Source organism: Notechis scutatus, chromosome 3 (assembly GCF_049901735.1).
Source record: "Notechis scutatus isolate UNSWTSFEM ecotype Mainland chromosome 3, rNotScu1.2, whole genome shotgun sequence".
Lineage (NCBI taxonomy): Eukaryota > Metazoa > Chordata > Lepidosauria > Squamata > Elapidae > Notechis > Notechis scutatus.
This window is the reverse complement of record NC_142011.1, coordinates 60,279,135-60,423,313: the sequence shown is the minus strand read 5'-3', so window position 1 is coordinate 60,423,313 and position 144,179 is coordinate 60,279,135. Positions and strand designations below refer to the sequence as shown.

General features: G+C 39.9%; 5 protein-coding genes across 8 annotated transcripts; 2 read left to right on the top strand and 3 right to left on the bottom strand.

Annotated features, from left to right (window-relative positions):
• Window positions 1–15,897: 15,897 nt before the first annotated feature.
• On the bottom strand, window positions 15,898–18,919 carry FOXD2 (forkhead box D2). The gene is given in 2 exon segments (XM_026665695.2): window positions 15,898–18,065; window positions 18,068–18,919. Coding segments are annotated over 2 exon segments (1,407 nt in total). The 5' UTR covers window positions 18,455–18,919; the 3' UTR covers window positions 15,898–17,045.
• Window positions 18,920–43,983: 25,064 nt separating this feature from the next.
• On the bottom strand, window positions 43,984–47,336 carry FOXE3 (forkhead box E3). Its single transcript, XM_026665693.2, has one exon. The coding sequence runs from the start codon at window positions 47,334–47,336 to the stop codon at window positions 46,020–46,022; it is 1,317 nt and encodes a 438-aa protein (XP_026521478.2). The 3' UTR covers window positions 43,984–46,019.
• A 21,906-nt stretch (window positions 47,337–69,242) lies between these two features.
• On the bottom strand, window positions 69,243–81,939 carry CMPK1 (cytidine/uridine monophosphate kinase 1). The gene is made up of 6 exons (XM_026665818.2): window positions 81,628–81,939; window positions 75,279–75,425; window positions 73,790–73,942; window positions 72,171–72,247; window positions 71,986–72,082; window positions 69,243–70,503 (listed from the first exon to the last, which is right to left on the bottom strand). Exons 1-6 carry the CDS (start codon window positions 81,811–81,813, stop codon window positions 70,462–70,464), a joined length of 702 nt encoding a protein of 233 aa, XP_026521603.1. The 5' UTR covers window positions 81,814–81,939; the 3' UTR covers window positions 69,243–70,461.
• A 2,079-nt stretch (window positions 81,940–84,018) lies between these two features.
• STIL (STIL centriolar assembly protein) lies at window positions 84,019–107,180 on the top strand. Of its 3 annotated transcripts, XM_026665817.2 has the most exons (17): window positions 84,019–84,170; window positions 86,528–86,594; window positions 86,873–86,977; window positions 88,157–88,272; window positions 88,998–89,185; window positions 89,528–89,775; window positions 91,276–91,359; window positions 91,545–91,631; window positions 92,587–92,734; window positions 95,925–96,034; window positions 96,731–96,842; window positions 98,194–99,228; window positions 99,665–99,827; window positions 100,421–100,643; window positions 102,208–102,400; window positions 102,912–103,159; window positions 105,829–107,180. In XM_026665817.2, the coding sequence occupies exons 2-17, from the start codon at window positions 86,560–86,562 to the stop codon at window positions 106,628–106,630; spliced, it is 3,897 nt and encodes a 1,298-aa protein (XP_026521602.2). In that variant the 5' UTR covers window positions 84,019–84,170; window positions 86,528–86,559; the 3' UTR covers window positions 106,631–107,180. The 3 variants fall into 3 exon arrangements, with proteins under 3 accessions (XP_026521602.2, XP_087816348.1, XP_087816349.1); XM_087960222.1 differs by lacking the exon at window positions 86,528–86,594 and having other exon boundaries at window positions 84,075–84,170; XM_087960223.1 differs by lacking the exons at window positions 84,019–84,170; window positions 86,528–86,594; window positions 86,873–86,977 and having other exon boundaries at window positions 88,191–88,272; window positions 88,985–89,185.
• Window positions 107,181–117,423: 10,243 nt separating this feature from the next.
• TAL1 (TAL bHLH transcription factor 1, erythroid differentiation factor) lies at window positions 117,424–137,186 on the top strand. 2 transcript variants are annotated; one of them, XM_087960225.1, is made up of 4 exons: window positions 117,424–117,629; window positions 123,528–124,148; window positions 125,743–125,834; window positions 134,567–137,186. In XM_087960225.1, the coding sequence occupies exons 2-4, from the start codon at window positions 123,529–123,531 to the stop codon at window positions 134,983–134,985; spliced, it is 1,131 nt and encodes a 376-aa protein (XP_087816351.1). In that variant the 5' UTR covers window positions 117,424–117,629; window position 123,528; the 3' UTR covers window positions 134,986–137,186. The 2 variants fall into 2 exon arrangements, with proteins under 2 accessions (XP_087816351.1, XP_087816352.1); XM_087960226.1 differs by lacking the exon at window positions 123,528–124,148 and having other exon boundaries at window positions 117,451–117,629.
• Window positions 137,187–144,179: the final 6,993 nt, after the last annotated feature.

Genomic DNA, 144,179 nt, shown 5'->3' with positions numbered 1-144,179 from the left:
ATAGTTAAAATCCCCGTGGACCTTCTTGAAGTCAAAAGTGTATTTATTCACACCAGGAAACAAAATCTTTGGGATATTCAAAAGAGTTGCTTGCAGTTGGCAAACTACATTTCCTTAGTGGTAAGGAATGTTAGAATAATTCCGATTGGGCTTCTTTCAAGCCAACGGTGCAGACCTGATTTGATGTAGACAATTTAAGCTACAGCACTGCTTAATTTTTAAACAGAACAAGCCCCAAAGAGTCCCACTGACTATCGCATAATGCACATCCTTAATCTCACCTGATTCTGCTGTACTTGGCCTTTGATCCTTGATTCTAAACCAGATTCTTGGGCTCGAACTAAATTGGTGAATGGAGCAAATGGGTGGAATACAAAGAACGTTAAATTTCCTAGTTACATTTTGGGGCTAAGGTCTTTATAGCTAGGGTGTTTTCATGTTTTGTTTCGATTTGTAATAATAAATCTTTTTTTTTTAAGTCTTTGCTATCGTCGTCGTTCTTTCTTTTCCTTCCATAACTCACAGCCTTAAAATCACAAAAAGCTGCGCTGGATAAATAAAGGTCGGGAATCTGCTGTCCTGTTAGCAGGCCAATTATTCCGATGTACTGTAATTGCTTAGTTGTAGCCATTACCTGCTCCTTCGCTTCTAGTTACTCCGCTCCAACTTCTTACCCGGGCCCCGTACATTTTAGGGTCCCTGTGGAGTGAAGTCCAAGTCGAAAACGACATTGATGGGATGGTGTTGCGAAACTTTCAAGGAAACGGAATGACGAAGCTGCTCCAGAAGGTCCGCAAAACAAGAACCGGCTGCGAGGAAGGACGAAAGGGAGTGCGTTGTGGCTATCGGTGATCTCCGGACAGGCAAAGTATCGCGGCGCTCATGTGACCGAGGTGCATTTCATTTTGGGGGGGGATTGGCATCCGATTGAATCCCGCTTTCCCGCAAGTAAAGTACTTACTATTACGATAATTACTTTACTTGTGTGCCTGCTTTTGAGTCAGTGCTGGCTCCTAGTTACAAGATGAGTCCCTGCTGTTTGTTTTTTCCCCCAGAAGTGATTAGTCATTGCTTGGGGGGAGAGTGACTGGCCCAAGGTCACCCAGCTGGCCTTGTACCTAAGGACGGACTAGAATTCATTGCCTGCCGATCCCTGGTGTCTGGTGCACCAAACTACACCGGACTGACTTCTGGATTAACTCCCCCAGTTCAAGAAACACCAGACCTGGAGAAAGAATCCAGTAAGGCTTCCTTTCCCCCCCAGAGACTCCTGAAGTTTGCAAACTGGGAAAGAATAATCAAGGCGTAAAGTTCCTATGGGACTCCAGCATCCAAGGGTAAAAGTATGTTGAGTTAGCAGAGGTACTCCTGATCTGTTTTAAATTATTTAGTTTATTCTTTGTAATCTGCTCCCCTGTAAGCACCGTTCATAATAACGATATTACAAAGGCAACCAAGATCTGGGGGGAAAAGTCTCTGAAGGAAATTGCCTATTGTACTTGAGAGGCAGAACTTATTGTCTTATGGTTATTATTCAGCTACAGTTCCTCAAGTCCCTTATTGTGCTATTTGTAAATCATTAACAGTGGAAGTTCCTCGCCTCTTCTTTATAGTGGTTGCAGAACAACTAATCCATTCTGCTGTCCATCTCGGAGGGTTAATATCTGTTCTTCAGTGGCCATAGCTCTTCAAGCTTTCTTAAATATCTTTTTCAGCACTGGGGCCTGAAACACTACAGAATGGCCACTGAATCTAGATGAGACAGGTGTCTGCCTTCCTTCTCTGCTGTGGTAATACAGCTTCAAGGGGTTAGAGGTTTAGTAATATGGACTGAAATTCTGTCCCACAATTTGGGAAAGAGGGATTGGACCAGCAATCTCCAAACTAGAACCCTGCATAATGTTACATCTACATCTACATCTGTAGAGATTCTCAGTCATCCAGGTTGTCCCAAAGGTGCTTTTTTCAGGAGGCAACTGGACTTTCTTGTTTTTTTTATATGAAGACGTTTTGCTTCTCACCCAAAGAAGCTTCTTCAGCTCTGATAGGATAGTGGGGGATGAGGGGTGGGGGAGTCCAGTTGCCTCCTGAAAAAAGCACCATTTGGACATTATATATCTCCCATGGTTGGGACAGCATTCTATGCAGAAGTTTGTTGCAGGACTTACCTCCTCTTTTCCTGCATCTTGCACCAAGGTATATCAATGTAAGAGCTGGTTTCTGGTGAGAAATCCTGGAGAAATGTAGTCTGCAGTGAAGATGAATAGAAGTCCTAAAAAGCTCTGGTAGGTCAAAGTTGAAGATGAAGGTCAAGTCTCTGTCAAGGGGAATGCAACTCCCGTTGACATCTGTGCAATTGCTTTGGCAGTGGTGAAGAAATAGTTGGCTGCTGCCTTCTTTCAGAGTATTTTTTTCTACTTCTCAGTTGAGCCTTCAGCCCTAGGATCCCCTCAAGGTATCCTTCAAGGTATCCCTTCCAGGTACTAATCAAGCCCAATTTTGCTTGGTTTCTGAGCCCAGAAAAGGCTGGGTCTTCCACTAGTTTAAGGCTGTATTGAAAAAGACCCTTATGGACACAGAGACTGGTTTGTAGAACATAAACAGCCACAAATTAGCCAATTACTATTTAATTTTGAGTGTTGTGTGGCTGGTTTGTTTATATGTATCTGGCAAACCCAGAAAACTGGGTCCATTGGTTAAACAGTAAAAACAGTCAAGAGTATTTGTGTGAGTTCTGCACACACAGTGAAATTACCACCAGGTACATCCAGATAGGATTCGGGAAACACATTTAGGATTTCAATCAGCATATTTTATAGGTAGAATCACATTAATCTCAGATTATGCTACCGAGATTATTATTCAATTAAGTAACCGGTGTTGCTTTCTTCAGATTAAAAACCTTCACACTTTTGTCATAAGTTCAATACTGAGAATCAAACCTCTAGTATTTGTGCCTTAATGCCATCTGTAGGATAATGCTTGTGTTTATACAACCCATGATTTACTTTATTGTTGCTTATTTAATTAGTAACTGGAGTTATATTCTGATTTATAATATTGTTTGGGGTCTGTGCTGCCAGTTGAGTAAGCTGCTAGGTAGCCCTTGTGTCCACCTCCATTGTTACAGTCTCTTCAACATTTCTGACAAACTCCTTCCTAGTCAGATGAATGGATACCTGAGACTGGAAGTTGAAATGTTGTATAATCCCAAGTATGTTGTACCACTGCCAGTGATTTTTCCCCCTCAGTAAATAGAATTCCCTTTACATGGAAGACAGGACTGTCTCCAAGTTGACAACTAAATAACCCACTTCTTTGCTGCTTTAAAAACTGAGGAAGCAGGATTATTGGAACAAGGGTAATGTTTCCTCCCCTCCCACCTAACCAAAAGAACTAAACAAATGGTATGAAGGAGGTTTTTCACCATAAAAAAAAACAAAAAAATTAAAAATAACAACTATATATAACAAAAACAAAAAACAAAAAAAAAAAACCCCCCCCCCCAAAAAAAAAAACAAAAAAAAAAAAAAAAAAAAAAAAAAAAAAAACACACCAAAACACAAAAAACAAAAAAAAAACCAAAAAAAAAAAACAACAAAAAACAACAAAAAAAAAAAAAACAAAAAAATAAAATCATCCCTTAAAACCCACAATTCCCAATTGTAGTCAAATCATGTTTCCTGCTAGTTTTCTAAACACAGTAGCTAAAGGGAAAAAAAGCTATAGCACGCAGGCTGGGTTCTACTACTAGATATGAGAATCTGAGTTCAGTACTATCTGTCCTCTTAAGGGGAGGTGGCGTTGCGTAGATTTAAGGTGGCAAAACAGCGAGAATGTCACCATCCACAAAAAGCTTTAGCAGGGAATATATTGCATTATTGTGCATTCATTTTCAATTATATTTAGGGCATAAAAATTCGACAAGCACCAATTTAAATGCCAGTGAGATCTTTTCTGCATGGGTATCCACACAGATACCCTGTGTGAATATCCATCCGTAGAAGCCCATCTTGACCAGTTCAGAAAGGTTAGGGTTAGGATAAAGAGTACACAAAGCTTTCCAACGAGTTAGTGGCTGGCAAGTTCACCAAGCAAAACACAAACCAATCCCCTCCAACAGCACCTCGCTCGCTCGCTCGTCACAACTGAGACTAAACCTACTTTTCAGAGGTAAGATTACATTGCAGCTATCCCAACTTATAAATAAGGCATATAAATCATGCTTTTCTGAGACTGCCCCACCTTTTGATTCAGAGAAACCTGAGTGCAAGAATAATTTCTATAATGGGACCTATTTCTGCCTTTAAATCCATTGGTCTCCTTGCTCATACATGGTTGCTCCCATTTTGTAAATATGTATTTGCATAATTGCTGATTTGGGATATAACCAGGACAGACATTTCCAGGAGACAAAAGCTTCCCCCTTTTGCAAGTAGGTGGAAAATGAGCCTTTCCATGTCTTCTCCTTAGGTTCTTGAGCATATATGATCAATGAGTGAAAAGAGTAAGCAGACTGAGGTTAACCTTTGAAGTAAATAAAATGGGTTTAAAGAACTGAAAAATTCCCATCTAAAGCAAGCAAGTCCCTGTATGTTAAAGACACACACACACACACACACACACACAAAAAACCCAGAAGAAACACTTCTCAGGCTTTCCAAATGCATGTGGGGCACCTTTCCTCAAAGTACCTCTTGAAATCATTTCCCCTGTTTGGAATTAAAGCCGGGAAGGCCCAGCAGACAAAAAGACAAATCCCTTGAACTGCCCCACTCATAGCTCAAACCCAACACATTGAAAAGAGGAATGAGGGGCGGGAAGGTTAGATAGCATCAAGATGGCTTAAATATGTTCAACAATTCCAAACCTCCTGTGTTTGCAGGATTGACTAGGGCAGTTATAATGGCAGCATTTTCACAAGCTTCACCAATTATTTTGTGCCTTAGTGTTGAAGGAGCCTAAATTGCCTGGATGGTATAAGTTTCATGGTATGGTGCAAACTCAGAAATTGGGGCAATTAATAAACGCACTAAGTGTGTTGTGTGAATTCAGCCATTGCTGGAGGGGAAAGAAATCTTACTAGTTTAGGGGAAGGTGCTTTTTTTTTTTAGGATCACACTCCTAATTCCATATCATTCTAGAAGACTCTTCAGTAGCAGAGCAGTAATGAGAGAGATAGGATTAAATTGCAGCTATTGTATTATATATTTCTAAAGTAAAATCAAGTTTCATACAGGCTCTATTCACCCCACATTCAATTCATTAATGATTACTTACTTTATTCAATTTCTGGATTCACAGGAAAGATTGAACCATAAACTGTTCATAAAACGACTCAGGTTCTCCCAAAAGACTACCTAAAAACCGGATTAGTTACTTCTGTGCATCGACATTAAACTACAACCACAGAATTATCTAGGTTGCTTTTGAAGGTCTGGAGTCAACTAAAAACAACTTCCATACAGGCAGGCAGGAAAGCCTGAGAGAAGGGAATAAGAATGAATGAATGCCATTGTTTTCTTTGTTGGATGAAGCTGAACAAGGTCAACCTCTGAATTAAAAAAAGGAAATTTAGGCTTATATGGCTAGCTGGCTGGGCAAAGCTCCAGTGACTCCAATCAGAGATACTTGCTATTTGCAAACTGCCAGTCTCTGGGCACAGAGCACCAAATGTAGTTTAATGAAGCACTAAATACTAATGCCCAGAAGTTGCCTGATGCTCACATCCTCAGCTCCCAAATCCTTTGAGGGGCCCAAGATTTTAATAGAAACATCTTGTTAAGAGGGAGATGAGAACCGCCATAAATGTGAGAATAAAAGAGCTGAAATAACAAAATTTAGGATGAAATAAGGATGTTCTTATATTGCAAAAGATCTGAAAAAACCAATCTAGTGCACCAAGTGGATTCTTTTGTTATTTAGAATGCCACAAGAGCTTCACGAAAGTATGTTTATTTAAATGCAGAGGGCAAAGAGGTGCAGATATTAAGACTGAGATTAAAAGCTGCGGTCGCCCCTTCTTTCCCCCCACCAAATGGGTAGCAATGCAAAAGATGTCAACTGCCATAACCAACAGAGTTGGGGTAGTAAATCTGTGAGTGCAATGTACTTAAGAAGAAACAACAACAAATACCAGTTTGTTTTTTTCATGAACTACCTGATAGGCTTCCTGGAAATTTAAAAAAATGGCCGCTATGACTAGAAATGTGTATACTAACTACAAAGTCTTCTTGTCTGCTTCACATTTTTATGATCCTTTGGATCAACTTTGCAGCTGAAATAATACAGCATTTCCTTTTTGACCCAATAGGAGGAAGTATTTATTGAAGGAAACTGTTTTCTTCAAAACTGTATCTTGTAATGGAAATAATATTAAGCTAATACTTTCAACTAATTTCACACACCACTCCATTCAGGAGTTAAAACCCAGCCCCTTTCCACGCTAAAATTCTAGATTGATGTTCTTATTTTCCCTTTCTCTCCTTAGCGTCCAGTAAAGGCCCTCCTGACACATTACATTCTGCATATGAATTAGGTCAGAAGATCAACAACTCTGTTACATACTGTCTTTCTCATGGCACTTATTCTCAGGAGCTGGGCAAAAAAGCAAACATTAGAAAATGAAAATGAACAATCAGGTGAACTGAAGAAACTGATACACGTCTGTGGGGCTGGATTAAACCTATCCTGTTTTTCTGAAGAGCTTTTCTTTGGTAAATTCAGAATTTTCTACTCTCTCTGATTGAGAGATAGCACAACATTATCTTCACTCACAACTGAAGCAAGGACAATTCCACCTGCTTTTAGACAATCAATGTTTCCCTTCAACAAATCTATTAAAGTAAATGAAAGTTTGAAAGTTTTCTGTCAGTACAATAATTTTGCTCAGATTTGCTTCTGCGTCTTGAGTCTTGTATCTCCCTTCTTTTTGTTAGCTAAATTGGTGTGCTTAGATGGGACGCTGTCTCAGATCTCACGCAAAGAAACCAGGCAGATCTGACTCTGGGAACAGGCTATATAGGGTTTCATTGTCAGGGTTTCCACCAATAGGGAACTCTGAGGCCCAACCTTCCATGCAGGCCTCCCAATTATTAGCAAAGACTCTGCCATGTTCCACAGATTGGCAGGGATATCCTTCTGCAAGTTATGAAGGGCCCAAAGATTTTCACTGTTGGAAGTGCAATTAAAATGTGAATTTTAATTTAAAAAGGTGTTATGGACTGCTTCTACTTGACCCACAATCCTGTTCTGGCTTTATTCAATTTCTAGATTCGCAGGAAGCCTCTGTCGATTGAGCTGGTTAGTATTTGAATAACATATTTTTTTAGAGATCCTTGGATTTATTGGTTAGACTGGGAAGTTGAAAAAAAAATCTCAGAAGAAGTTAATGATAAATCCTTTCATATTGTTAGCAAGAAAATATCACAGTCTGATCCACAAAGTCAGCAAGAGTCAAACTACCCCAAAGACTTCGTTTACCCTTTGCCACAACTGCAAATCCCTCTGGGTCATTGAGTTCAATGGGAGTTAGATTTCATCAGAAATGTTGCCTCCCTGGGATGGAGTTTTGGAATGAAAGACCTTATTAAGGTCCTACATTTCAAATCCATCCTGCCCTAGCTCCAGATAAAACTTGCACGGTTTTTAAAAAGTCTGATTCCAGTTTTCAAATGAATCTGTCAATAATCAGATTCACATGTTAAAGAGCTCAAATTCTATCCAGGACAGAAGCATTTAGGTTTAAGCTGTCTTTATTCCATATTAGCTTCAGTGGAATCAAACCAGCTTTAGTTCCAACACAAGAGACTGGAGAAAGCCAAGGCAGATAAACCCTGACAACATTAATTAAGAGGGGTGAAATTGGGGAGGTCGGGGTAAAGAACAGTCTTGCCTTAGTTTGACCCTTCTTGTAAAAGGAGTGAAAATTTAACATTAGACAATGCAAGCCCTTCACTGCACGGTAGGTTTGAGTTCCAAATATACTGGAAATAAATCTCAATTGAACTCACTACCAAGTATTTATGGGCAAAGGAACAAAATCTAATTTCCCTTTATGGGATCCTGCCTAAAATCGCAGGCTTTTCAACCTTGTTACAAACTGCCTGGTTGTTAAAACTCTGAACTTGCACTAAAATAAGCTAGGGAGAAATGTATAGATACATTTTCCAGGGATGGTGCCAAAACAACCCATCCTCTGCCTTAAGAGCAGTGTTGAGAAGGGAAAGGATAATCAAAAACAAATCCCATTATAGGTATAATATAATCCAGGGCGATTTTCAGTCTGACTACCAACTGATTGATCTTCAGCTTTTTAAGTATGTAGGTAAGTACTTGTATGACTTAGGTGTCGCTCCTGTCAACCCGCTCCAAGCAGTGTGCGACCCGTGTAAATGGAATTAAAAACGAACAGTATAAATCACATTAAAACTAATGGCTTTCTCTGCGACGTTTAGTCTTCGCTCAAAACTGGAACTGTTACGGAACAAAAGTAGCTTATGGATCAAGAATTTAAAAACAGTTTTCTTTGGCGTCTTTCGATTTCTAACCATCCAGGTTTGCCCTGCTTATTACCAGGGTAAGTCTAAGATGCCCAAAGCGAAAGTCTTTGGTGGGTGGCAAAACAATAAATAAGGCTCCGAGGGAGTTTGAAAACCGCAATATTTCGATCCTGCAGGTCGCTAGACGATAAATCCTATCATTTATATAGCACCTGTGTAAAGGAGCGCAGCAGCCCGGTATATTTTGAGAACACATTCTTGAAGAAACTTGGCTCGTCCTATCCAATACCAAAAGGTGAAACACGCTCGGGAGCAAGGTACGTTTCGCCACTCGGCTGGAATAGCAAACCAAATTACAAGGAAACTAGTGCTGGCCCAAATTCAGTCTGATCCCAACACCGCCCGATAATCACAAGACACAGAGCACTGCAGATTATTCCCTACTACTCCCGGGGGGTGGGGGTGGGCGGACAGGGGAAGGGATAGTACCTATCCAAGGACATTTGCCTTAATCATCCGTAGAGTCTCCTGCTTGGGTTGGACTACTAAGACCTACAAGGTCCCTTCCAACTCGATTAATCTGTTAATTTTCCGAAACAAGTTATGGGCGCCCGCGATTCAAGAAGGGAGAGCGCTGTATTTGCTCTTAGCCCCGGGTAGTTGATTAACATCCCAACACCTCCCCAAACAGCGAACTACCTGCGCGTTGGGAAATCGGCTGCGCTCCCTTCGGTAGGGCTGGAGCCACTGCGGACTGTTTCAAGGCGGCCCTCGCTTCCGGCCTCCTCGCACCTGAAAAGGCAGCTGGACGGTCTAAAAAGAATGAAAATCTCTCCTGCCACTCTCTCTCTCTCCCCCTACTCACCAGCCTCCCCTCCCACCGCCTTTGAGGTTTGTCCGACTCAAAGAAAAGAAAGACAGCCTGGCAAAACGCCTCAGACCAACTGTTCCCTTTTAATGTCGGGGAGGGTCTTTCTTCTTCTTCTTCTTCTTCTTCTTCTTCTTCTTCTTCTTCTTCTTCTTCTTCTTCTTCTTCTTCTTCTTCTTCTTCTTTCTTCTTTCTTCCTTCTTCTTTCTTCTTTCTCTTCCTCCTCTTTCTCTTCTTCTTCTTTCTCTTCCTCTTCTTCTTCCTCTTCTTCTTCTTCCTCTTCCTCCTCTTCTTCCTCTTCTTCTTCTTCCTCTTCCTCCTCTTCCTCCTCTTCTTCTTCTTCCTCCTCGTCCTCCTCCTCTTCCTCCTCCTCCTCCTCCTCCTCCTCCTCCTCCTCCTCCTCCTCCTCCTCCTCCTCCCGCTCTCTGTCTCTTTTCATCACTACTGCCGCCTTCTGGCCTCCCAAACGGAGAAAAACTAACGATCTATTATTTCTGTTCAGGAATAATTGCTCCTCCGTCCAATCCTCTTTAGGACGGCTGCCCCAGCTGGGAAATTTTAGGAAAGAAATGAAGAACCTTCCCTTGACTAGATGCCCGAGCTTTCCGGCAGCGGTTAAACCTTCAGAGCAAAGAAATGGAGGAGCGAGAGGGTGTTTGATGCGCCGATACTTTTTTAGAAAACGTTGCCGCCCCTTCCTTTCCCTGCCGCCGCCGCCGCAAGAACCCGATGGAGTCGGTGGGTGGTCGGCGGGCGGTTTCCTCCCTCCCCGACACTGGCGCGTCTAAGGACCTTCCCTCGGAACCCGGGGCCTCCTTAATTAATAGCCCTGTGAAATTGAAGTGCTTTTCAATCGCTTCATTTTTTTCCCCCTCTTGCCTTTTAGGGAAAGGCTCGTTGGAGATGAAACAGCGTTATAATTCGCCGGACAGGTTTATACATTTCCTCAGCAGCGTCTTGCCCTCTCGGTCCAGTCGCCCAACCTAAACTCTGTTCTGAGCAGTTACTTCACTCCGTTTTCTGTCTCTTCTCTTCTCCTACCCCCGCCCCCCTCTTATACTCCGCGAATCCCATCCACCTCCAGGTAGACGCTGGACAGGTGAAGGCCGAGGGGACTTTGATGGCATTGGCTCGAACGAGCAAGCAGAGACCCAACCCGAGTGCGGGGGGGGAGACGTCCCGCGGGCGTTTGAGATGAATCCAAAGTTCGGGGTGAGCCTCTCCCACCTTTAACTATAGAAACGGACGTCCGCTTTCCCCGTCCCCCTTCTACAGATGTTCACTAGGGAGAGAGGCTTATTTGGTCATTAATGCAGAATTTCTCCTTTCCGAATTGCCTTTTAAAACCGCAGGCCTCTTGAGGGGGAAAGGAGATAGGGAAGAAGAAGAGATTTTAAAAAAAAGTCTTCTCTGGTTCTGATTTTTTTTTTCCCGAAAGGCAAAACGGAAAGACTTTTAAGGTTAAGTGAAATCGTCCTATAATTAAGGCCGTAAATCCCACCGCGCGGGTTGCTGTGGATTAGAAGCGAGGGACGCCGCGGCAGAAGAGATTCGGGGAGAAAACATTTCACACCCGTCCCTTCCCAACCCTAAGTTCCAAATGTTTTCGCGATCTTGCTTAGAAACAAACGGCACAACTCAAGTGGGACAAGGGCGATCCTGACCTTCCCTCATTTCCAAATCGCTGTCCAACCTGCCCCCAAACCCGGTGGGTGCCAATAATGTTGGAAAGGCGCAAATACCCTCCCTTCTTCGCCTTCGCGCGCTCTCTCTCTGCCGCCGTTTTTACGGACTGACCCATAGACGAGGGCTCGTTCTCTCGCGCTTCCACGCACATTTCTTTACGCACCACCAACTCATTTACTGGCCTGATTTTGAACATCTGGAGGAAAAGGGTAAACGCGCTGCCTTCTCGAATGACCTACGATTGGAGTGAAATCTAGGATTAAATTCGGGAAGGCGCGGGAAGCCTCCAACCAAGACGACCCCTTTCCCTTCTCTTCGCGAACCGATCTTTCGAGTCCGCAGTATAAGACATCTCGGGTCTTTCTTATTCGGCTAATAAACTGGGCTATTCGATATTATTTTCTATAAACCAAGAGAGCTGAGAGAAGACCGGGGAATTTCTGAGCAAAGATCAATCAGAAGTGACAAGACAGAAAGATACAGAGAAAACCGCTGAAAATAATTTCTAATATACACCACGGCGGTAGACCACGCTGCCTTCCGGTTTGGACTACAAAGCCAATCACCCCAATCATGAAGCCGGCAAGGGTAGGATTTTGCAGGCCCAAACGTTTGGAGAGCACCTGGTTGACTCAGATTACACTCCATCGCGGGGAATGAGGTTCATTTCAATCTGCCTTGCTGAGCGAATTAAATCCTTGGTTAACTTAGTTTGTTCAATAGGAGTTTTTTTTCCCCCTGGGTTTGCACCACATGTTGAACCTGTTTGTACCCTGCTATTTGGAAAACCTAGTTGGTTAATTTAGAGTTCATCTTGTCACGCAAACCCAGCTGGGGCGGATCTAGCTTCCACGACAAAACGGTACTCTGCACAGGTCCGCAACCTGGCCTCGGCTCAAGACTTCTAGGAACGGAGCAGATCGATCCCAAATGACTTGGGTCCTCTGAGGCAACAAGCAGGTGAAAATCAGACTTCTTTTGCTATGCTTTGCTTTGCTTTGGAGGCTTCCGATCAATCACTTCTTCACGGGGTTGGGAAAACACGTCTCTGTTACCATTCTGGAAAGTGGAGTTAATGGACCAGTAATGGACCAGATTCTCAAACGAAGCAAAACGTTCTTGTTCAGAAAGCTTTACAACCATCTCCCTAAGCAAAACAAAGGGCGCAACGCCCCTTGCCTAGAAGTATAAAAGGGAGCTCCGTTTTCTACCATTCTCAACTCAAGCCTTCAAGGTGAACCCGAGCTCCACAAAAAAGAGCTCCAGAATTTTTTTTTTCCGGGCAGATGCCATTATCTGAGGGCCCCTAGGAAAACCAGTCGTCCCGCCCCCCCCCCCCCCCCCCCAAGCATTCTGTCCCACGTTCAGACGGAGGAGGAGGAAAGAGTTCAAAACCAGGTTGGACTGCGGGGACCGCATAGCTTCCTTCCCCTCTTCCTTATTATTCTTGTGAACGCCCGGCTATTATTTTTTGCACAGGGGAAGATGCAAAGCTGTCTCTCTCCCTGGGCAAATCCCCTCACTGGGAAGGTCCGGTATTCTGTTCAGTTCAAGGGCGCAGGGGACCTGTGCGATCCTTGAGTTGAACCACTGAGGGGGGAAATGAAGCCCATCGCGCCAGAGTCAAGACACGCGTCAGTCCTTCATAAAACGATTTCCTCATCCTGCCCCAGGGAAAACGGGCTGCTAACGATGGCCTCCTCAATGACAAATTCCAGATGTCCGTTCTTTCTCACTTTAAGAAAGAGAGAGAGAGAAAAGACATTAGAAGCAGGCCACTAACTGGAGTTTTGGTAGACAGAGTCCAGTTTCAGGAAGGAATAAGATCCTCGGAGCCTTTTTTTTTTTTTTTTTGGTGGCTGACTCAGCAGCTCCCACATTAAAAAGGAAGCGTGGAGGTGCGGTTAAAAACTGGACTCCAGCAGGGAAAAAGATTACAAACCCTTCCCACTACATTTGGATTGCGACCCGATTCCACCTGAAGGTTTACTTGGGAGCACTAAAGCCCATCTCTCTGTTCTTCCACCCCCCCCTCGCTCACACCTTGCCTTCCCTCTTTAACGGATGGATTTTAAAGGGGGGAAAAAAAGCTTCGACGAAAATGCCAGGTCGGGTCGAAGATTCAGGAATGGGGAGGTGGGAAGGGAATCAACACCACATTCTACCTCTAGATAAAAAAAATGTGTGGTCTCAAGATCCCAAGTGAGTGCAGCCTTTTTCTATACCGCAGTTCAACGCGTTCCTTTCAAGCAGAAGGGAGAAGGCAAGGAGAAGCCAAAGGCGTTCGTGAGGTGTAGTTTGCCAGAGATGCAAGCCAGGATTGCAGGACTGCAGTCCGCCTTCCTTCAGCCCGTCTACTTTACAACTGCGCTGAGTCTAAAGCTCCGCGCTCTGAAATAAGCAGCTTTCAGACGCCAGAACCTAATTTAGCCCTGGAACTCCGCGCCTTCTCAATTTTATTTTGACGGCGAGTTTTAGTTTCCCTAGCTCTCCCAACACTTCCTCAAAATGCGGGCGCGCATCCTGTAGCCTGTATCCACGCTAAGTCTGTGGAACTCTTTGGGAACACTTCCGAAAATCCGGGCAGAAAAGATCGGAGAGCATTTCCCACTCTGCGTGGAACCGCGGCAGGTTCAGCCGTACCGCTTGGAAATGAGTATCCAATCAATACAAATGGAAACAAATCGCGACGCCTCTGAGAAAGCTGCAATCGCAGGCCTAGTCTGGGGAGATCAGGGGAGATCGCGTAAATATGGCTAGGATTGTGCCGACCCCCTTTTCCGTGGGCTTCTGGGGGGGGTTTTTTTTCCTCAAGAAAAGATTACCCAACCGCTTTGGCCCGCTATTCGACGTGGTTTGTTTGAAAGTTTAGGCCCTTAACATCGGATTAGTCGAGAAGCAGAAATCCGACGCTTCAGCGCTTTCCTTGTTTTCCTCAAGAAAGTAAATCTACCCTAGTTTGGAATTGGAATTGATTTTACGCGGTTGATGAGTCCTAACTGCACTGCCATACCAGTCCGCACTTACTCTTGCCTACTCTCCCAAATGGGGTGCTGTGCTGCCGGCTTTTTTATTCTCACTCCCTCTTTTCACAGCCTAGTCGCACACAAACAAACAAAAAAGGGAAAGACAACTTCAGAGCTCTTTGCTTCTCCCATTTTCCAGACGTCGACTAACGCTGGAAATGGGTGCCCAGAACTCTCCTCCGACAGTGTCTGGCATAGTAGATATAGCTTAACAATGTGTATAGATTGGAGGGGGGGGAGAGAGAGAGAGAGAAAGAGAGCGAAAGAAGTGCCCCCTCCCCAGATCAACAGGGAAAAAAAAGTCCCAAAGCTCTTTCCATTTGTAACCATGTGCTCAGCAATCTGGAAAATAGATTCATTTTGCCAGGCAGCCGCCTCTCTCTCTTTTTTTCCCCCCTCCCCACCTTTCCGTGTCTTGCCTTGTAGCCTCTTTGTGGGGACTGGACATGAAAGGCAAGGACCAAGTGTCTGACAGGGGATCCCTTTTCAAAAGCAAATGTGGGGCTGGGGGGACGCAAGACCCCTCGCTGAGCCAGCAGGGAGGGCTAGACTCTTTTCAAGGAGCAACATCAACAAACTCGGGAAGGCTGGCGGGGAGGGGGTCGGGTCTGCATTGAAAGACAGATGGAAAACGCTACAAGAACCGTCTCTCTTCTGTAATTTCCTCCCTCCCCAGATAGAAAGCCAGGCAGCCACCCACCGACTCCTCCTCATTTACCTCTGCCTTCACAGGCCCCTTCTCCAGGGGAGAATCTATTCGAGCCACAAAAAAGCCAGTAAATGAGTATTTTAAATTAGAGGGGAGGGGTGAGTGGGTTGGTTTATTCACTTATTCAGGGTCACTCAATAATAATGATTTTTAAAAATCTGACAAGACATTGCTGCTCATTGAGAGATTAGGGGAGCATTTTGTTCAAACAAAGCCCCGCATTTTCAGATTTGGCCAAAATATAAAGAGATTTCAGGGCATGGCTTGGCGAAGAAAGAGTTTGTTTATTTTGTACCTTTTTTCACTCACAAATTTAGGCAGAGATCTCATATTTCAAATGGTTACTTCAACTCTTTCTGCTCAGAAAGAACAAACTTGCATTTTTTTTCCCCCTCCACAACTCCTCCTTTCATATGTCAACATTTCCAACTATAACAAAAAGGGGAGTGGGTGTATAATTTTCCTCTATTAAGACCTGCCTTGGCAATTTCAAGTAATTTTGGAAAATGGGAACTTAATTGCCACATATGATGTCAAAATTAAAACTAATGCACAAACTTATAATAAAAAATATTATTTTAGGTTTACAACCCAAAATTATTACTTTAAAAGAAATAGAAGGATCAGTAACAGTAAACTAATTTAAGAGTTCATTAACAGGCAAGGAAGGAAAAGTTCTGGCAAGCCCACATTTCATTGGTAAGCTACAAACTGTTCCTTTTATCTTGTTCTACTTAATGGGAAACATTTATTGTATAGATTATATTTCTGCTCAAAACAACAACTGGACACTGGCTTTAATTGTTATCTGTAGTCTAGTACACCAATTCAAGATATGTATTTTAAGACCGGGATTTTGATAGGTTGACATACAAAGAGTACAATCCAATATGTCCTACAAGCTTCATGGGAGTCGGAGCCTCTGATTTTGAGAGTGGTTTGGCCTTGCTACAGCAAAGTTGAAGGCACTGCTTTTTCCCTTAGCTTTTAGCATTACCCAAATAAATCCATCCGCTCCACAGGTCTTTTTTACTTCCAAAGATCCAATACTGACACATTTTTTAAAAAAAAAATTACAAGAGCAAATAGCAAGACCCACTGCACTCCTTTTAAGAGAATTCACAGACATTTATTAATTTACACCAGAGGTGGACAAAAAATGCGTTGCCTTTTCCACATCTAATTATTCACAATTCTTTCAATAAAATAGGAGGGAAACACAACTAGTGGGAAGAGAGCGAATTAGCTCCGGTGCACAATGTATACACGCCAATGAGTCCCGATACACAGAAAACACACACACACACACACAGACTGCTCGCACACACTGAAGGGGTGGAAAGGAGGCGGGAGTTTTGATAACAGAGGATTTGCTGATATGGCCTGGCCTTTAGAGGTATGTATTTCAAATCTCACTTAAAACATAAATTGATTTATACATTTTTAGGAAACATTGAACTATTAAGGATGCCCCAAGAGGGAAATTTTAAAACCTTCATTCAAAAATGGGGAAAATACAGACATTGGGACCATTCAGGGAAACAGTTTAAATGCAAAGTCTCACAAGTGCATCCTCCACACACACACACACACACACACACACACAAGGTTGCTATCCTGGGAGCACATACAATGCAATGGGATTTGCCCCCCCCAAAAGCATGTATTAACACCCACCATTATCAGTTTAATGTTATGCCCTTGGAACAAGCCCTTCTTCAAACCAACTACCTGGGAATCTGTATTCTACTGCACAAAGAACTCCACTCTGACAGTCTTAAATTGAATGGAGTAACTTTACAGAACATAAGGCAGAATAACCCCAGAATAACTGAGTTGCTAATGGATCCATACTTGGAAGGCCATTCCAATAAATCCAACTAAAATAGCACCACCTGGACAGCTTAGGACTGCAGCCCTAATTAAATGATTTCACTTTTGCTCCCCCCCCCCAAACAAGCTGCCAGAAATCATTTCATAAGAAAGACTAATTTTAAATAGGCCTTTTGGCTCAACAATCTCTCTCCCCCTACTCACATACCCCATTTGCTAAACCACAACTACGGAGGAGATACGTGGGCGCGCGCGCCCGCACACACGCACACACACACATACAGATTCAGATGCCACCCCTCCCCCACTCCCCACCCACCCCGAAATAAAGTTCCTACCTTTCAAAACACAATGGGAGGACAATAGAGGGAGATAGATAGGAGGGGGAATGTTGATTGGGAAGGGGGCCATTGTGGCTGCCTTTAAAAAGGACAATTGTTGAGGTTTGTGAGTTTACTGGAAAAGTTTTGTCCCGATTGCAGGAGGGATTCGTGGGTGAGGCTCAAATGGTTCGGTAAGGGAGTCAGAGCTGGAGACAACATAGCCAGGACCTGCGCTTGGCTCCCAGCATGGCCCGCCGGGAAGGGCGAATCTGTTGCGCTGACCGCGGAGCTACTGGAGGGCGGAGGGGCCGCGCCGCCACCGCCGCCTCCAATGATATTGTCTATGGAAAAGGAAGGCCTGCTGCCCGCTCCCTGGTCCGTCTTGAGACTCTGCAGGAGGGAGGCGGTAGGGCTAAGCTGCCCCGCCGGGTAGAAAACTTTCCTGCAACTTAGATCACCTCCCAGGAAAGAGGAGAGCCCGCTGGAGAAGACGGACTGGGCGGTCGCCTGGGTGGCCCCAGGGCCCGGCGGCGCAGGAAGGCTGCAGGATGAAGTCTGGAAGGAAAAAGCCCCCGCCGTCCCTCCGCCTGCGGCCACCGGGTGGTGGTGATGGTGGTGGTGGTGGTGGAAACTCTGCAGCTGCAGCCCGTAGTTGTAGCCATAAGGTCCGTAGGCGAAACCCGGGAGGAAAGCCGCCGGGTCGGCGGCGGCGGCGGCGGCAGCGGCGCGTAAGAGGAGCTCCGGCGGCTGCTGGTGGAGCTGCTGCTGCTGCTGCTGCCTCTTGAAGCGCTTCCTCCGGCGCAGGAAGGAGCCGTTGTCGAACATATCGGCCGACTCCGGGTCCAGAGTCCAGTAGTTGCCTTTGCCCGGGTTGCCCGGTTCGCGGGGGATCTTGACGAAACAGTCGTTGAGCGACAGGTTGTGGCGGATGGAGTTTTGCCAGGCCGGGAACTTCTCGCGGTAGTAAGGGAAGCGGCCGCTGATGAACTCGCAGATCTCGCTGAGCGTCAGCCGCTTCTTGGGGCTCTGCAAGATGGCCATGGTGATGAGCGCGATGTAGGAGTAGGGCGGCTTCACCAAGGGGTTTTTGCCGGCTCCTGAAGCGCCACCGGACGAGGAGGAGGAGGAGGAGGAGGAAGAAGAAGACGAGGCGGACGCCGGGCCTGCCGCCGACCCCGCCGGAGCCGACCCGCCGGAGCCGCTGCAACGACGTGATTGTCGCCCAGCGTGGCCACCTCCGGGCCTCGCTGGACTGGGGACAGCCTCACCCGCACCGCCTGTTTGGGGAGGAGGCGCAAATCGTCGTCGTCTTCCTCTTCTTCCTCCTCCTCCTCCTCTTCCTCGCTAAACTTAGTCTGCCCGTGCTCGTGAGGGGGCCCAACCACGTCGATGTCGTCGTCGTCCTCCACGTCGGACGGCGCCTCGTCGTCGTCCTCCTCCTCCTCCGGCGAGGGGGCCGCCAGCAAGCCGCAGGGTCGGCTGCTCCCGCTGCTGCAGCCCAGGGTCATGGTGGTAGTGGCGGTGGTGCTGCAGCTGCTCCTCCGGCCCGACTGCTTCTGCCTCCGGCTCGGGCTGCTCGCCTAGGCCACCCCCTAGCGGCGGAGCGAGGGAGGAGTCCGAGAAGGAGGAGGAGGAGGCCGGGCCGAGAGCAACAGGCGCTCTTCGGCGTTTCTCTCCCTTCAGGAAGGCAGGGCGACCGGTGCGGGGGGCGCGAGGAGGAGTGGCGGGAGGGGAGGGGACTGGGCCAGGGGTTGCGGGTGGCCCCGGGCGGGGACCAGGGACAAGGAAAGGAGAGAAAGGACGGGGGGTGAGGGAACGGGACGGGACAGACAGGGTGGGGAAAAGCCAGCGCCTTCGCGCGAAGCTCCCGCCGGCCGGAACGTCGCGCAGGCACTGAGCCGCCCAAGCGAGCGCCCGGAGCTTTTATAGCGCGGACAGCGCGTCACGTGCTGGCGCGCCCAAAACAGACCCTCCGCTCGCGCTCCCCCGGCTGCCAAGCGCTTGCAGCCCCGCGCGCCCTCGCGCTCCACTTCCCTCCCTTCGGCCTGTTGGTTGCGTCGGGCTTGCTTGATAAGCCGGCTCAGCGCTTCGGCTTTCTTTCTTTCTTTATTTCATCATCATCATCATCATCATCATCATTATTTTGGCAAGCCCGGCCCCATCTTCCTTTTTGGCGAGACGGGCCACTTATGGCCGGGCGCAAATCTGAGCCCCTCAAAAATAACCGACGGCTCTCTGCTGCGCTCTCTGATGAACCACAACCAACAGAGTAGCAACAACTTGGCGTTTGGGGAATCTCCTGTAAGCGCTTCTGCCGCCTTTCCAAGTTCTCTCGCTCCTCCTGATCCCGAACACCGACCAATCCGGCTGCATTTCTGCAAATGTCCTTCTCGCTTCCCGCAATCCTCGTTAACCTTTCGTGTTTCTCTCATGACTTCGAGACCGTGTACAAACTCGTGTCCGCATTTCACAAACGGCTCCAATTCTCTATTAAATCGTGTTTTGTTTTGTTTTTTCCTCTAGAAACTCGTGCGTTGCGCTTTTAACGCTTGGTTGCTAAACCAACGAGCGAATGAATTTAAAAGACTCGTTGTCTCCGCAGGACTTCAGCAGCAGCCCCACTGCATGTAAACCCAAAACGAATTATTTCTTTCAAAACGCATGCGGGGGTCAGGTGACATCTATGGGAGATGGAAGCCTGGCGCTAGAAAGCATGTCTTTATTTATTCCCATTTAAAAACGGCCTTTCCCGGAAAGAGCTGAAAAACGCCGTTTCCATTTTGTCTCCTGAGATGCTGAAGGGGCTGAAAGAGAACGGCCGGCTCAAAGTTACCCTGGAGGTTGCTGATCCAGGATTTGAACTCAAGATTTATCCTCGTCCTTCCTTGAAGCGTTTTTATTGCTCAGAGCCAATAGTGAGTCAAATGGATTACACTCAAACCCACAGGATTTGCAGTTTTATCCGGAAGAGTGTACTTTCTGATTCCAGAAACCAACACAAGGCCCAACCCGCCAGGTTCCGCTCAGGAAAAGATACCGTAGGATAAGAAGCCGGGTATCTGTATGCGAGCGAGCAAGCTTCAGCGTTGGCTTCGCCCCTTGAGCACCATGCAAATATGGGTTGACATTTATTTGTTTATTTAGCGTATGGCATATTATATACGCGAACCAACAATATGTCGAAACTATCATAGCCAAGGAAAAGGCAGAAAAAACATCGCGGAATTCTGCCCCTCCTTCCCACCAAATTGTGAAGAGGGTTTACTTTTAACCACCACCCCGGAAATTCTTATTTGCGCATTACTTTAGGATCAGAGCTGCGCACTGGAAGTACATTCCCTTGAAAGCAAGTGGAGGATACTCCCTCTTCTAGCCTAAAAGGTGGATTTCTTCAGAGGAAAAGGAAAAAAGCATTAGCCCACCAGGAAGAGTCTAAAGGGCCCAGATGCAAGTCCCGCTGCCCAGAGCCGAGCTGATTTAAAAAAAAAAAAAAAAAAAACACCAACCCACACACTGGCCGTCAACAGATTGAGACGGGCGGGCGAGGCCTTCAGCTGAGCCCTTTTCATTCCTATTTCGCTCTTAGCTTAGAGGGGAGCGAAAAGCAGGCGCTTCAGTTCTGAGGAGAAAAACTGTCCCCCGAGGCTCTTCAGGCTTCGCTCCCCCCCAGGCAGGCCGTCTTTTTAGTCTCGGACAAACAGCAGCTGCCGGAGAAGGCTCCAAACGTCCCCCCTCTTGTTCCTTCCACTCCCACCCGCCCCCTTGGAAGTAGTAGAACAAAACGCGGCGTATAAGTCGTTTTTACCAAAAAATAATCGGGTTTTGCCTTGCAATATGGGGACCGGGAGGGGGGCGCCTTCGTTCTGGCTTCCCAGCCTTCCTACCAATCGATGGCCTTTGACTGACAGTCCAACAGATCTCCCAACAAAGCGCCTTCGAGATCCGGGGGGGGGGGGGACACGATCGATTAGATTACATTTGAAGGCTTAGACCTTCTTGAGAAAGGCGCAGCTCTCGGCTGCTTAATGTTGGGGATAATTTTCAGGATCGCGCGCAATCGGATACGTAGGTGACGGTTGATTAAAACAAAAACAATAAACCAAGAATGATGTGTTGACTCGTTTTAAAAAAATGTATATATTTTTTTTGCATAAGGCTATTTTGCTTTATCCCGCATATTCTTTTGTACTCTTGCATCTTCGTGTTGACTGCCGTGAGATTCAACGTGTGATGCCGTGAGAGGGAGAGAGAGAGAGAGAGAGAGGGAGGGAGAGGGAGAGGGAGGGAGGGAGGGAGGGAGAGGGAGAGAGAGAGAGAGAGAGAGAAAGAAAGAAACGCCACACAGCTGTTAGCTCAGAATTCAGTCCTGGTCTTTTAAAGGGATGCAGCCGTTCTGAGTTTGTAGCCCTGGCCCAGTGGCGACGGCGAGGCCGACCACACACGGCGCCACGTGTCTGCTTTGTGTCCCGACTAGAGTTTGTCAAAAAAAAAAAAAATCACGGAAGCAAGATAAATTCCCAGAGAAGCCGGCGTCCAGTTTTGGCGCAAGCGAACCTGCTCTGAAGCCTACACCTGGGCCAGGTTTCTGTCCCTGGCCTGTTCCTTTGGAAGTAAAAAATACGGGAAGATCTCTCTCCAAGCTCATGGCTGAACTTGCAGCCGGCGAGAACCGCAAGGTTTTTATCTCAAATTTATGCAGGGGAAAGAGGGAAAGTTGAGTCAGCTAAAGTGTTCTCCTTATCAGTGGAGCCCTTTTCCGTTTTACAGCCCTGAAGAGATTCTGTGTGAGGCTAAACCTTCACGATAATTAAACCTATAAGCCGGGAGCCCCCATCCATCCTCTTATCTATCCGATCTCTGTTTCTTTGGGAAGTCCAGGAAACTTAATATATATATATATTTATCTGGATGTACAGTATAGGTGATCGGACTTCTTCCGAGAAGGCTTCGGTTTGTTTTTTTTCTATAAACCGAATTAATGCCTTTAGGGGCAATTGCGTCTTTGCCGCGGGCATGGTGTGTCGTGCAAGCAGTAATGGGGGAAAAATAATTATTATTGCCATATTTTGGGATTGTTGAAGGATGCCTGAACTGGGGGTAAAACTAAGCCTCCACTCACATTTTGTTAGCCCGAAACCGGTTTCTGCCTTTCGAGCTGAGTTAGAAATTCGAGCCAATTTTCCTGAGGCCAAATCCGAGAATTGAGCCGGCTTTCAACGCATTCACTGAAATCAGTGGCGTTGATTCCTTGGGCATCTTAAAGCCTGCGTGGAGTTTCCTCTTGAATAGGCCAGGTGCTTAACCAGACCTCCTTCCTAAGTAAGCCAGCATCAGGAACAACGCCATAGAAACCTATTCCATAGGAAAAATATGGAAATCTTTGCACATTTCTTTTTCCCAGCGCAGTGGTTAGAATTGCGTTCTTTACCCGACTTCGACTGGTTCAAAGAACAGATGATAGATAACTTTATTGCTGCCATTAACCAGTACAGGGGATAGGATAATGTGGATGTCTCCCCCTTCTCGTGTATTCATTGCCAATAAGCAAAGCGGGTGCCAGGTATTGTATAGAAAAAGCAAACGTGGAAGTTGTATGAAGAGCGTTGTATGTAAATAGGGAGAAAGAGCCACAACAGGTAATTAAGACAGGGTGGTACAGATGGGAACTACTTCCTCTCCAGGATCCTGAGCTTACCAATGGCTGTGAATAATAGATACTCTGGCCTTTTAAATAAAGCTGACAGAGGTAGATTGTTAGCTTAGTCTGGATTCTCACCCTGCACTGTTTTCTAACATTGGTTTATCTAAACGCAAGTTCTGTATAACATGCTTTGCCCAAATAAGTAAATAAAATTATGAATTAATGGGATGATCTGGTGCCAAGTGACTTGGTAGTTGGCTGACCAACAAAAACCCAACTTTATGCCAGCTTAGACCAATGGGACTCGAGTTTTAGAACCTAATTCATCCTTAACTATTTCTCTCTAACTTGTATTTTGGACTACAAGTTGTATAGCTTCCATCGTCCCAAGCCAAGGTGTCTGAAACAATGGGAAAGGTTCCTATATATACTATAGGAAGGCAATATGTTTGGAGAGGATTCGGCTACGCTAGAGTTGTAAAAAGGACCACAGCTGGAGTTTCAAACTATTTCCATATTGATGGCTAGCAGCAGGACCCAACCATCCCTAGGACTGGTCACTGTGCAAGTTCTATTTGTCTCAAGGCTTGTTCCTCAATGCACGCTTGATAAGGCGATGCTTCTGGGTGTTCGAATGACTAGTCACTCACTTTCTCTTCTGTTCTTTCAGGAACTAAATCGGGGGTCCCCAAACTTGGCAACAGTTGAAGTCCACAAGTCTTAAAGTTGCCAAGTTTGGAGACCTCTGGACTAAATTAATTTAAGGACTACATTACAGATGAAATCGCAACATTTTTCTCTAGCCAATCCCACTCTCTCACAATGCAAACATCCCCTAACATAAAAACCCTAATTTTTTTTTTGATGCTGAAACTTGTTGGGGGGAAGGAATCATACAACCCCCAATCAGAATGTCTCAACGACCCCGAGATAAGATGCCCAAAAGTTTGTGTTGTGTTTTCTCTTTCATATAAGTAGTGAAAATTATTATGTATACATGCCGAAGTGTTAAGTGGCCATGAGTAAGCCGGAAAGAAACGAAACTCATACTTTTCAGAAAGACTTGCCCTAAACGGAAATAAAGCAAAAAGACATTAGCCTGAATTGTAGAAGAAACTTAGGAACGCTTTGACTGATTAATATCACGGTTTAAAAGCCACTGACATTTAATGAAGACGGAGTAATGTTTTCCAGGATGGAAGTAATACCTGGTGACGCTCTTCACTCAGATAGATGCTATTTTACAAGAGGGGAAGACGCTATTTTGATTTTAAACATATATATTTAAAAGACCTTTTAACTCGCTAATGGATTCTTGTTCAGCATAAGAATTAAAGCTTTCCAGATGACCTCTCCCTTTTATTTGCCAAGTCCACCTCCTGATTTCAAACTGACCCGCTTTCAAGTAAGAGCTTTCTTATAAATACGATGAGTTAGTTGGTTGTTGATATGATTTCTCTCGATTTTTTCCAAAAAACGATTTACCGTTAGAGCGTAACTTAATCGTGTGGCTGAACTAAATCACCCTCTCCACTGCCATCTCAAAGCTTTCAGAGTGTTTGCTGCACCTGGCCGGTTTTGTCTTCCAGGAAAGCTCAGAAACCCGAGTTTACTTAACACTTGGGGGTGAATCAATAGAAAAAATCTCAGGATTGTAAACTCGATTAGGACGTCGAAAAGAATGGATTGGGAAGAACCCCTTTGCTTAGAGAACTGTTTATATATTGCCTTTGCCTTGAATCCTAAACTTGAGGTCTCAAATCGTCAAGTTTGCTCCAAGGCAACTAAAATGAAATTCGCAGGAATAACCGGCGCTTATGATTTTAATCGCCGGGCCGAGAAGAAAGGGATTATTCGTATTCGTCTTTGCAAATATTTCATCAGAAAAAGGAAGCATATTCAAGGACCCGCTCGAGCTAAATCAACAGACCGACTCGGTTCCTTTCTCCACACTCAAGGTAACCCGTGTTTGTGGACGCTCCGTTGTTGTTGATTTTTGGCAAGGTGAGTTCGTTCATTCGCAGCTTTTATTGTTGGAAGTTAACGTTGCGGGGTTCCCCGCTTTTTGCGGGGCAGGCAGAGGAACAACTAACCCCGTCCCATCTTTCCTGCAGCGGTGGGGGGTGGGGGAGGGGCAGAATCCCTTCCTTTCAACTCCCCCTCCCCAGCCAGTCGTGGGAGAAACCAATCTCGGCTGGCGCAGACACTGCTCTGAAACAGGTGCTACTAGCTAGCGTCGGGCTGCAATCTCTTCTTCTTCTTCTAGGACCGGCTGACTACTTGCACACGCAGGGCGTCTTCCCCATATGCTGAAGGACCCTGGCCCCGAGCCGCGGAGGAGAAAGAGGAGGAGGGACTCCTACAGGTCCAACCTGGATCTATCTCAACGGGCATTTTTGGCGCAAAGGCGTAGATACAAGGGTCTCCAAACGTGGTAACTTTAAGCCTGGAGGATTTCAACTCCAGGGAGTTGAAGTCCTCCAGTCTTAAAGTTGCCAAGGTTGGAGAGCCCTGGTTTAGAAGCCTTTTTTAATGCCTTTCTTTAAAACAGGGGTCTTCAAACTTGACAGCTTTAAGACTTGTGGACTTCGACTCCCAGAATTCCTCCTCCAGTCATGTTAGCTCAGGAATTCTGGGAGTCGAAGTCCACAAGTCTTAAACTTGCCAAGTTTGAAGACCCTTGCTTTAAAAGGATGCCTGAGGGGCATTTTCTGAAAGGTGGCTAGATCACCTGGAAGGAGCCTTTTTTTTTTTCTTTACCCCTACCGTATTGTGTAACGTGTCTACCTACGAACTTTCTCCTGATCTTCCCTTTCATCCAAGGGGCTGGAGGGAGGGAGGCATTCATAAATGACTTTCTTTTCTTTCTTTTCTTTCTTTCTTTCTTTCTTTCTTTCTTTCTTTCTTTCTTTCTTTCTTTCTTTCTTTCTTTCTTTCTTTATCAAGCAAGCAACTATTTAAGTGACTCGGGGAGTGGTTACGAGTAAAAGATTCAAATATTTATTTTAAAATATTCTTGCTTCCTCCACATTCCCGGTATGCAGCCCCCAACCTCATTTGTCCAATCTGTTTCCGAGAAGATGCAGCGAGTGATGATGTCGTCTTATCGTCTTCTTGGAGGTGAAGTTAATTCCTTGCAGGTCGCGAAAGTAATTTCATGAAAGTAATTCCTGCCCATAGGTAGGAGTCGTAAGAGATTCAGATTCTCCATCTTCATTGCAGGTATCCAAGAAGAGGAAGTGCAATAAACCCAGAGGTGCTTTCTTCCTAACTTTTCTATTACCCATCAAAAAGTTGGGGGGTGGGGAGTTAGAATAAGAGTTGGAAGGAGGTCTTCTAATCCAACCCCTCCTCCACCCCCTTAGGCAGGGAACCCAAAACCACTTCAGACAATCAAGTTATCCAATCTCTTCTTAAAAACACCCAGTGTTGGAGCATTTACAACTTCTGGGGGCAAGTTGTTCCACTGATTAATTGTTCTGTCAGGAAAGTTCCAGGTTGCTTCTCTCCTGGATGAGTTTCCACCTGTTGCTTCTTGCCCTGCCCTAGAATAGCTTGACTCCCTCTTCTTTGTGGCAGCCCCTGAGATATTGGTTTCCTGTTCTTCTGAACAGCAGCACTTAGACTTATACACACACTTCACAGGGCTTTCCAGTCCTCTACGAAGCGGTTTGCGGAGTCAGCCTCTTGACCCCCTCCCCCACGCCACAAACAATCTGGGTGGCACCTCGAAAACAAGCATAGGAATGTTTTGGGTCCTCATTTTACCGACCTCGGAAGGACGGAAGGCTGAGTCAACCTCGAGCCTGGTGAGGATCCGAACTGCCGAAATGCAGAGAGGCAGCAGTGTCCTGCTTGATGCCACCTCTCAGGGGCGCTGCCTCCAGCAGCCGAGATTCGGCCTCCTCCTGGCCGGTCAACCGCTCCAGCCATGATGGGAAGTGCAGGACGCTTACCTCTTTTTTTAAAAACCCCTTTGGGCTTGGCAATGTTGGAGCAAGCTCTTCAAAAGCAGGAAGAACCGCTTGGGAGGGGGCGGAAAAAAAGCCTTGACATAACGCAGAAGCAGGTCTGATTTCCGGGTGCTGGAATGAACGAACGAATCTTCTTCCCCGGATTGGGCGCCTGGCATAAGGTGTGAATGAGAAGGCTGAATGGGGCGGGGACCAGGAAGAAAGAACAGTTCTCGGTTGCAGCCACGTATCGGATTTCATTCAAATGTTTTGCTTGTTTTCTAGGGAAGGGGGGGGGGTGGGCAGGATTCCCCCACCCACGCCGCAAGAGGGCGAAAACATTTCTGAAGGGGGAGATTGCAAAGGTTGTAACTGCCTGATCTTTCAATCAATATTGCAACTGGGCATGAATTTTTACCAGCTTATTTTCAGGCAACGTGGATCCAGGCTGTTGGCTTGACATCTTGAGCAATTACAATTTCCCATATCCTACCCCATTCGCCACGCTGGCTGTGGTTGGTGGGAACTATCATTCATCAGCCTCTGTCTGCATAGGTTCCCCAGGTACGAGATCTTCCACTTACCGTGCATTGAGTTCTATAGGAAAACCCTACGGCTACTCTAATTGCCTTAACAGCTTTGTAGATAGGATTCAGCCAAAGTCCCTAGTAACATCACACTGTCTAGAGGTTAAGCCATTTTCTACAATGAAGGATTATGGATTAAAACAAGCTTTACTGGCTTGGTATAAAATTGACCAGTCAAAACTCACCTGAGCCATTCTGCAATCACAGACCCAGAATGTTAGCTTAAAGTCTGACTTGCCACTAGTTCGGCTTACAAGTGATATAAAGATCTTAAACTATATTCACTAAGTATGGAGTATGGACTCCATTACTAGACCTGTTGTATAATGCAACAGAGTTTGGGACAAGCGGTGTGCATAATACATTGAGTTGATTGTGTCATCAAGTCATTTTCAACTCTTAGCAACCACATGGATAAATTGTCTTCACTATGATCTATCTCTGATCTGTTCTTTCCTGTCTGCCAGTGGTGAACTTATCACCTCTGTAATTGCGTCCATCCACCTTGCCATTCGTCATCCCTTTCTTCTTTTTCCTTCTACCTTTCCCAGCCTTTTCCAGAGAGCTGTGTCTTTGCATAATAGGTTTGAAGTATGAGTCTGACCATTTGTGCCTCTAACTCCAAGTTGAATTGTTGAATGATCCATCAGTTTATTTTCTTGGCTGTCCATGGTGTTGTTAGAAGTCTTCTCCAACACCAAGTTCAAAAGCCTCTCCTGCTTCTTTAAAGTCCAAATTTCACTTTCCCAGAATGTCACATTTGCACAATTCTGAAATTTGTAGGTATGAAAACATCACAACATTTGAGTATCTTTTTCAAGGCCTTCTTGGCTGCTCTACCAAATGCTAGTCTGTGGTGCATTTCTTGACTGCTTGTTCTTTTACTCTTGATGAATGATACACATACCCATCTAATTTGCAATTCAAGATATTATGGGAGGTGCTTGCTCTGAGCCACCCACTGTCTGTGATTAGGTACAGACCTGCATTAGTTTCAGACAAAGAAGGCAACTGTTAGGGTCCCAAGTAATCTCCCTTTTCCCAAACAGTCAGTCACATGGTCCAATCAAGGTCCCATCCGGTCACTCCTCTTCTCCCTTGCCACCTGTGGGAATGTCCTTGCTTCCCAGGAGAAGGTATTTTGTTTTGGCTACTCTCTATTCCCCCATCCCTATCCCTCAGCTCCAGTGTGGCAACCCTGAAGCCTCAAAATGGCCTGGATCAGGTCAGCTTCAGGGTTGACAGCAACAGCTTTTTGTGGAAAAGAGAGCAGGGGAGATATGTGTGCTCCACTTAAGATGCAGATGCCATGTTGGTGCAACAGTGTTTTTCAATTAACTAGAACTCTCCCCCCTCCCTGCCCCCACATCACCTACTTTCTCTGCTATCTTCCAAGTCCTTCATCAGCCTATAGCTGATGCCACCTTTTGTGAGGTTGGGCCCTCTAACATGCTCTTCCACCTGCAAACCCCACTAAAATGAATGGGAACCTTTTTTTTTTTGCATGTCCCATTCATTCCTAAGCTTCTTATTAGGAATGGATGTGTCTCTCTGGAATATCATCAAATGGCTCATTCGTACAGGTGAGGTTCTTCCTATAATTATTACAACTATAATAAAATGAAATGCTGTCTTGTAAATACTACCTGCAGTAATACCCCATCTTCCACTTGGGATAATAAAGAGGAACTATTTTTAATTGTGAACAATAACAACCTCTCTTTTTAATGGATTTTCAGCAAATGTTTCCATTCACTTTCCCAAGTGTGTCTGGTCCTTTGGGATGAAGTTATTTAGTTATTTCTAGGATCCTGAAATATACAAGGTAGAGATTCAGTCTTGCCCCTTTTTGTGTATGGCTGGGGATCACAAGCTGGAGTGACATTTTTGGCCAGTTTTCCTGGTATTTGCATTTAAGACAAACTAAATTTATCTCATCCAAGTACATAAAGCTTCCCACTGGCTACTCTCAGCTACCCGTCCTTCAATTTTTCCTTGTCATATCAATTTTCCAAGGATCCTGTTGCATTTCCATTTGCTCAGATACATCACTCTTGCCAAACTTGTTTCCATTTATATGTTGGGATGCCTATTTTCACCCTCCCAAGACAACATGGCTGGCCTTCTGGAAATGATTTGGAGTTGTCACATCTGGAGGGCCACATTCTCATGCATACCCTAAGGAGTTTTCCATTGAAATCCTTGGCAGTTATGCAAATCAGACAAAGCTTTATTAGTGGATCCAGATCTATTCTCTACTTAACCTGAGTGCTCAATGGTTTTTGAAGTATGGAATGATCAGCACCCTCTGCAGTTTTAAAAACATTGCTTCTTTGAGGTATGGAGGCCTTGAACCACCCACCATTTCTAGAGAGAAGGGTCAGCTGTTTTTAGATGTCACGGCAGCTTTTGGACCATTTCCAGCAATTGATGTGAGGATGAGCACCGATGCAATGCAGTGAAACAACTCCATCTGGAAAGAGTCATTTATGCTACTATTCCAAAGTCACTATATTGGGTGGAATGGAAATATGAGGCACATCATGTCTCTGTAATTTTCATTCTTTGCTGTCAGGTAATATATCAATTTCTTAATAATCATGTTAAGGTGGTCAGATAGTGACTCTATGAATGTACTTTTTAAAGAAGTCTTGCCAGGCAGTCAAAAATAATGAAGATGGCAGGCACAGTCACAAAACTGAAACCCTGTATCTTTTTTCATATGCATTGTACCCATGGTACAGACTTTAAAAAGGAATGTAACTTCAATTGTGTAGTTCAACCACCATAATTGACATCTTTTACATAATCCATGGACTCATTTGCAATCCAAAAGATATCTGGAGTTGATGAGTCTAAACCTTTTTGGTCCAACATTGCATTTTGGGAAAACTAGAGGTCAAAACCGCATCCTTGAAGTCTCTCTTCCACTCAGTGAATATCAGTTGTATCATTATTGCAGTCGCTGAAAAAATATTTTATAAGTGTTTTGTAAAAGATTAGAAATGTCTTTTAATAGAAAAGAATAAAATGATTCCAGCCATAAAACATTAAAATCAAGTAATAAATACTAAAAAAATATATATTTAAAATGAACTTAATGAATTATAAAACTACTTCATGAATAAAATACTAAAATGTTTTAAAATCCTAAGCAAATAAGGTGAGGAGAGAGAGAGAGAGAGAGAGAGAGAGAGAGAGAGAGAGAGAGACTCACACAACCCTCACTCTCAGAGTGATATCATGATTAAAATTCTAGGCTAAGAGTGAGGAGACTCAGGTTCCAGTTCCTCCCAGGCACAAAAAACCAATTGGGTGATTTGGAAAGTCAGTTTCTCCCAGTTCAAGCCCGGGAAGTTGAAAACCATCTATCGACCACCTATGCTGATGATGTGGCCAGCCTTAGAAAGGGCTTAGAAGAAGTCTTTGAACTCTAGTGTCTATTATATGAAAGAAAGATTCTCAGTAAACTATCCTAAATTCAGAAACTTGGCTTATTTGAACGGACTCAAATGCTACAAACCTCAAAGAAATAGGATGATGATTTAGAGCAGGTGTGTCCAACCTTGGCCACTTTAAGACTTGTGGACTTCAACTCCCAGAGTTTGCCAGCAAAGCTGGCTGAGGAACTCTGGGAGTTGAAGTCCACAAGTCTTAAAGTGGCCAAGGTTGGACACCCCTGATTTAGAAAGGGTCTTCAAACTTGGCAAGTTTAAGACTTGTGGACTTCAACTCCCAGAATTCCTGAACTAACAGGCCTGGATGAGGAAATCTGGGAGTTGAAGTCCACAAGTCTTAAAGCTGTCAAGTTTGAAGACCCCTGATTTCGAGCAAGGTTTATCCTTCAAATATCTTGGCCTATCTATATGCACACTTTCTATAAGCTTCTGGGTTGGCTAGAACAGGAGAAATTTCTAGCCAATGAACAAGTGGGGTCTGGGGAGGGAAGGTCAACTATTACCAATGTGCTAACCTTACAGTTTCTTGTAGAGAAGTGTATGCGTGCATACTCCTCTTTTTACTCCTCTTTAAAGTCAGCTTTAGTGATTTAAACTCAACTTTTGGTTTCACTATTTAATGCTGGCTTTGTATGTTTTGAATTTCAGTGGCTCTGAGATGCATTGAGTTTTGTGTATAATGCCTCCTGGTTCAAGAGCCATTCGCTGCTTTGCACACCATGCTAAAAGCTACAGTCCTTTATAATCTATTATTTTGCTCTCCTGAAAATGCAAAGGGTCTGAAAATGTTAAGAAAAACAACAACCCAATATTATTAGGACTCTGTCCAACCCCTAGCTTTCTATAAAACATCTCAGAAACTACATATGCATGCTTTCCTTGGACTCTTAGGAAAAGTCTCTACAATCATGCATGATCTATCCCCCCACCCCGCCCGACCTTGTGCTTATTTACACAAAGCAATATTGATTTTATTTTGTCTCAGCCTGCAAATATCCTGATTGAAATGCTCCCTCTGAGAGACAACAGCAAGCAGACAGCAGCATCTTAAGCAAATGGGGAACATCCATATTCATAAAAAGCCGAGCCCTTTTAATGAACTTTGTGGAAAGAAAAAAGTTGTTTTTTAATCCAATAAGATCTGAAGCCACTGTAGACAGATTGGGATATGTACATCTCTTTCAGTCTATTTCTCCGCTTCCCCATCTCCTGCAACTCATGAGGAAGTGAAAATTGCTTTAACCCCAGACAAAACCCAGGGCTGTTATGGGTTAAAATAATCCTCTGTAATCCCAGAACTGACCCAGGTGAACCACCCATCTACATGGCACACAAACTCATCATGGCCTCCTGATACGTAAAGTGGCTTATGCCCACCAACACCATAAATTTAAATGAGAAAAAAATATTAGTTTCAATTTAGGTTCAGTGTCAGATTTTGCAGGTAGAAAACATAACCAATCTAGAATTATTATCTAGACACAGAGACCTATTTACAGTTCTTTTCTAGAGTTTCTCACATATGAATGAAGGATTGTTTGTTTGTACAGGTGACAGAAAAAAAAACTTGGTGCTTTCAAGCCTTGAATAACCACATTTCTGAAACATTTCACTCTTTGCCATTACAAACATGTCGGCCATATCACAGAGGGCCAATTTGGACTTGGCTTCTAGACCCCCAAGTAAAGCCAATCATGTAGGTAAGAACTCCAATTAAAACAGAACAAAACAGACCTGTGAAACTACCAGTTAAAACAAAATGATAAAATCAGGCAATATTTTCCACTTCTGCTCGCTTGCAGCCGCTCTCAGTTTTCCTGTGGCCTGCATGGCACAATAGGGCAGGAATGGGGCCGCAACGGGGGAGTTGGCCATATGGCTGCATGACTCGGCCTTCCCATGGCCCATGCGGCATAACGGGGCAGGAACAGGGCCGCAATGGGATCGCAATGGAGCCAGAGACTGCATTGCTGCACAATGCTTGGTTTTCCCGCTGCCTGTGCATCCAGAGCATGTGGCTCCTTCACCTGCTGCTTGGACAGGAATCAACTCACCTGCACTGTGCAGGCTTGCAGCTGCTGCCAAACACCATCGGCCTCCACACCCTTGCCACCTCCAGTGCTGGCCATGCTTCCCCTGTTAATGATGACCTTAACTAGGGCTTATTTTGGCGGCAAGGCTTATATTAGGAGCCTGCTAAAAATCAGACTAGGTGTTCTGTCCCAGCTGAAGTTTCCGAAAGCAAACACAGATAAACTCCAAAACTGAAATGTTCATGGCTTTATTCCACAAATAAGCCTCTTTGTAGATAGCAGATGGCTTGCAGCCAATTAGTCCAATAGATCAGAGTCTGTAATCATCACACTAACTCCTTTGAACTTTTGTCTTTTGCAAAGGCAAAAGCCACTTGAAACCAGGCTTATATTCCCTAGAGGGAGGGGGCATTAATTAGCATTCTTACTCCCAAGTCACCTTCCTGATTGCTGCCGGCGAATCACAACACTAGGGCTTATTTTCTGGGTAGTTCTTATTTTGGGAGAAACATGGTATATGTTACACACCTATATAATTATATAATTATTCAGTGGAGACAGCTCAAACACCCTGCATTTGGATCCCTTTGTGCTTTGTCAACCGCATTCAGACAACTCATTTCACTGTCGCTTGCATTGCTCTTCTCCCTCCCACCAATTTTTGGTGCCTACAAAATGATAACAATGCCACCTAGAGGTTTTTGTCTTAATTGCCAATGAAAATCTTCAAAAATTCAAGCAGAAAATCAAACGCATGAAAAAAAAAATAAGGTGAATGCTCATTGTAAGTTGCACATATATATACATAAATGTTGAATGAAATTACAAACTTTGATGAACTCCAGTGCTCTCTCTGTATTGATTCTTGAAGAAAAAAAAGTGTGTGTGTGTGGTGTGTACCTGGTACATTAAGCACAACAAATGTCCCACGGAAAGATTCACTGATAATTTTCAGCAGTATGTATAAAAAGACTACAAAAATATAATCTATGTTGAAATTTTTGAAAATTACTGACAGAGAAGTGAAGTTAGAGTCTCCTTCCTTTGTTGGACTGGTGGCAATCTAGTCCACTGGCTCTCAAATAGGTGGAATAATTGTTAAAGTTGAAAATTCCTTGAACAAACCCTCACATCAAGCTAAAGAAACTATGGGATTATTAATCTGGATGATCTCCACATGTAGAAGTTATTTATCATTCATATTTCCCTGGAACATCAAATTGTGATGGCAGTGCATTTAACAGAAGGACAATTATATTTTAAAAAATTGTGTCAAATTTGAGGAATGCCTTGATAATCTGTTTAGAAATTAGTGCAAACATAAAATATAGGACAGAGTTCTGCAGTTCCATTGGAATGAAAACTCCAACCACGTTGAGTGGAAATTCTGGCCAAGTGATGCCAACATATCTGGATTAATTAAGCTGATGGGGTATCAGTGCTGATTAAGGCACTGGAATAGGACTGGGCCGAGGGTTCCAGATTCCACATCATCTATGGAAGCTTAAACGTCTACATTTAAACATGGAACTTGCAGGCTAATTCCTTGAAGGATAAAAATTGGAAAAGGAGGACTATATATACCACCTTATACACCTGGAGGAAATTTGGGATATAATTAATTATTTAATGATTGTTTGTCTCCTAATGATACAACTGGTAATTCTAGGGAATAAATGTGATAAGGTGCAAAATATTAATTCACATACCATAGATTAATGTGTGTACCAAACACAGAGTCAACACCATAGCTGTTCCACCAGGTTTCACTTCTAGCCATAGTGCACACCGCGAAAAACTTTCAGGTATATTGAACATCACTTGGCAAAGGATACTGCTGAGGTTAAAGCCAAAGTAAACTCAGCTGATGCACTTCCATAATCAGTGAAAGTCAGGAGTTACAGACAGATTACTGATGCAGCAATCTGAGCATCCAGGCATGGGAGGAAATTGGCAGTGGAATAAAGGTTTAACTTAAAATTGATTCAAAACTATAGGAAAAAAATGTAGAAGATTGCACTAGGGAAATATGCATTGTTAGGCTACCACCTAGTGGTGAAATGTATCAGATGTTAATAATAACATAATTACCACCTTCAAAAAGTTGCTGCAAACCAAATCAACAAAAGGACAATTCCTATTGATGTGCTTTAATAATTTAACAAAAAAAACCCTCCAATATTTTGTATGAGGGAAATATAGTCAATTAAGTAATGCATTTATTGCACCGATGAAGTTTAAATATACAGGCTTGTTGTAATCCTGAAATGCAAGTGCAAAACAAGGGTGAACAGGAAGCAGAAAGTGAGCAAGGAATTCTTGCATAAAGAACCTTTCCTGATTTACCCCAGTTAATACAACTGCAATAGAACTTAGTAAAAAATGTAGCTGTGTTCTAAACTTTGTCCTCTAATTTTCCTTCCCACAGAAAGCCGGTGCTATGTGTGGGTAGGACAAAACTTGGTGGTCTCCTCTTCCCATGAATTTCCCAACACTTTCTCTGACTCATGCATGGTTGGATGACATGATTAACTGGCTCAAAGGCTGTCGGTCCTCCCAGGCATACCAGACAGGAAACATAACAATATGAACTAATTCTACTTTATTGTAAGGCTACATTGACAGAATCGTGGAAAGCTGAAGGTACAGACTTCCCACAGCCCCATTTTAACTACATAATCCATTAGGGTAGGTCTATCCCAAGTTTCTTTCTCTGATCTTAAGCAACTGCGGGCTCTTCCTTGTCCAGTCTGGTTGTTTCCTAGGCAGCATTTCCTCTTTCTTTTTCCTTATTCTAGCAAGCCAGAATTTAACAAGGGCTAATGGAATGGTAGTCATTCTGTGCCCGGCTCATACTCTGCTGGCTTGCTGTATTTCCATCTTTCCCAACATTTAGAACCTTTTCCAGAGAACTGGGTCTTCACACAGTGTCAGAAATTGGATAATTTTGATTTTTGATTTGTGCTTAGAGTGAGAACTCTGGCTTGATTTGTTCACTCCTGTTAGGGATAACATTGGTTACCTAACTTATTTGTGTAAAAATAATATATATAGACTATGATTGTGTGTATCACTTTAAACTGTAAACCAAGTTTTTGGGTGCGGTTGTAGAATCACCATAAGAGGGAGCAAGAGAGCTCACTGTTTGTTCGGCTTTTACTGGAATGCTGACAATGATGGCTTGATGGTGATAACTGCGTGTTTGCTGAGAGAAGAAAAGGGGTTTGATTTTTCTTCATATCTCTGACTGCAAAAGAGATATATCACTGGATTGATTGATTGTACATTTAATGAACTCTTTTTCTACACTGGACTTTGCAAACTGATTAACCCCCGGACTGACTGAACTTAGCGTATGAAATATGGACCGTTTGACTATGCTATAACTCTTGCTGGAATAAAAACTATTTAACTTGCACAGTGTATCTGTCTTACTGATTGTAAGCTACTACAACGTTTTGTCTCACATATCTGCCTGCCTGCTAGACTGCCGTTGCATGTTCTGCTAGGGTGTATATCCCTAACACCTCCATTGGTTTGTTTTCTTGGCTGCCCACAGTATTCTTAGGAGTTTCTCCAACACCACTTCTTCCCCAACGCCAGTGTTAAGACGATACTACTGCAAATGTCTCAATCGTACAACCACTGGAAAAATGCCTGCTGTGCTATTTCTGTGTGCCCAGGGTGCAAGGACATTGCTACTCCATTGCCTTCCTGTTTTGGCCTTCAAAGACAGCTGAGGAGAGGACATGATGTTATGCTACAATAGTGTTTCTCAATCTTAGCACATTTAAAATGTGTGGACTTCAATTCCCAGAATTCCCCAGCATGGCTGGCTGGGGAATTCTGGAAGATGAAGTCTACATATCTTTAAACTTGCCAAGGTTGAGAAGCATCACGCTAGAGTGAAGGTTCTTCTATGTTTGGGATTTTCAGTTTAGTAAGATATGCCATGGGGGACATTGGGCACCTGTTGGCTGCACTGTGAAGAAAATTAACTAGGTTCAAATAAATGAGTTTGTTGTTTGCTACAGAACAGTGTTTTTCAAACTTGGCAACTTTAAGACATGTGGACTTCAACTTCCAGAATTCCCAAGCCGGCATGGAGTTGAAGTCCACACATCTTAAAGTTGCCAAGTTTGAAAAGCACTGCTCTACAATTAGACGGAAATTCTTTCCATACATTATATTACGAAATATGGATGCAGAAAACGTTCATTAAAAACAGTGGATTAGTATATGAAACAAGAAAGGTGACCCACCCTCCTAGAATGTTAAGTTAGGGCAGAAGATGCTTACCCTCAAAGTTCAGTTGTTTCATCCGTCTTATGTGTTGCCCTTCTAGTGATTAATGTAGCAAGAAAGAGAAAGCTTGTGGGGGCCATTTCAGAAGAAGCAAAGGTCTCCAGATTATTTCAAACGCTTATTGGTAAAGGAAAAGGAAACAGCATCTTAAATAAGGCCTCTCAAGAAGAAGAAGCTCTTTTTAGAGTGGGAAACTTTTGTCATGTTACCATTGCATTTCTTTCTGCAAGCAGGGTCCTACCCATAATAATAAAGAAGAAAGCATTTTGTGATCCTTTTAGGTTGGCGAGCTCTTTAAAAAAGCAGAGAAAATGCCCGAACAAAGGTGTGTTTTCACATAATGACTGCTAGAGTTGGCACAGTCATTCTCTTATACAAAAAGATACAAACATATTACGCACATCTCTTCCCCCTCACACACAAACACATATGCACACATACAAAACCTTCCATAGATGTGGAAGCAAACTATATAGGGGCAGATAGCCTTCACTTGACCTCAACTTTTCTGTTGCCAAGTGAAACAGTTTGTTAAGCAAATTTTGCTCCATTTTATGATCTTTCTTTCCACAGTTGCAATGTTAAGTTAGTAACACATTGTTAAGTGAATCTGGCTTACCCATTGATTTTGCTTGTCAGAGGATTGCAAAAGGAGACACCAGGAGGGTCATAAATGTGATTCAGTTGTAAAGCATCCGAATGTAAGACAGGTGACCATGGCGATGCACGCTATAGTTGTCAGTGTTAAAAAAACAGTCATAAGTCACTTTTTTCAGTGACATAACTTTGAATGGCCACTAAATGAACTGTTGTAAGTTGGGGGCTACCTGTATCTCAAACAATCTCTCACTGTTTTTCCCAACATTGCCTTCTGCTGGTTTTCTTCAGTCAGTTTTAAATCACTTTATTGATTCCTCAGCTCCTCTGTTACTCTCTACTACTGCTTGTATAGTATATAAAATCATACATTGCAATGTCCTACCTGTCAATGAATAATACTTCAGCTTCAACCATAACAACACAAGAGCCCACAAGAGATACAAACTCAAGGTAAACCGCACCAAACTTGATTGCAGGAAATACGACTTCAACAACAGAGTGGTCAATGTTTGGAATACTCTACCTGACTCTGTGGTTTCTTCCCCAAACCCCAAAAACTTTAACCTTAGACTGTCTACTATTGACCTCACCCCCTTTCCCCACTTTCCCTTGTTCAATCCAAGAGATTTAGAAAACTGTATTATCAGTGAAACTCCCCTTTTTTTTCTGAAAGAAAAGGGATGGATGGATGTTAGAAAAAAAAACATTGCTAGTAGATTGTATTTCCTTCATTTCCTAAGAACACAGTATGAACCAAAAAGCAATTAAGTTACTTAAAAGAAAGGGGCATTGCATTTAAAGGGGGCCTTGCATTTCCAGAGAAGATACATTAGTATCCTGGGGTGCATTTTGTACTAATGCATCCCTTAATTCAGTGCCCTTTGCAAACCTTCAACGCTTTCTCTCCATCTGATGAGACCCAATGTAGAGAGTGGTTGTCCCAGCTTCAAGTCCATATTCATGCACAAAGCTCACTAGATGATTTGAGGCTAATTGCTCTCTTTTAGCCAATCCAGTAGGCAAGGTTTGTATTTGTGGGGCTAAGATTATGGGAGATCCTTGTGTAAGTTGGTTTGAATACCTCGATCAAAGGACAGAACTAAATGTAATAAATACCAATTCAATTAAGCTCACCTTAAAGCAAGAGCATTTAAATTCTCTCAGCTTCTGGGCTATAACAGTTTTAAGCAGCCTGTCCAAACACAGAGAACCATAATAAAAATGGCCCTTCCTGTTTATTTTCTCCAATATGTCCACAAGCAGATCCTGAAATCCTTTAAGATTATTTAAGTCTATAAGTAAGCAATGATTTGGAGTTAAAGGAAAGATCATCCTAAAACACAGTACTAGGGGGGGAAATCGCATTTGTATATCTTTTACAGAAGACTGTGTGCACACAAACGTTAAGAAATAATTTGGATTTCTCTTCCATATCCCTGGCAAGCAGAAGGATTAAAGCAAAGCAGCACCTCAGTTGCTATTTTATTTTATAGCACTAGGGGTTGCACTTGAGCTAAGCTATCTCAATTAACATTTTTAGCAGTGAGAGACCCCTGGTGTTCTCTGATCTTGGCTGTTTTTTGGCAGATGTTTTATTACTCAGACTAGGTAACATCATCAGTGCACTGATAATATTAAGTAGTTTGGGTGATGAAATGTCTGCAAAACAACCAAGTTCAGAGAGCACCAGGGATCCCTCATATCATCCCTAAACTATAAATATTCTCCTCCATCAGTAATTTTAACAGTTAAGGTGTTTTGGTTGTTATTTTTTTGAAGAGTGGAAAGGGACAAATTGGGTGAAAACAGGGACAAAGGATTATTGCAGACATTTTATTTCCAGAAAGCAAACAATGTTCCCTCATCATTGGCAGGTGATTAAGTCAGGAATATATATGGTGTATCAGATGCAAATTTGACTTAGTATAAACCCAGTGAAATCATTGGATTCTGCATGCTTATTATTATCATCAAACCTCTATGATTTCAGTAGACCAAAGTATCTGGAACCAAGCCATTAATATGAAATCATGCATGCTAATCACAACAATATAAAATTGTACAGTACATTTTTACTGTTTGCAGTACAATACATTTACAGAATAACTTCTTAACAATAAGTTGATGAAAGTAAAGGACATGATTTTGGCTTGTTTCATTAGTTAGCCACTGAATTTTGAATATTTTAGACACAATTTAAATGATTAATCAGTTCAATAATGCTGTTTTCTTAAACAGGAAAATATTTTCCATTCCTCATAAGCCGGGGCCACTGAACATTTCTTTTACATATGTACACAATTCCTGAAATTTCAGTCTCTACAAAAAACATTTTGAGAATTTCTAAAACATCTTTAATAAATTGCCAACTTCCTTTGGTAATTCATGGTAATATAGTTTTTGCTCCAGATTATGACAAGTAAAAGACTTGAGGGGGAAAAAGTTCCCTTATAATGGCATAATTTGAAAATGAACTGCCCAAATACAGGCAGTTTTGCTTAGAAAAAGCATGTTGAAAAACATACATCCTGCAGTGTAACATCACAGACCATATTCACTGATCCTTTAATCAATCCATATTCTAAAGAAGCTAAGTGATTTAAAAAAATATTATTAACAAAGCAAGGCAAAAAATCAGGCACAGCTCGGAATAGGGGGATTTGGGGTAATTTATAGCAAAAAGCTGGGATTTGTATAAATTAACTATAGGTTTGTAAACACCTTTTTTGAATCTTCCTTCAAAGGAAGAACACTTTGCTTGATGAGATTTCCAATTCAATGTAGTAAAAACCACTTGTTATTTTTGATATGGTGATTTTTCTTAAATTATAGTTCATATAAACTTTTAGAGATGGTGTTTGATCCAATTTTGCCTCCCTTTCTGTTTGAATACTTTTCATTCCTTTAAGCCACATTTAACATCTCTATTTCCAGAACTGAGGAAGTTTGCTAGCACGTTTAGTAACAAAGCAGTTCCCCAAAATTATTAAATTAATTGAAACAAACTGTATTATCTACATATGGTTAAGTAAAGGAAGAAGCAGCTATTTATAATTTGTTTTTCTTTGTTAATAACAATTATTTCCATTGGAGTTTCACCTATCTAAAATAGCAGAGTTTTTATGCCATCAGCAAGGCACCCATAATTTTTTTTTTTTGTCTCAACCTAAATCCATCTTGGCCCTGCTAGGCTTATGCCCTTCATGACACTTTAATCCAACTCATTTGCTTGATTCATCCCTGTTATAAACAAGCTTTTGAAACGAAAGCTTAAAAGGCTAGTTGTGATACATTAAGATAATCAGGATGGCACTCCTTATATTTGTTTAAAAGCTACTCGTTGCCATTTTGTTCATTTTCTCAGTTAAGGGGGAAATTATAAGATTGCCACCTTCAGCTTTTCCTCCCTTTCCCCCCAAATTCATCTAAAGTCAGCAAGATATATATTTATTCACGTTAAGTAATGTGGATAAGCTTTGTTCCTGATGGGAATGCAGGTATTTTTCTAAAAAGTTTCAGAACATGAACATGTATATATGAAGGACCATCTCATGTCCTTCAAGCCCAGATTCCAATCTTGATTATGATCAAGCTGAATGTCAAAGATGAGAGTCCTCTGTGACAAACAAAAATCCTTACCTTTGGAGCAGAATGATTCCCTTAATTAAATGGAAATATGATGCTTTTAGTGCTTTGCATAATTCAGTCATTGACTATTGATCTCTTTGGAAAATATTAAGCTATTTAAGTTTCTTAAAACAACATATCAGGTATAAAATACACGCACACACACACAAATATTAAAATGGATGGGCTAAGTGTAGTATCAGAAAATAAATACTGCAACATTCCAGAGAGGGCTCAGTTGGAAAAAGTTGAGAGTCTACAAGACAATTTCAAGGGTACAAAAAGGAGTCAGGTAAAAAACATAAGAGAGAAGTAATGCAGCTCTTCAGACAACTGGAGCCCAACTGTCTCCGGCCATACTTCAGAGACTAAAAGCCAAAGCTTGCTAAGATCTTCAAGAGCTTTCAGAGAAGCTTCCCAGACAGATGCAGCTTTCAAACTTTCTTCTGATTTGCACAAATGTGAGATCAGCTTTGAATAACTCAGTTGCCATTAATCAAAGCCAAGTCAACTGAACTGAGGAATTTTTTAGTAAATGCCAAAGACATCTCTGCCCTACCATAGATATTGATGTGTAGGTGGTACGCATGTATTATTAAGTTGGAGGAATAAATGAAAGGATGGTTTGTTCCCTCAGACAACTGTTGTTTTATGGATGCTGTTGTTGTTTTTTTAATGGAATTACGGTGCTGTCCTTTTAACTTTGCAGAGCTGCCCAAAATAATCTGGAGTTGAGTAGCCTAGAAATTAAATAAATACATACATATTTTAAAAATCTTTATTTGAGGCCAACTAAAAACTTTAACCGAGCCCATATTTATCAATGAGTGTCACATTGAGAATATTATCCTTAGGCGAAGGATTTATTTCACCTAGTCAAAAATCACATTTAGATACAAAAAGGAATATTCCACATCATTGTTTCCTTTTTGTAATGCTGAGATGACAAAATAATAGTATCGACTGACTTGTGACACCTTGAAATTTAACAGTCTGAGTATCCACAAAAGTGTGAGGATTACAAGCTCCCTGTTTCATTGGGATAAGGGGCAATTAATATGAACTGGCTACTTGTTTCTTTTTTTGTCCTTCATTTATGTCTTCAGCAATATCTAGAAAAGACCGAGCAATAAGAACATATCTGATCAAGATGTACCACCTAGATCTGTATCCAGAAAAGGAGTTGTACTGAGCCTGTTTCTAAAAAGAAAATCACTTTTGAAAGGTCAAAGATTCACATGTGTTCACAGAAGATCGCAGAAAAAGTTCAACTTTTTCTTCTTCTCCTCTTTCTTTAACTCTCATTTGTCCTTTTCTTTGATCTCTTTTTCCATGTGTAAACAGAACAGATTGTCACATTCTAACTCAACCATGTCCTGTTATCAGGTCCTGGAATCCAAAATCTAATAAAGTGATATACTTGCAATTTTCATCTATTGACATTGATAAAGATAAAACTTCTCAGACAGCTATAATTAATCGGAATTTGCCTTGTAAGTTCAGTGAAATTGAAAGCAACTTCTGAGTAGATATATATAAAATATGTATAAAATTATTGCATCATTTATTTATTGTTTCCACCAAAACATTTTAATATATTTCTGTATAGAACAATTAAGAAATCAAATTAAGAAAAATAATCTGTTGGTCTTCTGAATTGGGCAAATAAAGTAAACCTTCTTTAGTGCAGGTTTTTGTCATGAGTATTTTGATTAAATGTTGCTTTACATTGTCACTGCTCATTTACTAGAGACCATCTAGCTGAATACAGGAAGACCAAATCAAAAATCTCTAAAGCAGAGTCCAAGGCTGACTATAGAAACAGGGCTCTCTGAATGTGGAAACAAGGCTGAATCTCATACATAGACTCAGAACAACACTTTCTATTAATAATTGTACACATAGTTGCCTTTAGATGCCTCCATATTGGAAAACAGCCATATTAATCCATTCTGGATATGATAACATTCTGGGAAAATAAACCCCTCTGCCCCCAAACCTAAGGATTGGTGGGTCAAAATTTAAGATGTTTTTAATGGATTAGACACATTATGTGCCACAAAGAACATTTCAACAAGCATAATTCTTCACTTGCTTTGTATCTTTTTTCCATTTTAATGATATACTGTATATTCACATTTTAAGAATAAAGTATACATTCAAGGTACATGTTCAATAGGCAAAACAGAAACAGCTTTCTGAAGCCTGCCCAAAAGGAACACTTAATTTTTTCTGTTGTTTTTTTTAAAAAGCTCAATTGAACAAAAATTCATTCTTATAGTAATAAGTAAAGCTTGTTCTTGTAGAAGTAATAAACCCATGGCTAAACTTACTCAGTGATGAAGGTGGGATTCATATCATTAAATATTTCTGCAAACACACAGATAAAGTCATAAAAAGTCATAGAATAATACCCCATCTAGATAATGAGGGGAGAAAAGTTCTAATCCTGATCTACTGCCTAGCATACTAGCTCTGTAAATGCAGAAATTTTATTTTATTGTATTTTTAGTAATCCCGACAAAGCACAGTTCAGATATTGGCTTGCTCCTCCACCCAGGACTAGTTTGAACAAAATTAAAAATTAATACTGAAAATTCTGATATTCGATATTTTCTAACTATCATTGACAAATCCATAATTCAATTAACACACAAGTATTTAACTTGAAGACAGTAGAAACTCTGAACTCAAAACTCTGTTGCCAGAAAAATTGGAATCCTAGTGTTGTAAGTTAAAAAGGCAGGGTCCAGGATTGCCACTAAATCATTTAAATCATAGAACTTTAGATTAAATAAAGGAGTTTACCAAGATCTTTATTTGGTTACAGGTTTTCAGTCCAATAAAAAATTATAAAAGTATTTACATGCACTATATGTAGGTGTATTATTCAGGAGGCACTATTGTTCAAAATACAATATTGCAGGATTAAATTATTCCGGTACTATATATGTCACACCTACTACATACTGTACAAAATTCACATATAATTTTGCTGATACATGGTACAGCAATCCAGTAAACAAAACTGTCCAATTCATGTATATTGAAGCATTACCATGGTGCTTCAATGACACCAAATCACTTCCATACCCAATCTTTGTAAATATCAGTAAATAATGTGCAACGGTGCACAGTAAAGAGTAAATAATGTGCACAACACAACTGTTGCGCGGTGGGGGTTTTCAACAGGTGCACATTGCACAGAACTACTGTTGTTGACCCAATCACAGCACAACATACAAAAATTTGCTAGCCCTTAAAAGCTAGGATGCTCTCCCTCAAGCATATAGGTGTAGAATCAAAATGGAGATGTAATGGAACAAATATCACATGCTCATATATTATCATTAGTGATCCAGACATTTCCCAATGAATATATTTTGCAGAAGATAAAAGTTTTGAATTGGACTTGGGAAGAAGGTACTTAAATTCCTACAAAGCTACTAAGTTAATTGAGTGGCATTCAGGCAAATTGTCATCTCTTAGGTCAACCTGCCTAACAAGACTATTGTGAGGATAAAAAGACATAATCCCATAATTTCAGCTTTGACAAATTGCTGTTGCTTGGGTTAGTTGCTACTTCTCAGGCTAACCAATGATTAATGTGAAATCATGACAATAAGGATCTGCTGTCCCAAAACACCTTGGAGAAAAGGACAAGATGGAAATGAAAATGCATTCAGCATTAAAGGGAGTCTTAGAAGCTTCTCGGACTTTGAGCCTAGAACTCTTTTCCCAGCCTGGTCTGTTTTTCTCCACATGTGGTGGAATAAAAAATCCCTCCAGCCACATCCATGATTAAAAACTATTTTAAAACTTCTACAGCCTGATAGAGAAACTTTTGTAAACATGCTAGATCCCACCTACTGGCTTTTAAAAATACTTGGGTAGCTGCTTTCCCCTTTTAGCATTTTCATTCATTCAGATTAGCCAGCAGCAAAGAACTCTACAAAGAAACAGCCTGAGAAACTAAGGGAACAACTTCTTTCTGTCTAGAGCAGGGCTTTCCAACTGTGGCAACTTTAAGCCTGGCATACTTCAACTCCCAGAATTCCCCAGCCAGCTTGCTAGGGAATTCTGGGAGTTGAAGTCCGCCAGGCTTCAAATTGCCAAAGTTGGAGAGCCCTGTTCTAGAACAGCTTTTCCAGTCTCTGCAAGCAACACAGCATTCAAACTGAAGTACAGAGCATTTAAGCCCCAAGGTTCACACAGTGGACTGAAAATGAAAATCTCAGAAAGCGAGAAAGTTCCGTGAAATAATAAACACTTACTCTGAAAAAGTACCTTCACAATCTCTTTCATTAGAGTACTTCTCCCTGAAAAACTGTCACAAAGAAGGCCAGAGCCTTAAATTATTTCTTCCCTAGCTAGCTTGTCTTCCCACTTGGGATGCGAAGGGGTGAATTTATGCTAAAGTCAAGGATGGCACTGATTTTTATTTGAACCTGAGGCAAGGCTTTAAGCCTGCTTCAGTCTTAACTGCCACTCCCAAAACTTGTTGCACAAGCCCAAAAAGCCCTATTCGTAAAACAACTCCTTGGGCCAATTGAACATACAGAAAGATTGGACATCAGATGAATGACAATACTTTGGCCTTTAAGGCCCCAACCCCAGTATTTCAACTATGGCTGACTGCCCATAACACAAGATAAATGCACTTTAGGTACAATGATTGAAGGCACGGAATATATATTCAATCCTAAACAGCCAAGAAGCTGCCACAGACATACAGAAAAAGTTGTATTTCTTTGAATCCAATTATGGAATGATTGCTAATGAATAATTAGATACAGACTTCCTTTTGACTATTAAAGAAGAGTTCCAAAACAATTTTGGGGTGTCTTTGTAGCTTTGGCTTCCTCCTCTTTACAAATATTTCTCCAGGCCGGAGGCAAAATTTGACTGTCTCAGGTAGGTACCGCCGGTGGCGGTGGCGGCGGCTCCAAACTGGCCGAGCCCATTGAGTTGCGAGGCTGCGAGGCCCACCAGCTGTTCCGCGTGTTCCGGGCAAGAAGAAGCAGGGCGCCCGGGTTGCACAGCCAGCCTGCTGGGGGCTCCGTACAGCTGCGAGTGGGGTGGGGAATAGGCGCCGGGAGGCACCGCTAGGTGGCTGGAGGGAGAGGCAGCGTAGGGGTAGGTCGGGCCTGAGGGCTGCCGACCCATTAAGCCGGGACTCGCTTGCTGCGCCTGGAAATAGGTCTCCGTCGGGTTGCCCATCGGGCAGGGGCCCAGGTCGGCCACGCCGTTCAGGCCCAAGGAATGGTAAGGCCCCAGGTCCATGCCCATCGCCGAGGAGGCCTGCAGGGCGACTGCTTGGTGGTGGTGTTGCTGCTGCTGCTGTTTGGAACTGATCAGGCTGTCGATGCTGAACATTCGCGAGGGCAGCGCAGGCGGCGCCCCCGGGTATTGGGGAAGGGCGGAGAGCTGCGGGCTGTAGGCGCGGACGGGAGAATAGACGGCATCGCCGCCGCCACCCGGGTAAGCTAAGGCTCCGGAGCCCCCGCAAGGGCCGGGCCTCCCGACCGGAGCCGCGTTGGGGGTAAAGGCGCTGGCGTTGGGCATGTAGCCCGGGTAGGTGGTGAGGTCGGTGCGCTTAAAGCGCTTCCGGCGGCGCAAGAAGCTGCCGTTGTCGAACATGTCCTCGGCGGCCGGGTCCAGGGTCCAGTAGTTACCCTTGCCCGGGTGGCCCGGCTCGCGGGGGATCTTGACGAAGCAGTCGTTGAGGGTCAAGTTGTGGCGGATGGAGTTCTGCCACTTCTTGGGGTTCTCGCGGTAGAAAGGGAAGCGCTCGGTGATGAATGTGTAGATGCCGCCCAGCGTCAGCCGCCGCTCCGCCGCGTTGGCGATGGCCATGGCGATCAGGGCGATGTAGGAGTACGGGGGCTTCCCTCGCTGCACCGGGCGCTTCCTTCGACGGCCGCCGCCGCCGCCTCCTCCTCCTCCTCCCGCGCTGGCCGAGGTGCCGGCACCGGAGGGCTGATCGTCCGCCGGCTGCTCGTTTACTCTCTCCGCCGGGCTCCCTCTGGGCTCCGACTTGATCAAGAAAGGCTCCACTTTGCAGCTCGACGGGGAGGCCCGATGCCCAGCGGGGGAATCCGGGCTTGTCCCCTGACTGGGCGAGTGGAAGGCGTCGGCTGTCATGGTGCACTTACCCGAGAAGAAGGAAAAACCGGCCAGATTCATATACCAAGAAAAAGAGTGAAAGAGAGAGAGAGAGAAAAAGAGAGAGAGAGTGTGTGTGTGTGTGTGAGAGTGAGTGAGTGTGTGTGTGAGAGAGAGAGAGAGAGAGAGAGAGAATGTGTGTATGTGAGAGTGTGTGTGTGAGAGAGAGAGAGTGTGTGTATGTGTGAGAGAGTGTGTGTGAGAGAGTGAGTGAGTGTGTGTGTGTGTGTGTGTGAGAGAGAGAGAGAGAGAGAGAGAGAGTTTGCGCACCAGTGGGGGGGATGTCAGGGTGGAAGGAAGCAACGGGGTGAATGAAATGGAGCAGCTCCCGCGGGGACCAGGTAATGAGGCTGGCCGGGTCGCTTTATATAGCTCGGTCCTGGCGCCACCCTGGGGCTCCCCCTGAACGGGGCGGTGGCTACCCACAGCCACCACCTGGGCGATTCTCCACTCCTGGTGGACCAAGCGAGAGTTTTGAGAATGAGGCGGGCAGCTGGGCATTTCTGTGCAGCACCTCTCGAAAACCCCAGGCGGGGATGTCTTTCGCTACCTGCGCCAGGTGGAGGGGTACTTTTCCTTGCTCCCTTGTAAGAGCAGCCCCATCCTCAAGTGCAGAAGTCTCCAAACTTGGCAACTTTAAGACTGGTGGATTTCAACTCCCAGAATTCTCCAGCCAGCACAGCTTGAAGTCCACCAGTCTTAAAGTTGCCAAGTTTGGGGACCCCTGCCCAAGTGGGTTTCTCAGCAACCTGTCCCAGGACTTTCAGCGGGACTTTACGCAAAGCCGGTGCTCATAATAAGGTCACTTGGCTCTCATCTTTATTTTTGCAATAAATCCTTAGTAATGTATTACTAACTCTTGCGTACTATCGGAGGCTTCCCCGGAGCACTTCACTGGCTGCTAAGCACCTTTAGTTTTTGGGAGAGACGTCTCTGGCTTTGAAAGCGGAACTGCTTTCAAAGTCAACCAGCTTTGGAGATTTGGAAAGGCCGAGTAGCGAAATTCGCCCATAGAGGCGGTGGCGTGAGAAGAACGGGCATTAGTTGGGTGTTTGCAGGAGGCCAACCCCCATTGTGTAGAAATTTGCCGCGGATGAAATTTGGTTGAAAGGCACAGATATCAATAAGAAAGAATGCCTTGCAGTCCCGTTGTCTCCCCTAGGCAGAGAGACTTGGGCAGAGAGAGAGAAAAACAGAGTATTGTTTTGTTGTTGTTAGTTGCAAAGTTGTGCCTGACCCATCGCGACCCCATGGACAATGTTCCTCCAGGCCTTCCTGTCCTCCTGTCCTGTCCTCCAGACATCCAGCCACCTCATTCTCTGTCGTCCAGTTCTTCTTTTGCTCTCAATCTTCTTTTGCATTAGGCTCTTCTCCAGCGAGTCGTTCCTTCTCATTAGGTGGCGAAAGGATTTGAGTTTCATCTTCAGGATCTGGCCTTCTAAAGAGCAGTCAGGGTTGATGATCTCTAGGACTGACCAGTTTGACCGCCTTGCAGTCCAAGGGACTCACAGGAGTCTTCTTCAGCACCATAGTTCAAAGGCCTCAATTCTTTGGCGCTCAGCCTTTCTTATGGTCCAACTTTTCCAGCCATGCATTGTGGGACTTAAACTGTTCTTGAGTGAATTGGCCAATTGCAGAGTTAATTTTATCAAGATACTCCCAAGTCACTTAGCAGTATCAAAGGATACTTTTTTTTTCTTCCCCCAGAGAATTTTAGATGCATGGCATCCACACACGTTTTTCCCATTTGGCAAAAGAACAATTTCCCCCTGTGCATTTTTCCCCTTGGGTCCATGCAACATAATCCCAACCCAAACTTTTCTCTTCCCATTGGTGATCTTCTTCCTGTCTTCACTGGCTCTCTATTGGTTCTGTTTTAAACTGTTGCAGATGGTGTCTTCCTGATTCATGTGGAACAAGGATCAGTTTCCCTTCTGACTTTCTGGCTTTTTCCTTTTGGCACATGGAGTGGCGGGGCCAGAAATCTCCCAATAAGGGGACTGCAGAATTGGGGAAATATCAAACTAGAAATAGCCTTGGAGAGAGAAGAAGCCAGTCCCTGTCCTAAATGTGCAACTAAACTTGATACTTACAGCCAAAACACTGCTGTATCCATGGTGGTGCAGTGGTTAGAATGCAGTATTGCAGGCTAGTTCTGCCCACTGCCAGCAGTTCGATTCTGACTGGCTCAAGGTTCATTCAGCCTTCCATCCTTCTGAGGTCAGTAGAATGAGGACCCAGATTATTGGGGGCAATATGCTGACACTGTAAACCGCTTAGGGAGAGCTGCTTATATTAAAATGCACCTCTATATCAATGCAGATTGGGAGAACAAACAGCACTCCAATTGGATTATTCACTCCTATCATGTCCTATCTGCTGAAGAGATCTGCATTTTTTCAAAGCTAGTTAACTCTTTTGAGCCCCTTTAAAATACTTTGAAGAAGGGGGGGGGGATAAGAAAAAAAATATTGGTACTTCAGAAGTTTGATATTGGAGGGGACTCCTAAGAACTCCATGGATAGCCAAGAAAACAAAGATAGGGATAAAGACCAGGCTCTCCTTAGACTTCCATGATACTGGAAAAAATGGAACAGAAAGAGAACCAAAGAATGGCCAACAAGCAGACGATGAATCAACTCAATTATAGCAGTGATGAGTGCATGGTTGGGAGACCTGAAAGTCAGGATGGGGACAGATTATCCCGGAGAGGGTCTATGTCATTGCTATAAGTTGTAATAAGTCAATACCAACTTAAGGGCACATTGTCTATCAAAATTGCAGAGATTATTTTGTTGAAAATGTCTCCCTCCCTCATAGGCCAACACACACATTCCTATACAAATTTGGTTCTTCATTTCTGAGTGCAGACTGATGACTTTTTAAAGCATCATCCAGTTGCAAACTGAGCCAGGCGAAAGGAATTTTTGGAACTTAGTCTGTAACTACAAAGAAGTTATCTGATACATACAAAGGCTGTTTCAAACTTCTATCCGTCGTTTGAATCAGCACCCATATAGCAATAGGGATCCCAGCTTCAATTGTAGGTAGTCTTCAATTACCAGTTCAGGTTTTGAATTGAAATTGTTTCCTGGTGAAACCAACAAGGATGCAACACAACCAAAAGATGTATAAATCTGTGCTCCTTAATTACCACTTTTCAGCACAATCAAATCAAGTGACCCTTTGGGATTTTCTACAGATGTGAGCCTATTCAGTGGTGTGATGCTATGTCTCTGCAAGATAGCTACACCAAAGCAGATATTGTTGATTTCAAGGATAGATAAAGGAAAACATTCCACTCGCACATATGTACTAGTCGTTTCTGGCTCTAGGGGCGGTGCTCATCTCTGTTACAAAGCCGAAGAGCCAGCGCTGTCTGGAGACATCTCCATGGACATGTGGCCGGCATGACTAAATGCCAAAGGCACATGGAAGCACATAGGGTGCTTCAAAAGACTGCCATCCTATGAACAGCAACTTAGAAAAAAGCCTCTGGATATGAGGTTGGACTTGGCATGATAGTTCTGTTGTGCACATACTTAAACTCAGAACTGTGCATTTCAGTTATATAATCTTAGGAAGAGGAGCAAGCAATGCCAATCAAATTGGCAGACAATTGGGGATGATATTTATAACAAGATTCTGATAATTAATATTATGTTACAGACAACTAGCAGTTCTGGAATCTGCCAATTGTCAAGGCTTTCCCACTGTATCCAATGGACCAAGTAAATGAAACCCAAACTGCATGACTGTATGCATTTTAGTGGATTAGTTGTAATAAAATTGTCTGGGAATAGTTCTTCCACATTTGTGCTATCCAGCCAGTGTATGGGAATTGGATAGTTAGGTAGCAATTGTGAGCTGTTCCCTTAAGGGAATGCATCATGGTAAATGTAGTTAAGGTATCCTGGGAAATGTAGTCTATGTCACGTGACCACATCTGTAATCCTAATTGGTCACTAAATTGACCCTCGATGGGTTGGGGGAGTTTTCCTCACTCTTGGCTGAATTCATGGACTCATGGTAACTGTTCTAATTCTATCGTTACAATATGGGAGAAAAAGGATAGGAGATAAACCATCTTTTTAGCTACAAGACAGATATGCAAAGGATTGGTCATTGAAGAAGAACTTTGTCACAAATGTGAGTTATGAGGATACCTGATGAACCAATGAAAGTACTTTGTTATGGATGTTTTGTGGAGTTTATCTATCTGCATCTCTACAGGATACAGAATAGCATTTCTGTATTTACCATTTACTCATTTACTCATTGGTTATTTAAGCATGGGTCCCTTCCTGCATATTCTGGGCTTTGCTTTTCAATTGTTTGTGTTTCCTCTTGTAAAGCAGGCACCCACTGATTATTACAATAAACATGGTTCTTCTCAAGTGCTGTGCTCCATACTTCTGAAGTTTACTAAATATCCTACCTATGGGATTCACCCATGCTGCTTTCACCCTGTTTTCCTTTTGACCTGGAGCTGGAACTCCAGTCACCATCAATCTTGCTGCTTCCATCCTCCCTGCACATCCAGAATGAGATTATGTCCTAGAACTGTATGGCAAACTGTCCTTCCATGAGCTGCAATTATATGCTTGCTTTCCTGTGAGCCTTTCTTCAGGTGCATCTCTTAAGTGCAGCACAAAGATGTCCCAGCACTTATCCTCTTTTCCTGCTGAGTCCTCATTGCCTTAAACTGCCTTGAATAGAAGCTCCTTTGTGCCTGCAATCTGTGGGTTGAACTAAGAGATGGGGTCTAGACTCTAAAGGAAGATGGAAAGAACAAGCAAACTTCATCCTTGACTGGTTCTGCATGAAATAATTCCTGGATCACACATACTTCCAATAAACAACATCAAAATGAAACTTTGCAGAAGCAACTGAAAATGTGTAATGTATGCACTGATAATAAAAGCAGCAGTACACAGAATCCAGCTCTTTCTGTCCATTGAAATTGAACTTCTGTATCTTTACCTTCATGATCTTCCCTTCAGCATAGAACTGGAACTTTCACAAGAGAGTTAATCCAGCTCCCACCACCCCACATACACACAAAGATGTTCTGGTGCTCTTTCAAACCACTAATTGTTTGTATATAAGAAGCTTATGTAATAGTTGACAAATGCCCCAGACTGCATCAGGAGAATACTATTGGTGAAGCAATAACCACAGCAAGAATTGTGTTGGGAGAAAAGAACACAACAATGAAAAAGAAAAGTGCTGTAAGAACTAAGGATGACTTTCAGTTGACATTGGGCTGTGGATATTATGAAGGCAAGATCATGAAGGTAAAGGTAAAGATAAAGATAAAGGTTCCCCTTGCACATACAGGCTACTTGTTCCCAACTCTAGGGGGTGGTGCTCATCTCTGTTTCTAAGCTGAAGAGTCAGTGCTGTCTGAAGATGTCTCCATGGTCATGTGGCTGGCATGACTAAATGCCGAAGGCACACGAAGCACTATTACCTTCCCACCAAAGGCGGTCCCCTATTTTTCTACTTGCATTTTTACATGCTTTCAAACTGCTAGGTTGGCAGAAGCTGGGACAAGTAATGGGAGCTCACTCCGTTGCACGGTGCTAGGGATTTGAACCGCTGAACTGCCAACCTTCTGATCAACAAGCTCAGCGTCTTAGCTACTGAGCCATCATGTCCCTATCATGAAGTTACATTACATTAAAACAGTTAACATGACATCTTTGTTTCACTTTTGAAGACGCCTGAGGATAGACATCTTCCATATGTCATTGTGGAGGGCCTTCTAGAAAAGGTTGAACTCCGATGTCTTAAAGGTGCTTTTCAAAAGGCAACTGTTTTTAATCTTTGTTTTTTTATCCTTGTTACCTTGAAAACATTTTGCACTCATCTAAGAAGCTTTTTCAGTTCAGTTCTTCAATTCTGAACTGAAGAAGCTTCTTGGATGAGAAGCGAAACATTTTCAAATGAAAAAAACAAGAAAGTCCAGGTGCCTTTTGAAAAGCACTTTTGGGACAACCATGACTTGGATGATTGAGAAATCTCCATAGCTCTGGTGTTGGGAAATGTGAAGTTAACAGATTTGGAGAACATGCACCTGCTAAATTGTAGCCATGTAGAATTAATCTAGTTAGTAGCAGTAATTTCTTTCAATATCACTTCTCATGTGGAATAAGACAACTTCCAAGGGTGACAATATCAAGTATGAAATTCATGTTTCTAACCTTGGTTGACCTCCATTTCTACTGGCCCAATTGATGGGTCAGTAACCTATCTATCTATGCCAGTGTTATAGTTTCTGGGCTGCTCATTATCATGTCCTCCATTGTAGTCTTCACCTGCCTGTTTCATTTCTCTATCTAATTTTCTTGACAGTGGCAATAAAGTTCATTTGTAACAAGATGGGCTCTTCCTGCCCCCAAGGCTTCGAAAATCTCTGTGTCAGTGTGCATTTCCTTCCCTGTCTCAAAGTTTATATGTTCTAAGCCTGAAGCTAATATTTTGAGGCTCCTTTAAAAATTGCTCAATGGCTTAGAAACCAAGATCTCAAAGTCCACCTATCTCACTAGGTGTCTCTGTTGCCATGTTCCCAATTGCACTTAAATAAAACTAATGGGAAATTCAGTTTCATCTCCATTAAATAAAATGGCAAAAAGAAGAGTTACATTTGCTTTATACTGAATTGTAGATGAAAGGGCATGCTAAAATAATCCGGAGACAATGTTGACTCCAAATTCAGAGATAGCTGTCCAAAACTAAGGATTCTAATAGAGTTTGATAATATTAGTCCAATATTATAAAAAAAAAAAAAGCAACCTAATTTTGAATAACTTCAATTAGGTTTTGTCAGCCAATGCTGTGGAGGGAAATTAAGCAAATTAGTGATTTGAAACGAGCAATAAAGGCAGGATAGGGCTCAGCCACAAAGACTTCAAAATTCCTTATGGTAGTCCTTGACTTACAACCATTTGTTTAGCAACAGTGTGAAGTTACAATGGCACTGAAAAAGGGACTTATGGCTGGTCCTCACACCTACAAATGTGGCAGCATTCGCGACATAATAAAATTTGGGCATTTGGCTGCCAGTATGTATTTATGAGTCTCATAGGGTCATGTGATTACTATTTGTGAGAGAGGTGGTATTCAGCAGGTTCTGACCAGTTCTGGAGAACAAGTAGCGGAAATTTTGAGTACGACTGGCTGACGAATTCTGGGAGTTGAAGTCCACAAATCTTAAAGTTGCCAAGTTTGGAGACCCCTAATTTAAGACCAGGTTATCTGCAAGACTATTGTTTCCACTATGAACCTATCCAGTTGCTTAGATCAATGGTTCTGGTAAGGAGGTCATCTTCAGAAGAACTTTCCCCACTGTGGGGAAAGGCTCTCCTGAAGACAACCTTGTTGCCAGAATTATTGGATATGCAGGAGACCAACTTCTCCTGTATGGCTCCCAGACTATTGAATGTATTTTTCTAAGGATAGGGAAATAGTAAAAGCATGAGTCTTTTGCTGAGCTAGTAATTAAATTACTAGACATGGTATGTATTTTGATGTTGATTTCAACTGTATTAATTTTGTTTTACTTTATGCCTCATAGACATTAAATGTAGGAACAAACCAAGAAGCGGGTCTATCAATGCAGTAAAAAAACATAGAAGTGAGATTTCCCAACTTTATTCTGAATTTAATGGGTAATTGACTGACTCAGCTGTTCATGGTACACCAACCTTTCCATTCCTCTGCAAAATAATGCTGTCGATGAAGCTGCCTCTGCCAGTAGAAAATTATAAAGGGGGCAGTGAATATGACTGGCTGACCTTCAAGTCAGATGTTAACAGCTTTAGACAAGTGTGGGAGTTTTACACCCATATCTGCAGAAAAATCTGATGTTTAGTGCCCTAACCGTGAACAGGTCATCCTTAAAGCTCTGACCATCCTAGGGAAAAAAGCGAAAAAGAAAAAGAGAGAGAGAGAGGGGTGGGGGAAGGGAGGGCCTAGGGGGATTGTGCAGGTCTTAATCCTTCTGCCATTCTGCATATTCATGGAACATTGTCATAACACATCGGGCAGTTCAGTGGGACAAAAGATCTGTCGGCACCCCCCCTCCCCATTCCTCTGATGAGTGAGACAAATGCTGAGTAAACACTTGGAAACCATTCACTGAGCCATTCTCATCTGGGTGAAAAAGACCTGGCTCTTTCTTGCAGACCCAGAGCTGCTCAACTTAATAAAGTACGGGCCATGGCTTGTGAAAAGAGTGGCCTACCAATGATGAAAACGTGGATTATCTCATTGCCCTCTCCTCGTAGCCAGCAGGGCTTGCATTTGAAGTGCACTTGGTCTGACATGCAATTACACACACACACACACACACACACACACACACACACACACACATCCCAAAAAGGAGGGGTGGCTGGCTGGGATGGCAGAAGCGACAGAGTGGGACTGCATTTGGAGAACGTAACAATGGTGCCTGCAGTTTCTCCCCTAAAAACCTATCTGCTCCTTTTTTGGCACCAAGTTATTATTGAGGTTCTAATAAGTATTTTGGCAAATATTGATCCAACACACCTTGCTCAGTAACAGAGACTTGGAAGGGACCTTGGAGGTCTTCTAGTCCAACCCTCAAGTAGGAGAGACCTTATACTATTCCAGACAAGTGGTTGTTCAGTAAATTGTTAAAAGCCTCCAGTGATGGGGCACCTTCAATTTCTGAAGGCAAGCCATTCCTTTGGCTAATTGTTCTCTTAGGAAATTTGTTCTTGCTGTTAGGAAATGTTAGTAAATTTTAGGAAATAAGGAGCAACAAATAGTAGTAGTGGTAGACACTCTCTAACTTACAGAATTACTTATACTCTCTAACTCGCAGAGTGTTTTGCGATATTTTGATTTTGTTTTGCTTCCAATTTACAAAGGAAAAACGGAAGATGATTGATAGTGAATCCAAGCTACTTAGCACATTTTCATCATTTGAACTCAGGACATTTTAATCCAAACCCAGTTCTCTTATTATTACTCCAAGTATAGCTATACATCAAATATAGTTTCTCCTTTGCAGTACTTTCTTCCTGATAAGTCTTTGGCACACAATGGGCAATCATATTATACTTAAGTATATAATTGGGTCTACAAAGTCTCTGTTTTTTATATGTATATGTCCACATGCTTATCAAAAAGCAGATTAAGGAGACCAAAGAATTCAGCTGAAACATCTTGCTGTCTTCCCAAACTGCTTTTCATTATAAAAAAAAAACTCCACTGGATTTAGATATCAAATAAAACCAGCTTTTTATAGGACAGTAATTAAAGCCACTTAACCAAGATGAAAAAGGTTATTTTGCACATGCCCAATAGCAGTAACATTTTTCATAAGGCATCTTCTTGTCATATCAGAAAAAAAGCAACTCAGGCAGTAAGCAAAATCTGTGACATACTAAATTAGTATTCAGGCTCTGTAAAATACTAAAATTGCAGCTCCCAGGTATCACAGCTATCAATTGCATTAGCTGCCATTGTTGTTTGCTCAAGAGAACCAAAGTTTTCTTAAATTCAATTGTTTAACATTGAAGGAAAATAACATTGAAGAGGATGAAGCAGCATTAAATACACAGCGCTTAGACCATGCTATGTTTTCTAAGGCTACTTCAAGCTGACATAATAATATTTATTTTTCTTAAATAAATATTGAAGTGGTGCACTTCTTAATTAATTGGCATGATAAAAGACAAAGAAAGCACGGATCTCCTAGAGAAAGAAGACATAACTCAAATATACAGAAGAACCGAATATAAAAAGATTCCCCAAATTGCCGATATGTATGCACAACTTGATTATACAACTGGAAGTAGACTTTCAAAGAAATAAAGTTAAATGGGCTCTAAAAATATTGCTTAAGTTGTGGGAGCTGAAGTGTTTAAAAACTTGCAAAAGGATAGTGTGAGAAATACTTGAGGTTTACAGCTGGTCTGAAACATGTCTATTCCAGTGACAAAAAAGAGCAGTGCTAAAAAAAAAAACCCTGTCAAACAGCTATATTTACCCCATAGGCTAGTAAGATAATTCTGCAATCCAGATTTCGAGCATTCAGTGAACAAGTTTGCCAAATATTCAAGCTGAAGCTATCGTAGATAGAAGAGGTTGAGACATAGTGGTTAACATCCAATGGAAAAGGCAAAAGGATTCTCAAAAGATGTCTATTTTATACCTTTACTGTTTTATTCACTTAAAAATATATGCTGCTAGAAAGTTTTTGACTGAAAATCAGAACAATTTGGGGACAAATCTGGGTGCATTAGTTCATATGCTTATTGAAGAATTTAGACTAGAATGGAAGAGTTCACACCAAAACATGGAGCAACAGCATGGTTCAAAAGTCGGAAAGAACTACCAACTGAAGATTACTATCAATGACCCAAGCATGAGTCTCCAGAAAATTGAAGAAACAGTTGCTGACAAATTATGTCCGAGAGATCCAAAGAGCTAGAAGCAATTGAATGAGTGAGGGCCAGTCATTTCTGCCATCTCTAGGTTTTAACATTCTGTGAGCTTTTTGGGTGGTAGGCAAGTGACTTGGGGTTTGGGAGCTTAAGGGATCCTGGAAGCAGCCTAGTTTGGTTTGCTCTGTAGTATTCAGCCTGGCTGGACAGTCAGTTACAATTGCAATAACTCCCGGTATATTTTTCCATGGGACAGTTGTAATCTTGCTTTTGACTAATAGGTTCCAAACCCGTCCTTCATCATCCCACTACTCACAACAGTATGGTAGAGGATAGGCAGAGAACAATCAACAGTTACAAGCATAGGAAGGTACACATAGAATACCCCAAAGGAGTAAGAGGAAAATGAATTTCTTTGCATCTATCTCTTTGAACTTTCAGGGACAGAGCTTCATAACAAATACAGATTCAGATTCTGAAACCACACTTCAAAAGATAATTTCAGCTAAAAAAAGATGGATTGGCCACAGCAAATCAAACTTGATGTTCTTTGTATCTTCTCCTCCACTACAGTCAAGTCTCATTGCCCACCTCAGCTAAGGAGTTCAGATAGTCCTTTTGCCTTCCAGCTGACATTCTTTCAAAGGATTGGAACAGAGTCTAACTGGGGGATGAATTCTTCCAGAACTTCCACTCTTTGAGGAGTTTTATAGACCTGAGCAAAAAGTCCAGTAGCAGAATTACTTTGCCATTTTGCTCCCAATAGGTATCCTTGCAAAAAGTAAGTTCCTGAAAACAGTTCAGGCAGTCTCAAAATCTCTGTTAATATTTTTAAGCAAACTTTTATCAATTTAATACGGCTACCTTTAATGTCCCATTAGTCTATGACAGATATGAGTCAATCTGAACAGTCTTTTCAAGGACCCATAACTGAGACCAAATGGGTATTTTCATCCCTCAACTCAAGTTGGATTCTGATACCTTAGTAAACATTTGCAGCATGAGATTTAATAGCCATAGGCATGCCTGCTGTTTTTCAGGTGGCTCTTAAATAAACAAGGTCAGCTAATCTCAAACGTTAAATTCAAAAACTGTCAGTCAACCCAGGAGGTCTTGTTACAGGGTCAGCTATGTTCTAAAAACTTTCAAGGTTGGGTTTGACATGTCAGTCTTTTGACATACAACAAAGCATTGTTTTTCATGTCAGTGTCAAATATCTAACATTAGGGATTAGTAGCCGGGAACCATAATATGTTTGTTTTTTTGTTATTCCTTCTGTCTTACCAACAAAATAAATAAGAAGGCATGATATAATTCATCTTATTATTACTCAGTAGTGCAAAAGGATATATTCTGATTATAAATTATCTAGCAACATAGAAGGGTTTAGCTAGAAGCTAAATTCTAGCTAGAAGCAGATGTGTAAGTCCAATCTATAAAGTTATATTTAAACGTAACTCTTACTGAATTCAGCAGAATTTATTTGTTCCCAATAAGAAGGGAATAATATTCTTGACTCCTTCCTTTCTTAATTATAATCATTTAGGACCATTTGGAAACTTCTAGAGGTGATTTAATTTGAAGGAATTCAATTGAAATGCCCCTTTCAACTCAATGTTCAGATTTATATAATATGCCAAATTAAATCAGGGGATTCAATAGCAAAATGCAATCCGTTGTTTTTTTTAAAATTCAGTCTCATCTTGTTTCCATATATAGACAGGGTTGGGGGAGGGGTGTTCTGTGATGTTCTGATAATTTAAATGAGTACTTGGCCAATTCTCATTCACAAATCCAATTATTAGAGGACTTGGAAGGTGTTGCTCTGCTATTTGTCCCTCGTTCTTCTACTAGTCTGTTTAGGAAAGTTCAGAGAGAAACACACATATACGCAGAATGAAAGCGATACCATTGTTGCTCTTTTATTACCTGGTTTGCGTGCGTGTGTGTGTGTGTGTGTGTGTATTTATGTGCCTGCCCACATACATGGGATCTTCTGTTAACCACAAATCCATATGATCTTCTGCCCTTAAATACTTCCTTAGCTATTTATATAGCCTATAGCACAGTCCCTGTTAATATTTGTGTCCAATCTGTAGTTCCTCAACTCTTTCAAATTTTTCTTTCATGCTCATTCCCACAAGCCTTATCTTGCTAATATTATTCATCTGGTGGTACTGAGTTTGAATTATCATTTCTGTCATAGCCCATTCAGAACTTTGTTGTTTAAAAAAAACCATACAAATGCATTAGAATTTTTAATGGCACTTTATGAGAAACATTAACTTCTAATATTTAAAAAATGGTAAATCATTGTGTGTGTGTGTCTATATATCTATATACATATCTATATATCTATATACATATCTATATATCTATATCTATATCTATATATTTTCTTAAGTTTTCGCGGGTACTTACATGTATGGTATTCAGCTTTGTTCAGGTATTTTCCCACGTCATTATAGTTGTGCTCTTAAAGTTGTAGCAACGTTTCGGCAGAATCTCATCTGCCATCATCAGGCTTCTGTATTGTGTTCGTCTGTGAGTCAGACTTTCACAGCCGTTTCAGTTTTAAATTTGGGGCTAGCATACTGTTGTGCCAGAATGGTTTTTTCTTCATCCTGATTGGTTGGGAGTCTTGATCTGTGGTCTTGGAGTTTGCTGTGTTCTGCTTGATTGGTGTTTCTAATATCTTCTGTCTGTTTTGTGGCTTTTTTTGTCTTGATTGGCTGGCAACATTGTGTTCCTCTATTGGAGGCTTTTAGTGCAGCTTGGCTCCGAGTAAATGGACAGCTATCATTTATTAGGAAGCTAGGTTTTATCTGGGTGCCTGGTTGGGGTGTGTTTGAGCTGGAGGTATCAGGGGGGATCTGTTTGTGCCCAGGTGTTTGCCTGGCTTGTGGTGTGGAGATTTTTTTTGTTTGTGAGTACAGGCTTCCAAATAATTGACAGTGTTAGGGTTTTGGAATTAACCCCTAGAAGAGTATTGCAGCAGTAGTCAAGCCAGGCAACCAAAAGAGAGCGGAAGGGCCCCAGAGTATACACACACTGAACACAAACACTGTTTGTAGTTTAAATAGTTTTTAATCCAGTTAGAGTTTAAACATTGTCATTCAGTCCATTAAGTCATTCACAGTATTTCCATCCAGTAAGACTCACTATTATAGTCCAAGTTAAGAGTCCTTGCAATATCTTTATCGGCTGATAAAGATATCTTCTCCTCCTCCGGTTTCACTCTCCAGAGAAACAAACGCTGGATATTCAGCAAACAGTAGCAAACAATAACAGTTCAGTCACAGGCACTCACAGTCAGTAATCACAGTTAGTCGCAGCAGCACACAGTAACAGTAGCACACAGTTACAGCCAGAAAACAGTCAGCCAGCTTCTAATGCTTCCTTATATTGTAACTTCTAACCGCACCCTTAATCGGCTAATTGCCTGCTGCATTGTGCTTAAAGTGATAAGCACTTAAACCATGATATCTAAGTTTTATATATTTATTCACCCAAACCATATTTGGTATCAATGTTATACCTAACATACTCCCCTTTTGGGTGAAATAAATATATAATTCCTTTACAATCTTATCCCATATTTTTCACAACTCTCCTGGTGCTTACTGGCACCTTGGGCTTTAGTAAAATTATCAGCTAAATTGTCCTCCGACATACAGTACTCTAGCTGAATCATCTTACTTCTTACAGATTGTCTCACGTTTAGATATCTTAGATCTGTATGCTTGCTCCTTGTTTTTACTCCAATATTTGTGGCCATTTGAATTGCTGCCTGATTATCTTCATATATAATTATAGGATAATCTACAGTTATACCTATATCAATTAACATTTGTTTATACATTATTAACTCTGTACATAACAATGATAAACAGGAGAATTCTGCCTCCATAGTAGACAAACTTATATGCTGTTGTCTTATTGACTTCCAGCCTATTAATGTCTTACCCAGCATTATGGCTGTTCCTGAAGTCGACTTTCTAGTGTCTTTTCTGATGCAAAACTAGCATCTGCATAAGCACACAGAATTAAATCACCCTTTGGTTCTAAATACAATGAATAATTCATTGTCTTTTTAAGATATCTTAATATCCTCTTAGCTGCATTCCAGTGTCTTTCACATGGTGCAGAATTGAATCTAGCCAACTGATTCACGCAGTACGAAATATCTGGTCTAGACCAATTACTAATATAACTCAAACTACCAATTAAAGATTGATAAAACACCTTATCAAACTCAGGGCTTTGTACATCAGTGTTGCTAAACTCCTGACTCATTGGAGTCTTAGCTGGCTTACAAAGCTCCATCTTGTAATCTTTTAGCAATTTGCTTATCTTATCTTCCTGAGATATCTTAAAACCTTTCCGTGTTTTCTTTATATTCAAACCGAGATACTTCTTTATCTCCCCTAATTGCTTGATCTTTATTCTCTTTCCTAATGATGCTATTATTTTATTTGCTTCATCATTAGTTTCAGTTATCAAAGCAATATCATCTGTGAATAGTAATAATAATGATACTTTCCCATTTATCTCCCTTTTAAACAGACATGGATCGGCTAAACCAGCTTTAAATCCTATATTGTCTAGTTCATTTACAATATACTGGTTCCATTCATAGCCTGATTGTTTAAGACCATAGAGACTTTTCTTTAACAACCAACAATCATTATTATCCTTATTTTCACTTTTAATACCAACAGGTTTTTTCATATAAATAATATGTTTTAATGGGGCGTGCAAGTAAGCAGTTTCCACATCTAGATGGTTAACTATATAGTTTTTACTAGCTGCCCACACTAAAGCTGCCCTCAAGGTTGCTGCCTTAAGACTAGGTGCAAACACCTCATCATAGTCATTAGCATTCTGCCTAAAACCTTGGGCTACTAACCTTGCCTTATGGATTAAATTACCATCTTTATCTATTTTTACCTTAAATATCCATTTGCAGCCAATGGATTTCTTTCCTACAGGTAATTTGGCATTTTCATACACCTTCATATCACTTAATGAATTCAGTTCCTTATTCATTGCTGCATACCATTTTTCTTTTTCCTTATTAGGATACTTTTTAATTTCTTCTACAGAATTAGGAACTTGATTAATCTGGCACACTGTGTTAGCCTGGTACCTATCAGGCGGTCTAGATACACGTGTAGTTCTTCTGGGAATTACAGGGCTTACAGGAGGACTTTGTTGAACTACTACCTGTTCATCTTCCTCATCCTGTTCAGCTATTGAATCTGTTTCTTCCTTTATGGGCACTATTTCATCCTGTATTTGTCTCTTTACTTTATTTTTAAAGTTACAGGGATAACTAATGGGATTTCTATAGGATTCAATAATTACATCTTTATTGGCATCCTGTTCTAATTTCTCCCATCCTTCATGTTCTAGAAATTGGGCACTAGCACTACATAACACTTTAGATGTGCCTTTCTCCCAAAATCTATATGCCCTATGGTTTGCCTGATAACCAACGAAGAAAAATCTTTTAGCTCTATGTTGCCCTTTTTTCTGAGTTGTGCAGGAATATGCACCCATGCTGGTGCACCAAATGTGTGCAGGTAACTTAGGTCAGGTTTCCTGCCATGCCACCTGCTAAATGGTATTTCACCTGTTGTTGTATTAACAACGTTGTTCAATATGTTATTAGCACACATTGTAGCCTCCCCCACAAAGAATCAGGTAACCCAGAATCAGTTAACATTGTTCTAACCATTGCCTGTAGTGTTTGGCCTCTTCTTTCAATAAAAGCGTTATGTTCTGGCCTGTATGGAGCAGACTTCTTATGCTCTATTCCAGCTACTTTAAGTCTGTTCTGGAATTTGTTATTAATAAATTCCGTACCATTATCTGTCACCAGGGTTATCAGTTGTCGTTTAGACTTTCTTTCAGCAAACCTAAGCCAATTGAAAAAATGTTGATATGTTTCAGTTTTGCTTTTCATTAAATAGCAAAACCCATATCTAGAATAATGGTCCATAATGCTCAGTATATATCTAGCACCCCCATACTGGGTTTCTTTGGACCTATTATGTCTGCAAATACTACTTCTAAAGGTTCTTTTGTTTTGAAACCATTTAGCCTATTTGCAGGCAATACCTTGCTCTTATCTTCACAGCAAACATTACAACGCAAATATTTATCACAAGGTTTTAACCTTATTCCTTCAGATAACTCAACTGTACGTTTTAGCATTTTAAAATTTACATGCCCCAAACGCCTATGCAATAAATGGATACATTCATTATGAGGCTTTATATTATTAAATACAGTTTGAGCCTCCCCTTTCTTACTATTATCTAATACATATAATGTTCCATTTAAAGCTGCAGTTACCCTTTTGTTATCTTTTTCAATTATGCAATTATTATCTTTAAAAGTAATTACATAACCTAATTTATCTAATACCCTTACTGAAAGCAAATTAAACTTTAGTTGCGGTACATACAACATTTTTATATCCTGGTTTATGTACGGACAACGTGCAAAACCTTGACCTTTCGCTTTCAGGTTCCAGCCATTGGCAAGTGATATATGTTGAGAACTTGTAGACATTTTTATAAATTTAGTCTTATCTCTTGTGATGCAGTGGGATGCGCCACTGTCAACCACCCATAAATTATTCTTCACATCAGAGTTGCTAAACATGGCTAGTTCAAATGCTTTCTTTGGCTTTTTTACATTCTGGCTTTTTCTCTTTTGCAGAATCTTGCCAAATGTCCTCTGCCTCCACAATTAAAACACTTTTTAATTGTGTATGCTGTTGAAGATAAATTCTCTTCTTCCGGGTGCTTTACTTTGCTTTGCTGGTTTCTTTCAAACTTTGAAGATAATTTCTCTTCTTTCTTATCTTCTCTCAGCTCGCACGCTCACGCCTTCTTCTGGCTTCTTCTAGTAGCCTGCCTGTAATCTCGGTTAATGAGAGGCTTTCTTTTGGCAATACCTCTAACGAAGTCACATAGTCATCATAGCTTTGATCTAATGAAGATAATATTATGTAGACTTGTTGCAGTTCATTAAATATAAGCTCTTTTTCTTGCAAATCTTGAAAAATGCTCTTCATACAGTTTAAATGAACTAACATATCTCCATTCCTCTGAAGATGCGTTCGAAAAAGCTTCCGTGTAAGATTTATATGTGCTCCTACACTGTCCCGAACATAAATCTTCCTGAGGTTCTCCCAGCAGTTTGCAGCATTTTCTTCTCCACGAATATGGACAAGCTGCTGATCACAGAGAGTCAGTCCTATGATGCATAAAGCCTGCTCATTCTTCAGTTTAAAGTCTTGTAACTTTTCGTTATCATCATCATTAGCAGGATCCCAGCTACTCACATCTGGTGGGTTTGCTATAATGTCCCACAAACCTTCTCTGCGTAGAAGTAAACTACATTTCATTGACCATGAAACATAGTTTGTTCCATCCAGCCTGGATATCATGGACAGTTGTGACAAATTTACTTGTGCCATTGCTCTTCAGATATTTTGACTATTTTAAACTAATTAAAACAGTTTGTTTATACAGTAATGTGCAACTCACACCAACTCTCTGCTATATCCTGGTTAGTTAGACTATGCCGCTGGGCCCATAACCAATGTTAGGGTTTTGGAATTAACCCCTAGAAGAGTATTGCAGCAGTAGTCAAGCCAGGCAACCAAAAGAGAGCGGAAGGGCCCCAGAGTATACACACACTGAACACAAACACTGTTTGTAGTTTAAATAGTTTTTAATCCAGTTAGAGTTTAAACATTGTCATTCAGTCCATTAAGTCATTCACAGTATTTCCATCCAGTAAGACTCACTATTATAGTCCAAGTTAAGAGTCCTTGCAATATCTTTATCAGCCGATAAAGATATCTTCTCCTCCTCCGGTTTCACTCTCCAGAGAAACAAACGCTGGATATTCAGCAAACAGTAGCAAACAATAACAGTTCAGTCACAGGCACTCACAGTCAGTAATCACAGTTAGTCGCAGCAGCACACAGTAACAGTAGCACACAGTTACAGCCAGAAAACAGTCAGCCAGCTTCTAATGCTTCCTTATATTGTAACTTCTAACCGCACCCTTAATCGGCTAATTGCCTGCTGCATTGTGCTTAAAGTGATAAGCACTTAAACCATGATATCTAAGTTTTATATATTTATTCACCCAAACCATATTTGGTATCAATGTTATACCTAACAGACAGTCTGGTGGAATCATCTCTTCTATTCATGCTTTCAGGTCTTTTTTCAATCTCTATGGCTTCTCTGATAATTCTATGGCTGGGTTTTTCTATAGTGGCTAGGGTTTTGGTGCCATTGAAGTCTGTTAACCTGTTGTTTTCATGTGTTGGACTATTGAGGAAGTGTGTTCCAGCTTTTTTACTGCATTTTTGTGTTCATCCAGGCAGGTACTTATTCTTCTATTGGTCTGTCCAATGTATGTGGCAGGGCATGATGCACAGGGGACTTCATATATGCCTTGGTTTTCCAGGTCAATTTTATCTTTGGAGTTTCTTAGGATGGCTGCTATTTTTCTGTCTAAGAAACGCAAACCACTAGCTATTCCCCAGATGAAATACTTGGAAATGAGGAATATTCACACAGATATACAGTACATACAAATGACTTTTTATTCATCCTGTCCTCAAGGCACAGAAAAACTACAGAATTATAACATTCAGTTGAAGTCAGATAAACCTGAAAAAGGTGTCTACAGTATATGGCCACTAAATGCTAAACCAATACATTACTACTGTAACAAACTATAATATGTAACCAAAGAAATGAAAATACTGTAATAAATAATATTTTATAGCATAGACGTGTGTCTTGTTATTGTTTTTTTTTTAAGGGCAGTTTATTATTTGTTAAACTGGTACTATCTTTGGAGACCTCCTTTCAATGCAGGCTTACAATATGATTTTAGCAGAAAACTGATCAGCAATATCAAAGGAAGTTGAAATTAAAAATCAAACCAGCAAAATGTAAAGCCGAAAATCAAACAAAATAGTCCTCCACAAGTGTGCAGAGGGAAAGGCTCAGCGAGATACACTGTCAGTATCTAACTTATTCTGAAACACAGGACACTCCCTTCATTTTATTCTGCTTTGTTTCTCGTCAAAAAAGCTGTTCTTCACAAATTTGGCTAGGCCCAATCACGGCAAGCAGCAATCCTGGGCAAGCAGTGAAAGAAGAATCTGACAGTAAATGGTGACCTGAATGCACACCCTTCTTCCCCCACCAATCCTCCCCCCAGCCATCTTTTATTAAGCAAGAGAGACAAGAAGTATTGAGGAAGACTTAAAAGATTCTGGGATGTGATGACAGCTTTTATTCGGGAGAAGAAAGAAGCAAGGTGATGGGATTTGGGTCCAGACTAAATCTTTAGGGCAGATAAGTCTTCAGTATAAACCAAAAGGCCAGAAAGAGAGAGCAGCTCATTTTAGAATAATAAAAAGCTTTTGACTTTATTAGGCTTTTTATGGCATCTTTCTTCCCAGAGACATGAGGAGTGCACTTGGATTTCTTCCTTTATGGAATTTGGCTTGCAGTAGCTTGTGACACCACAGCTGAGAGGCAATATCACTTCTGCACACCAAGGACAAATTGTTGGTTGGTGCCCACCTAGCCCCACCCTACCTTTAAAAATGTACTCTTTAAATCACCCCAAGGCAGAACATTGCTGAACTCCCAGTGCATCTCAGAGGCTGCATTTCATGCTTATCATGTTATGCCAAACAACTTTCCTTCTGAGAAATAGGTACTTTATAAAATTAATATTTAGCCTCTCCTTCAGACAGTTCCAGAGATCAAATCAGAAATACTGCAAAAGAATGTGCCATTTTAAAATACATCAACGGAGATACAGAAAGTGCAGTTGGATCATGACCAAAATCTCTGAGAATGATGATTCCGGAGGGTTTTCTGGGATCCCAGAGCCACAATTGGATTAGAGGAAGAGGAAAGCCAGAGTCAAAAGCCTTCGTGATAACACTTTGTGCCAATGTCTCAGATTGCCAAACTCAAGAACTGCACATAGAGGAAGAACCCCAGTGTCTTAGTGACATAGACTAGACTACTAGTATTTCCTGAAGATAATGAGTATATGTTAAGCTTATTTAAGGCTGAATAAAGTTCACAGCACAGGCAAGCAGTTTGCCAATGAAGTGGCAGATTGTCCATTAGATACTAAACTATAGCAATTCCTATGAGGAATGTTTTTCACACTGCATTTATGGCTGCCAGATGCCAATTACATCTTCAAATGTTGCAATTCACTTCTGAAAATGCAGTCTGCTGTCCTTAGGGTGACTCTTTTAAAAATGTAATGATTATAAATGCTATAAGGTTCAGCTACCAGGGCCAGTTGGAAGATTTCCACTCTCACCATTCATCAGGATGCAGCTAATTTACATCAAGGCATCTCATTTTATCAAAGAGGCATCCAATCCCAGAAGTGTAACACATTTCCTGCTTATGCAGTTCCTGTTTCAAATTATATTACTTTTATGGGATAGTGAGCATTTCTGAGGGACAGGAGCACCAAGAACATAAGGTTTTTCCTTTATCAGCTTAGTCCATTCAATGCACAGCAAGTATTCCCCCTTGTGGCCAATTGCAGCAAGGAGAGAGAGAGCACCTACATTTTTATCAAATTTGCAATATTCATGCCTTATTTTTTTAACGACAGTGTGCTGCTCTACAAACTAATATTCTTTTCCTGCAAGGCTATCATACAGGAAAAGGAGTGGTTTCTCTTTCCCTAGAGATATTTTAGTATTTTTTCTTAAAATGTTCACTGACTAATACCTAGACATTAATTATGAGCCCTCAAGTCGTTTATGGAGATTCTCAGTCATCCAGATCATGGTTGTCCCAAAATAGCTTTTTTTCAAGAGGGAATTGGACTTTCTGGTTTTTCTTTGAAGACATTTTGCTTCTCAACCAAGAAGTTGAAGAAGCTTCTTGGATGGGAAGTGAAACGTCTTCAAAGAAAAAAATAGGAAGTCCAGTTGCCTCTTGAAAAAAACACCTTTGGGACCTCAAGTCATTTCCAACTGCTAGTGACCATGTAGGTAGACTTTCTCCATGAGTACCTATCCCCTAATCTGTTCTTTCATGTATCTAATGATGCACTCGTTGCCACATAACTGAGTCCTTACTGCTGCTTCTCTTTCCTTCCACTTTTCCCAGCATTAGAGCTTTTTCAAGACAGCTGGGTCTTTGCATAAATGAAGTAGGATAGATTTATGTTCTTAAAGATCAAAAACAGCAGCTTAAACTGTGCCTCAAAGACAACTGGTAGCCAATGCAGATCTGCATATTGAGAAGTGACCACCTTGTCTTGATTTGTTCAATCTATAGGTTTGTTTGAAAGGAACCTAAATATAAAAAGGGGGAAAAATACACCCCCCAAAATATTCAGTTGTATCTTTTTACATAAAAAATTTAAACTTTAAAGATGCAATCACATCAAATGAGGAAACATACAAATTATGTTTTATACTCAATTATTTATTTAAAATTCGTTTCTCCTACCAGTACAGCATACGTTGAATTAAAAAATAAAAGGTATCATTTACATTGGTCAAATTATATCAAAAGTATAATTGAACAAAATCTTCAAGTTATGGAAAATTATTAGGATAAAACAGTCATATGAATATTTCCCTCCAGCCAATCTCAAACACTTCAACTTACAGAATAAATAAGCAATTTTGTTACAAAATTCCTCATCATTTACCATGCAGCAAAATATGTGACAGAAGAACGTTGGTATCATAGCTGCCCTCAAACATCAGATTGCAAAATTCTACCTAGTCTTTGAGTATCACAAATACTCAATGCTCCTATAACTGGTAAACACATGTACAAATAAATGGCACCTACATAATCTGCAAATTCAATCTTAAACACATTTTTTAAACACACTGGTTTGTAGTAGCCTATCTCTGAAAATCACATTTCCACTCCACTAAAATAATGAGACTTCAAATACCTGTGTCTCCCTGTGATCTGTATGTACCATTTCTGTTAAACCCAACCCACATTGTTGGGTCTGGGTTGTCTGTTAGTCTCTATGATCCTCATATTGCAGCACCCCTATCAGTTTGGCCAAAGAGCCACTCCCCAAACACACACAGGAAGTTTCCGTCCTGTGGGTTGAATGACCACTTTTTGGGAGGTCCTTAGCTAATTCTTTTTCATTTCCTAGCAATCCTTTAAGCAAAAAGTATGACATCAGAAAGTATGCTAGGTCTAAACTGAAACTTCCTTTTTGAAAAGACCAAATATGTATTTATTTTTAAGCAGTACAAAATAAAACTTCCTCATACAACTTCCTATATGGTACAAAACTATCAAGAAACTAAATGGGCCCTTTCATTCATATTTACAATTTCAGTTTGTGAGACGCTAAAAAACAACATGGCTTTTGGCAACAAGGAAAAAAGCATGCTTTTCAGAAATAATGTGTTTGCTATTTGTTTTTTTCCCTAAAATTAAGATACTTTCCTAACTTCAAGTCAGTTTCAATGTCGATATTTTAATGAGCTACTTCCAAGTCCTATTTTAAATGCTGTTCGAAATAATATTTTTAAAAATTATTTTAAACACACATATTTTAAGAGGCATATTTCATTACTATTATAAAATGGACTATAGAAGCAGCTCTTAAAGCAAGATTCAAGCATTCTAGAAAGGTGTTCAAGGAAAAAGCTAGCCTTCTTTTTCAAAGATGTTCACCACTTTTCCAAAAACCTGAAAGAGATATTACGAAACAAGGTTGGTATATAATATCAATAAGAACACAGGAAACATTGTGAAAAATGAGCAGCATAGTTTACAGAACAATTCTGCATTCAGTTCTTTGATTCCTCTAATCACTCTGCATGTACACTTAATTTTCTATTATGCAGTAGTGGACTGGCATAACAATCGGGATAAGATAGTTGGGGATAACTTTCAGAGCAAAGTTTAACACAATGGTGAGTTTAATTTGGAAGCCCTGTCCCAACTTGTTCAAATAAAGAAAAATTGACTGCCGATGTTGCACATTATATTGTACATTGGCTGAAGAAATGCATTTCATGAAGTGTTTATTAAAATAAAATAGTGCACTCAACTTCCACAGCAGTTTTGTATTTTAAAAACACCTTAATTCTTCTTTTTAAAGTGAAGAATGGACACTTTATAGAAGTATGTTTTTATTTACTATGTTTCTGTAAGCCAATAACTGAAACTCTCTGGACAGATTTAAAAATACACATACTTTGCAATGTTTCTAAAACACATGAAAAGTAGACAACACACACACAAATACATACATACACATACATCTCTAGTGTGTTTAAAATAGCCAGTTGGGTATAGTGTTAAAAGAACCAGACTGGAACTCAGAGATGATTAATTTGAATCCTGTCTTAGCCACAAAGCCTGCTGGGTATCTTTGGACCAGTCACTATCTCTCAGCTGTAGGAAGCAGGCAGTGGCAAAACTATTGTGAAAACATTGCCAAGAAAACTTTCAGATTGACTCAAAGTCAAAGAAAAAAGTGGGCTTCAACATTTTTTAAAAGGTGTAAATGTAGGTGAAACAAAACTTACTGGTAAATTAGCCTTTTATTGATAAATATTTGCATCTGTCAATCACATTCCATTTTGGAATGATTTTTTTGATTGATCTTTTTTGAATCAGATAGTGTGAACTCTTTCCAACTGTTAGCTACAGAGAAATATACCAAAGCTCTTTGATTAGATATCAGGAGCAATTTGTCCTTCTCCTGTATATCATCATTTATAGTGATCCCAGAATTTTCAATAATGGTGATGAATTCCATTCATCTGAAAGCTACCTATGTTGGGGGAAATACTATACATACTTTTATTCTTTGCCATATTTGTGTGCTTAATGAAGATTTCAATACCTGTGTTCTAAAAACATACTTTATGGGGCTTTAAATTTTCTGTTTTCTACTATGAATATATTATCTTGTGCATGTATGAAAGTCTCAAGAAATATTGCACAACTTACTGAATTTTTAATAACTTATGCCACTTTAAATCAATGATCTCAAAACAGTATTGTTGTACCAATAGGATCATTTTAAGACTGACACAAAATTAATTGGATTTTACTTGATATACAAAAGAAGCAAGTATTTGAAATATACAAAATCCCAGGAGCAATTATATATAAAGCATTAAGCAATTTAATTCCAAACTTTTTGTTTTTGCAACTTACTTCATCGACAGATTTGGAGGCATCCACTTTCCTAACTTTGCCCATTGTCTCATAGAGGTCTATTATAGGCTTAGTAGACTCTAGATACGTATGAATTCTAAGATTAAAAATAAATAAAATAAGAAATCATTTAATTGAAAAACTTCAGAAAACCAAAACAGTAAAATTCTGAATGCATGCTGTACCTTTTCTCCAAACTTTCCCTGTTATCGTCACTTCTGCCACTGCTTTTTCCTCTTTCAAGACAACGATTAATACATATCTTTAAAAAAAAGTAAATCTAGAGGTTACAATTTTATATTAAATATTTTACATGCAGAAACTTAAATCTGATATATGTGAGATTAATTGCCTAATGGTTTATACAGAGTATTTATCCTATTTGACACTCAACATATCAACAATGAATACTATCCATGTTCTTCTGTAATGCCAGTTCTTACAGGGTCATTTGTCACCAGTTTATTACTCCTCTTTTATTTACATTTGTGGAGCACTCAGATAGCTTTTATTTTCTATTAAATAATTATGGTCATTTCTCTCTAAAAATATCAAAATGTTGCTACATTAGGTGTAAACTTCACCCACAAATGGTTGCTAATAGTTCTTGTTCTTAGGGGATAGTTTTGTGTTCATTTTATTGATTGTATTGTTATTGATCAATGATCAAAATAAATTTCTATTTGTTTACTTTAAAAACTATACATATGATAAAAACTGACGCTTTATTACCAGGTTTTTTAACATGATGTGCATTTACTTTGGACAAAGCCAAACCAAACCTGACTGGAACTTTAAACCTCTGAAATAGTGTAAGTTATCTCCTCTCAAAAGCATTGATCTATTTTGAATTATAGATAGCATGTAGTGAATAATTATGGACATACTCCTCACAATAAATAGGAATGCCAAATGGAGAGAAAGACAAAATCTATACACAGTTAACAAATCTTGTCTTGTGATTTAGGGTTGTCTGAGAAAGACGATGGCTATCTTGGGTTTGTGAATCACATTGCAAATTGCCTCTGCTTTGTTTATCAATCAGGTACAAGAATAAAAATTAGCAACCAGTCAGCAGCTCATTTATAGTTAGGCAGGAGTTGTGAACAATTCTGAATTATGTGCAAGGATGGCTGTTATATTATATAAGATTCAGATTCAAATAAAGGAAATTATAAAAAATAAAATGAAGCAATCAAAGGAAAAGGTGAAATGGAACTATAAACATTGATTTTTTTTGCCATAACACCACAGCATTTCAAATTTAGGACTTTATACTATTATTTGATGCAAAAAGATACAACTTATATCTATCTATATAGTAATTACTCCAGGAAAGCATAACATTTTTCAGCTTGCCAAATAATTACAGTACATAAACAAGGAGCCTCTGTAGCACAATGGTTAGAGTGCAGTACTGCAAGCTACTTCTGCTGCAGCCAGCTGCCTGCAATTTGGCAGTTCAAATCCCACCAGGCTCAAGGTTGACTCAACCTTCCATCCTTCCCAGGTGAGTAAAATGAGGACCCAGATTGTTGGGGGCAATATGCTGACTCTGTAAACTGCTTAGAGAGGACTGTAAAGCACTATAAAGCGGTATATAAGTCTAAGTGCTATTGCTATTCTGGGGGAAAATACCATGACATTTACATATTGATGTCTATTGCTGGTCTATGACCATAATAAAGTTATATTCATTCAGACATTTACATATTAACTAACTTAAATCCTGATATTCAATATGTAGGAGAGAAACTGAACAATCTTTATTTGTTCTGTATAAAAGGAAATGTACTAATGTTACCTCATTATCACAGTCAAAAAAGAGAACAAAAGATACATCCACTTTTCCATCCATTGTTTTATTCCATCCCTGAAGATTATCTTCATTTCTGGGAAATCCATCAATTAGGAATTTATTCTTCTGAGAATTAGCTGCCATAGTTTCATCCATAGCCTAGAGAACAATAGCAGATTAAAACATGACATGAGAGAATAATATATGCAATCAATAAAGCAGTTCTAATTGGAAACCGTATTTTATTTTTGACAAAGCCAAATAAAATACGTTCTTGTAATCATGCTTTCATATCATCTGAACACACACACACACACATATATACACCAGAACTTTCATAAAAAACCCCAATCCATCTGAATTCATTTCCACTGTTTAATTATCAAAGAATTTGAAGAGTCTGTCAATAAATTATCATATCATGATGAAAATAACCCATTTGACATTGTACCTAGTGCCACATGAACAAATTTCTTCATAGACAACAGATCATGTTTTCATTCAGTTTTTTTAATCCATGGCCTGTGGAGCTCCTGACTGTTTTCAAGGGGGTTTGGAAAGTGAATGGAAAGAAGGAAGAGTCAATTTCATTGGTAGAAAATGTGACATCAATAGATTGTCATATTTGCATCCAGTCTTTTGAATTTCATTATTCTTATAACAAATAGAAAAAGATTAGAATCAGTTTTCATATTGAAAAGGGGAAATTTGTGTTCAGAACCAATGATCTGCAGCAGGTGGTTACAAGCATTAGCAGTCAGGCTTCGTCAAAACTTTTTGAACATTGCTTTACTGTCTCTCCTGAATGTATTGATTATATCTTTATTTGGTTAGAAGATAAGAAGATAATCCTGTCCCTCACAATACTACTGCCTCCTCTGTCATTTTGGCATTTTTTTCATTTGAAGAAACTGAAAAGATTCAAATGAGTTTACAAAATCTAGCACAGTTCGGGTCTATTTTAGGTCAAAATATATCACATGTCACCGAGGTAGAGTGCTTTAGCCCAGAATTTTGTCTTTATCATGAAGAGATGTAATACATATCTTTGATGAAATGTAATAGGTTTGATTCTCTGGAGGAAGGGGTGCATTCCAGATGAATAAGAGGCAACTCAGTCCAGATATTTTGTGTGAAACCAAGAGGGTGAAAACAGACTCTCCCTATTAATTCTCAGAATATATGCTAGCTATAGATAGTAAAGTGATTCAGTTTGACAAGATTCTATCTATAAGTGTGGAATAATAAAGAGCTCTGCTTGGAAGAATCACTTTCTGTCTTTCTTGGTTCTTGGGTCTGACAATATCTAATGAAATTATTTTGAATAATTATCTATCCATGAATTTATCTATGTTCCTAAAGAGAAAAGCATTACTTCATGAAAAGTGTAATCCATCTATCATATATGTTATTTTATTACTAAAAGTCAAATTAAAATACATAAATATCTTAATATGTTATTTTAGATTTATATGGGAAATGGAATTAAACTTACCCTTTTTAACAAGCTGATTGTAATCTCAACAGGTACGATCTTCCCATCCTTAATATAATTTTCAATTAGTTCTCCATACTGGGAGCCTGGTCTTTTTCTCTCATCTCGAAGGAGGTCACCCGCAGAAAGATGGGTATAACCATATTTCTAAAGAAAAAAAACCATAATTAAGTTAAATCCACATAAAGTGTAGATTAGATAAACGTGCTTTCTTTACATGATAGTAATAAAGACCTGGCTGTTCTCTCATATATTTGGGCGAGGAAACTAAGTGAGGTCTGTTGACTTATTGCTTTTATTACTGTTCTTTTCAGTTATAAGTTGGAAATTATTTATTTGACTTCAAACATTTGTTTGGATAATTGATTTCATTTGATTTTAACTTTTGCATGCCACCAAAATTCATTGATATGAGATGGAATAATTTATATTAAATATAAACTGAGAGCAAACCTCACTCCTTACTAGCACTGATGATGTTACTTAGTTTGAGTAATGAAACAACTGCAAGAAAACAACCAAGTTCAGAGAGCACCAAGGACCCCTCATTTCAACCCTGAGCTACTCTCCTTTATAGATTTCCTTTGAATACTTTGAAAATAATTTAAACTATTTAGAAGTTATACTATATAAGCTTCACATCAAGGCAAATATAAAATACAGACACTGGCACTTCCATCACATTTCTTTGAAAACAGAAAATTCTTGAAAGTTTAGATCAGGGGTGTCACCTGGCAACTTTAAGACATGTGGACTTCAACTCCCAGATAGCCAGCTTTGCTGGGAGTTGAAATCCACAAGTCTTAATGTTTTGTTTTGTATATATTAGAAGTTCTTCTTCAAATTTATTGTATAAATATACAATATACCAAAGTATACCAAAATTAGAAGATGCAAAGAACAGTATGGGGGGTGGGGAACAGAAAGCCAGTTTTTCTTGTGGTTAACATAGTGGTTAAGGCACCAGGCTAAAAAACAGGAAACTGTGAGTTTTAATACTGCTTTTGTTATGAAAGCAAGTTGGGTGACCTAGGACACTCTCACTGCGTCAGTCTCAACCCAATTCACCCCACAAGGTTATTGTTATGGGGAAAAGAGGAGGAGGAGGAAGGCATGGATATGTTCACTGTCTTGAGTTATTTGTAAAAATAATAAAGGCAGGATACAAACAAACAAACAAACAAATGGAAATAAAGCTAAAATCCAAAATAAGTGCAATACTAAAGTGCTCAAATGACAACCTTCAAAGGTTTAAAGCAGAATTACTAAATTACAGGATGAAATAAAATCCTAGAAAATTAAAATACAAATTTACTAAAAATGTTAATCTATCAAAATACTAAAACAGAACCTAATGTCAGACCAATGTCAAAGATTCACAGTATTGCTTCATATAAGGCAGGGGTCTTTCTTGCAGTTGTTTCATTACTCAAACTAAACTCACGGCCCACGGGCCAGATGCGTCACGTGCTGGCCACACCCACCCCCTTTAGCAAAGGGGGAAGTCTCAATACATCACGTGACAACAAAGTGACACTGCGAGTTTGGCACCCCTGATATAAGGCAACAAACAAATATAAAGTCAAATAAAAGGGAAAACCACATATTTTTTAATCTTCCTATACTTTGTAGGAAGGCATCATGTTCTTCTTTATCTTTTTACTATATCTGCCAAGAAATATTACAAGTCAGAACTTAGAGGAGTTATGATATACTGTATAACATAAACATAAGTATATCATAAGCTATATTATATACACTGCTCAAAAAAATAAAGGGAACACAAAAATAAGATATCCTAGATCTGAATGAATGAAATATTCTTATTAAATACTTTGTTCATTACATAGTTGAATGTCCTGACAACAAAATCACACAAAAATTATCAATGGAAATCAAATTTAGCAACCATGGAGGTCTGGATTTGGAGTTACACTCAAAATTAAAGTGGAAGAAAACACTTCAGGCTGATCCAACTTTGATGTAATGTCCTTAAAACAAGTCAAAATGAGGCTCAGTAGTGTGTGTGGCCTCCACGTGCCTGTATGACCTCCCTACAACACCTGGGCATGCTCCTGATGAGGTGGCGGATGGTCTCCTGAGGGATCTCCTCCCACACCTGGACTAAAGCATCCCCAAACTCCTGGACAGTCTGTGGTGCAACGTGGCGTTGGTGAATGGAGCGAGACATGATGTCCCAGATGTGCTCAATTGGATTCAGGTCTGGGGAACGGGCGGGCCAGTCCATAGCATCAATACCTTCGTCTTGCAGGAACTGCTGACACACTCCAGCCACATGAGGACTAGCATTGTCTTGCATTAAGAGGAACCCAGGGCCAACCGCACCAGCATATGGTCTCACAAGGGGTCTGAGGATCTCATCTCGGTACCTAATGGCAGGCAGGCTCCCTCTTGCGAGCACATGGAGGGCTGTGCGGCACCCTAAAGAAATGCCACCCCATACCATTACTGACCCACTGCTAAACCGGTCATGTTGGAGGATGTTGCAGGCAGCAGAATGTTCTCCACAGCATCTCCAGATCCTGTCACATCTGTCACATGTGCTCAGTGTGAACCTGCTTTCATCTGTGAAGAGCACAGGGCACCAGTGGCGAATTTGCCAATCTTGGTGTTCTCTGGCAAATGCCAAACGTCCTGCACGGTGTTGGACTGTAAGCACAACCCCCACCTGTGGACGTTGGGCCCTCATACCACCCTCATGGAGTCTGTTTCTGACCATTTGAGCAGCCACATGCACATATGTGGCCCACTGGAGGTCATTTTGCAGGGCTCTGGCAGTGCTCCTCCTGTCCCTCCTTGCACAAAGGTGGAGGTAGTGGTCCTGATGCTGGGTTGTTGCCCTCCTATGGCCTCCTCCACGTCTCCTGATGTATTGGCCTGTCTCCTGGTAGCGCCTCCATGCTCTGGACACTACGCTGACAGACACAGCAAACCTTCTTGCCACAGCTTGCATTGATGTGCCATCCTGAATGAGCTGTACTACCTGAGCCACTTGTGTGGGTTATAGACTTCGTCTCATGCTACCACTAGAGTGAAAGCACCACCAGCATTCAAAAGTGACCAAACCATCAGCCAGAAAGCATAGGAACTGAGAAGTGGTCTGTGGTCACCACCTGCAGAACTACTCCTTTATTGGGGATGTCTTGCTAACTGCCTATGCTTTCCACTTGTTGTCTATTCCGTTTGCACAACAGCATGTGAAATTGATTGTCAATCAGTGCTGCTATCTAAGTGGACAGTTTGATTTCACAGAAGTGTGATTGACTTGGAGTTACATTGTATTGTTTAATTGTTCCCTTTATTTTTTTGAGCAGTGTATATTATATATTATATTATGATGTATATCATAAACTTCTAACAGACAGGAAGCAGCAGGTGAAGCTAGGCAGAATCACATCTGATACATGTACAATCAGCACAGCCCCCCAAAGCTGTGTGCTTTCTCCACTTCTTTTCTCCCTATATACCAATGACTGCATCTCAAATGATCCATCTGTTAAAATACTGAAGTTTGCTGATGACACAACAGTGATTGGTCTCATTCAAGACAATGACAAATCTGCATACAGACAGGAGGTTATACAAATTGCCTCATGGTGTAACCGGAACAATCTGGAACTGGACACACTCAAAACCGTAAAAATGATGGTAGACTTTAGAAGAAACCCTCCCATACTACTACTTCTTACAATACTAGACAACACCTTATCAACATTAGAGACTTTCAAATTTCTAGGTTCTACCATATCACATGACCTAAAATGGACACCTAACATCAAAAGCATCATCAAAAAAGCACAACAAAGAATGTTCTTTTTGCACCAACTCAGGAAGCTCAAACTGCCCAAGGAGCTGCTGATCCAGTTCTACAGTGGAATGATTGAGTCTATCATCTGAACCTCTATAACTGTCTGGTTTGGTTCTGCAACCCAACAGGACAAAGACTTCAGAGAGTAATTAGGACTGCAGAAAAAACAATTACTACCAACCTGCCTTCAATCGAGGACCTGTATACTGCACGAGTCAAAAAGAGGGCTGTGAAAATATTTACAGACCCCTCACATCCTGGACATAAACTGTTTCAATTCCTTCCCTCAAAACGACACTATAGAGCATTGCACACCAGAACAATTAGACACAAGAACAGTTTTCCCCCGAAAGCCATCACTCTGCTAAACAAATAATTCCCTCAACCCTGTTCAACTATTACAAGTCTGCACTACTGTTAAACTTGTCATCGCTCCTTATCACCTACCCCCTCCCACTTGTGTCTGTATGACTGTAACTTTGTCGCTTGTATACTTACGATTTATACTGACTGTTTCCTTTTATCTTTTCTTTTATGTATACTGAGAGTATTTACACCAAGACAAATTCCTTATGTGTCCAATCACACTTGGCCAATAAAGTATTCTCTTCTCTTCTCTTAATTTAAATACCCTGAAAGCCAGCCCAGCCCAGTGCTCTCTAAGCAGTTGACAGAGTCAGTATATTGCCCCCAACAATCTCGGCCCTCGTTTTACAAGGGTTCTCAGTTCCACCCATTTTAAAAGGACAGCGTTGATATGTTACACAAAGTCTACTGCAGCCCTCAAATTGATGGAATATTCTACTCCTGGTCTAGTCATGTCAAAGCTTTGAAGCTAATCTTATATTTTTGCATCATATTGTGTTTATTGTTTAACAATAATTTGTAAAAAAAAATTCACAATTGGCAGTATCTACATCACAAAGGCAAAAGCCACTCCATTTATTTATTAGATTTACAGTATATGTTGTGCTTCTGCTAACTGAAGACAGCATGCATAGACGTTTTTCCTCCAATTTTCTACAAATATCTTCCGATATAGGTTGGGCTGAGTGAGGGTAACTGACTCAGTCACCCAATTACGTTTCCATAACTAAAGGTGGACTTTATCATTTAAAGGAATCTGTGAATGAATCCAGCCTCATTTAACCTCTCTTGCAGAGATCATCAAAGACTTCCCCCCCATGCTTCTTTTCAATTAGGTTAATAGCTACACAGTAGAGCTTTTCTAAAGGTTCAACCTTCATACTGCTAATATAGTGCCAGAAATATTTCTTTTCCCTTTATTGAAAGGTATTCAGCTATTTATAGCATAGCATTTACTGACCATCTCAATCCCAAAGGAACTTACCTTGTGGACAAATTAAAGGTCATTTTCATGTGCCATTAGGAAACATTCAGATTTGCTTAGGTACGGTATTTGTCTAGTATCTTAGAGCACAGTGGTTAGAGTGCAGTACTGCAATTTGGCAGATCGAATCCCACCAGGCTCAAGGTTGACTCAGCCTTCCATCCTTCAGAGGTCAGTAAAATGAGGACCCAGATTGTTGGGGGCAATATGCTGACTCTGTAAACCGCTTAGAGAAGGCTATAAAGCACTATAAAGCGGTATATAAGTCTAAGTGCTATTGCTATTTTCCTGTTTCAAACTTTAATCTACATAAAACTATCAATCCAAATTTCCCCAAAAGTTTTAACCACAATTATTGGTTGGGGAAAAGCTAATGATTAACAACATTGCTCATGTTTAATGTACATTGCTGAGATACAAAAACCCAGACTTTGGCTACTTACTTTAGGAAGACTGATAGAAACCACTGCAGATAACAATATTTAGCCTCTGGTTTATTTTTCTGCCAACGCAGCAATACCACCAACCGGTAAGAAGGAAGGGAAAAATCCAAGGTCTTAGCCAAGAGAAATCTCACGCAGAATAAGGATCAGAATATGATTTTTAAGGGCATTTCTGCTTTTCCTGAGTAACCTATTTGAACGTTACTATATACCAGCCTCAACTCTGGCTTATATAAATAGGGGAAATCATTTACAAAAGAAGAGAGAGAAACGTCCTATAGATAAGAATCAAAACCACAAAGATGAAGAGCATTTGTAAAAAGAAAACAATACCCGCATCAAGAGCAATCAAGCCCCCCATTTACCTCACATTTCCCCAAAAGCCGAGTTTTCTGAGTGTAATGAATTATGGGTTGGGTTTTTTGTTTTTTGTTTTGGTAGTCACCAAGCCCTGATAAAAGTTCTGGAGCACCGCTTTTGATAGCATAACTGAACCCGTCAGATCCGGTACCAGATTCATCTGGAATACAGTATGCTAAGAATCTTCCCGACCGCAAACCTTTAAAGAACTTCAGACCCCATCATTCTTTGCGCTCCTTGACTAAGCAAGTTGCCGGCACTCTTCGAAACACAACCGCCTGCTAGAAATGGTAATTCCTTCCCGACAGTAAGGAACAGAAACGCGGGGAGGGGGGAGGACCACGAAGCGCTATCACCGTCCCTCACCTCCACAATGCGGGCACACTGGGTTCCTTTTCCGGCTCCAGGCCCGCCGAGAACGAAGACAACGACCGGCTTCATGAGGAGCAGCAAGCGAGGTGAAAGGGAGCAAGCAGCGGCGAAAGCGTGGAGGCGAAGGAGCGAAGCAGTTACGCGACTGGCAGTTGCCCCAAAGAGACAACGGCAAAACATACGCCGCCAAGAAAGAGGGAGGGAAACCGGGGGAAGAATCCGGCCACGACTACAGTCAAACCGCCGACCGCTCCGGCTGAGCTGGCTTGCGAAAGCGCTTCCGGGTTCCCGCCCTTTCCGTCGCTCCCGCTACTGCGGGAGGGAGAGAGTGTGAGAGGCCCGGAGAAAGGCCTGGCGGGGGAGGGCCTGGTTTAGTGGTAGTGAAGGTTCTCTGCGAAGGGCTGACGGAGGGGTGGGTGTCAAGGAACCAGTAAGGTCGCTTTGGAAGAGCAGCTTCGATTCATTTGATGAAATGTAAAGGGTTTTGTGTTGTAATACAACATGGTATACGTCTTGTATTACCTCTAGTGTGGGGCAGGGAGGGTATGGTTTTTGTGTTGTTTTTTTATATTGTAAACTGCCCAGAATCACCTGTGTGAACGTTGGGCAGCCATATAAGTTTAATGCATGCATACTTTAATAAATATTGTTTGTTAAAAGTCTAGAGACGGTGGATTGTTGCATGCTGCAATTTGGTCTCCTCCTAAATGTTCACTTCTTTGCAAAACTTTGCCCAATCCTATCTGACTGTGTGGTGATTCAAAAGAAAGTGCGTCTAACTTTAATTCTAAGGTCCAAAACTATTTGGCTTATTTGAGGGCATAAGAACACATAGAAAGAGCAAAGGTATTTTAGCAGATATTTGGTACAATTCTTGGAAATGGCCAATTTTTAAATTGGGTTCACTATTCAAAATGTTGAAATAAATTTAAAACTACTATAGTCGAGAAGTGAGCTGGTTTTAGAGAAGTCACCAAGTTGAGAGATGTAGATAAATGTAGCTCATAAACCTTTAGAAATATTGTAGTGCTGAATTTTAAAAGTATTTTTTATTTTAAAGTTCAAACAATAAGCTAGGTAAAGAAAATTGTAGTTGCCAAACTTGAATCAGTTAAGTAGCCACAAGACTCTCCATAGCCTAAAATTCATAGTTTGTAATTAAGAAATTCTTTGTTCAATATGTCCAGAATTTTTTTCTCTAAGCAACACAATGACTATTTTTATTTTCATAAAGTCTTGTATAAAAAGGTACAATTGCCCATTCAAGAGATCTATTGTGGCATGTACAGCAATATAATTATTGTAGGGGAAATAATTTCCTTGTTGCCTTGAGTATGAAAACTTATAGAGGACACAACAAGCTATAAGAATTAGAGCAATCTTCCTCAACTTGATGTTCCGCAGATGCGTGGTATTTTCACATAATGCCATTCATGCTAATTTCAGAACCTAGTTTATTGAAATGCCCCTGGAAAACAAGGATAGATCTTTGTTGTTTTCTAATGGTAGCCTGTTGGTTTGCAACCCAAATACCACCAGCTTTATAGAGCAGTGTTTCTCAAGTTCAGCAACTTGCTGAACTTGATGTAGACTTCTAGTTCATACTGGCTGAGGGAGATTCTGGTAGTTTGAAGTCCACACCTCTTAAAGTTGCTGAGGCTGAGAAACACTGGCTCAGAGTGAACTAAAATCTTAAAAGCCAGCAGTGGGCACTATTTGGCTCTCTATTTTAGGCAGTTTCTATCAGGCAGGTTACAGACCACATAAAAGCGCTGCTTTTGCCCTTTAAGTCATCTGGCGTAGATACAGAGAAAGTAGATTAGCAACTCTCCAATTACTTCATGTTGGTATTTACGGAGCTGGTTTCGCAGCAATTTGAAAGAGGCTGCAATCCTATACTCACTTACCTGCGATTAAGCCCTACTGAGCTCGGAAGGGCCTGAGTAGGACGCTCCTAATCCCACCAACGTACCTGAGATTTACTTCTGAGCCAGTAGAGTATCTAGGCTGTAAAATCGTTAACAGTCCTTTCCTAATCATGTTTGCTCAAAGGTGTTTGCGATTACAGCTGCTGTCTTTTCTTTAGAAGCGATTACTATGGCAACGGAAAGAGCTAAAAAAAAACCCCATCTTGCTTTAACCTTGGCGCTTGCGCAGTAACTGGACTTCTTCAGGCCGTTTAAAAGAAACCTGTTTTTTTTAAAAATCCCACCCTTAAGAGATGGGCGCGCGCGCGCAAGCTTAAAAGGCGGTTTTATTTCCTTAAGAAGCTTGGTCATTGGTTACGACAAACCATTAGGCGGGAGCGGTGGTTTTGATTGACGCTAAATGAACGATTCGAAAAGGGTGGTAGGCGAAGGAAAGTGCTTGTCCAAAGCGTGGATTGGCCAAACCGCGTTGCCGTGTGGGGCTTCGGATTGGCTGATTGTGCCGCCATTGGAGCCGCCACAACAGGAGGGGAATAAGAATTCAGTTGCTTTGGTTGAGTAGATTGTGTCCGGCTCTAGGATAAAAACAGTCTGAATGAGAGTTGTGAGGTAAATGGGGCGATATTGTGCTTGAGGCGGGTATTTTTGGGGGGTGCAAATTATCATCTTTATCGTTTCACTTCTTATCTATAGGGCGTTTCCCTCTCCTTTTGTAAATGATTCTCCCTTTTTTATACAACCCTGGGTTGAGGCTTGTAGTAAGGGTTCAAATAGGTTACTCAGATAGTGCAGAAGTGCCCGGGAAAATCAAACTCCGATCCTTAACTCTGCTACCACCTTGGATGCTCCCCCCCCCCCTTATTTCTTACTGGTTAGGCGGTGTTGCCGTGTTGGCAGAAAAATAAACGAGAGGCTAAAATATTGTTATCGGCAATATTGGTTTCTGTCAGTTTCCCTAAAGTAATTCGCCAACGTGTGGATTGTTCGTCCCTCAGCAATGTACATTGAACATGGACAGTTTTGTTAATGATTAGCTTTTCTCCAACAAATAATTGTGGTTAATGCACGGGGCTACGAATGAGGTTTACGTAAATCGAAGGTGGTCAGAGTATGCTTTTTATTATATTTTACTTATTAAATGTTTTTCCTGCCTGTCTCGTATCAAAACAAGTATTCGTGCTTCAGAAATAATATGAAAGAATTGCAATAGTTTAAAGGTCTGGGATCTGGGGACATGTATGTTCAACAAGGTTTCTTATTTGGCTATATGTCATCTTTTATAGCTTCTTAGTACCTTTCTACTTATTTGAGTTATTTGGGAAGCATCTTTCTTGTAATTTCACTGTAAGGCTTTTATGTCACTGAATCCAATCTCTTGCTCAGTATAGGCTCTAAATCAGAGGTCTCCGAGCTTGGCAACTTTAAGACTTGTTGACTTCAACTCCCAGAATTCCTCAGCCAGCAAAGTTCGCTGAGGAATTCTGGGAGTTGAAGTCCACAAGTCTTATAGTTGCCAAGTTCGGGGACTCCTGCTCTAAATGAAAGCATTCTTCCTAGGTGGATCTCCAGCCTTAATCTGAACCCATCCAATTGATGGGTGGTCACACTTCTTAGTAATTGGCTTCACTATTCAATTCTTCAATTTACTAAACAATTGTTTTCCTAAACTGAATCAAAAGCTGGTGCAAATATCTCACATTTATTGAACTAGATGTAATACTTACATGGAATCTGACTAATTGAAAATATAGTCATTTGAATGTACTGATCCTTAGACAAAGAAAAATAATGTATCTAATAGTATTTCCTTTTTCAATAGCATGGCACATTACTGACCCATATTCTGCTTATGGTTAAGCACAATTCCAAATTTATTTTCATATAAACTATTCCCAATCTGAATATTCCCTCCAATAGGCATTCCCATCCTATTTGATTTACTTTTCCTAGGGGAAGAACTTTGCATTTGTATCTCATCTTCCCAGCTTTATTAAATTTAGAGTTCTGTTTGAGTATTAGCTTCATAATTTGGACAAGAAACCTGACATGAAACGACTATTTTGCAATAAATGACAGAATAATCAAAGTCTACCTTCACTCCTGCTTGATGCCTCCTTCAAAAAAGTATTTTCTTCTGGATACAATGAGTGATGATGCTTTTATTCTTTCCTTCAAATATTTAACCCACAAAGACTTGCTTAAGTTCAGATGTGTCTGCTTTCTTATTTTATAAGCCTTCTTTTGATCCATATGTCTTTCATATTCATATGATCTACTTCTAAGTTTAACATGGCTTAGGAACTGGACACTTAAAGACTACCTGCTTCCACTCGTAATTGCACACTCAGTAAGATTGGGGGAGATAAGCTTCATCCTGGGTCTCTACTCCTCTAGAAACTTACTTTCCAGTGTCTAAAAATAGAATATCTCTTCTACAAAATAGTGTGATTTGTTTAGCTTAGAACAGCTCCAGTCTTTTGAAGTTTTTAAAGGCTATGGTTGTCCAAGAAGCCTTTGGGGACTGAAATGAATATGCCATACCTCCCTTCCCACAAGACTATGATAGCCTATATTAAACTGTTTTCTTTGTGCATTAGGTTTAATGATGATTACAGAGCATTGTTGCATTAGTTGAATTCTTATTACCAAGTTGGTTATAAGTGAAGCCAATTTATATTCTTGAGTAATTAGAAATGGGAAAATCACTCAACAGTGTTTCACAATGAATCCTGCTGTTGGTTTATTGTCCATATTTCCTAGTCATATAAATTGCTGCAACATAGCAGGTATAACTACAATTTATAGGAATTGTAAATTGTAGTTATATTTGTTGAAGTATAACTATGCTGAAACTAAAATATATCTGTTTAGGATTAGTGATACTTAACAATAGAAGTTATTTCTGTTGGGAAAAAAATGCTAAAAATTAATGCCAATTAATGTTCCTGTATTATATTTTCTTACAGAGTAGAAAACTCGAATTTCATACATACATATCATGGAACCAATTTCCCCTGAATTTCAAAACCAAAGGTATTGATACTTTGTTCAGATGCAATGGTTTTAAAGACTACTGATGTGGAGAGTGAATATTTGCACTGAAGATAATTTGTTTTTTATATATATAATATTGATTTAGTAGTTTGTTTAGTAGTTAGGTAGGCTATCAGGAATTTGCAGACTAAAGTAGTTTCTTATTTATAGTATGTAGTTATGGACACTAAAATGAAATATCTGAACATTGGTCATCACCTTTTTTCCAACTATACCCAAATCAAATATGGTAAATCCAAAATTGTTTTTTCTTTCAGAGGGGTTTGGGGAAAGATGCCATCCTTTAGTTTTCCTGCATCAAAATTTGCACTTTGGAATCCAGCTCCTATTGGAGAAAGCACTGTTTCTCACATAAGTTATAGGTAAGATTTATAATCTTTTAGGCTCAACATTGTAGAGAATGTTTGGGAGCACCAAACACCTTTAGTGATTTTCTTCATGTACCAGAGATTGGGAACTGAGTTAACCTTTAAATAATATAGAATGTTGTCATTAAAACATGGGTTTTCTTGGTGTGTAACTTGGAAAAGGGCATATGTCTATATTTAGGTAATAAGATAAATCAAAAGTTAAATTTTGGGAAGGATCAAAATGAGCTTTTTCACTTTATCAACTTGAATGTCATTTTAATCACTAAAGTTCTGAAAGACTTACTTTTTTAAAACAAATCTTAATCCCTTAATTTGGGGTAAAGTTGGGGCAACTGAATGGAGCTGAACCCAGATGCCCTTCCTGATGCCTACGCAGAGTTCACAGCAGATATTTTGTTTTTGAGCTGAGAAACATCTGTTGCTACCTAGAATTGAACTCTCAATTCTTCCGAATGAGAGGCAAGTGTCTTTACTACTGGGCCACCACGCTGTTCCTCTTCTGAGAGGCTTATCTATTACTGTAAAATATCAGCATAAGAAAAGAGCAAAGAATAATAAATGCATTACATCAGTGGGACAAAACATCCTGATCAAAAGTCAGAGTATTCTGTCAGAAAGTGTATCACCTCATCCTACTCAGGGCCTAGTGAAAGAGCTATGATTTTTCAGTTTTGCCCATACACACGTTTTGAGCCATACAAACCTCAGGGGAAATATTGTTCTATAATTAGGTGTACTGTAGCTGCAGAAGATGTTTATTTCCTAAATCCCACAAGATAAAACAAAACAACAGGAGAAAGTGGTCCCAAGATAATTAGACTGTAAGCCATGAAATGTTTTATAGAGGACAACATTTAAATTGTATGTGGAATCTTACTAGTAGCCAATGCAGCCCAGTGGGTAAAGATCTTACATGGGATGTCCACAACTACTATCCCTAACTACTTTCTTGACCAGTTGTAGCTTCTAAGTGGTTTTCAGGGTATGGAATGCATTGTGATCAATCAGATGGGAAGTGACTGAGATATGACAGCTTGAAATTGCTTCTTCAACTTTTATCCCATTGTTTCCCCCCCCCCCTGGTGTGCTCTTTAATAATTTTGGGGAATAGCTAAATATCTTAGTTTGGTATGTTCATAAAGAGTAAATTCTGTGTCTGTTATCTCTTAGGAATCCCAAAGTAATAATTGCTGAAAAAACACTGCGGCTTGCCCATCGTCATGCTAAGCAAAGTAGAAAGAAGCCGTTCACCTGTTTTTTAGTTGGCACTCTTGCAGTAGATGAAAGTAAGTATGCAATGATTCTATTTTTGATTGAATAAGTAAACTTTATAAATTTGTTTCTTTTTAACATGATTTTTGTGACATAACACCAGGAATAGAAAACATTGTACTGAACTTAGAATCTATTATTTACAACTATCTGTTTCATCACTAAGCTGATTCTACTTAATAATGTATGACCACCTTGAATTTCTCAGTCCCTTGCGTATATAAATGATTCAAAGATGCTTCTTTACAGCTTAGATTTATTTCAGAGTTATATTATTCTCTTCTTACATGGAAAGGAATTGAAGGTTTAAGTAATTAAAACAAGAATATTTTATTGGGCTCAAAATAGGATAGTGCACAGGACTCCACATGGTTGCTTTGAAAGCTGCACCAGTGTACACATAAGTCATATATAAGAAAGAAATTGAAGCAGGTGGGTACACTGAGTCAACAGGAAACTGCTTTTGAAGCAACTGCAAAATTGCATCTGCTTTAATGAATTGGAGATGCATCTTCATTTGTATTCTTTCCTATTGTATGTTAGTAGTCTACCTGTTGTGGAGTACATGGAGTCAAAATTGGACCTTTTTTTTTTATCATATTCTGAGTGCATTCTAGTTGTAGTCATTCCAGTTCTTTGGATCAGTTTTTATTTAGATTTTGACACTGGTAAACTTTAGGGGTAGTTACTATGAAATAAAAATTGAAAGCATGCTAATTGTCCTAGTTTTCTGGCATAGATGGTGAACGTGTATTGCTAACAGTAGACCGTTTTGATCCTGGTCGTGAAGAACCAAATGGTTTGGGGAAAATTCCCACAGCACCCCTTCCTGGAGACTTTTTCATCCCATGCAGAATTGGTGCTTCAGAATGTTCAACAAATGATACCATAGTACACACCTTTGAGGATTTTAACTTAGCGTTTAAGGTAAGCATTTGGGGAATATTCTTTTTATTCTTTAGAATGATACCTTGTCTTGACTAATATTTCAGTCTCTATATTATTATATTGCATATTTGAACATGTAAAATCCTTACAGACTCTCAATATCCCGTATCATTCATATTTTCTGACACTCCTTGGTGGCAGAAGCAGAGATAAGAACAATTGGAATATCATCCCTATTGTTTTGCTTATTCTTTTCAACTGTGTTGAAAACATATGGAAGCATGCCTAAGAAATTGTGCTAATGGTGATGTCTTTCCCTGTTTTAAACAATTCCTAATGATACTTCTATCTGAGATGCATTTTGATACTTTCTTACTATAGATACTGCATCAGAATCTGAACAGCCAAGATTCTTTGGAACTTTCCAAAGTGCTGACCTTAAGAGTTCACATCGCTTCAGTGGAGAATATGGACAACTTAAATTTTGATTTTCACTGGGCAGCAGTTACGGTGGCCAATGTTTTAAAATGCACTCCTGTGAAACCTATCCCAATAATTCCTACAGCCCTTGCTAGAAACCTAAGTAGCAGTATGAATATTGCACACATCCAAGGAACTTATAAATATGGGTAAGTTAATTTGAGTTTGGCAATGTCCATTATTTGTGATTCATTCAAGAGCAGTTTTTCATTGAATGCTTTCTAAGGGTTCCAGTTCTTAAATGAAATAAAAAGAGCCAGTTTGAAATAGTAGTTAAAGCCCTGGGCTAGAAACAGCAGGCTATGTGCTCTCGTTCTGCCTTAAAGACAAAGGCACCTGCATGACCTTGGGCCAGTGCTAGAATGTTGTACAGGCACACTCATGAAATGCTTCAAAATAATATTGCAAGGCCTCATTCTTTTAAGGCAGGTTCTAGAAGTTTACACTAACCTCCAAGAATTGTAAACTGAAAATACAGATTAAGCTGAAAAATGCTGTAATAATTTGTCAAAAATATTTAACTCAGCTATGAGGGAACACTGTCCCTTATACAGGTACCTAATAACAGAACAGTAAAGTGGATGGATGGCAGCTAAGAATGGAAATGGGGTAATGTCACAGTGCTTTCCTCCAATCCTTGATCCAGCATACCAACGTTAATTGAGCTGCCCTTATTGCTGATCCCTGTTTTCCTTGTCAGCCCTTTATGAAAGACCACTTCACAAAACAGACACAAGAAATACTCTATTGATATAATATATAATAACAAATTGGAATGCTTGACAGCATTCCCTTCCTTCCACCTTAAACCAAAGAGGGTCATGGTGGGGCAATCTTGAATTTCTTCCTTGTCCTTTCTTATATCCCAGGCTGAGTTTATATTTTCCCAATACTTGCCATGTGTCTTCTTCAAGGCCATCTCTCTACTCTCCTAACACAGAAAGGTGGCTGTCCTTATTGATTTAACATGTGATAAGTTTAAAAAGTAGAACCAGTTTGATGTAGTGATTAAGATATCAAACTATAAACTAGGAGACTGTGAATTCCAGTTCTGTCTTACATATACCGGTAAGGCCAGCTGGTTGATTTTGGGCTATTCGCTTTCTCAGGCCTAGAATGAGGCAATTCTAGGATTACATCACTACGACAGCTATACAGATAATTTAAATGTTTGGTTCTTCAAACAAAATATGAGTGGTGGTTTTTTTGGCTGGGTAGGGGTTTTGGTCTTCTTTTTAACCATTTGAAAGTTGCTGGAATTGTTTTCATAGGATAGTGGTAAAATTAAATGCATTAATTAATATGTAAAACTGCCAGTAGCCTGGCTTCTCCATTTTATAAGAGTAATTTCCAGTAATAATTAATTAATACATTGTTCTATTCCTTTTGGGTAAAATATATGCACTGACCATTTTTGTTTCAAAAGAGTGCTGAAAAAAATTCTACACAAAATTGTTCTCTTAACATTGTATCTATTGTGTGAAGCTTGTACATTTCTCTTATATTTAAAATGTGAAGAATTCATTCATGTGTTTATCTCCTTTATTTGCTATTTCTCTGGCAAAACCTTTTTACTAGTTTGGAAATCTCTTCCATTTCTTTAAAATCAGTTTTCTTTGTAAAAAAAAAGTCATTTGTTTTACTTGCAGTTATCTTTCAATGGATCAAACAAGGAAACTTCTTTTAATTCTGGAATCAGATCCCAAAGCATGCACATTGCCACTGATTGGCATGTAAGTATTTGGGTGATGAGCTTTTTTCCATAAAAAGTTTCTTCATTTGAATTTGTATTATAACAAATATTTGCAGTACATTTGCAGATTACCTCAGATATTCAGTAAATATTTTATTTCTATATGATATGCCAGGGGTTGTAATATGATTGTTCAGAAGTATCTTTCCTTCTCTGTTCCTCTAGCTGGTTGAGTGGACTAGTTCACATTCATAATCCACAAGTTTGGGCCTTTTGTCTGCGATACTTATACAGTTTATCAATCCAAGAGAGGTAATTATAATTACAATTAATTCTTCTCAACTAATAGTAATAGGGATTTTTTTCCTTACTATTACAGTAATAGGGATTTGTTTTTAGTGTTACAGTGATAGGGATTTTAATTTATTGGGCTTTTATATTATTTTATATTTTATTGCTAAAATACCCAAAGTGTATATTTGAAAAGGTCATTAACATAGATAATTAAAATAATTAGTAAACAAAATCAGAATTGGTAGATAGCATAAATTACTATTAAATATTTTGGACAATTAAAAATGTACCTCAGAAAGAAAAATATATAGTTGTAATATATAATGTATAAATATTATGCAAGAATAGGTAAAACAGATTTCTAGACCATAGAAATGTACTGTACTGTTTTTGTATTGTGCTGTTTTAGAAAGTGGGATAGAACTTTTTACAAGCCCAGCTAGATACCTGTGCCCAGTACATAATCTTATTGGAGAGGTCTTCTAAAACATGATCTGAACTAAACTTTTTAAATGGTTGGAGATTGTGTCAAAGAGTTGAGTATTTTATATAAACCCAGAGCAAGACTTTGCTTGCCCCATTGCAAATACAGAGAAAATTTATTTGGGAAGAGATGGCATCATCCTGCATTTACATTTACTTACATTGCTTTACAGACTATAGGAGTAATAACAAGTTTTGCACAGTAGTCCAAGTAGATAATGTAATTTTAATGTTTAATTATTTTATGATAAATGATGACATGCTATACAGTGATTGAGATTCTAGCATAGTTAGCTATATATTGTACTATATATTTTTTAAAACATGCTAAATTCGTCTCAACATTTGTAATTGGTTGGTTGGTTGGTTCAGTTTGTATACCCATCTCAAACTAATGACACAGCAGCGAACAATTTATGTTGTTGCATGGAAAGTCTAAATTTGTGATTTTTGCATTGCTTTGTATACATAATATTTTTCTTCTCTTTAGGGTGTTTTCTGAAACAGGAAGGTTTCTTGTAGTTCTTTTTGCTCTGAATCATAAAGATCCAAAGTTTTATGAATGTTTGCCTTATGATGGGCGTACTGAACTAGACTTCCAGCTACTTACATGCAAAGAAACATTACATCTGTTCAAAGTAAGTTGCTTTGACTTTATGTTATTTTGGATATTGAAATAGCATGGCTCTACTTTGTTTATAAGATCAAAATATATCAAAATATTCAAGAATATATACATAAACACACACACACACACACACACACACATATTTTCAAATTGTGAAATGATTTTGTTTATGGCTTCAAATGTCCTTAACACTCCAATCTCTTTAGAATTTTAAATGGAGCTTCCGAAAGTAACAGCTGCTATTGAAGTTTCACCACGAAGGAACTAATTAGGATTAAGACTGAAGATCCAGATCTAGATTTAAATTATTACTTAACCTGGGATATTTATTCTTGAGCTAGTCATTCTTTTTATCCTAATCTATCTTGTAGGTTTAAAAAGAGAAGAATATAGGTGGAGAATCTTGACAACTACCTGATTTTTGTGTGGAGAAAAAGAAAAAAGAAAAATTATGGATCTGAAAAGAATACTTTGGCTTTTTTTTTTTTAAAAAAAAAAACAAGTTTTATTAATTTTTAAAACACACAAATTATCATTATTCATTATATGTTTAAACCTTTTTCCCTTGTAAATTTAACAAGTCAGATAAATTATGATTCTGTTTTAAAACATTTCCATATAATATACCAAAACCTCTTATTCAATTTCTCTTTACTTCTCTTTACTCTTATTCAATATCATTATTATTATTTCATCTGTTTCTTTCTGACTTAGTTACCATTATTCTCATTCTATATTTCTACAAGTTTTTACCAATTCTCCCCCAAAAAGACATATACACACAACACACAAAACATAAAAAAATATCTTTTTGGAAAGTAACTTGGACCCAGGTGTCTCTCTCTTCATGGACTTCAATTATATTCATGCTCATCTTACATATCATTACTTATTTTATTTACCATTCTAAGCCTTCTATATTAACTTCTCCACATATTTCACACTTCTTAATTCTACCTTAATTAATCATCTTAGTTTAAATCATTATATTTGTATCTTTTGTCCATTTTTTATCATCCCTTTGTCTCATCCCTTATGAAAAAAAGAAAGAAAATCAATTTCTCCTGAAATCATTAATCAGAGTATGATGCCTTTCTATCTCCCCTAAGTTAATCAAATTAATCTTTAAAATAATATCTAATACCCAATCAGATTTTGCTTGGTACATTCTATCTAACTAATACATCCAACATAATTAAGTGCATAATTAGAGAATAAATCCAAATATTAAAAAGAAATACTATAATAAAAATTTTATAATAACATCAATACCATAATTTTATTAAACTCTTTAATTAAAACAATATTCTAAACCTCTCCTATTATTAAGTTTTAAAACCAATCATTTTTAAACATTTTAACATTTTAATCTCTTATCAACTCTTAAACCATTGCAATACTACCATCTCATCTTATGTACCTTGCAAAATCTTTTTTTTTTTTTTAAAAAAAATTATACTTTATCCATTATCCATAAAAATTCCTTTTTTCCATTTAATTTCAAAACGTTGTAGCTTTTCTCCACCTTTTCCCTTTCTTTCTTTTCCCAACAAACCTTTCTACCCCCTTCTTCTAGCCTCTGCCTTACCGGCTTCCCTTCTCTGTCGTATTTCTTTTCCCTTTGTTTACAATCATCATATTGGTTTTGCACTTTATTTTTCCCTTTCTTAAATGTTTTTTTAGATCTTAAATCCTTAAATCCTTTAGTTTTCTTCTTTTCTCTTCTTTTCTTTTCTTTCTCTCTTCCTTTTTTCTGGATCAAATTCTGAGATTCATTAAAGATGGCTCCTTCCTTTCTTTCTTGTTCCTCTGCTGTCTTCATCTGTTGTAATTTTTGTTGATAAGCGCCATTTCTAAGAAAAGGAAAGCTTCTTCCACACCATTTCTTAGTTCCTCAACAGAAAGAGCCATTATAAATCTTTTCTTTTCTTTTCTCCTTCTTTCTTCTTACAACAACCAGAATATTCAAAAGAAAATAAAAAAGATAAAACAGTCCCAAAGTTATCAATCAGTCCAAACCAAGGCAGAGTTCTCACTTTCTCCTTCTGGGGTGATATCAATCAAAGAGAAAGAAAGTCCAAATCTGTTTAAAGTCTTGTTACAATATATTCTAGTCTTCAAATCCTTAAGGCATCTGCTCCAACAAATCTTAGCATACAAATATTTTCTTTTTAATCCTCTCTCTTCCCACTCATCGCTTAAAACCAATTTCCACCTAAAAATAGGTTTCTTAATATCCAGTTATTTATTCCGTAGGAAAAGAGGGAAAGCTATCCTTTCAGCACCTTCAAGCAGCCGCTTTTTTCCTCTTCTGGCAGGTATTATTCAGAAAGTCATACTTTTCAGGAATTTTATTAAATATGTCTTAGAGTCCTAGGAGCCAAGAAAAACTTTCTCCTCTCAATCACTTTCTCCACTTCCTCCTGCGCATTCTTACCCGGCTGCCAGCTTCTTTGTGGCGGCCATTACGGACCGCCGCTGCACCGTCCTGGGAAAAGGGGTTCTGCCGGCCAGGGAGGGGGTCTGCAGCACCCCAAACCCTTCTCCGGATCCCCTACCTTCAGCTGCCCCTGCAGGGCAGCCTAGCTCCGCACCCGGCTGGGTCGGAGCCCCAAAACGGCTAGCGCGGCAGGGATCGCGCAGCTTCGCAAATCCCTGCCGCCGCGAGCCGACAAACCGGAAGCTCCCAGAATAGTTTGGCTTTTTGATTTCAACACTAATCATAAAAGATGTTGGGCCAACCATATCTTAGAAAAAATGCATTTTGAATAATTTACATATTCTAAAAGGTTTAATTGTTACTTTTACGGAGCCAAACTGAAAAATAGGTTTGTGGGATGCCTGCTGTTGATGAAAGGGATAAACAATTCTTCTCAATTTGGAAATAGTTATTTTAACTAGGATTATTTATTTTGCATCATTTTTTGGATTAGCACAGTAATTATAACTGCTAGAAATAGAAATACTTCAGTACCTCTATACTGCACCTAATATGATTGTTAGAAAATTGCAGCAATAATGTTATTTAAATTTTTGCTTCTGAGATTATCTATAGTAGTCATGAATCCCCTACATATACTGTAGGTACATAAAAACTTTTGCGCAATAAATAGTCAGCAGCACTATTGTTTGATGTAGAGAGGTGCACTTTTGTTGTGATTAGATTGTCTGGCTTAGTACCTATATTTATTTCATTTTAGGAAGTAGAACCTTCAGATAAATACCCTATCCAGTTTGAACTGAACTCAGAAAATATAAATGCAGAAACAGAATTCTTCAGAAAAATTTCAAAAAACATTCCCATAAACAGGTGAGTCATTTTTTATATTCTCCATGCAAATAATCTGTACTGTTTGTTTGCTTCAGTACAATTCATTTCCAAAGTTTTTACAATATCTTGCATTAATAAAGATTTTCAATAGGAATAATTAGTAGCTATCAGATAGGTATTCCTGTCTGCTGCCATGTGAAATGTATCTTCCAGAAAAGTAGAAGAAAAGACAATAGGATTTTTTAGATTGTTCGTTTCATTAACACAATAAATTGTAATTTATTATCCAAAAGTATACCCAAGAGATATCAGGCAATATGTGTGTATTTACATTTTTGTAGATTTTACTTTCTAATCTCACAGTATAAATTTTCTTTATTGAAAAACTGTATTAGGAGAAACACTATTCCTCTAACCAAGAAACAAATGTAATATTTGTTGATAAAATAAAATTAAAAAATTAAGAGACAATAAAATGTATATGTATTACCTGACTTGTTTATAAATAGTTGTTCAGCTTTCTCTTGTTTAATAATGATCATAAAATGTGTAAATTGCCATGACATGTCAATGAGTTGCAGATACTGTTTAAAGCTACTATATTATAAAATGGTATATTGCATATAAGAATAAGAATATTTAAAAATCTATTATTTGTAAAATGTTACAGGAGTAAAAAAAAATAGATGACAAAGTTATTTTTTACTAGTTTTATAAAATTTTATTTTTTTATAGTTTATCCGTAGATTGTTCACCCAATAAACTTTCTGTCAGTGATCATGACTCTGGTGTGGAAGACGATGCATCTCCAAGACCTTTTCCCCGTCCTCATCCCATCAACCAACCGGTATATTCTCAATTTCTTGTCTGAAACCGATCACAATAAATTAGCTTTGTAGAATTTATTTTGAGTAACTGGTATTACTGGTATTCCGCTTCAGAGTTCTTTCAGATAAGTGTTATATCATAATCCTGCCACTAGGTTGTACTACAGGACTCTTAACCCTTTATTGCTGCTTTATCTTCAAATTAAGTTTGAACAAGGCACTTTCTTAGGACTCTGCATAATTATGCTGTGGGAATATGCAAAACTAGCTGAACCATGGCAAAATTACTTGACTCAATAAAATAGGGAGGTGTTCTCACAACATATTGACACAAGAGCTAGCCAAAGTGTGGATATACTGATATGCTTATTAAGAACTTAAATGAATGCCAACTGAATTGAATTGGTTTTGTTTTTTTCCTATTTCTAAACTGAAAGTAAATCAGTAATAGAAAATCAGTAGCTGCAAACATTAGGTTTTATAGTGTTACATTGGGTAAAGCATTTTTACAGTCTTTTTCTTCATGTGCTCCTCACATTAAGCAGTTGCCGTGTAAGATTAAGAGTATCTTGGCGACATTTCGGTGAGGTTCCACTCGCCATCCTCAGGCTGGTGCTTTCGGCTTCGTGCCAGTGCAAGCAGTGGCACGAAGCCAAAAGCACCAGCCTGAGGATGGTGAGTGGGACCTCACCGAAACATCGCCAAGATATTCTTAATCTTACACGGGAAAAGACCCGAACACACCGAGACCTACATACCTATACCTGTGAAAATGTACGAATATTTATATATATTTAGATTTTCACAAACATATATATATATATGTTATATATATGTGTGTGTGTGTGTGTTATATATGTATATGTTTTATAGATATATATATTGATTGCTAATGCCTCATTGGAAGGGTATCATATTTTAGGCCTCCTGGTAGAGACATATTCAGTAGAGACATATTCAGCCGGTTTGGACTGGTTCTAGCAAATTGGTATTTCCGACAATCAGCTGACCCTGCCCTATCCTGTCCTATATTTCCGTCTTTTTCAGCTCAGCTGATTCACGTGGCACAGTGGTTTAGCACGCCTCAGCTGTCCTACTTGGGCTGCCCTAGATGGAAAGCTGTAATGTTTCAAATTGGCGTTTTTCGAATGCTGCACACGCTTTGAACGCAGTCACAGAACCGGTTCTTAAACCAGTTGCAGCCCACCACTGGACATACTTCTTTTTGTTACAGTGTACACCTAATCTTATTCTTTCTCTTTGCACTAAGTTCTATACAGGGTGTAGATGATAAGAGAAAAATACTTCAGATTAATTTGGTAAACTAAGAATTCATAAATATTTTTATTTTTGAACTGTCTTGGTTTCCAGATGACTGAGATCCACCCTTCAGTTCCTGAGCTGTCCATTGTACTTGAAGGCATCTCCACAGAATCTGTACCAACATCCAAACATGCTGTGATTAAAAATCAATCTTCATTTGTACACCAACCTGCTAAGATGGCATATTCTGTAGCGCATGCTCCCCAGCAGTCTCAGAGCTCTGATGCTGGAAGACAGATCTTTGCTTTGGGTGCCAGAGAGCCTCCTCCAAAGCAAATACCAAGTCATCTGAAACACAGGCTTGCATCTTTAAAACCTAACAAAGGACTGCAGTCTCCACTACAACTGCAGTCCAGTCCAGCTGGCTCTCAAGCAAAAAAGGGCTGTGTACCTACTTCTTCTCCTTCAATATCCTGTAACGAATTTCCACAAAATACATCTCTGCTTCAAGGTGCAATTCCTTCTGAAAGACCCTTGGCAAATAGTGATGATGTTCCACAGAAAGGAGAACTTTCTACTAATGGCTTTTCAGCACAAAAATCCAACAAAGCTCCTGTGGTTTCCCAGTATCCCTGGCATGCTTGTACACTATCACCATCTTATCTGGGAAGACCTCTGGGAGTTCGGGTACCAATTCAAGGTCCATCATGCTGTTCTCCTTGTATTTGCAACTGTCAGCAATATGGCCATATACAATATAATCCAGCAAATGTTTGGCAAGGTTTATGTAATGACAGCCCTGAAAATCATTCAGGTCCTACCCAGGAGAGTACAAAATTAATGTTCCATCAGAATCAAGAATATGTAAATGGCGGCTGCAATCCAGTGTATGCCACAAGTAGCCCTATTAATGTAGGCCATCATGGAATAATAGGGAATTGTTCTGTTAATAATAACACATCCGCTGCAGTAAGAATGTCATCTCCAGTAAATCCTGGTAGTGCACAGTCACATACAACACATTCAGCTTGTATGCATCTTCCTGCTGCAAATGCAGTATCAGATAATGAAATGGAATTATCTTCAGATGTTTACAGAATTCTTGGTGAACAGCATAGGCAAATCAAGCTACTACAGGCTCAGGTTGGTTGGGTTATTTCAATTATCTATTTGGCTTACTGAAGTATGAGTACTCTTTCACATCATTGGTGTGACTTTCAAACTCGGGAGTTTGAATTTGGGAGTTTCTGTTTCAATCTCTGAGGCAAGTAGAAGTTTTAATGTAACTGGATAGTAGTGTGTTTTTATTGTTACCATTTCTCATGCTGGAAAGTCAATATTGAACAGAAGCTAGCTAAATTAATGATTTTCTTTAATTTCAACTACCTATTTCTGTGTGCTGTGGTATGCTGCCCTACTTTATCTTATATATGAAAGGGGCTTTAAAACACTGCCTTATGTAGTTCATAGACAGGAAAACAGTTTTCAATATATGTAGGATAAATTGTTATCAAGTAATTCATACTAATTGGTTCTCCTTTTACCCAGACTGTTCAGTTAACACAGATTTTGTTTACAGATCCAGCAGCTTTTAGAGGCACAAACTCTTCACTCCTGTGCTTCCAGATCCATAGAAAACAATAGCATACAGTCTGAGAAGCAAGTAGAATTTGTTGCTATGGAAACCCAGTCTTCTCCAGGATTACACATGAAGAAAAGTATCAGCATTGCAGTGAGTACAGGTAATGTTTTATTGTACATTTTCTTTAAATGACACTAAACTCGGGGGGAATGCTAAGCATTGGAGCCATTTTGTTCTGCTTGTTCATAGTTTGATGAATCTGTCCTTTAATCTCTGCAGAAACCTACTTAGTGTCCCTTGCTATAATATAACAATATGTTTCAGATTTACAATTTTGTAAATTATTTTTTTAATTTAGTTTGCTTATAACTAACATAAAGCAAATGTCAACATGTTTTTTAAAAAACCCTACCAGGTATATCTTGACACATTAGGCCTCTGTTACTAAAGAGGTATTTTCTAATGGGATCATAGAACCCTCAGTCCTGGTTAGAATTATGTATGCCAGTTTTAGGATTATAAACCAGCACCACATACAGAGGCAAACTGGTGATAGATTAGCATTTTTTGTTGTTTAACAAATGTTGCATGTGCAGTAAGAATTAGCCAGTACAGTAATCAGACCAGTTATATCAGAAATGCAGTAAGTGCATTGTAAATGGTGCAAAGTTGTTTCAAGATGTACATCACATACGGTGTATAGTGCAGCAGCCTAGTTTAAATTGCACAGTATTTTTATTTGATTTCCTACAGGTGCCAGCTTGTTTTGGAATACCCCTTTGGAAAAGAAGAAAGAGTCTGTGAAAGAAGATGAAGTTGAAATTTCCAACGAAGACATCACTATTTCTTTGAGTGCAGAAAAGGACAGTAGTCAAACAAGCATTGCCTCTTCATTAAAAGCTGTTGATATACCCAGCTTTGTTGATAGTGTCCATATTGTTGAAGGAGGAACTAATCAGTCTTCTGCAGGCCTGTGGTAATTTTTTTTAAAGTTGAAATATTCTTTGACTTCTTTTAAAGTTTACATAAATCTTTTGTTATGTTTAAGTCACCTGTGATTCCACCCCCACCCCCCCAAGAACTGAAGCGAGTATTGTAATTGACTTGTAGTATTGGCTTGGTTCAGCTCTATATTTGTGCTAATATGCTATATTGCTATATCTTATATTCTAAGGTTTATTGCTTATAGATAGCAGCCTGAATTGGCCGAATTGAACTGTTCTGCACTATGACATCTTATGCATTTATACCTCAAAATAAGTTGTTTATATATTTTCTATATTTTCCTCCTATTGAAAATCTAACATTTTAATACCAAGAATAGGATTCAAAAGCAGCTTAATTCAAAAATACTGTTTAGATTTGAGTCCAGGTAGCTATTTTCTCCATAGTAGTTACTTTAAATGAATTATATAGCAACTTCTATAGCAATATAGAATCGATATTTTGATTCTAGCTCCAACTTGGACATTTTGTCAACTTGATTTTAAGGGCTGTATTCCATTTGTGAATATCTGCTCCCATGTTGTCAATCTCAATTGGCCTCAAAAATTGGGATAGCATTAACTGTGAAAAATGTAAGGGAGCACAATTTAAGCAGTTGATCTCATCCATGCCAGCCACATTTTTGATACCATAAGATGTTCATACTGAGAGGTTTTACTCAAATTAATCCTTTGTGTGATTGTGAGTGCTCTGGTTTCCGGTCTCTCTTTTCTTGGAAGCCTCAACTTATAGTCAGGGAAACACCAATAGTTGCAGTCTGACTTTCTTCAGTATACAGGCATTGAGAAGGGATTTGCTTTGCAAGGAGCTGGCTATCCATGTTTCTTGTTCTGGTCAGGAATAATACACAAAATAGAATTATCTGTATGATCAGAGTAATTAAAAACATATTTTTCATGCACAGATAATCAAAATGAATGCTAGATACACCCCGGAAGAAAATTTAAACAATTGGATTTAAACAATTGACACATGCAGCTCATAAAGCATTCAACAAAAAATATTAAATCCATATTTATTTTAATAACTGGAAAATGTTTTCATATACAAGTAATATACTAATGGAGATACTACTGTTACCTTCTGGTCATGATTATGAACATATTGCTTGCAGTAAATGAAGACAAACACTTAAGTTATTTCTGATTTAAGAGCTGCAGTGGCACAGTGGTTAAAATGCAGTACTGCAGCTACTTCTGCTGACTGCTGGCTGCCTGCAATTTGGCAATTCAAATCTCACCAGGCTCAAGGTTGACTCAGCCTTCCATCCTTCTGAGGTTGGTAAAATGATGACCCAGATTGTTGGGAGCAATATGCTGACTCTGTAAACCACTTAGAGAGGGCTGTAAAGCACTATGAAGCTGTATATAAGTGCTATTGCTATTGCTAAAAACTTAATAAATATTCTGAAATGTGAGAGTTTGATGATAATCTGAAAGACTTGGGAATATGAGATCTAGTTTAAGATATAAATTCTGCTACAATGATAAATCTATTGATAATTTAATTTAAATCATATCTGTTTTTACTAATAGTAATGGACCACTTGCCATAGGAATTGACCAAACTTCACTGCGGAATGAAAATGGTAACAAATGTTTGCAAACCAGTCTGTCAGAAGGAACTGAGAATAATTTTGAACCAACTGATAAACAAAATTTTGAGTGTACCATTACTACCCCACCAAATGTATCACCTGATGATCAAAAAATGTATCAGGATTTATTAGTAAGTTTTGTCTGCTCAATATAACTATTTAATTCTAGTGTTTAACAGTGTTGGCCCTATAAATTAGTTTGTTTCTATTTTTTTTAAAGTTCTTCATAGTAAAATCTTTATTATCCATGTAAAGTACTCAATAGGATACATCCAGTTTATTGTAAATATTTCAGAACTGCATTCTACTACTTACATGATTATTTCTTTTTAAAAATGGGACAAAATAGTAGGTTAAATTGCATAATTACTTAAAATTAAACAGAATTACGATATTTCAAATGTAAACTTGGACAGATTATTTCAAAATGTATACATTCTAAAGACTCATGCTAAAATCTGTTTAACTATAAGCTAGTGATATAAGTTGTGCATCTATGATTTGAGAGCTAGAAATAAATTGCTTACAGGTTTGCCTATGGTGATATGAATACATTGTCAATATGCTATGAATTCCTATGGAGATGTGATCCTGAAGTTTTATTCATCTAATTTTGTGTTCTTCTTTGTAATATTTCTATAGGGTCAGGTAAATCGATTTTTGAAGGAACCTGATGAAAGTGGTCCCTCTCTGAAAGAGGATCTGATTAAAGATGAATGCACTACATCCTTAAAAATAAACAAGGCACAAAAAGGAAGCTCAGCATCAGACAGGGTCCTAAGAGATAAAGATAGTGTTCTGAATGCAACCTTGAAGCAATTAAGAAACCTTGGAGTAAATTTTGATTCTCCTGAGAAGATTAACAATGTACACAAAGTGGAGAATGCTGGGTAATGGCAATTTACTGTTTTTTATTTATTGCTAGGTTTTATATAGTACCTCAGTCAGTATAATTCTGAGCTGCATACAAACAACAAATCAGTTATTGATGTCTTGACCACATCCTACAGATAACTCCTGCTTCCATGCATTATTATGCTCCAGCTATATTGGCATGGGCTTCCTTGTAATTTAAATCAGATTCTGTAGCATTAAGCAGTGTTTTGAGTTTCTCTAGCGAGGAAAGAGTAGTCAATTTATGTTACATGGGAACAAAATCATGTCAGGTTCTCCAGAACAGTGGTCGCCAACCAGTGGGCCGGGGACCACTGGTGGTCCGCAAGAAAATTTTGGTGGTTCGCAGAGAAATGTTACCCCCAAAGCAATTAATCCAGGCTGCTTGGGAACACAAGGCTTGTGTCGCATTGCAAACAACACGAGGTAGTGAGGGGAGGGGGGAAAGGGCGGAGGGGGGAACTTGCCCCACTCGCCCCACACGCCTGGCCTGGCCACCGGGCTGCTTCTTTCCGCTTCTTCTGCTTTTGCACGCAAGGAAAGCAGCAAAAGTCTTCCTTTCTCTCCCCCAAACTCTGCCAGAAATGAGTCTTTGGGACCCTGTAATCCTGCTCCAAGAAGCTGCACTGGCAAAGACTCATTTCTGGAGGAATTTGGGGGAGAGAAAGAAAGACTTCTGCTGCTTCCCTTGCATGAAGCCAAAAGTCTCTCTCTCTCCCTGAGAATGGAGCTTTGGTTGGATCCTGTGATCCAAAATAAGGAGTGATCGGTCAGTAGGAAAACGGGGTAGGAAATTTTCCTGAAGACTTTTTTTGGGATTTTCCCAGGGTCTCTGGTATGCGGGATTTAAAATTATGAGTGGTGGTCCCTGAGGTTTAAAAGGTTGGTGCCCCTTGCTCCAGAACACTGGAAAAAATAATGAGTACATATTTATATTTCAATATGTACATTGAGACACTCTAACTTGTGATAAAGGTAAAAGAACAGAAAGGACTAAAGGTTTGGGAAAGATGTCATAGTGTTTTGTCATCTAGAAAGGGGAAGTCTCAGGTCATCTAACGCAGGGGTCGCCAACCTTTTGGACCTCAGGGACCACCAAACTCATAATTTTAGATCCCAGGAACCACTAACTTGGTTCTGTGGGCGTGGCCTAGTTTGTGGGTGTGGCTTGGTCATGTGACTGGCTGGGCATGGCTTGTATGTAAATATTATAAATACTGAATTTTTTATAAAAAAGAGCAACTTTTACCCAAAATCAGGCAAAGCAGGCAGGCAGATTGAGTTGCTCACAGAATCACAGATTCATTCAGAGATCTATCTATCTGCCATCGGCTAGCTCAGTCTCTCAAATTTACTTGCCGTGAGTCTGCACTGAATTTGCTTGCAAGCAAACCTTCAGTCCTAAGGGAGGTTTGGTTGTGCTTAGCTAGAAAGCAAGAAATCCAACCATTTCCTGCTTCCTAGCTGATCTAAATCTCCTGGCACAGTAGAACAGATGATGGTCGGAAAAAGGAAAAATAGCAACTTAGCAGACAAGCTTGCCGGGTAAGAAGTGAGTGGGCGGGGAGGATTCCCGCGGGCCATGTGGGCTGAGCAGCCTTGTGTTTCTGTGCAGCCTGGATTAATTGCTTGGGGGGCGCTCTGGGGGTGAGATTTCTCTGCGGCCCACCAAAATTTTCTCACACCAGTGGGCTGCGGCCTACTGGTTGGTGACCGCTGATCTAGTGATCTAGTTTGATAAGATTTTTTTTCAGAATTATTTTTACAGTGTTTTTTTTTTCTTGATAAAAAAATTGTAATATCCCACCCAGAACAAAGTCTGGATAGCCTTGATTATTAGTAGAAAATTTGAAACATTGTTACTGTCTTCAACCTTCATGGATTGAAATCTGGTTTTTACTACCCAACATTAAAATTATTTCCAATTCAGGATTTGGATGCAATATTGAACCATTATTAATGAGAATGAAAACTACATTTCTGATTTCTTTCCTACAGTCTTGTCTGTGCAAACCTGGCCTATCTATATGAAAAACTTATCAAAATTTATAAAATTTTAATATTTAATAAAGCCACAAATGACTGAATATCCATGCAACTTTGTCTGCCTAATAATCTGAAATATATGTGACAGTTGTCTTTTGCAGTAGCTATCGAGAGATCAGAGTTACTGTTCAGCAGATTATAAATTCTCCTTTTGCACAGAATTGCTTAAAAAGCTTACAAGGCTAGATGTCAGTACTGCCTATCTACTTCGGTGGTGAGATAATCTGGACAAAACCCATCCTTATTCCAATCATGACTTGAATTGAATATAGTATATTATTTACTTTTTTATATATAACATCAACATGGTTTTTTATGGACAAGAAGGCATTATAAAGGACAGAAATAAAAGGCTGTTCCCAGACTTGCAAATCAGACCATCTATATTAAATTCCCCTGATAGAGACAATCTTACTAAAATTAATCACTTTATAAATTTCACTGACAATATGAGAGCAACAATTTATATGTCTTATTAAAGCTGTCAAATTAGGAAACTATATAGATACTAAAACAGATGGCATTCATAGTATATTCACATTTTATGATCAGCTGGTTATTAACAAATTGAATAAATGGTAATGTCAGAATTATTTTAATGTGTCTTTTTCTTTTCTAGTGTATTGGCTTGTATTAATCCTGAAGCAATAGTACCAGGACTAAACTATATCTCTTTTGCTAATGTTGGTATGAGTGGCTTAACTCCCACTGGAGCAGACCTGAGCATGGAGGCGAATGCTATTGCTCTCAAGTACCTGAATGAAAATCAACTGTCACAGCTTTCTTTAAATCATTCAAGCCAGAGAAATTCTGTGACTTCATCTTTACAGACTCTCCTGCAAACTAATACAGAAAAGTCTTTGATGGGCCTTGGTTTAATTTCTCCTGGCAACATGTCTTTTGCAACCAAGAGATATATGAGGAAGTATGGCCTTCTTCAAAGCAGCGATGGTAGTGATGATGAAGAGGAGCAACCATCTGAGAACTACAAGAGCAAAGAGAGCTTAGAGCCTGTTCTGCACTTGGATTTCAACCCTGTTTTAGAGGGCTTTGCTTCTTGGAAAGGCTCTTCTGAAAGAACTGGTGAGAAGCAGATAAATTTTGAATCGTCTTGTCACCTGCTGCATTCAGAAGGACCCATCTTAAGAAATGTTACAAATGCTGTTTTGCCACCCAGAATCCTGCACCAAAATAATGAAACTCCGGACCCCTTTTTTAAGGATTTAAAGCCAAAACTGAAACTTTTGCCTGGAGAAGCAGAATTTACACAGCATCCAGACAAAGAAAACCTAAATGTTCACATTGTGACTGGAACTCCACAAACTCCCTCTGTTGATAATTTAAATCAAACAGAAAATGTTAATTTAGTGGGCACTTTTCTCGATGTAAAACAACTCAGACAGCTACCAAAGTTATTCTGACTTATTTACAAATTACTGGCATCCCCTTTTCTTTCTTTTCTCATGGTTCAGAAAAATCAAGAGATGCTGCTGGCTAAATATAACTTAAAATTTTTCTTGCTGATCAATAAATGGGAGAGTGGTTCCTAATTTCATATTGAGAAATACAGCAGGTTGCACAATAAATTTAAGTCTTTATGCATACTAGAATACATTTACATTCCAAATGGTCATTGAATATAATCAGGAAACTACCGGTATATAGGGTATTTTTAAAGATGTTTTTATTAAATGCAACAAGAATGAAATTATCCATGGTGAAGCAGACAATGAGTTTAAAGCAAGTTTGATTTGAAGTGTTTACCTGTTTTAACTTTTATGAATTTTATTTTATGAATTTGAAATAAAATGTTCTATGGTTATTTGTAACAAATGCAATTAGGAAACAAAACTAGGTTGACAAATAATAACCATCTTATTTGTTTGACTTGCCATAAATACCCAACATTATATTCTGTAGTTCCTGATTTGTTTAATATTTTGTGTGCTGAAATAAAATGGCTAGACTATTTTTGCAATGTGCTAACTTTTAAGAAAACTGCTTAAAAATATAATTAAATCTAACTTGATTTACTTTATGTATCTATAAATCAAGAGGCTTCACATTTATATTACAAACTGTATGCTTAAGGAAGACAGGTGAACAAGGGACTTGAACAACCAAAGATAAGCTCTCATCACTGCTTTTCCTTACTTCTGAAGAGAGGAAATTTTCAGCCAAACTAAACAAAGTATCTTTGGTTTGGGTAAACAGCCTTCTTTACATTCAGATCTCCTTAGGTCCATGGATACCTTATATTCACGGTACATTTATCATCCTGTCAAATTATAAAATACTGTACTTATAATCCAAGGAGGACTAGATTGGTACATGCTAAAGAGATAATGCACACAAGCATTATGCATATGTTATTGAGTCTGACTCCCACTATGCTCTCACTAGCTTATGCTGCCTACTCATTTGCATGATCAGCCTGCCAAGTGAGCTAAGGTGTTTCATGTGATTCATATCATAATACACACGAAAGTGATACAGGGAAGACTCCATCCTATGTGGCTTTACTCTGCCCATTCCCATTTTACTGAAATTTATGAGGTTTTTGACATGTCTTGATAAGCATTTTTACTAGAAGCTCAAGTGTGTTGGGAAAACATTCTCATATTGCCAGACTCTCTTGCAGCCAAATTAGTGCCCAGCAATTGGCTTCTCCATTAGTTCTGTTTCTGTTTTTTCTTCCTTTCATGCAATTTCCCCCCCTCTCCCCACAAAATCACTTGGGAATCAACTCTAGGCTTCTAACCAGAAGAGAGTTGGAAGAGAAAACCATTAATCTTGTATTTGGAAACAAGGTGTATTTACACAATTTTCTATTTATACAATTCCAGAATCAATGGAGAAACTAACATTAGACGCAACAGCAGCATAGCACTGTCGCAGTGGCAAGAATAAGGAATAATTGGACTTTTATTGATATTTTGCCCGTTTTCTTGTGTGAGTTGGTTTCAAACATTTCCTCTCTCTGCAAAAGTGTTTATGGTATTTGGTTTCTGTAGCCATCTGTAAGAGGACCTCTGTTGGCACTATTGGGAAGGTGTGTATCCCTCCTTTCTGAGATTATTTCTGGGTGTTTTCCATGTATCTCTGTACTGTCTGAATTAGAATCTGACATTGTGTTTTGTTTTTGTTTTTTGCTGCCCTAATGTTATTATTGAGAGCTGTCTTCCTCTAAATTCTTCACATTATTTTGACATTTCTTCTTGTGTTAGTTGTGAAGTCCTGTCTGACCCATCAGGACCCCATTCCTCCAGGCCTTCCTGGAGATACTATCTTTTGACACTATCAGGTACTCAAGTGGGAGTGGAGGAGGGGCAGTCTGCCAGAAAAGCAAAGACTTAGAATTACATAATAGAGCCAAATCCCCACCCCATTAGTGCTCCATTTCTTGCTGGCTGATAATATGCTGAAGTGGGTTGTAACAAAGCCAGAGCAGAAAGCCAATTAATTGAATATTGTAAGTGGCATATGCAAACCACAACAACACAATGTAGTTGGGAACCACATCTTATGCAATGCAAACTGCCAGTGTTATGATGCTACTGGTCGGTGGTGCAAAGATGAGATGGATAACAGTTGAAATGGAAGAATAGCTCCTCTAGCGCTGCACTATGATTCCTGGTATGCACCAAGAAATATTTGAGGATTGTTTCACACAACGTTTTCAGGATCCTAAGCCCTTCAGCAATATAAGATGTGTGGCTCAAAGTCATTAGATCTTACCGCAAAATACCGATCCAGGGTTAGGCAACTTGGTGTCCTTCAGACCAGCCAACAGTCAACTGTAGAGACCTGAAAAGAGTATTGTCGACTCTAAAACATCTACAAGAGGGGTCTCCAACCTTGGCAACTTTAAGACTTGTGGATTTCAACTTCCAAAGTTGAACTCTGGGAATTGGAAGTCCACAAGTCTTAAAGTTGCCAAGGTTGGAGACCCCTGATGTACGAAGTACCAGGTTGTCCTATCCAGGTACAGTATTGGATTCCTGGCTGGGACTACGGAATGGGAATGCCATGATGTCAGCATAACTCCTTCCACCTCTCAATGGGATCCTGACCCCAGCACAGAGAGGTCTTGTTTATCAAGTGAAGGGCAGGATGAGAGAGATGGAAGAGGCAGAGGAGAAACGTGATCTCCATTACTGTGCCCGCCCGGGCAGACGAGTTTCGTCTTTCCCATTTCCTGCCTCTGGTGGCTAAAGGAAGTGGCGCTCGTGTTTCCTGACTCTGGTTTAAAACCCAGGCCCCAGCATACAGTCGTGACTGCCCGGAGAACCGACACTTCTAGCCGTTTCCCTCCGGCGTCGTGAAAAACTTCTCTAGGGAAAAAATAACCGGGGTTGGGCGGGGGGCAACGTCCAGATCTAAGCACCTGGGCAAAGGGGGGACGGCGGATATTTAAGCCCGCCACTCATCTTTCATTTGCTCTGGCATTTACACTGGGAGGGTCACAAGCCTTTCTTTGACCGAAGCCTTTTTTTTTCCCGTTTGCCCCACTTCACTTTGCATTCCCCTGGCTGATCGCTCTCTCCTTTAGACTGAGACACTCCAGAAATGGTTTATTCCTCGGCGGCGGCGCAACACACACACACACACACACACACACACACACACGATGAGGATGAGGCTTGCATTGGCACCGGAACTCCCCAGGCGCAGCTAATGCCACTTTTGGACCCTGGCCGGAAGGTCGACCTATTCAATCTCCCCTTCCCACCGAAACTTCACTCCCCATACACGGAATAAAAAAAACCTCTTTGTCTCCCGTAGTCTAAGCATACCCTCCCCACCATGCATGGGAAGAGACCACCAGATTTAATTAGTTTTATTCGATTTGCAAAGGTGCTTTGAAGTTAACAGGATCTCAGGTGTTAAGTGGGGAATCCCTGCATCTCTCCCATCAATGGCATTCTGTGGGAATTTTCCAAAGATTCATCAGATCAAGTAATCTGGATGAAACTTTGGGAAACTTGGGATCGGAGAGAGACAACGGATTCAAGTCTTATTCCTCGGTGGTATGGAGTGTAACCTACAAGGTCTTGTAAACCAGGAGCAGTTACTTCTACCATAAGCGAACCATCATTGCTGCGATGAATGGTACTGTTTTGCTGTTATTGATTGATAAGACCTTATAAAGACCTCCAAACTTGGCAACTTTAAGACTGGTGGACTTTAACTCCCAGAATTCTCCAGCCAGCTATCTTAAAGTTGCCAAGTTTGGAGACTTCTGCCTTACATGATATCTCACTTTATTCTAGCAGAGTGAGCCAACCTGTTGTGAGATCAGATGCTTCATGGATTTGTCTATGCACACCTTCACGTCTCTCTCTGCATCAAGATGGGTCTCTGCTCTAAGGACACAACCAGGCTGTTCAAAAACTCCTGCCCTTCTTCCCACAAGCAGAAGTTGGCTTTCCATACCACTATGGGCCATGGCATGAATTATGTGTTTATGGTTTCCGCATCCTGTGTGAACATAGCAAAGGTGGCTTGGAAATTTATATTAAGCTCAAGAATTGTAGCTCAGGAAAAAACCCAAACCAGTAGGGTATTCAATACACCATGATCAACCATGATCACCATGATGTGTGAATGAGGATGATATTTAAAAATCTCTTTGTCAGGATAGTTTGGTTCTGAGGATCCTTGCTTGCTCTCTGACCTTTTTTGTTTTCTTGCAAATGCTTTATTATTCAAACTAGGAAACATCATCAGTTTGGTTCCGTTGTTTACTATTATTACACCAAAACGATTTTAGTTGGAAAAGGAACATCTTTCGCACCCCCACCCCCATTTCCTTACCATTTTCCCCAGGGAAGTGGAAGTGGTACCTGTCACTGAGCTGATCAAGGAAGTATAAGCTGTGCTCCATCATCCCTGAAAGCCCAAATTCTACCACAGAAAGGCCACTGAGTGATGATGCTGCCCTTTCTGGAGCCGATTTACAGCAGGGATAGGTGGAAGGATCCCCAAGCACAAGCAGCTAATGGAGAAACAAGCAGCAAACGCTTTCACTTAAGGTGGGGTGCAGTGGAATGGTGGGATTAGCCACCTCTCAACTTTCCCTTTTGCTTTAATCCTTTGTTATTTTATAAACTGCCTGGAGTTGTTAAGAACAATTCGTGAATGGCCAAATGAATTGATTGATTAAACTTCAGAGGAGGAATTTGGGTGAAGCAGAAGGAAATCGTAGGGGGCGTGCATAAGCGCACCAACATGCCTAAGTGCCTACCCTCCCTGTCCTATTGTTTCTTTTATTTTATTTTTTTATTTGTCTTATATCCATGTATTCATAACTATGTTTTTACTTATACCTATTATCTTGTAAGCAACTGACAAACCAAATAAATAAAAATAAAATAAAGAAATGCTTCGATGCTGCCACTCAGTACACCTCTTCCTTTGTCCTGGCAACATTGCCTGGTAATCAGGCAATGTAGGGCTTGGAAATCAGCCCAGCTCTCAGTTGAGAAGCGCAGAAGAGATCTGGGATGAAATGAGAGAGAATCCTTTGGTTATCTCCTCCAACCATTTTCTGATTTTTTGCCAATATTTCTGGGTTTCTTTGCAAGACCACCACATATGAAAGTAGGTTCCTTCTATGCTTTTACATTTCCAGCATTTTGGACTCGTGTTTGGGTTCATTTTCGCCAACCTCGAAGGGGCAAGTGCCATCTATAAAACATTTTGTATGTATTTTCTTTATATGCTGCCGATTTTGTAATCTTAATATTTCTGTTCCAAATCTTTTCCCATTCTGATAATGTAATACTTCTTCCGACATTCCTGCTCCAGGCTATCATGTTCCTTTGACTATCTCTTGTTCTAATTCTACTTCCAGTAAGTATTTATAGAATTTGGATATGTTCTTTTTGTTTGATCCTAGTAAAATTTTATCTAAATACTGCAGTTTGTTATAAATTCCAAAGTCTTTTATATCTTGTTTGTATCTGCTATAGATTTGTATATATAACCACTGATCAATTTTAAATCCCTGTTCCTGTAGTTCTTGTCGAGTTTTTAATTTCCTTATGGATCTAATAAATCTTTATATTTAATCATTTTTGTTATGTCCAAATTATTGGGATGTACCATTGCCTCCATTGTTGATAGCCAGATCGAATTTTTAGATAGTGTTTTTTGCATATTTTTTCCAATTAATTAATAATGAGTCCCTAATGAGGTGTCTATGAAAGTAAGACTGCTTGGGTTTCCCACTTCCCATAAGAAGGCATGCCACCCTCTCTGGAGGTCATGCCCTTCTAATGCTAAAATTCTTTTGTTAAGTAAGTTCACCCAGTCTTTTATCCATAATAAGATAGCTGCCGAATAATATAATTCCCAATTTGGAAGGGCTAGACCCCTCTACTTTTCGCATCTTGTAAGGCCTTTACATTGATCCTGGGTTTTTCCCTGCCAAATAAATTTAAGTGTGATCTTATTTAATTCTTCAAAAAAATTTTTGACAACTTAATTGGGATTGTCTGGAATAAATAAAGAAATTTTGGTAATATATTCATTTTAATCGAGGCAATCCTGCCCAATAAGGAAAGCTGCAACTTATTCCAGGATTCTAAATCTTTCTTTGTTTGTTGAAGTAATTTATCATAATTGTTCTCTTTGAGTGATTTACCTTGTGGTGTTAACCATATTCCTAAATATTTGACCCTTTTTGTTACCTGTATCCCCATCATTGTTTCTAATTCTTCCTTCTGGTTTTCTGTTAAATTTTGGTCATTAATTTCGTCTTTTTTCTATTAATTTTTAATCCTGCCACTGTGCCAAATTGTTCTAATTCTTTTATTAGATTATAACCTTTTTCCATGGGTTCCTCCAAAAAGAAAACCATATCGTCAGCAAACGCTTGTAGTTTATATTCTTCTGATTTGACCCTCACTCCTCTAATTTCAGAGTTTTGTCTAACCCGTGTTAAGAGTGATTCTAGGGCAAAAATGAAAAGAAGAGGTGAGAGAGGGCAGCCCTGTCTGACACCTTTTTCTATATTTATTGGATCTGTTTGTTCGCCATTGATTAGTATATTAGCCTGTTGTGTGTTGTAAATAGTTGTTATAATGTTTTCAAATTTGGTGCCAAGACTCATATTGTAAATTTTTGAATTAAAAGTGCCAATTTAAGTTATCAAATGCTTTCTCAGCATCTAAAAACATGAGTGCGGATTGTTTCTCCGGGTGGGCTTCATAATATTCTAGGACATCGATAACGGTTCTTAAATTGTTCTTTATTTGTCGGGACGGAAGAAATCCATTTTGATCTTCGTGTATATATGTGGATTTAAAGCTTGTTTTACTCTATTAGCTATGATAGAAGTAAACAATTTATAATCGGCATTTAAAAGTGAAATCGGTCTATAGTTGTTGATGTATCTATGATCTGCATCCTCCTTCGGGATTAGCGAAATCAGCGCCCCCTCCACGAGTCCGGCATCTTGGCTGCCAGAAGTACCTCATTAAACACTTCCAGCATCAGTGGTCCTACTAGTTCCAATATTGCTTTATATAGTTCTGCGGAATCCCATCTGGTCCTGGAGATTTGTTATTACTTTGATTCTCCATTGCTGACTTCAATTCAGACCATGTAATATCTTTATTCAATAACTCTATCCATTCCTCTCCAATTACCTTGTCATTCGTCTCCTCTAAATAAGTTCTTATTTTATCTTCATTAACTTCCTCCTTTTTATATAATCTTTGAAAATAGTTGTAAATGATATCTTTTTTCTTCTCTATCTCATGTTGTAAGATATCTTTCTCATCCATTAGTTGATGTATCAATCTCTTTTCTTTCACTTTTTAAGTTTATGGGATAGCCATCTTCCTGGTTTATTTGCATGCTCAAAATAATTTTGTTTGGACCTTTTCAAGTTAATTTCTATTTTATCTTGTTCAAGTAAGTTCAATTTATGTTTAATTGTTATTAACTGATTTTGTGTTCTCTGGTTTTTAGGGGATTTTTGAAGTTGTATTTCTAATTCTTTAATTTGTTGTTGGAATTTATTTTGTTGGGCATGTATTCTTTTATTTCTCATGGCATTATAGGAGATTGTTGTTCCTCTTATAATTGCCTTCATTGTATCCCAAATATTTTGTTTCGTGGTTGCTTCATTATTATTTTCTTTTAGAAAATAATTTAATTCCTCTTTCAGCTTCTTAATGTACTCTTCTTCGCTTTATTAACTGAGTATTTAGTGTCCATCTTTTCTTTGTTTTCTCCTATCTCTCCAAATTAGTTGTATTGGGTTGTGGTCGGCCCATTCATTTGGTAGGATTTTAATTTCTTTTATTTCATTGGCCAATTCCCCATCCATCCAGGCCATATCTATTCTGGTCCAGATTTTATGTGGATTTGAATAATATGTGAACTGTTTCTCTTCTGGGTTTAGTTTTCTCCATAAGTCTATTAAGTTTAATTCTTTCATCATGTCCTTACAGGGCATAGAAAATTCTCTTTTCCCTTTCTTGTTCTTATTCACATTACTATGGTCTTTTGATGATCAGCAATGGAGTTGAAGTCGCCTATCATGCAGATATTCCTTTTTTCGAAACCTATTATTCTCTGATGAAGATCTTTAAAAAATTTCCCTTGTTCTTCATTTGGCGGCGTAGATTGCTACCAATAAAAATGTGATATGATTAATCCAAATTTGTATAACCAGAGTTCTTCCTTCCGGATCCGACCAGATTAGTTCTGCTTTTACATCATCTTTCACAAATATTGCAATTCCTTTCTTTTTATGTTTGTCTGCTGGTGCTGTAAAAAGTTTTCCAAGTTTCGGCAAATTAAATATCTTTCATCCTTTTTCCTAATGTGTGTTTCTTGTAGGCATATTATGTCGGCGTTTTGTCTAATTAATTTAGTTAATATCCTTTTCCTTTTAGATGTTGAATTTAAACCATTTATATTAATGGAGAGGAGTTTCTTCCTATCTCCATTTATCTAGGTCTGTTTAGTTTTTTGTCTAGTGATGATTCGGTTTTCTTCTTGCTGTTGTTGTGAGATTGGTTCTTCTCTCCCTGGTTGTGGTTTGTGAACAAATAGAATACAAACCAGAGTTCTTCCTACTAGGGATCTCTGATAAACATTTACCCAAAAAGATGAAATATGTAACAATTCATATCCTAACTGCAGCCAGATTAGCGTTTGCCCAGTGTTGGAAATCACCCTATGCACCTACAGAACAAATGGTCATCCAGAAAATATGTGATTGTGCAGAAATGGATAAATTAACTATAGCACTTAAAAACAAAGAGGCTTCAACATTTTACGATAATTGGAACTCTTGGTATAATTGGTTAGTCCAGAGATAAACTGCTTAATGGACAATGGGTAATTTAAGCATAGATATCGATAAGATGTGTGTATTCAAATTAAGGTAGGAGAATTGGATCTTGCAGACTGTCAAAAAGGATATTGTCGGTTTTTAAACGCATCTTTTTTTTTTTTTTTCTCTTTCTCTTCCTTTGTTTCTTTCTTTCTTTTACATCTCCTCTTCTCTTTTCTTTCCAGTTTGTAAGACCGAGTGTTCTTTTTTTTTTTTTCCTTTTGTGTATGTAATGTCGATATGTTTTTAATTGTAAATTTAATAAAATTTATTCAAAAAAAAAAAAAAAGAAATGAGAGAGAATCCTTAATAATCTGCAAATTCAGTCCTGACCGGTTTAGACTGAGGCATAAGGCTTGGGGAATACATATGCTACACCAAACATCTGGAACCATGCTGTTGCGATCCGTCTGGGTGTAATTACAGTGATCATGGGGCATCTAGTGGCAACCTCTAGGTGGATTGGAAAATACCAAATACCCTCTCTATCACACACCCAATGGAAAAACTAGAAGTTTCAGCTGCACGAGTTACTGCTAGGTTAGAATGATATTGTAGTGTTCTTGCACAAATCCTCAGGAATATTTTTTAAAAAGCATAAAAATAGTAAAGAAAAAAAAATAGCCATGCCAAATCCTTGTCATCATTCTGTGATATACCTGCTGGTGACACAATTAGCAGCACACACCGGTGTCTCCATTTGGATCAATGTGGACAGCAAAGAACCAACACAAGAGTGTCAAACTTGTATGCAGAAGGAGCTTTGGAAGTGCCAGTATGGAAAGTGCCAGTCAGGCATTCTGTGGCAGGCACCTCCGTGATGACCAGCTCCAACCCAAGCCAAAATTCCCATGGAGGCTAGTGCCCAGGCACCCAAAGGGAGAGCATGTGCCAGCAGTGATCCCTATGAACCGGGTAGACCCTCCAAGCCCTGATCACATCAGCACTCAAATAAGACAGCCAAAGGTTTCAGACCAGACCCATAGTAGAAGTGGTGTGGAGGGGGAAACCATTACTTCAAACCTGGGGCAGCTAAGAGACATTTTTAAGGGATGGGACAGAGGCGATATCACAAGAATATGGCAGAAAAGGGGACGGCCAGAATTCATTTGTCTCAAGATAAGGGACGGGAAATCCATATCATTCAAATCGTAGCAGCAAATCCTGTCAGGCTATTCCAGCTTTTCTCAATCGGGACCCACTTGAAGATGTATGGCTGGGGAATTCTGGGAGTTTAAAACCTACCCATCTTCAAGGGGATTCTTACGTTGAATAATTGTATGCTAATTATAAAAAAAAACACAACACATTTATTTTATTGACAACCTGTCCCTCCCGCGCTGCTCTCTTCAGCCATTTATTTTTTTTAAGCGAGCACTCGTGTTCCCATCGCCACCCTGTCTCCCCTTCGCGGTACCGCACCTGTTTTATTTTGCCTCATTAAATTTAATGAAGAACAAGGTAGGTGTTCCCTATTTAACTTGTGGGGGGTGGGTAGGGGGGATTGATAATCACCTCCAAGGAAGCTAAAAGAAAGGGTCTTTATTCAAAAGTGGGCAGTCGTGGTGAGCATTTGATTATTCTCGCCTCACACCCGCCTCCCCGGTCTCTTTGCTGTCTCTTTTTAAAGTGCACCTGAGCGCGCAAACAGACACGTCTCGAAAGCTCTGAGGCGAGCGTTCCAAAATTCTCTCTCTCTCTCTGCATATCCCTGCAATAATTTTCCGCTTTCCCTCGATAAAATTGCCCAATAATAATGAATCATTTCATAAATAATGGGTTTAGGGCCTTATCAGGGCAGGCGGGCCAGTGCCAGCGGCTTATCTCGCTTGGCCACGTTGTTCCAGCGATCCGCTCTCCATACTAAATAGGAAACTGGACGTGATGTGGGAATGAGTTCCTGGCGCTGCGAAGCCGCCCAGCGCTTCTCCTCCTCCTCCTCCTCCTCCTCTTTCTCTCTTTTTTTAGATACACTATAGGAAGAAGAGGAGGGGGGGGGGGCATACCAGCCTCCATGAATAGGCCGCAAAATGGCTCCAGTCATTTTCACCAACGAAAAACAAGTGGTGAGTAAAGGTCGTTTTTCTCTCTTCTTCTTTTTGTTTGGTTTGTTGTTCAAGAAAGACAATCGCTTCGTAGGTTAGCACCCCCCCCACCCCACATATCCACACCACCCCCACCCACACAAACCCCGCGCCAATTTCACGCATAACGGCAGAAAATGTATTCTCCTTTTAACTTATTTTATTTCAAAAAGCGACCCACGCAGGAAAGGCAGAAGGAACAAATCCCCCCTCTCCTCAAATCGCCCACTTCTCTCTTTCTTTCGCTTATTTTTACACCCAGGTGCTCCGTAGCAAAGAAAGGCAGGGGTGGGGGTGGGGGGAGAAGGAAAGGGCGGCCAAATCTTGGGCTGAACCGTTGATCCATTTTTGTTTTTGCTCACAAGCTTGGGCGGGAGGGGGGGGCTTGTAGGAAACCTTCATGCTGAGCCAGAAAAGAAAAATACTGGCGGGATTGGGCTTGCTGAAGGCCGGGAAATGGGGAGAGGGCAGCGCCCCGAAGCGCCTTCAGTGCCCCGCGAGGCCCACGCGCCCCTCTCCTCCGGTTTTCCCAACAGACAAGTATTTGGGGGCGCTCCAGGAACAGCGGCCGGGCGGGTCACCCCCTAAAACTCGGTGGCTTCGGGGAAGATTAAGACGTCGGGAAATCCGATTCGGCGGTCTTGACTCCCTCGCTCTCCTCCCCGCCCCGTCTCTTTTCCCCCCCCCGTCAATAATTCGGTGTGCAAGGAATGGAAATGAAGGACGATTTTTCAATTGTGCAGTTCAAGATATTAGCGGGGAAGCCGAGGGAAACGCCGGGAAAGAAGGGTGGCCAAATTCGGAGGTGGCTCGATTTCTCTGTGGAAACCTAACAGGCCTCAAAAAAAAAAAAAAAAAAAAAAGGCTCCCTTTTGTAGGCTTCCTTGAAGAGTATTTGAAAAGGAAAAGGAGACAAGAAAAGGAAAAACAAAAAGAACAGCTTGGCGAAGGCCATGGGTGTCTTGTCAATTTTTAAAAGGTTTTTTTTTTTTTTTCAAAATATTATTTTTATGATCTAAAAGAGAATGTGCTTGCAGAGGACTCGTGTTAAAGGACTAGAAATGGAGATACCCACCAGCACAGCAAAAATGATATATATTAGGACATTCAGAACAAGCTGGACAAAGGAAGTAGTAATTTTTTTAATAATGTTCTTTCATATAATTAAATATTTTTGCCCCATGAGTCTATCCTCTTTGTTCAATAGAGCTCCAAATATAAAACAGCTTTTTTTATATATTGGTCATTCCTGCTGCTTTATTTCTGATATCCACTGAACATTATTTATGGTGGTCATTAAAACTCAGGCTAGTTTGTAGTTTTTATCAATTATCTGGCAAATAAAAAAAAAGCATACAAATTGATAGATGGCAGACAGATTGATAGGCAAAATATAATTTCGTATAGCTATTTGTGCCAGTGCACCAAAGTCTTATGATCCTTAATTGTGGTAACTATACATACCTTGTGAAGAAAATGTAAATAATCTGGCTATTAATACAGAGAGTGGCATGTTTTAATTCCACAACAGGACAATATCCCACCATATAACACAATAGGACAATATTAACAATACATTGATGTGTGTAATAAAAGCAATCACTCAGTACCCTGCAGTTGCTTTATGAGCTGAAAGAAGAGACTGAAAATTGCATAAATCAGTAAGGTGCATAGTAGCTAGTCCTCAAACTCCATTCTGGGAATGGAGAGAGGTCTCAGAAGTGAAATCCAGGCTTGTTCCTATTTCTAGCAGACTGTCAGGCTGTCAGTCACAGCTAACTTGGATCCCATCCTTTCAGTGGGACTGCTTGAATTTTTGGATCTGGGCCTTCCATTCTTAATGGGGGAACCCCAGGTTATGTTCCTGGTGCCTTCCTCTTTTTCAGTCATAGTTTAAAACTTTGGGGCTCATCTTGTCGAACCTTCTCTCCTGGTGGACAGGAAGTCTGCCTCAGGTCATCACACATCTAGCTTACTGTTGTCTTTTAAAATGATTGTATTGATGTCCATTATTGTAAAGTCACTGGTGTTTATTAAGCTCGAATCGTTTTATTACGACCGTTTAAAATGCCTTATTTTTTTTTTTAAACTCCTGATGTGCTGGCCTAGATACCTCTTCCGCTGGGAACTCTGGGGGTTGTAGTGCAATCAACCCCCGAAGCATAGGCTTGGAGGAAGTAATATCTCGCCCAGCCTCGCTTTTTCCAGCAGGAACGATGATCCCTGACTTGCTCTGGCCCTCTTCTCTACCACAGGCAGGCTGCCTCTTCATCCAATTCCCCGGCCGATGCAGCGATGGTTTCGGCTGCCTTTGTCCACTTTCTCAAAATCCAAACTCTTCCAAATGAGATAGGGCTTCCCCCGCCTTTTTTTTTTAAAATTGTACCGGTAAGGAATTATACAAGGAGGAAGCCAATATTTCCGAGCTGAGTAAGAATCCTTTTGGCGAGAGGTCTAGATTGCAGAACACTACGAGACGCGCATCCCTCTCAGGCCACTAAGCTACGTTTACCTTATTGTGGTTCGCTGGCTAAATTTCAACGGGAGAGGTGGTCGCTACACTCTAAGCCAAGATTGCAACCCAAAAACTAAGCAATTCCTCTCCTACGGCGGTTACTTTAGCGAATGGCATGATCCCAGGCTCCGAGGAAGTGTTACGTGAGTGTTTCTATCCTTAACACCAAACAAGAAATGTTGGCGTTCTCTTCTAGGCTGAAAGTTCTCGAGGCTGCCTCAAACGAAACGGAATTTCTTTTCGTCTGGTTGCTGCGATCGTGCAATCCTCCTCCCTGGGGTCTCTTATTTATTTTGTGTGGGTGGGGGGAGGTTTTCCAGGATTCGTTGTTTCTGCTTCCCAGTCCTTGCCTCGCCCCCATTTCTCCCCCCTCCCTCCAGCAGAGCTATCCGGCTCCAAGGGGTTCTCCAGAAAGCCTCGGCCGGATCTTCGCTCAGCGCCTTGGGGAGGTGGGAAGAGAAAAAGGCGGCCTTGACAGCGGGAAGCTCTTGGCTGAGCCGGCAGCCGAGGTTGTTGCGTCTTCAGTCTGACAGGTGTGAATGGTGGTTGGTTCCCTGTGCTAAGTAGGAAATTCTAATTTTTTTTAAAGAGTAGGTCATCCAGAAACGCCAGACCAGAAGTTTATCATCGACGAGGAAGATTTTCTGATTTATTCACTGCCAGCAAAATCTCTCTCGCCTTTTCGAGGCCAGAGAAATCAACGCGATCGCTTTGGGATCCTTCAGAAATATTCCCTCGGAGTTAAGAGCACGGGCAGATCTGCAAGTTAAAGCTGTGGGGGGAACGGGGGGGGGGGGAAAGAAACACATTTCCCAGAGAGGAGAGAGTAGCGGCCGGTGGGCCTCCAAACCCACCGGATGGAGGTCGCTTTGGAGCTCGATGCTCTTTAAACAGCCCGCTCCTCGCATCGAACTGGATTCTGGATCTCGGTTGCAAAACTCCGCTCGGTCCCTGGATGGCAGAAAGCTGTTCGAGACTTCGTTATCTGTGCTCCCATCTCTACGGACACCCCCAGATTTGCAGCTTAAGATCGGGAAGCCCTAAATGATTTTTTCCAGAAGAGGCGGTGTTTTCCCATCAAATAATGGATGGGAACCAAAAGGCGCGTGTTTGGGTTGGACTTCATATTTTACGGACATTCAGCCACTACAATCTGCAAAGCAACGAGTTTGTGTGTGTGTGTGGAGGGGACAGATCTCTCATTTATTAAAACAAAGAATGGCTAGTGGTAAACTCGGGCCCTCGCTAGCATGCAGCTGACCTTCCACTTAAGTTTGAAGACTGCAGTCTCATAGATGAGTTACAGCACAATCATGTACAATATTCACTACACACACACACAGACTCGCTCTTTAATTCACCTTCAGTTCATTAAAACCGTTGCGTCCATTTCTCTCTCTTTTCTCCCCCAACAAAAGAGAGCGAGCCGCCGCTTGGTTTTATATCTGAGGCGTGAAATTAACCCGGAGCTCAGTAGAGAAGATCGAGTGAAAATAATTTGATTGCATTTAAGGCAATTTCAAATTTTATTTTCTTGAATTTTCACATCACTAGTCAGTCGGAATATAAATTTGCTTCAAATGGCCTTGTTTCCCCCTCCGCAATCAGAATAAAGGCAATCACAATAACAATATTGCCTGATCTCCAGCTCTCTCTTTTAAATTAAAACGGCAAGGTGGAAGATTAAGGCTTAATCCTAAATGCATTTTTAGGGAATGTTTACTAGTAATTAAGACCTACTGTACTGGGTTCCTGACCAGAAAATGTGTTTGGGATTGTAGTTATTAGGACGAAATTGGAGAAAGTGGTTTTGGGATTACCCTCAACAGATTTAATGTGAACTTTGGCATTTCTAGAAAGAAAGAAGTGTGTGAAACCCCTTTTTCTCCTTACCTCCAAAAATGACTTGAGCTGATCTTCCAGAATCCCAGGCCTCAACGCTCCCCGTTTATCTCTCCTCCTTTGAAGCATTTATCTCTCTGGCTAGCCGGAAGGAAGCCGAGCATCCGTCTGCCCTGGCATCTAAGAAAAAAGAGCATTTTTATGTTATTTTCTTCCGCCGATCAATATGACGAGGGTAACCTTTCCTGAGAGTCACGGGACAACTCGGTTTAATGTAGTGGAGACTAACCGTAAACATTGAGTTTTGATTTAATATGAAATTTAACCGATTCAATATTCGATACAGCCCCGACCACAAACGGATACCGAGAGGGACGTTGGAACACAAGTGATTTCCGCTGGGGTGTGTGTGTGTGTGTGTGTATGTATCTATGTATGTCGGGCCATTGATTCTCAGTGCCCAAGCTGAAGTCTTCGCCACTATTTCTCGCCCTCGTTTCCCTTGCCATGCCGAGAGAACAAATTCGACTTCAGTCAGGACGCCGTCGCTATTGTAGACCGTTATAACTACCCTACCCTTGTTTGTGATTTTTACTCCTGCCCCGGTATGACTTCTGATCTACACGCTCCCTCGCCCGTTATTAATAATAGGAGTGAAGCCGATTTCGTTGTTTGTTCCCCCCGCGAAGGATTGAGCCGAATATAATAAAAGCGCCCGGTTTCCACGATTCCCTTCTCATCTTCCAGCTGAACTGTTCGGGTGGCCATCTTGAAGGTTAACACCCCCCATCTCCCGCCCCCACGGAGCGTTTTGATTTTCGGGGCTCGGCTCCATCTCTCCCACGCTTTGGGAGTCCACCGGGCCAGGCACCCCCAGGCCGGGCCAAGGAAGAGCTGAGGAATTGGGAAGGGGAAAGGAGGAGCTTTCCCCCTAAGGCTTCTTCCTCTTGGGAAATGCGGTGTTTTGCGTGGTGTTCTCACAACCCCCGGAGGAAGGCTCTCCTGGCGCCCTCCTTCGGGCCACGCGGGCATCCCCGGGACTGGGAGCTCGGCGCTTCGTGGGAAGCGCAAAATCCGCCGAGCCAAGACGCAGCGCAGCTCTCCGGGCGTCCAACCTCAAGCAGCAGAGGCCTCTCTGCCCCAAGACCCAGCGGGCCTTGCTGTCCTCCGCTGTGGGGGCTCTTTGGCGACGCGGCGTTTTTCCTTCGGGGGTTTCACTTTATCTCGGATGCCCTCCCCGCCACCCGCCCCCTTTCCCCTCCTTCTCTGCCTCCCTCTTTCCCTTCTCTGGCATTCCTGGGTTCCCCACCGCTCTCCTTCCTCCGCTCCCCCCCCCTCCCTCCCGCCTCGCCTTTTCCTTTCCCTGCTCTTCTTCCTCTCCCCGGCTTTTGCTCCTTCTCTCCCTTCCCCAGTTTCTCTCTCCTCCTTTTCCACCTCTCCACTCTCCCTCCCCCACCCCACCCGCCGCGCCCCTCCTTCACCGCTCTCCTCTTCCCTCTCTTTCTCCCCCCACCCCGCTCCAGGATGCTGATGGAGAGGTCCCCCAGTGACCCGCCGCGGGATGCGGCTCACGGAACCGGAGCTGGAGCGGAAGGCGACGGCGAGCCGGACTTGGGGCTGGGTTCCGGGAGCAGCAGCAGCGGCGGCGGCGGCGGCGGCGGCGGCAGCAACGGCGGCGATCGGAGGCTGGGAGGAATGGCCCTCCCGGGGGAGCCGGCCTTGCTCGCTGGGGTTGCCAAGGAAACGGGTGGGCCGCCCCCCTCCCCCGGCCCGGGGCCCCCTGCTGCGCCGGTGCCAGTGATCGAGCTGGTGCGCAACGGCCGCCCTATAAAAGTCAGGGAGGCGCCGCCCGGGGCCCTGCAGAGCCAGAGAGAGACAGACGCGAGCAGCAGCAGCAGCAGCAGCAGCAACAGCAGCAGCAACAGCAGCATCGGAGCTCCGCGAGCCGAACCGGCCACCGCTCTCGCCCTCGCCACCACCGCGGGTGCCGGAGCGGGCACGCCCCCGGCCGGTGGTGGCATCGGCGGCAGCAGCAGCGACGTCCGCATGGTGCACCTCAGTCCGACGGCAGCCCCTGCGCTCCCGCCGCCGGCCAGAGCCATGCTCTATGGCCTCGGGGCTCCGCTCAGCGCCGCCGCCAGCAGGTCCGTTGCACAGCCCGGCAGCAGGACTTTGGATCGGGGGCTGCGGGGGTGGGTGGGTGGGGGGCAAACGGAACCGGGGGGGGAGGGAGGAAATGGTTCTCCGTTAGCTTCTGCTTGATGCCCGTCCCCAGTGGAAGAGATTCCCCCCGCTGTCCGCCTGAGGAGTTTTTGGCCCACAGAGCCGTGTTTCCTTCGCTTTTGCTTCTCTTCAGACCCAGCCGGTGGGTTTCGCAGTTTCGCTGACTCTACCTCCTCTGCTTTCATGCTTTCTCTTTGTCCCCCGATTTCCCTTCTCCGGGTGGGGAAGGTTGGGCTGCGAAGGCCCGCTAGTGTCTCCCGTTCTCTTTGGCTGCGTTCTCTACATCTCCTCGTAATGGACTCTTGTTCTATAGGTAGATGCGGGGTTTTTATGAATGTGCCCACGCGTGTCAGTGCGATTTTCCTCCCTGAGCCGATGGCCAAAACACAAGACAAAACCCCGGTGGGGAAATCGAAGCAAACCAATCTTCTCTTCTTCTTCCTGCTGTCAATCTATATGAAAGTCACAACAACGTTTTCTGCTGAGAGTAAGGCAGAGAAGACTAGGTTAAAACCAGCATGAAGTGCCCCGTTGTAATCTATATGCATCAGCCCATATAACCTGATGCCTGCTAAATGTGTGGGACTCCAATCACCCTTGGGCACATTGTTTGGATGGGGACGGGCATTGTATTCCATAGATCTTGGAGACACCACGTTGGCAAGGTTGGTACAGATCATTTATCAAAGTGTGGCAGGTTTGCAGCAAAGATCTTTTAAAATATTGCCGCCGCCACCACCCCATTTTACCCTCTTAAACCCGAAATGGTTACCTGTAAGAGATGCAATATTTGTAATAGCATAAAAGCATAAATATGGGGGAAATGCCTGAATCAAAGCGGAAAAAAAATAATTCTAGAAATTATGTTTAGTGTTAATGGATGTTTATTCATGGTTGTCATTATTATTTAGGCAATCATTTCTCCCCTCCCACTGCAGAAATGCAGTACATATTAACATACATGTATTATACATGTTAGGAATGAACACCATTTAAAAAAGAGGACCAAGCTAACATAAAGGGTTAGGAAAGGTATGAATAATGATTCTGGAAGCTAAATGCTGTAATCCTGGTAATTGTCTGATGGACCAGACAATTCTTCAAGATGTGCTTCAAAATGTATTTTAATTCTTCTGTTGGAAATGCTTGATAAGTGCGGAACCCTGTTATGTTAGTCATCTGGATCTGAAAAGCATTTATTTAGATTTCTTGTTATAAAATTGTTTCATGCTAAAAGTGGGATAAACATTGCCCACATATGGTGCACAAACGGCAACAACAAGCAACATACCTATTGTGGGAAGTGTGCCTATTGTGGACATTCTCAGCAGTTAGAAAACCGTATTGAGACTCTAATCCTCACTGGTGGATTTACCACCACCAAATTCAATTGGGCTATTTTTTTTGAAAAAGGATTGAATGTTTGTTCAGATTGCAGTTGAATGATGGATTTGAGCAGATGTCTGCAGAGCTAATTTCTCTCCCTCACCCCCTTTTCTGCTTTTTCCTTTGCAGTGGATTTTTTGGTGAACCCGAAAACTTTTCAATGTATAACAACAACCGAGTGAAAAGAAGACCATCCCCCTATGAAGTGGAGCTCTCTGATGGTGAGCTGATTTCTCCCCACTCACAACATTCCCCCGCACCCACCCACCCAATGTGCTTCTTTGTGGGTAGTATGGCAGCTAAAGACTAGCAATAGCTATTTCTTTCCTTGTATTGCTGGGTGATGGTGGTGGGGGAAGTGGGGTTGGGGTCTTCAGAGGCAGGAAATTCTTGCATAGTGCAATTTATAGCTCACAGCTTGGACTTCCAACAAAATGTTGCAGTATTGTGTGCTTTGGTTTGGATTTCTAGCCACTTATACCCTCTTCATAGATAACCAGAAGCCAGAATTCCATGGTTATTGAGTAGGTTATTTTGTTCCCTGGGCTGTTGGGATTGATATAAATAAATAGGTAGGATAGATAGATAGATAGATAGATAGATAGATAGATAGATAGATAGATAGATGATAGGTAGATAGATAGAGAGAGAGAGAGAGAGAGAGAGAGAGAGAGATGAGAGACAGAGAGAGAGAGACACACACACAGAGATTGTGATTTTATGGCTCCTTCAGAGCTGTTCCTGTGATCTGTAATTTTATTTTTTAAATGTAATCTGTTAATGTTGAAGGAAGGACAGTGCTTGGAGCTACAGGTTGCAATTCAAATATTCCCTTATTTTCTTCATTGGGAGGAATTCTCCCTCCTGTCATACATCCATTCCATACCCCATTGGCCTGCTGTGGTTAGAGGAATGAATTGCAATAAAGCACCAGGTTTTGTGCTGGCATTTTGCAAACTGCAGAACAGAGAAAAGCCCAGAGGATCGAAAGGTAGATTACTGGGAGTTAATGGTTTGGAATTGCAGATGGGAAGGAAATAAAAGGGACAGCCTCATTTCTCAGCCCAAATGGCAGAAGGAATCTGATTGCACCTTTTGAAATGATCGTATTCAATTAAAAAGCACAAAAGCTACAACTCCCTTCAACAGATGCATGTGGTGGCTAAATGATAGAGGGAGTCTTCCCACTCTTTCTCTTTTCATTTCATCCCAATTTAAACTCGTTTTGCATGAGTTTTGCTACCTGACACATTTGATGAAATGAGTTGTAGCTTATACCTTGCTAGTCTGAAAAGAAGCTACCAAGTTCCTTCTGGTTTTTACACTGCCCTAGACTTACACAATTCTCTAGGTGTACAACCACATTTGGTCTCTAACAAATAAAGGTAGAAATTGGGGAGGTCTGGCATCTGTTTTAAACTCTCTCTGCAACTCCCAAACCATGTATGTATTTAGCCTCTCCTGGAGTTTGTTTATTAATTCTGGAACTTACTGAATGTAAACACAAAGATGTCATGTTATGCCTTTGAAAGTTTAAAAAAACCTAGGGGAAAATGGCTTGATAAATGCATTACATTCTGCATTACCACGTAGAATGGCTTCCAGGCATTCAAAAGCAGAGCAAAAAATTAAGTGAAGGGTCAATGCAAGTGAAGATTTAGTTTGAAGGCATTTTAGATTACACAGCTGCCTTTTGTACTAAAAGCTTTAGTGGCTTTTGTCTAATTTGTCTTTCGTTTTGATGAAGGCATTGATCCAGCAAATGTGCTATACATTTTTTTAAAAAACTTGTCATTTGTATTCATCTTAGTTATAGATTAGGTTTATATGAATGTTTAATGCTCTGAATCAGTTTGGATTGATTCACAGGATCAGATCAATGGATCCATTGGTTCAAATCGAACCATGGATGCCTGGAAGGGCCCAAAAAAGTATAGAAGGCAGCTGCAAATGAAGCCCCACCCTCTTTTTATGATACATATACCAAAGGGGCAGGGCTTCGATCACATGGATGTGGTTGCCAGCTTTACTCTTTTGATCTTCCTCTCCATGGATGAAACTGAACACATTTGAATCAAATCAGACCAATGTGGACATTTTCCACGCATGGATGTGTACATTTAATGGTCTAAATTAGCCCCAATTGAATGCAATTGGATTTATCTAAGATACAGGTGTCAAATTCACAGTGTCACGTTGGTTGCTGTCATGTGACATATCGTGACATTTTTCTCCTTTGAGGAGCTGGAGTGGGCATGGCCTGCGCGTGACATATCTGGGCTGTGGGCCACCAGTTTAACGCCCCTGATCTAAGACATTTGGTTTGAACTGATTCAATGTTCATGTTTGCATAACCCTTGATCCATATACTCAGGATGTTAATATCAGTCTACAAAGTGTCAGCAACTCGGATTCTGTATAAGTAGAGTCTGTGCAATTAAGATCTACACTAATAACCTGGACTATATTCTGGACCGACAACCTCTCTGTATGGATAGGCCTCGATTGACAAGAGTCAAGAACACCTGTATTTGCTGTCTCAGCAAGGCCATGGCTTCAAGGGATGTAGATAGGCTCTGGGAGGCTAAAAGGAAGAGTGGACAATGTTGGAGGCTTGATGGGTCCGAAATTGTACAGGGGAGGAGTAAGCAAAGCCAACATCAGGATGAGGCTTTATGAACGTGGAGCAAAAGCTGTGGTCACAGCTCTAGCAACTGTTATTGAACAAGCCCTGACTATCATGTATTGCTCATTTGTTCAAGAGCTGCTAAGAAGAGATTCAATTATTATGACGAAGCTGACTTAGATATCCCAGAGCAGCCGTGCTAAACCTAGTGCTCTTCTGATATTGTGAATTCCACCCGCCTAATTCCTGGCAAAAAAATAAATAAATATCCTAAGGATAATTAATTGGCTCAATGCCAAAGAATGGTCAGGATCTTTTCCCAGTATAAGATTATTGAAGAAGATGGGCAGGAATTTTAATAGATTTTACATTTAAAGCAGTGCAAATGCCCAATTTATTTGCTCGTGATTTTACCATTTTTCCATATATAATAACCGATGTTGAAGCCACGGAGTTAAATTTGAAAACCTCAAATTCAATTAAATTCATTTTAAAAATTTTTTTGTATCATCAAAATGGGGTATCAGTTTTTGATCATCTGATTTTGGCATACATTGGCATTTTTTTCTTTTAGCATATATGCATATTCCCTTCATGCTTCCTTAGTACTCATTTATTAACTATTGATACTTTAATAGTTCAACTTTTAGATATCTCTATATCAGAGCCACAACATTTATTAATAAGCACAGTACATAAATATTTCATGATACCTTTTAGACATTTGTTTAATAACTGACATTTCAATGCTTATCTAAATTGGATTTTGCATGGATCATCCATTTAAAATAACTAGGTTCAGTGCTAAGCTATTGGATACGATAATGTAGTAGAAACAACACTTCATTGACTCCTTCGGTTAATAACTGATCCCCATTTCCTGTAGATTTGCTTTTTTACAGCATCGCCAACAGGAATAGGAGACCAATATATATATTATTCTAAATAAGCTCACTGAAAACAAATGCCCCATGTTTATGGACAGCAAATCTCAGGTCAGATAAGACCGGTCCTCTGTAATCTCAGAAGTGAGGTGATGTGATAATAATTTTAAAAAACAGATTTTAATCGAATATTAGAGCTATTTAACTTTGGGACCAGTTATTAATAAAGATGCTGAACTTTGCTTTGATGGGTTAGGTGTAGTAAAGACTGGACAGGCATCTCTTGGGAATGAATTAAATTGGATTGCTTGATAGTGTGCTTGATAGTCTAAATGGCCTCTTCCAACTTTATTATTTTATCTCTCAGAAGATGAAATTATTTGGCCATTGTTTTTGAGAAAAAAATTGGGGAGACTTGTACTTTAAAACTCTTGAGGATGGAGAGTTATAATTAGTCATTGCTTACTAAAACTTGCTTTTTTGTTTTATAGTTATCAGCCTTTAAAAAATCAGCATGTAAAAAAGTAAATGGGTCTTTTGGTGGCAAAGCAGGAACTTGTCATTCAGTGTATTGCTGAGCTCCATTTTCTCTCTGATGTGAATAGAGTTTTTGTGAAAATGTTTTTTCCTGTTGTGTAGCCAGCGCAAGGAGTCACAAGTGAGAGCAATCTGAAATAAACTCAAATTAGAATGAAGACAATGCAATGATCATAGGGAGTAGATTTTGAGAGATAGATAGATAGATAGATAGATAGATAGATGATGGATGGATGAGAAAGAGAGATGAGAGAGAGGAAGGGAGAGAGGGAGGGAGGGAGGAGACAGGCTGACTGGCCGCCAACTGACTCCTAACTGGGTTTATACATAATGTGTCCAAAGTAGGATAATTTTGAGCCTGGTGATTTGTGGTTCCAGTGAGAACTCTGGCTTGATTTTTCTGATGATTCATTTGTTTGTTTCCTTGCCCGTCCATAGTATTCTCAGGAGTTTTTCAAAGAGAGTGGATTTGCAGATTTATTGTCATTTTAATAACTGCTTCATTTGCCTTCTAATATATTACTCATCTGTCTGGAAATAGAGAAATATTAGTGTCCACATTTTTCCTCTAGCTCCTCAAGCATCACAAAAATGCACTTAGAATAATAATAATTTTCTGTAAAAGCACAGGGATTTGTTTTAAACTGAGTGTAGCAAACATTTATTTCAAATGGACATTTATTCCTGTTCTCAACTTCTTTCCAATTCCAGCCTTTCTTGATTTCAGCAGTAGAATTTAAAAGGCAGGAGATAAATTCTATTGCTGTGGTAGTTAAAAAAAGAGAACATAAATCCTTGTCCGTCTATTGCTGATCATCACAACACCTAGCCATAGCCCTAATATACTTGCTCATCACCTGAAAATTCCATTAATATTTAAATGTTGAGATTTAGAGATAAAAGCCTTATGGGTTTCATCACTAGTAACTTGCTAGCAACTTCCTTGGTGAAATGAAATAAAGACTGTCCTCATTACTGCCATTACTGCAACAGCTGTCGCTGGTGATGCTAGAAATTAGAATGTACTAAAAGTTTATGGCATACATAAATTAATAGTAAGGAAATGGCCACAGAATTTCAGGTATGGTCATTCATATCTTTAAGGCCCAGGTCCCCTGTAAGTTCTTTTTGATTTTGATTGGCAACAGAATTAGAAACACAAATGCCAGGATTTACTTTGCTAAAAATAAGTGAAACTTCTTTTTAATACTTAAGTATGAACAGATTAAATTTCAAATGATCTGATATGTCTACTTTTCACTCAGCAAATTTGATATTTAGATGAAAAATTTAAAACATTGTCCACATTAATTTTTTTTAAAAAAATGTTTGCATTATTTAGTAATAACTTTTAAAAGAATCTAGCAGTGACATGGTGAGTACCAAAAGAAGGCATACAGAACCACTTTAAGATTCGGGATTTCTCATAGTATTACTTCAAAGTATTTAGAGCTAGATTCCAAATTATGGAGTTTAAGAGGGATTGGGGAGATACCTAATTTGGAAATGTACAATTAAAATGCTAGTGAAATAGTATGCAAGCTTTCAAGACCTTTCAATACCGACTTTTGGTGCAGAGTTGGGACAATGGATGATTTACTACTTTAATGTCTATTCAATTAACCTAAGGCTTTGGACCAATGGAACAGCCACATGGACCAATCAAATTAAAGCAATATTAAGATATACATACTGTGAAATGTTAGTTCAGGAGAAGAGAAAAGGTAAAAGTAAAAGTTTTCCCTGTCCAGTCGTGTCCAACTCTAGAGGGCGTTGCTGCTCTCTGTTTCGCAGCTGAGGGAGCCAGCATTGACCGAAGATGCTTCTGTGGTCATATGGCCAGCATGGAATGTTGTGACTTCTCACTGAAGTGGTACCTATGTATCTATTTGCATTTGCATGCTTTAAAACTGCTAGGTTTTCAGGAGCTGAGGAATGTAATGGAAGCTCACCCTATCTCGCAGTGGTCAGGACTTGAACCCGGGGCTGTCAGCTTTCCAGCTGACAAGCTCAGCATCTTGAAACTGGAAGCTTTCATCCGAGTCTCCAATATACCTCCTCAAAATAAGCCTGCGCATTCAGGAGCCATCAAATGCTCAAATAAAGGTTCGCAGCACAGATTCTTCTGTCCCTGCCAAACAATACAGAATATACAGGAATATTGGAATATAAAAAGGGGAAAAGATACAATATATAGTTACAGGAAAGGATGTAGACCAATGAGAAATCTAAACCTGAACTGGCTGTCCATGGCAGTTGTGGTGCCCCCTCAGAAACGAAGCTGATGAGAAATGGAAGAAGCAAAGGCAACTAATAGCAATATAATATAAAATTATAATTTTAATATGAAAAGAATAATGCTGATGCTTTACAGGAAACATAATCTTTAAAATCCATTTATTTTATAAGGTAAGTATCTCTTCTGCTTAAACCTCATATCCTAGAAGGGATGATGTGTGATGTTGTTCTTTTAGAATAAATACTGTGAAAAAGTTAACCATGAAATCCTTATAAAGCCAGAGGGATTAGAGAAAACCTATTGTAGAATAGATAGAATAATCCACATAAGAAACTGACAAGCAAATGGAATAAAAATTGATTTTCTCTGTTCATTAAAAATCTATAGACTAAAACCATGTCAGCTCAAGACTATGATGATAACACATTTCAGTTTAAATACCAGATTAATGAAGAGAATATTATAGAATACTGAAGTACTGAATACTCACAACACAAAATAACATTTCAGATAATCATATTGGATTTGGTTTCTTTTCCAGAAATTTCATTTCTTTTCAAAATTAAAAAAACAATGATAACATATAAGGATATATTTGAAATGGCAATCAATCATGAAAAAGCAACCCTAAATTGTAGTTGATTTTATCACATCTTCAAAAATCTGTTTTCTTATATGGGCAGTTATACATATGGGAGTATAGGCTTGGATCATTTAAAAACTTTAAAATGCTATAGTTATGTAAAAATATTTACTAGAAAAAAATACATGTTAAATTTCTGAAGAAATAGTGACCATCTCAATATTTTCTGAAAACTTCTGCAACTCTGTTCAATTGACAGTCCAATGCTTCAAAGAATCACTATTGGTTTGTACTTATTTTTGGATCAATCCCTTACAGAACACTATGTCATACTTCCATGCTACCCATTCATGCCCTTTTATATTTCAGTTGTCATGTAGTCAAGATAAGTGGTCAACATTTCTAAGATGTGCACAAATTATTCCAGAAGGTAGCTACACTTTTCAGAACAGATTTTTATTCTAGTTATCTTAGACAGTTGGAACTTCTTCTATTAAATATCTAATCGTGATCTCTGGATCTCTGATGTGGTATATTCTCCGGTGTACAATAATATCAAATTCACATAGTCCTAAAATGAAGCTAACTTTTTGCGTAATTTTCCAGCACTCATGTCAACTCAAGATACTTGTATGGTTTTGCTTCCATTGGTTATCTCTATTCCTGATAAAAATGGAATTTAGAATATGGAGATCATAGGAGCAGGATGTCTCTTCACCCAAATATATTGGTTATTTGTTTTTCTACCAAAGTATATATACACAGCCTTTCTAATGGCAGTGTATTACTAGACAGAATGTGTCTCACAACCATTTAAAGCCACAAAGGAATAAAAGTAACACTATAAAATATTAAGACAATATATATGCAGAGGGAAGCTAATAATAAGTAAACAGCTTTTAAACTTGTTAGGGAAAAGCCTGCCAGAATAGAAATAACCTTACCAGTTTGTGAAAAATATTTGGACGGAGACTATCCCTTCTTCAGAGAATTCCACAGTGTTGATGGAATCACCAAGGAAGGTCTTATTGGTTATCATCAACCATGTTTTCATGTCAAAGAAAATTTCCCAATAATAGAAAGCAAGCAGCTGGCATGGAAGAAAGCAATTGTTCTTGTAGATAGAGCCCAAACTCTTCTGGTCTTAAAAGGCAGACAAATTATGAAACTTGCAGGAGAGGTCTACCATGATTCTTTCTAAACCATCTTGAACTTTGAAAAGTTATTCAAATAATAACAGGTTAAGAATAATCTGTGAGGGTATGAGGATAATTTTATTTAAATATTTATATATTTCTGTCCAAGCCCAGGCCATCTTTTGGCCTCATTGAGGAGCTACTGGTATTGCTGGTTTCCACTGATACTAATATCTAGAGCTGCCATTTTAAATTTTCATCAATTAAGGAATATTTAGGGGTGAAAATTTACTGCTTTTTCTTTTCTTTCAGAACCCAACCAGGGTGCATCTTCATGTTAAATTTAATTGATCATTTTTTCTTCTCTTTTTGCACACTATTTTTTTCTTTGTTGTTGTTGTGAGAGTTGATGCTTTTGTTTTATTTTATTTTGTTGGTTTGTTTTACTGTTTTGTATTTTATTTTTTATGATAAAATAATGAATAATATTAAACACTGATCATTTAGGCTCATTTTTAACTGTTTTGAATGGATCTAGAACAGGGCTCTAGCATTTTGGGAGACCTTGAGCAAAATTCAAAATCGTGGGTTATCGTTATATGCCTGCAGCTGGAGGCTCACTGATGTAGGAGGATACGTTGAGAAAGGTATCAATTTCTGCAAGACAAAAATGACATGTCTTTTTCATGGCTGGCACACCTCCTAACATCCAAATGTTTTGTTATTTTGTTTCTGCTATGCTTTAACATTTAAATTATTCTTACAGAACAAAATAATAATGAAGCCGCTTTGTTTTCATATTTGTGTTGATGATTCTGATCCCAATTTATGGAACAAAATTGATTTAACTTTAACCCCAACTTTGTTACTAACAGATGCATGTGTGCTAGCTAGCTGACATTCAGGCTGTTTTTCTGTCACTAACCTTGCATTTCTGGTCTTTTTTAGGCCCTCACACAAAAGTGGTCCGTAGAATATTCACAAACAGCCGCGAGAGGTGGAGGCAGCAGAACGTCAATGGAGCTTTTGCTGAGCTTCGGAAGCTCATCCCAACTCACCCACCTGACAAAAAGCTCAGCAAGAATGAAATATTACGCCTGGCTATGAAATACATCAACTTCTTGGCCAAACTGCTCAATGACCAAGAAGAGGAAGGGAACCAGCGGGGCAAAGTAAACAAAGAGACTGGCATAGTGCAAGAAGACCTTCTTCAGGACATGTTGTCCCCAAATTCAAGCTGTGAAAGCTCATTAGATGGAGCAGGAAGCCCAGACAGTTTCACGGAGGAGCATGAAACATTAGATCCTAAGCATACAAGAGGGCTCCATCATTCCCTTCTTCCCATTGAGAGCAATGCCCAGCGATGATGAACCAGCCCAGAGAATCATCAGAATACCTAATATCTGGATTGTATGCATGTCCTCCTTTTCTTCTTCTTTATCTAAGACAGAGCGAATAAAGGGTACTTCCAAGTTTCTTTTCAACTTGAACAAGTTGATGAAAATAAAGAATGAGTATCCAGGTGTACAGAACAATTTCCTGCTTATGTCACCAGTGAAACATAGGCCTTGCTTGTTGCATTTTTGAAAAGTTTAACACAGAAGGGCTGAAATTTGCAGGGAGCTCATTTTGTGTATGTTCGAGGTTTACAAAAGGATTGAACTGAGACTTCATCCTTCTGCCAATTACCTATGCGTTTTGCCTTGTCTCTCAGCTGTTTGGACCCAAGCTTCTTCAGTTCCGTGTGGCTGTTGACATTGCATTTTTTTCATGTTGTATGGTGTTCTTTTCCAAGTGTCTTCGAAGAAATGTACGCAACTCATTTACCTTCACCGAAGAGCTTTGGTGAAGTATTGTTTGTGAGCAACACATAATTTGCATTCGGGCTTTCTTTTCTTTCTTTCTTTTAAAAACACCTCCATTCATTTCACACAGGTTTGAATTGTTTGAGGTCTTGTATTTCTGGTGTGGATTTAAAAGAAATTCTAATGTGCAGTATTTGCTGAATAATAAAGGTACACCATTTAAGATTTATTTTTCAACTTTTGACACTTCATCAGAGGGATATATCCTTCAAGCATGGCTGAGCAACAGGGACCTCGAAGGTGTTACCTTCAGTTTCCCTGGTTTTATTTTCTCTGACAAAAGTGTAATGAGAAATGTTGTTTGTGTGTATTTATATGTAAGGCTGGTACAAACAATGTTTCAGTAACGCACTTTGACTTGCCTAGATTTACATATATTGAGGTGATAAGGCACAATCCAACTGGAGCTTCTTCTTTACAAGATCCATGGAAATAAATGGGAAATCTCCATGGAAAACCCATAGAAAGTTGTGTGTTACATGGCTGTTTAGTAAATCTGGTACATGCTGATTGCTCTGAACTGTAACATGCTCCATATGTAGGAAGTTTTTTTGTTTTTGTTTTTTGCAGAAGAAGCTCCTAGAGGACAATTCTCAAGTGGTACTTTTCTTTCCAAAAGTTGCTTGGTTCCAGAATGAATTTGCATTCTATTGGGTATTGTAATTCTGTGAACAGTGGTATATGCAGCAAACCATGATGATGCCAAAACAACATTATGAACATGATGTTGCATTATGCAAATGTGTCATTATGTTCTATTGTCTCAATGTCCGATACAAGTATGTTAGCCACATTTGTGTGATGAAAGTATCACACAGTTTTGTCATTTCCCTTCCTTGCTTCTCTGCAGATGCCTAAGTGACTGTTTTCTGTGCCATGTATTCTCTTCCCTCATGCTGGTGCAGCTAATCAATCTGAAGTACCTGTTCCACCTTGTTTTTCCCCCTTTTACCATTAAAACAATGGCAGTCTACATTATCAAGGGAGGACTGCTGAATATAGTGAAATTAATTTGAGATTGGTTTTGGTTTAATATTTGTTGGTTACAATCAACCTTTGTTTCTGTGGAGTTTTGAAATCATGGTTATTCATTCTTGGATAGTTTTATGGAAACATTATATTTTTCAGATATGCATCTGAAATCTTAAATGTATAAGCACACATAAACAAGTGGAATGTGAATTTGTTACACAAAGAGTCTGCAAATGCAGGTATGATTGAAGTACCTATTCTTAAAAATTATATTTGATTGACGTTTCTAGATTTGACTTTGTATTATAAAGAACTACAGCAATTTTAGTGGTTCAAGGCACAATTCAGAACTTTATATGTTCATCCATTGTTGACTATGAAGGATGCAGTGTAGAAAATTTAAGGAAGACTTGTTTTTCCTTCTCAGTTGTAGTGTTTGCCTTGTTAATAAAAAAATTATAGTTGCTTGGGCATTCAGACAGATGTATACAAGGTTTTTTCCCCTATCACAGATTGTTCATGAATTCTCTGATATGTGTATATGTGTGTTTGTTAAAGTATTTTTCTATTGAGAAACAGTTTTGAAAAAAGAAATACTGTCTTTTGTTGTTTGTATGGGTGGGAGTGAAAGACACATTGCTTCACGAGCTGCATGTTGTTCCAAAAAGATTAAAAGGTATTGTGAATAATGTAAAAGTTATTACTGAGGAATAAATGGCTTATTAACCATTGCTTATTATTAAAGTCTCTCCCTTCAAACATCTAGAAACAACAACAATAATAGGAAGGCATCTTCAGACTGGAAACAGAACTTGAATGAATGCCCAAGTCAAATTAAAGCAATTGGAAAGCATTTGATTGTGACTTTTAGATTACAGACCAAATTTATTTACACTTACTAAGAAGGGCAGGTTTAACCAGTGGTGCTCCCTGGGATGTGTTGTGTTTTAAAGAAGATGGCATCTACAGCAGTATGATCAAACTCCTGCCTTTTTCTATGTGACAAAAATACAAAGGCTTTGATTGGACTGCCATGGCTGCCATCTTGGTTTTTTTTTCTTTTCCCCCATAAACACCATGCCCTATATGTCCAAGTCCTGTCAAGGATTACTCTGCTAACAAATTTCATTCATGGTCTTTTATAGCCATCTTAGTTAGGGTGAGCCTTCAACGTTTTCACCTTATTTGTGCTTTCTTTATTTTTTAATATAATTTTTCCGACTCTCAGAAAGTGGAATCACCTGGATGTTCTAGATCCACCATATCCCTGATACCTACTTCAATCTTGGCCAGCAATAGATTGTTTACCTTCTGTTGGGGCTCATTTTAGATGCTAATCAACGTTAAAAAGTAAATACAGCTTCTTCTGGTCTTTTGGCCAAGGGAAATTGAAGGATAAGTTCAGTGGAGGGATTCAAATTTTTTTACTATGGGTGTGGCTTGGTGGGCGTGGCAGGGGAAGGATACTGTAAAATCTCATTCCCACCCCACTGACCTGATTTCCAGCTCTGTTCTCCTGTGCAGGGCAACAAAAGAAGACCCAGCTGATCAGCTGGGACTCCGGAGGCAGAGAATAGATGGGGGCGAGGCCAATCAGAGGTGATATTTGCCAGTTCTCCAAACTATTCAAAATTTCCACCACCGGTTCTCCAGAACTGGTCAGAACCTGCTGAATACCACCTCTGGATAAGTTGCTCATCCTAAACAAATAGCAGGATTGGGTTTTCTAGAATGGTGATTGATGTGAGAACAATTCCAGGAAAAAAAAAATTTTAAATATATTTTTTGTACAATGCTAAAGGTTTACATCCCCCTTTTCTTCTTAATCTAGAATACACTTCTTTAAGCAACTGTATGTAGAACATTTGTAGAACAATTTGTAGAACATTTCTAGGGAACTTCAGATATATGGATTACAATGCTAGCAGGCCCAGCAAAAAAAAAATAGAATGAAGATTATTATGGAGAACATGGTGCTCAGGTCAGAAATGAGACAACTTAAGGCCCACAGCTACACAGGGGCAGGCCCAACCCTCAGAAATTAGACCCTTGAAAATTGAAACTAACTACTAAAAATAGATGCACAATTTCCTGCTGATTTGTATGCTTCTTGAAAGAATAAGCAAGTTTAACGCATCTAAACAATACTCCCAATCCTCACCCCTAGTATCCCTTCAAAAGTGGAAATGTCTGGCTCATCCACAAGTGTGAGATTAGTAAGTTGTAGTTTTCAATCAATCCCTCTCCCAAAATACATTAAATTAGAAGGGCAATGACTTCTCTGCCAGAAGGTGCCTGCCTCTCTTTTAGATGCTATTGTCTGTGGAATGAATGACGTTTTAACTTGTTAACCGTGAGAATAAGTGTGGATACACTATGGACACCTTGGATGGGAAAACTAATTTTGGCCTTCTAGGGTTCAGTAGATGCAAATCTCAGTCCTGAACGCACCTTTCCCCTCTGCCCAGTTCAGCTGCTGAAATCTCTTAGTTTTAAAATCCATATTGCAGATGTAGGCTACAGTTTCACATGAAGATCCCCTCACTGAATTCTTGGGAAGTCTGTGCAGTGCTGACTTGTCCTGGACTCTCATTCTGATTTTTCCACACTAAGGACAAACAAAATACACCTCCTAATTCTGAAGTCTGCCTGTACCTAAAAACTAGATTATTGACTTGGATGGCCACTGTCACTTTAATGGTAATTAAAGGGCTATTTCACACATTCATTCTTGAGAGGTAGTAATGTTCACACAACAGACCATGTCACTTGGTGGCTAGTGCCGAATTCTCTGTTGATTTGCTACAATCTCAGTTTTTTTTTCCTATTATACCTTTTGTCAATTCAATTATGAAGTGCCAGGACTTTAATCCTGAAACTATTTTTGAAAAAACAGGGGCAGGAGCTTGCTGAAGATCCTGATCTTTCGTGCTTCCCCATCTCCCCAATTAGCCCAGAATAATTAATTATGCTTACAAGAAAAAGTTACATAGTAACTCCTATCCATTCATTCTCCTGAATGTGCATTTAAAAACTAATACAGTACAGTAACTGTGTCAATGGCACCTGTGTCAAACAGATGATTCCTGTTAGGAAAATTATATGCATATTTAGATGAGAGTAAAAATTGAGTAGGCGCATAATTGAATAAATTATGCAAAGCTGATTTACTTGATCGATAATGTTATATTTCTCCCAATTATCAACCAACTGAGAATAAAGTATACTTATTTCAGGTTTTGTTTACTTATGTATTAATTTACTATCCCAGATGGATCAGCCTGCAGTAAATCCCATATTCTATTTTTAATTCCCATATTCACAACAGTTAATGTCAACATTCCTCAGTTTGGTAAATTTCTCATAATATAATAGTTATAATATATTATAACTATTATATTATGCAAAATTTACCAAATTGATTATATATATATATATATATATATATATATATATATATATATATATATATATATATATATATATATATTTTTTTTCTGAGGTTCTCGGGTATTTGTATGGATCTTTGTTTTTCTCCGTAAGATTGGAAGTATCTTAAGTTCATTCATCATCTTCGGTACTTCAGCTCTGTGCTTCTCACTCTGAGAAGCACAGGCTGAACAAGCGAGGTGAATGGACTTCATCACGGCTACTTCAATCTCGGGGAATAAAAAGATCCATATATATATATATATATATATATATATATATATATATATATATATATATATATATATATATATATATATATATATATATGTTTTCTTAAGTTTTCGTACTTACATGTATGGCATTCAGCTTTGTTCAGGTATTTTCCCATGTCATTGTAGCTGTTCTTTTAAAGTTGTAGCAACGTTTCAGCAGAATCTCATCTGCCATCATCAGGCTTCTGTATAGTGTTCGTCTGAAGCCTGATGATGGCAGATGAGATTCTGCTGAAACGTTGCTAAACTTTAAGCACAACTACATGAATATAACAATGCATTATCCAAAGCTTTGACAGTTCCACACTTTGGATGAGACCATTCTAAATTATTTTTAAATATAATCTGCATGGTATATTTTAACTGAGTGCTCCACCTGTGAGCTGCTTAAGTCTTTGGGTTTTAACAGGGCAATTCTGTGCCCGTTTTCTCAGAAGAAAGTTGTGATAAGCTCGGAGGTGGTTGGTCTGAATTACTTCTAAGCCTGCAACTTTAGTAGGCTTGACTGCATCTCACCAGAGTTTCTGAATAGGAAAAAAACATGCCTGGGCTAAAATGTTTAGAAGTGAAAATTAAGACATTCTTCTTTTTACTATAGAAAGTACCCTGTTAATATCTTTATATCCTTGTAGAACAGGATCATGCATAAACAAGTATTTTTGCTAACAAGTATTAACTTTCAAATGTTTTATTTAGTTTGGTTTCCCTTTTAGAAATGATTTCTCCTTATGCATGTTCTTGTATCTTGGGAAAAATTAATCTAGATTTTATGAAGTGCACAAGACTCCTGCATCTTCTATTTAGAGTAAAATGCATCAATTGATAATTTTGCAGTCTTTCAAATGCCTTCCAGATGTTCTGAAACTCTAACCTCCCAAATTCATTAGCTAAAATTCTGATAGACTCCAAGATAGGAAGCACTGTTGACCAAATCCAGTAGCAATACTGTGACTTTGCAAAATAGGTTAATTATTTTTGGGGACTAAAAGGGACCACTTTGGATGTGTCAGGAATTCTCTCAGACTTGCAAGCCATTTCAAAACATTTTCAAATCAGCCTGTATTAATATCTAACAGTGCTCTGCTCCAGGCTCCTTATCTGTTCTGAGCAAGCAAAACAACATGGCAGACATGATAAAAAGCAATCTTCTAGAAAAATGTGAAACTATTCTCCAGAATTATTTAAATAGTCTTCTATTAAGGAGATGTAGAGTGAAAGTCTATACTTACACTGATTGTTTCTGATTTATTCTAATAATCTTAATTGATTAGGCAAATTTCTCTCTGGAACATGTTATAGAATTACAACTATAGTGTTATAACAATTGAAATTTGTTCAAGAGTCTTATTGTAGAAGAAGTTTTTCAATAATTCATATCATGTCAATGGGACATGTCATACATCTGTTAATTCCAGTGGAAAGCAAAGGTAGCCAATGTAGCCTAGGATCAAAGTTCAAACCCTAAGTTTGTTTTAAGCATTAACTTTCTTGAATTGCAAGAAATTTAAATTTGAAGGGAGGGAAATAACAGCAAACTCAAGAACAAAATATAAGTGTAATTTATATACAGCTAATGAATGTGAGTGCAGAGCAGATGGAAGAAGAACCACAATTACATCTCATTTACAGTTTGAGAAGTTCAAAATGTTCCAGAATTCCAACCTGGAATCATGCAACATAACTCTTATCTCCTTTAGCTTCTCTTCTTCTTCCCTTCCCCTCTTTATATTTCAGGATATTTGTGCATCCCAGGTCAGTATGGAGGATTTCTATGGATTAATTTAAGCTTTCCATACCTTTGTGTGTTAATTTCTAGATATATTAGGATTATTGGCTGGTAGATCTATGAGCTATCTGAAGTCCACCAGGTTGGTGAAGACTAATGTTTTTAATATTTGTTTCTAGGTGGGAGGCAAGAAGAATTAGCTTTAAAAATGACTGCATACCTTATAAATAGGTATTTTTCCATGGAATATTACATCCCTCTCTTTGTCATCCTCTTCACAGGAATGCTGGGGATCTGTTGGCGCATTTTAAATTGTGCTTTAATGGTACAACTCTAGTTCTTCGTGTCTCTCCTCCCTTTCCTATCCTGCCCTGTGTCTTGTGTATGTAATACTCTTTAACATTTTAGATTCCAATTCTAAAGAAACAGCACTTTTGGTCGATGATGTACTGTGTAATGGATTCCTTTTAGATTCATTTGGTTTTCTGAATTTTGCAGCAGAAATTAAATAACCAGAATTGGTACCTTTTATTCTTATTAATTTTGTACAGTCCACAAGATGATGAGGTATTAAGAAAACACATTGGTTGTAATGTATATGTACATATATAAATAAATACATAAATATATATATCAAATGACTATATTGAGGATGTTTCTAAATAAAGGTTTTCAAACCAACATGGTCTGTATCATTTCTTTGGTCTAAGACAAGGGTATCAAACGCACATTGTCACATCATCATGTGACATATCGTGACTTTTTCCCCCTTCGCTAAACCCGGGTTGGGAGTGGCCAGTGTGTGACACTTCCAGCCTGCGGGCTGCGAGTTTGACACCCCTGGTCTAAGAGGTTACACAACTTCCTACACTATTTGGGTTAGTTTGATGGATCAATCTTTGATCTGGTAAGAAAAGTAATGCAACACAAGGAGCTGCTTTTCACTCAGTAACTGTCCATTTATTCTAGTACTAACAGTAGTAAGGAGCAGAAATTATGGACTCCATAAGTTCAAGCAGGAATCTTTCTAGCCTCACTCAAATCCATTAAAAACAACATGGAAATCAGATAAAAAGGCTTCCTTACCTTTGAATTTATCTGACAGGCAGAGAAAAACCACTGAAATGGATTTCAATTAAAATGAGGGGAAATTCAAAGTTTGAGTTGGTATCTATTGTTTGCTCTTGTATTGTTATGGCTGAAGCTGAAGTATTCATTGACAGGTAGGACATTGCAATGTATGATTTTATATACTATACTTAGATCGGACAGAAGGTGGTGTAGTTCTCTGTTTTCTAGGTCTAGAATTTCAAGTCTGATGGCATAAGGTATTCTGCAATGAGCAGAGGAGTGGAGAACTCTTCTTGTGAAATATTTCTGGACTTTCTCAACTGTGTTACTATCAGATACGTAATGTGGGTTCCAGTATTTGAGTATTAGTCTAGCAAATGTTTTGTATGTTCTAGTTAGTAGTGTAATATTACCAGAGAAAAAGCTACGTAAGATTAGGTTAACAACTCTTAACGCCTTTTTGGCTATGTAGTTACAGTGGGCTCTAGCACTTAGATAATTAGAGATGAATACTCCAAGATCCTTGACAGAGTTTGGATCATCAACAAGGTCTTGACTATTCAGCCTGTATTTTATTTTCTGTTTTTTTTTTTTTTTTGCCAATATGTAAGACAGAGCATTTATTTGTTGAGATTTGAAGTTGCCATTTGTTTGACCATTCTAATACATAGTCGAGGTCTTTTAGAAGGGTAGCAGTATTATCTGTGGTGTTGAATAGCTTTACATCGTCAGAGAATGCAGTTGCTCTTAATATGATCACAGAGGTCATTTATGTAGAGTATGAAGAGAGTTGGTCCTAGAACACTGCCTTGGGGGACACCACTGTTGACTTATTGTTCTTATTGGTTCTTCTTCTTTTAAAACAATCATGGTACACATGCAGAAATCTGCTCCTCCTTAATATCTGTTCTTATCTTAGAAATATGTGCTCAGTACAGAGATGGACAATTATGCTAGTAAGAGCACAGCTTGGGAACGATATGATCTCTGGTTAATATTGGACCAAGTGTGCTGGGTAAAGGATGGAGCTGATTCTTAGCATCATGGTTAAGATTTCCAGCTCTGCTTTTTAAACCCTTTTTATGAGATTTGTGTCCCACCCAACATTTTTATGGCTACATTAAACTGCTGGGAAATGCCATCTAAGAATTTTGAAGTGACATATCCTCAAGCCATCCTTTGAATTATGATTTGAACCCAGATCGATTTCTCTTTTCCACCCA

Excerpts from the sequence above, each read along its gene's own strand:
- FOXE3 (XM_026665693.2), bottom strand. The coding sequence starts at position 47,336 with ATGAATCTGGCCGGTTTTTCCTTCTTCTCGGGTAAGTGCACCATGACA.
- CMPK1 (XM_026665818.2), bottom strand. The coding sequence starts at position 81,813 with ATGTTTTGCCGTTGTCTCTTTGGGGCAACTGCCAGTCGCGTAACTGCT. Across the intron at positions 72,083-72,170 it reads AGGGAAAGTTTGGAGAAAAG|AATTCATACGTATCTAGAGT; the intron begins GTACAGCATGCA and ends TTTTAATCTTAG. Across the intron at positions 70,504-71,985 it reads CCTCCAAATCTGTCGATGAA|GTTTTTGGAAAAGTGGTGAA; the intron begins GTAAGTTGCAAA and ends TATCTCTTTCAG.
- STIL (XM_026665817.2), top strand. The coding sequence starts at position 86,560 with ATGGAACCAATTTCCCCTGAATTTCAAAACCAAAG. Across the intron at positions 89,186-89,527 it reads ATTTTAACTTAGCGTTTAAG|ATACTGCATCAGAATCTGAA; the intron begins GTAAGCATTTGG and ends TTCTTACTATAG. Across the intron at positions 89,776-91,275 it reads CAAGGAACTTATAAATATGG|TTATCTTTCAATGGATCAAA; the intron begins GTAAGTTAATTT and ends TTTTACTTGCAG.
- TAL1 (XM_087960225.1), top strand. The coding sequence starts at position 123,529 with ATGCTGATGGAGAGGTCCCCCAGTGACCCGCCGCGGGATGCGGCTCAC. Across the intron at positions 124,149-125,742 it reads CTCAGCGCCGCCGCCAGCAG|TGGATTTTTTGGTGAACCCG; the intron begins GTCCGTTGCACA and ends TTTCCTTTGCAG. Across the intron at positions 125,835-134,566 it reads TGAAGTGGAGCTCTCTGATG|GCCCTCACACAAAAGTGGTC; the intron begins GTGAGCTGATTT and ends GGTCTTTTTTAG.